General features: G+C 47.7%; 1 long non-coding RNA gene and 1 pseudogene across 1 annotated transcript; one reads left to right on the forward strand and one right to left on the reverse strand.

The window, feature by feature from the left end:
• The first annotated feature begins 18,786 nt into the window (after positions 1-18,786).
• LOC148092660 (uncharacterized) lies at positions 18,787-110,431 on the forward strand. Its single transcript, XR_015714795.1, has 4 exons — positions 18,787-18,858; positions 69,095-69,165; positions 108,747-108,882; positions 110,231-110,431. It is a non-coding gene; the product is annotated as an uncharacterized LOC148092660 (long non-coding RNA).
• LOC148092661 (U2 spliceosomal RNA) lies at positions 56,525-56,725 on the reverse strand (annotated as a pseudogene).
• Positions 110,432-124,793: the final 14,362 nt, after the last annotated feature.

Raw genomic sequence — 124,793 nt, forward strand, 5'->3', positions numbered from 1 at the left:
AGCTTTATTTATTTATTAAAAAGGTAATTCTTGCCTGGCCAGCGTGGCTCTGCAGTTGAGCATCTACCTATGATCCAGGAAATCAAGGTTCGATTCCCGGTCAGGGCACATGCCTGGGTTGCAGGCTCGATCCCCACTAGGGGGCATGTAGGAGGCAGCTGATCAATGACACTCTCATTGTTGATGTTTCTCTCTCTCTCTCTCCCTCCCTCCCTCCCTCTCTCTGAAATCAATAAAGACATTAAAAAAAAAGATAATTCTTTCCTCACTGGATTTCAGGAGGACCTTTGTCCTTAATCAGTTGACCATATATGCAGAGGCTGTTTCTGGACTCTATTCAGTTCAGTTGATCTGTTTTTTTCCTTGTGCCAATAATACTCTTTATTAATTATTATATCTTTATAGTAGATCTTATTATCCTCCAATTTTGTTGTTTCCAAGATTATCTTGGCTTTTCTAGGTCCTTTGCATTTCTCTATCAGTTTTTGAATAAGTCTGTCAGATTAACATCTCTTTAGAGAATACTGACATCTTAACATTCTTGAGTCTTCCAATCTCTCTCCCTCTTCCTCTTTTTACTCTCTCTCTCTCTGTCTCTGTCTCTCTCTCTCTTCCTCTCTTTCTTTCTAATGACATGGTATTGCTTTTCATTGTTTATTTTATTTATTTCTAGTATATGGAAATAAAATTAATTTTAATAAGTTGTGTAGTTTTCTTATGTTTTTCTACATATGGTCTGGTTATCTCAGTATCATGGCAATTTTACTTTTTCCTCTCCATTCCAAAGATTGGAATTTTAAAAAATTTCATTTATCTTGCCTTGTTATACTGACTGGACCTCTAGTATAATTTAGAATAGAAATTATTATAGTGGGTGCTCTTCTCTTAAATGTTAAATGATCAATATTTCACCATTAAGTATGATGTTAGCTATATGTTTTTATAGATATTCTTTGTCAGATTTCTATGCCTGAGTTGCTGAGTTTTTATCATGAGTATGTTTAGAATTTTGGCAAATACTTTCCTGCATCTATTGATGACCATGTCTTTTTCCCCTTTATTCCATTAATGTGGTGAATTATAATTGATTTTTTAAAGTGAAGATTATTGAGGTGTAATTTGCAAACAGTAAAATTTAACCTTGTTGTGTATAATTCTGTTAGTTTGGGCAAGTGCATACTATTATGTTAGATTTTCCATGTGTATTATAAATTGCATTGTCATAATGGCGACATGAAGAAGGCATCCCTATAACCTGAGTTTAGGTAGGAAAACTGAGACCCAGAGAGATCAGTTTGTCATTTATCCAGGGTCTTATATCTAGTTAATAAAAAGTAGAGACTCAGAACCATGTCTTCTGACTCCAAAACAGATGTTTCTCACCACACTTTGTTGACAACAGTAGTCTACTAGTAAGGCCTCTTCCAGGGCATGGCTACAGTTTTTACTCCTATCCTGGGGCCAGTTTTTGCACAAGAGCTAAGACTAGATCCAGCGAGTGACTGTAATGGTAGGGGAAGCTGAGGGTTTTGGTGCTCCATGGGAAAGACACCTAGATTTGAGGAAGCAGGGAAGGCTTCCCAGAGGCAATGAGACCTGGGACTTGAAGAATAAGTAGGGGTTGCAAATAAAAGATGTTGGGAGGGGCAGAGGGAGGGAAGAACCAACCAGGAAAAGGAGAGTGTGTGACTTTGTGCCAGGAGATGAGCAAATGAGAGGGGCAGGATGAGACTTGGGTGCTAAGCAGGAACCACATCATTTAGGCATTGAAAGTGACTTTAAGGAGACTTGGACTTTATTCTGTGGACATTGTGAATCTATTGAAGGCTTTTATGCAGGGAAACAACATGATGAGATTTGTGTTTTGGTAAGGTGATTCTTGCTGCAAAATGAGGAGTTTTGCAGAGTGAAGGAAAGCTGAAGGAAGGAAGAGCAGTTCCCAGCTGCTGTCGTAATCCAGGAGGCAGTTAATGTGACCTGAGTCAAAGTGATGGATGGGAAATAAATGGAGAATGGCTCCGGAAATATTTAGTAGGAAAAATCAGTAGCATTTGTTGAGTGATTAGAAGGGGGATGAGAGGTAAAGACAAGAACCTAAAATGAAAATGGAGTTGCTCTGGTTGAAATAGCTGTGGAGGGCCCACCTCACTGCCTTTTCTGTGCTGCAGTAGCTCCCTGGGGTACCTCTAAGGGAACATGATTTGGAAAACACCAGCCTAAATCAGCGGCTTGGTGAGGGGGCTTCATCCCCTTTAACCCTTCCTTGGGTGCGGACACTGAGGACCCTTCTTCCCCCAAGCTTCTAAGATGCCACTCTCCTCTGCGGTCTCTGCCACTCCTCCTCAGCCTCATCTTTCTTAATCTCTTCTGCTGTCCTCCTCTCCTTCCCACCTTAAATGTTGGGCCCCCAGTCTTACATACTCAGCCTCGTATATTTTCAGTCTTTGTGGTTCCCCAGAAAATGTGGTCTCCTGTCTCAGTTTCAATTGTGATTTTAAGTTCAGAACATCCTTAGCTCCAGGCCTGCATAACCAGTGGTCTACTTGACGTCTCTGAGACGCTTGCAGGTCTCTCAAACTCAGTTAGCTTACCTCTGCTGTTCCTCTCCCCTCCCCCCTTTGCTGGAATTGAAACCTTGTTCTTGCTTTACTGTTTGGGCTGGATTGAAAGTTTTATTTATTTTATTTTTTGTTTTGTTTATTTTAAATATATCTTTATTGATTTCAGAGAGAGGAAGGGAAAGGAAGAGAGAGAGAGAAACATCAGTGATGAGAGAGTCATTGATCGGCTGCCTCCTGCACGCCCCGAACTGGGGATTGAGCGCACAACCCGGGCATGTGCCCTGACTGGGAATCGAACCTTGACCTCCTGGATCCTGGGTCGATGTTCAACAGCTGAGCCACACCCAGCCAGGCTATTTATTTATTTTCTTGCTCAAAGCCCCTTCTTCCCTAACTTTGCACCAATAACAGTGACCGGCACACAATAGACCCAATACATTTTTGCTGAATGACTGTATCCTGTGGCTTCAATCTGTAGTCCAGTGCCAGACGCTTCGGGGGCCCTCAGGAAATGTTAATGCTGATAATAACATCTTCACCTATTGAAGGCCTGTTGTGTGCCTCTCACTGTACTTCGTGTCTCTTGGCTCAAAGATGAAGGAAAGAAAATGTTGCCTCTGCAAAAGTATATAAAAACATGCAGCCAACAGGTACTAATTAAAGAGAAAAAAGGACTTATGATTATTGAGCTCTTATGATGTGCCAGGAGCTTTTCACATATGATTTTGTTAGTGTTCACCACAGTACATAGAGAAACTGAGGCACTGAGAGGGGAGCTGACTTTCTCAGGGCCCTGCACATAGTAGGGTTTGGAGTCGGGATTCCAAAACAGGTGTCTGGCTCAAGGTATCTAATGGCACATTCAGTGTGTCTAATGGTTCATCATAGGCACTTGAATGAGCATCTATCTCTTCCTCTTTCCGAACACATGCTACCTTTTCTTGTGGTAGCCTTATCTGCCAACAGTGAGAGACCACCCTTGAATGCCAGGGGCTGTGTTGTTTCAGCAGCGGCAGAGCCCTCTGTGCAGGCCCTCTGCACGGTCTCAACCATGTCCACATCAAGCTGGCACTAGTCATCTAGTAGCTGCTTTTGAGTATTTGTGGAATCCACAACTAAAGCTGGCAGGACTCTTCCTGCAGTGTGTGCTGCTTGTTTTCTGCTGAAACATCTAGGACTCGGAGCTGTGAAGTTCTCAGTGCCTGCTTTACAGAGGAGGAGCTGTAGTCTTTCTTCCCTTTGCCAAGACGAGGACACAGGATGCCTGGAGAGTCTTCTGGCTCTTGGGATTGCGTGCTTTATGTTTTCTTTCTGCTGTGTGGCATCCTTGGGAACAGGACTCAAGTAGTACATCCTGGTGGTCTGACCCAGTGAGGCGGGTGCTGGTGTGGGACCAGAATTGATCAGAGGCAGCTGAGTTAGGGCCACTACAGTGCCTCTCAGAAGGATGAGGAACCACACAAGGTGAGCCTTCACCCCATGCAAGGTCTACTGATATTGGAAGGATGGCGAAGAATTCTTACCTTAGCATCTTGTCTTCCTAGTTATCACTTTGGGTCCAGCAGTTTATAGATCCAGCTTTCATACTGTGCTGGGAGCCCCTTCAGTGGCTTAAAAGTTTAGTGGGCCAGACAAGGCACACAATGGCACAGTTCCCATAGGTGTGTAACCAGGGGGTTAATGGGAGGTAATCAGTGTCCTCTGTGTACATGCACACATGCATTCATCCACACACATACGCACACATGTGTGCACACATACACGTACTTTTTAGCTCTAAGGAGAGTTAAAATTCTGCACTCACTCCTAGGACTTACTAGGTAAGGAGCCGTATGAGGGAAGTCAGTTTCCTCCTGCGATAGGGTTGCACACTCCACATTTTATGGCTGGGCCTGCCCCCAGCAGGACACCTGGCCTCCTTCCTTAGCTCTTTCCAGAAACTTTTTTTTTTTAATTTTTAAAATTTTATTGATTTCAGAGAGAGGAAGGGAGAGGGAGAGAGAGAGAAACACTAATGATGAGAGAGAGTCATTGATCGGCAAGCCCGCAACCCGGGCATGTGCCCTGACCGGGAATCGAACCGAACTGTGACCTCCTGGTTCATAGGTTGATGCTCAACCACTGAGCCATACCAGATGGGCTCTTTCCAGAAACTTGATACCGCTCTTAAAGATAGATTTGCCACTATAAAAGATATGCATAAACATGTTAATTCAAAAACTATTTCTAAACACTATTTTGATCAGCAGCAGATTTGTTAGAATAATTTACATAGTGCCTTGCCTGTAGTATTTCTTTAATAAAGACTATTGGGAAGCAGTGTGGGGAGGTAGTAAGAATGTGGGCTTCATAATCATGCAAATCTAAGTTCAAAGCCCAGCTCTGCCATCTAATAGCTGTGTGAGTTCACGTTCAGGGTCCTCATCTGGCATCCACATCCATCATGCCATCATGATAGTGGCAATAATAATACATATTTGTTAGAGAATGAATATGTAACCTCCCCCCAGAATTCTTGAAGATTACAGCATTATTATAGGTGGCCTAAGTTATAAGTACAAATTCACTTCAATATACATTGAAGTGTCTACCTACCAGGTACTATGCCAGACAAACAGAATTGACTTGGGGCTTCTCTCATGAAGCTTTTATATTTGCAGGGGGATCAATAACTATAGATCAATTAGTATAACAATAAGTAGAATAATTTAAAAATATATTTAAGTGCACTGGGAGTGCAGAGGGGAGAAATAGTTCTGTTTGGATGGAGAGAGAAGGAAAAAATATGTCAGTCAGGATTTAAAAATATATATATATTGATTTCAGAGAGGGTAAGGGAGAGGGGGAGAGAGAGAGAGAACATCAATGATGAGAGAGTCATTGATCGGCTGCCTCCTGCATGCCCCCCACTGGGGATTGAGCCTGTAACCTGGGCATGTGCCCTGACCGGGAATTGAACCTTGATCTCCTGCATCCTAGGTTGATGCTCAACTGCTGAGCCACACTAGCCAGACATCAGTCAGGATTTCAACTGCAGCGATAGAAAACAGCTCTGGCTGTCTTAAGCAAAGAGGGAATTCACAGAGGCGTCTTGGGGGCTTGCTGGTGGACCTGAGGCTGAAGGGCTAGGTTTAGGGAATGGCTTGGAAGCAAGGGAGCCTCAGGCAGGCCTAGGTTCTGAGCCCTACCAGTTGGTTCCTCATTGTACTGCTATTCCTATTGCTGTCCCTGTGGTCTCTGTCAGTCCCTCCATTCTGTGTTACTTTTTCAGTATTTAGATTCATGGGACAGTGACTGTCAGAGCCCCAGCCAGCTGCCCACCCCTGACAAGTTCAGGGCAGAGCAGCCCTGCCCCCACCTAGAAATAGTACAGCACCTCCCATTGGCCCCCAAGGCTCCAAGGTGGGGTTTTAGAGGGTGCTGAAGGAAGGGTTGATTGGGGCCTGGATAATCAAAGAACAGCAGAGCACGTGGGTGGGCCCTTGAAGAACATGTCAGGCTGGCAGGCAGGGTATAGAAAAAGAGGGCTTTCTGGCAAAGAACAGTAGGAGCCAAAAGCAAATGCCATGGAAACTGGCGTGTGAGGGAGAGTTGCAGTGTGAAATGGACAGTATTTTCTAGGTGAGTTGAGGCTAGGTCTAAGAAAAGTATTACTTTAGTTTCTCATATTTGTTATCCCCAGAGGTAGTGCAGTCATGGATTAATGATGGACCCACAGAGTTGGAGCAGACTTTTGAGTGACTCCCAGAATCTCGAAGGCCATCAGAATGGCTGCTGCCATCTTCTGCAGCTCGGCCTCTGGGCAGTGCCACAGGAGCTGACCCAGACCCCAGTAAGTCCTATGCTGGCTTCAGGGCAGCTGTTCCATGTTCCTGATGTCATCGTTTTAGCTCAGGTCGTAGGTGCCGATGGTGGAGGTGGGATAGTGCTGCACAGAGCCCATGATCTCTCTAGTATGTGTGAATCTTGGCCAGCCTGCCTGCTGGCACAGCTATAGGCTTAGGGTAGGACCTGGGTCCCTGCTCCCGGGTAGTTGGGAGCTCTTCTCTGACTCCTCCACCTCAAGATTCTGTGACACATCTTGTAACCCATCGGCACACCTGACTTTCAGGTTTGAGGTTCATATCAAGTCAGGGAGGTATTGTTCTGGAAGTCTTTGGGCATGCGAGAGCCCCACACTCACCCATGGCTGGCTCTGTTCAGTTTGTGTCTTGCCTTATGACCTGGAGCTGGAGCTATAGATCGACCCTTATTTTCTGCTAGGAGGCAAGTTCAGTCACACTTCATGTTTAAGCACCGTCTCTGAACTCAATATTTGTAGCCTCAGCGAGAAGCAGCAGCAGCTGAGTGGAATCCTGGCTCCTTTTTCCCTCTCCCTCTGTCTTTTCAGCCTGCAGATTTGGATACATGGGTAAGCTCGCTTTGCCCCCACCAGCTTATTTCAAGTGGCATGTTGTTACCCCTCCCTGAAAGACAGCCTCTGCCTCACTCACAGGCAGGGATTATATTCTCCATCATTACTTTTTAAAAGGTGTTCAGCTAGAAAATTGCATATTATTTCCTCTGTAAAGGTTTCTCCTTGCCGCCTTTGTGCAGCATACAGCTGTCATAACCACAGTTGATATTTTGTGTGCTTGTGCTTGCAAGTGCACGGTGCAGGAAGATTAAGATAATCAGGCCATCCTCTTGGGCAGCAGCCTTCCAGTTCAGCTTTTATGAACTGGATTTAAAAAATAAATAAATCAGATCATATCACTCTCCTGCTTAAAACTCTCCAGTGGCTTCCCACTGCTCAGAGAAGGCAGTGTACACGCTGAGGCCCCACGCAGATGGCCTCTCCCTCTCTGCTGTGTGTCGTGTTGTTTGTTCTGTTCTTCCCGTGCTTTGAAACCTGTCACATCTGTTTCCAGGTAAGGGCATTCACATTTGTGTTCTCTCTGCTGGGAACCAGCTTCCCTGCATCTTTGTGAGCCTTCCTTCCTTTCCTCTGGCTGTCAGCTCGGATGTCACTTCTTCAGAGGGCTCTCGTTTGGTCGTTTAGGCCTCACCCTACCTCTCTGGCCTGTCGCTCTGTTCTCACAGCCCCTCATCACCATCCAACATCTTTATAGTTTGAGTTTCTTTGTCCATCCCCTCATTCATCGCAGCACCCCTTGCTCTAAGAATAGCCTGGCTACATGAGCATCGAGGACATTTTTGTGACCGACTGGCTGACTGAATGAGTGTATCATGAGTGTCTGTTGACCCCAGCTGACCGAATGAGTGTGACCGAATGTCAGCATCAGGGACATTTTACAAGGAGAGGCAAAAGCCATAGCAGGGATAGTGTGGAGATGCTGAGAGGAGAGAGGGCATCTTCAGGGGGGACCTACTGAGACCACACCAGGTACTCAGCTCCAGGGAGCACCCCTCTCCCTGAGGACAGCTGTGGCAGGGTATGGCCACAGGAGTCCACTTCCTCTCCACAGATAGCAGCTTTCATCCACAATTTGTTAATGACCATTTTCCAGTTTTTCATATGGAGGTCAAAATTTTTTCTGTATAAAATTATGATTTTGTAAATGCTGGTGACTAATTCAGTCAAAAACCAACCCAAACCATCCAGCAGACCAAACAAAATAGGATTATATAGTTCATGGGCCACTAGCTTGACTTTCCTTTCCTGACTAATTCTTTTATCCATTCAGCAAATTCTTGGTGACCCTGAGTTTAGAGCTTCAGATATGGAGATGAAAGTCCCCTGTCCTCGGGGAGTTCATGGTCCATGGGAGGGGCAAATACACAGTCCAGTACAATGCTGAATGTTATGACTGGGACAGAGGAGGGTGCCCGGCCAGCCTACTTTTCCAGAGGAGATCAGGCTGTCACTTGGGGCTTTCACAAGCAGGAAATGTGTGATTCATTGTTGCTCTGTGCTAACCTGGGGTTCCTCCTGCCCACCCCCTCTCTGCCACCGCACCTGAGTGGTATGTTTAATTTCCAACCCTCATCATTCCTGTGCTCTAGAACTTGATTAGAAATGGCAGAGGTGATATCCTGGCTTCTTAAGATGATCTTGCTTAGAAAATTATACCAGGTAGGACTTTATTACTCTGGTAGATGAGGTCCATTACTTAAAAATTTTAGCTCTACCATGTGTGGCTCTGGGTGACCTAATTACTCTATACCTAATTTTTCTTGCCTTTTAAGTGGGTTTAATAATAGTTCTCTACCCCACCATGCTGTTGTGTAAATTAAAGGATCACTTAGGTAATTATTTATTAGCTGTTAGTAAATGGTCACTGCTGCTTTTATTGACTTGCCCATGATTGTTTCATGAGACTGTGCTGATTCTTGTTTCTGTTATAACCGAGATTATACTTTTCACTCAGTACCTAGGTGTTGCTAAGAGGAAGGAGGGCTGGATCAAATGTGTGAGTTGACCAGCATTGAGCATTTTCCATGGTATCCTTCCTTGTGCTCTTATTATTTTCTACTTGGGCTACATGGAACAGCAGGCTTCAGTTGCCTCAGAGGCCATCTGTCCTGTGGTCCCTTGCACCCAAAGTTTCTGTCTCTGGTCCTCTGGACATGGGAACTGTGTCCACACTTTGGATGGGGGTCTCAGCACTGCAGCCCGTGGGTAGAGACTGGGAAGGAAGCAGCATGAGCAGACACGAGCCTTCAGAATGAGACCATTTTCATGCAACTTTCCCTGGTAATAAAAGGAAATGGGGGCTTCAGAGAGAGCTTACAATATTTCAGCAGATGGTCTTGTAATAGAATATTTTTTCAAAGCTTGCTGTGAGACATCAGAGATTCTTAGAAAATGTGCATTAAGTAATGAGGAACAAAAAAGTGGCACATTGCTGAGTTGCCCTCTCTTTCCTGGCACAATAGCTGATTTGGAAAGTTAGGAAGGTAATCCTAGAGAAGTGGCCTCTCCTGAGGAGTTGGGACTTGTTTCTGGGGTCAACAGACAACTCTGACCCTCCCCACTCTTCTTCTGGGCTCTGGCCTGGACAGGACCCATTTGATAGTCAATGAAGGACAGCAAACTCTTATGGCAACCTTATGAGGAAACCTGGGTTCAGACAAATGAAGCATCCAGTGTCTTGTGGCAAGTAATTGTTAGAGCCAGAATCTAGATCAAGCTCTTAGACATCATAGTGTACTATCTTCGTAGAGATTAGCATCTCTTTCCCCGCCCAAATGCACTTCCCAATTAACGTCATTCATTTTATTGTTTGAACAAATATTTCCTGTGTGGCTCTGGGGATAAGGCAGCAAACACAGCCATGCCCCTGACCTCCAGGAATTTACAGTGTAGAAGGGGTATAGGCTGGTAAACAGACCAGTAGGTATACAATTTGTCATCTTGGAATGCATCTCTGTATACACACAAGTTTCTACACTGTGCAAGCTGGCACCTGACAAGACTCAGTAGTTTATGTAAGCATATCCATGTGCTAAATACCATATTAGCTGTGTGACTATATGTAGCTATGTATAGATGATACATGTAAGTGCAAGGTGCACTATTTCATTTGTCTTCACAATCTAGGTAGATATAGTTCCCCATTTTCAGGCCAGCAACCTGTGTTTCCCTGCCTCCCGCCTTCCATTTAATCAGGCAGTCTTCTCTTGTGGGACCTCTTTCCCCTTCCTGCTAGCCTCTGTTCGGGTCCTTGCTGTCTTCTGTAACCTGGATTCTTGCATAGACCTTCTAACTGGTCTTCCAACCTGAAGTCTTTTTTTCTTAATATTTTGATAACTTTATTTCAGAACAGTTGGTTTTTTTTTGTAATCCTATGTATTTTTAATATATTTATTGATATATAATTCATATATCATAAAATCACCTATTTAAAGTATACAATCCAGTGGTTTTTAGTGTATTGACTGCATTGTATAACTATCAGCACAATCTAAGCTTAGAACATTTTCATCACCTCAAAAAGAAACCCAATACCCCTCAGGAGTTAGGCCACATTCTCCACTACAGTATCTCCAGCCCTTGGAAACCACTAACCTGCTTCTTACTCTCTATGGATGTGCCTATTCTGGATATTTTATATTAGTGGAATCTTATAATATGTGGTCTTTTGTGTCTGGCTTATTTCATTTAGTATAGTATTTTCAAGGTTCAACTGTGTTGTAGCATCTATCAGTATTTCAGTCATTTTTGTGCCTGAATATATTCCATTGTGTGGATATATATCACATGTTTTTAATCCAGATGGACATTTAGGGCCTGGGTATAGGGGAAAGGGGGAAATGACTGACTGCTAATGGACACAGAGTTTCTTTCTGGGGTGATGAAAATATTCTGGAGTTAGATACTGGGTATGGTTGTATAACTTAGTGAATATACTAAAAACCACTGAATTGTAAGTTTTAAAAGGATGTGTTTTATGATATGTGAACTATATATCAATAGAGAAATCCAATAACATTTTAAAAAAGAAGATATCAGTAACTGTAGATAGACATATATGTATAATGAGGGAGCGTAAATACTGATATGTGCCTACATGAGAGGGAAGTTGACACAGAGCATCTCAGAGCATCCCCGTATCAGTTCCAGGGCAGATATTAACTCAGATCATCTCAAAGTTATATTTGTTTTTGAGATTTGCCTTTTTACATTAAAAATCTGCTATCCGTTATGGTTGTGGATAGGTGTATTTTCTTTTCTGGTTCAGAGTTTAATAATAACACTTTTATTATCATGATAATCATTCTTGGCTGCCATTTATTTTCTTTAAACTACAGTGTACTAGATACTGTGTTTAATGCTTTATGTGCATAATCTTATTTAACTTCATTACAGCCTTATGAAATATAGATGGTGTTAATCTCCCCATTATATAGATTAGGAAACTGAGACTTAGAGAAGTTCTGACTTGGCCAAGGTCACTAGGGAAGTGGCAGATCTAGTATTTAAATCTAGCTTTTTTCTAACTCTAAACCCTGCTCTCTTACACCACTATTCTATCATCTTTTAAAATTAGAATATATTAGTATTAATTTAAAGGAAGGGGTGTGTGAAACATAATTTAGACCCATCATGGAACTTGTAAGGTCTTTGAGATGTCATTATAACCATTTATCTTCCTATAGTCATGATCTAGTGTCTTGTTACTCAAAGTAACATTACCTAAGAGCTTGTTAGAAATGTGTAATCTCGGGCCCTTCCCAGACCTATAATTCAGAATGTGTATTTTATCAAAATCTCAGGTGATTCAAATGTGCATTAAACATTTGAGAAGCACTGTTATAATACATAATTTTAGAGGCATCCAGTTCGATGATCATTCAGTGAGTTTACATTATCAAAACATAATTCAGGATGGGATGACATGGTCCCAAAATGTTGTGAGGCTGGCGAACTGGGAGCCAGGAAACCTGTATTTATAGCCCTACATCTTTGTGACCTGGAGCAAGTCACTTAATCTGAGTCTTTTCTTATTCATACATAAAATGAGGAATCTTTTTGTTTGTCTCAGTTCTTAAAAATAAAGCATTTAAGACCATTAACTTGCCTCTCAGATACCTTATTAGTTGTGTTACATATTTTTTTAAACAGATCTTTTTCTTTTTTTTAACCTGTTTGTATCTTTATATTTAAAATGTACTTCTTATCAATAACATAGAGTTTGCCTTTTTCTTTTTCACTGGGGGGGTATGATAGGCAGAATAATGCCCACCACCCCAAATGTCCACCTCCTAACCCCCAGAACCTATGAATATGTTATTTTATGTGGTAAAAGGGACTTTGCAGATGTGACTAAGTTAAGGATATGTGATGGAGATATTGTCCTGTATTATCCAGGTGGGCCCAATATAACTTCAAGGATCCTTATCAGGGAATAAGGGAGATGGTATTGTCAGAGAAGGAGAGATGATGACAGGAGCACAGGCCCAGGTGATGTCCGGCCATGAGCCAAGAAATGCAGGCAGCCTCTAGAACAGAGGCGGGAAACGTCCAGCCTGTGCGAAGTCACTTGGTCTGGCCCTGCCAAGACAACTACAGGTGGGACTCGAAATTCAATAAATCTAGGAGTTTCTTCATAGCTAATTTTTAAGTTGATGATTTTGTATGGCCCACCAATAATGTTATAAATATCCAAATGGCCCTTGGCAGAAAAAGGCTCCCCACCCCTGCACTAGAAGCTGGAAAGGGCAAGTAAATGTATTCTTCTCTAGAGCATTCAGAAGGATACAGCCCTGCCAATAACATGAGTTTAGCCAAATATGATCTATTTGTGACTTTTGACCTCTACAACTATAAGAGAATAAATTTGTATTGTTTTAAGTCACTAAGTTTTTTGGTAATTTCTTACAAAATAGGAAACTATTTTGGGGGGTTAAGTCTGTTTATGTTTAATGTCATTATTGATATGATTGGATTTAAATCTGCTGTCTTGACATTTAATTTCTGTTTGTTCCACCTGTCCTTTGTTCCTCTGTTGCTAGTTTCTTGAAGGTTTTGTGTGGGGGGAGGGAGGAGGTTGAATCAATATATTTTAGAGTTCCATTTTATCTCCTCTATTGACTTTTTATTTGTGCCCTTTTTTGTTACTTTTTTAGTGGCTGCTCTAGAAATTACTTTAAAAAAACACCTTATGATAGTCTATGTTCAAAAAATACTTGATTACTTCAGGAATTATTTAAGAACTTTATAAAAGCATCCTGCTTGGGATTTTTCTGAGCTTCTTATATATGTTATTTGTTGTATTTAATTATTTTGGAAAATTCTTGTTCTTTGTCTCTTCATTCTTTTGCCCCATTTTTCTATTCTCCTACTATGACTCCAATTAAGTGTATGACAATTTCATTCGATATTGTCATATCGAGTGCGCTGTTCCATTTCATTTTTCATGATCTTTTTGCTTCAATTTGAGTAATTTCTAATGACTTGTTTTCAAGTTCATTGATTCTTTGCTCTGCCCAGTCTTCTAATAAACCCATGATTTCATGCCATACTGTGCTAGAAATTTATCTCTAGCATTTCTGTTTGGTTCTATTTTATAGTTTTGGGTGTTGTCAGTGAAAATGGTGGAGTAAAGACCTCTGAAAAGCCTCTCTTCTATAAAAGCAATGAAAATAGTCAGAATCTAGTTTTTCAGAACTCTGAAAATTAACCAAAGGTTTTCAGCAATCCAGGAATATTTGTTCAAAAAAAAAAAAGAAAAAAAAGGTGAATCTCAGAATCTCAGTAAGGACAGTACGCTTCGTGGCATTTTAAATGTATTCCCACCCTCTTCTCCTCAACTAAGCAGTAAACTGGAAAACAAACAGCTGCAATCATGGTGAAACCAGCAGCCTGACAGGCACTGGACAGGGCAGAAATGGACTGGAGTCACTCAAAGCCCCATTCCTATAGAGTTGTCAGTGTTTTTTCTTTCTGCTGGTTCTCTGGAAGACCCCACTTGCAAGGCTGCCTTTATTTGATGTTACTCAGACATTGTCCGCTGAAAACCACTTTTTCCCAGGAGGCATTTGTCAAAATAATCAGAGGCAATTGTTGAACATCACAGCTGCCTGAGGAGAAGGATAACAGTGTAGGCAAACAATAGGGTAACTCAAAATCTTAATAAGAAAAGCTCGAGAATGAGATGCCTGTAGGAGGCTTTGAAAAGCTCTGACATATTCCTGGGACTCTAGAAGGCCACTTGTAGGTAAAGGGCTGTGCACAAGGATATCTCAAAGAGATATACACCTAGATATATCGTAGTCATACTGTCAAAAGTCCAAAGTCAAAGAGGGAATCTTGAAAGTAGCTAGAGAAAAGTAATTCATCACATAAAAGGGACCCTCAATAAGATTAACAGCTGATTTCTCATCATAAATAATGGAGGCCAAATTGTGTCCATATCCCTGTGGAAATTCTCCATCTTTTCACGCATGGTGTCTACCCTTTTTTACTATTCTTTAACGTATTAATCATAGTTATTTTAAAATCTCTATATGTTGATTCTATTATCTGTATTGCTATGTATGGTTCTATTGAGTACTTTTTCCTGAGGGTAGTTCATTACTTTTTCTTTTCGTGTGCGTGCGTGTTTTAAAATGTTTCGTTTGAATGCTCAATCTTTTGTGTAAACAAAACAAAACAGTAGAGTCTGCAATTTATATTTATGTCCAGTGAAAGGTTTTCTTTTTTTGTAAGGCCCTTAGTATGGGGGGTTGGGTCTTTTGTAAGTGGAATATAGTTGGATTTTCTTTTTCTTTTATTCAAAATGACAATCTTAAGGGTGAGATTAATTGATTCACGTTACATATTAGTTACCTATTGCTAAATAACACATCAAAAAATTTAGTGATTTAAAAGTCAACATTTATTATGTCATGGTTTCTGTGGGTCCAGGATGTGGGCCCAGCTTGGCTGGTTCCTCTGCCTCAGTGTCTCCCACGGGCTGCACTCATGGTGCTGCACTCACAGTCTCACTGGGGGACTCTGCTTGGGGAGGTACCGCTTCCATTTTCCCTCATGTGGCAGGATTTAGTTTCTCACTGGCTCAGTTCCTTACCATGGGGGCATCTCCGTCAGTGTGAGCAAGTGAGGGAGAGTGAGCAAGGCAAAAATCACTGTCTTTGGCAATTGGAAAGTGACATCTTATCACTTTTGCCATAGTCTACACATCAGAAGTTACTCACAAGGCACAGCCCGTGCTCAAGGGGAGGACAGCACACAAGGGCCTGAGAAGCAGGAGAGGGTTCACTGCGTGCGGTCCACCTTAGAAGCTGTCCACATTTATTGTGATAACTGACTGACTTACAATTATTCCTGTAATTTTAATTGGTATTTTCCGTGAACATCCTCTTCTCCTCCTCCCCTCGTTTTCCTCCAAACTCCCCATCTTTCTTCCTAGGTGCCCCTCTTGCTCCCTTCCCCCGCCGCATCTTCACCTACCCCGCCCTGCCCTGCCCTTCCTTCCACTCGCCTTCTTCTCTAACATCCGCCCTCCTTCCCAGTTCCTCTCCTCCCCCTCCTTTCTCTTCCTGCTCCGCGATGTCCTTCTGGCCTTGTGCTCTTATTCTTGATCTGCCCTTGCTCTGTGTTTGGAGCAGCGTAGACACATCAGAGTGTGGACTCGTGCTGTCTTAACTGGAGGAAATCCTTGACTAAACCACTAAAGGTTCCTGTCAATTCCCCAGTCAAAGACGGTAATCTGCTGAGTAGATCTTCATAATGGTGATATTTTCCCTTTGTATTGGAGATAGCATACTTTATTCAGTATTTTTCCCCCCAGAAGACTGTTTTAGAAATCTCTCCTTAGAGAAAATAGCAACCTGCTACCCCACGAGTTATTCTGTCTGTGGCCTCCCCAGCACACATCCCTCTCTGAAATGATCTGATTTATCTACTCGCACATTTGTCTGTCCCACTGGGATCTAAGCTCCATGGGAACAGAAACTTTGTCTCTCTTTTTTTTTTTTGTATCCCCAGCCCCTTTACCATAGTGTCTGTCACATGGTGGACACTCAGTAATGTTCTGTTGATTACTGAATCAGTCGCTGAAACCTGCCTGTGCCTCTCCAATTTCATGGTCATGCTGAGCGATGCCTGCTGCATGGCCTCTCAGGGGTGCTGGGAAGCAGATACTGGACTGCTGCAGCTATGCAGAGTGACTAGCGTTGTCTGATGCCCACCTTCATTCATCGGAATCGAGTCACTGAGTGCTACTCTGGGCCAGGCACTAGCATCCCAGTGTTTGTATCTCGTTCATTTTCTTCAGCCCTTATCCATGTTACCTCCTGTCTATTGTCAATCATTGGATTTCCTTATAAATCTCAGATGAACAGAGTGGGTGGATAGTGCCGATTAGGGGATGGAGTGAAGGCAGTGTGCTAGTCCCCTGGCCGGCTTACTGTGATGGAGGCCAAGGCTTTGGGGATGTGCTGGAGTCGGGGAAAGCCCTTCCTCCCACCGAGCTTCTGTTCCAGTGGGCAAGACAGACTCATAGCTATCGAAACAGTTCATCACTTACTTACTTGATAACAGCTTAGTTGTGTGGCAAACTGATGTAATTATAGAAGGCCCCCCCCTCCTCAATATACCTTCTCCTGTGTGAACAGTCCCTATGTGGCCTGAGGAAGCTGCAGCAATTGGGGAGCTTTGCCTGGAGCCTTAACTCTGCTTCCCATTCCTGACATCAGTGTTCATGCTGGCAACACGGGCTGAACATTCCTGGAGTTGCTTCCCCAAAGAGGCATCCTGATGTGTCAGTTAGATGGTGGGGGGATGTGTGCAAGTGCCTCCTTGTCTGCCGCCCCACTGGCCCCCTAGCAAATGGCTATGGAAGAGCCTCAAGACAGTTTTGCTTTCAGATGTCACCTTCCTGCTTGGCTGGGACTGTTGGCCAGAAAATGGCAGGTCCAGGGCCCTGGGAGAAATTTCTGTGCTGGCTGCTTTATTGTATCAGATTCTCTGATTGCACCAGGGATAGTTCACTGTCGAGTGCTGGCTGCGGAGGGTCCAGCATGGATTAGCCATGCTCACATTCCTGGAACACGCCTCAGCATCGTGCTTTGAAAAATCCTGCGAGAAATCCCCAGTATTCAGTCTCACTGTTTGTATTTAGTTTTTTTCTTTTTGAAGTGTTGGCATTCCACAGGCATTCCACAAGCCTTCTTGGCATTTTTAGATATTCTACAGCTGTCTCTGGAGCCAAGTCACTACTCTTCTATATTCTACAGGTAAGGAGAAAATACACAAGAAAAGGCTAGCAACATGCTCAAGTTTACAGGCTACTTGGTGATCCAGCTGGCATTAGAACTGAATTCTTAGGTGGTCAGCCTGTTGCCACACCCTGCTGGCCTGGAGCTTTCCTGGGAGCCGTGTGGTCCTCTAAACCCAAGCCTTTCTGCAGATGCTGTCGTGTGATCAGCTCCTCATTACCAACCCTCACCCTTCCTCCCACCTCCACTCCTGCTCTGGATTCAGAAAGGTTTCATGCCAGGGAGGATAGCAATGCCGAGGATATGAGCTTTCAAAGATATCAGCTCTTGTCCTACCTGGTACTTGGAGCAGTTCAAACCCATGCACTTATACCGTAGTGTGGTTGGAAGGAAGAAGCCCAGGACTCAGAATCACCCTGACTTAGGTTCATGGTCCACCTCAGTTGTTGACTAGCTCCTGGGTTCATGAGGATTAAGTCACACAGGAGCCTAGAATGGTGTCCAAGCACACTTGACCCTGAACAGAGGGCAGACGGCGAGCAGATGGATGGCATTATTCCTCCTACAAACACCAGGCTTGTCTTCTGGAGTTCTCAGACCCCGCTTTGCCATGATGTTGGTGTCCCATTGTTGTGACCTGTGGTGACCATGCCCCTTTCTGTGGGGTTTCCTTTAACCTCTACGGAGTCCTGTGGGGTCCCATGCCAGGTTTATATATTATACCTTAGTGGGAACTTGGAGGAGTTAGGAAATTGAGGTCACCCAGCTAAAGGGTGGGGTGGATTCAGCCCCAGGTTAGCTGGCTCCACGTTGTTTGTGATGATTAACCAAGCCCCTCAGCCTAACGGTGACCATGAGGGAGGGTCCTCAGCTGTGTGCACCAACAGTTCTGTTTGTTCCCCATCAGGTGGGTGAGGGAGCAGCTGTACCCTCTAGCTCTAGGATTCTGGGGTTCTGATATGCTCACCTTTCAGATCCCTGACTCCTAAGGCAGGGAGTTTGCCTCACCAGAAGGAGGGCATTTCGGCACCCCTGCCTCTTACAACCAGAGAGTAAGTCAGTGGCATGGTGTGGTACCAGGTGTAAGGACTCCATGGCCAGAGAACAGCTCCCAGCCATGCCCTGCATCTGCAGAGGTCTAAACCTCAGCTCTGCCCTCGCAGCTCGGAGCGTTGGGTCACTGAGCTCCTCTGTTTTTTCATCTGTAATAGGGGATTGTAATAATCCTACCCACCTTTTAGAGAAATTGGATCAGATGAAAGAATCTGCGGGAGGCACTTGTTCCAGAACATGGCACACGCACTAGTAAGCATTCAGTAAATGTTAGTGCTGGTCATCTGCAAAAGGGTTCCAGCAATGACCTACCTTTAACTTTTGTGGTGGAAATTAAAAACAAGACAGGTAAGCGGTCTAGCATGGCATAGGTTTCAGCTCGTTCGCACTCTTCTCATTATTAATGTCACCGTGAGCAGAAATCGTCATGGGTTTCTCCTGGCAGCCCCGGCCCAGCCGCTTCTGGTTAACACGGGCTTTGTTCTCTTCCAACTAGGCCAGGGACCTGGAGAGCCAAGAGGCGGAGCTGAGGTGCCACACCTTCTATAAGGAGCAGCTGGAGCACATTGAGAGGAAGGTAAGGCTGGGACTTGGCTGCCGTTTTGGGGGCCAGGTCCTAGCTGCCCTGTTGGGGAGAGAGGAACCCATAGGCCTCAATGCTCATTCGCCCCAATAGCCAGTGACCCTGTGGACATGCCCTCCTGTGCGCCACAGCGAGCCGGCACCCCCAAACTGCCAACAAGCGGCAGTCACAGAGATCTTTTTGTTGAATGAGCTCGCTTGTTATAGTTCTATTTTAGAAAAAAATCATTGCACCACAGGGCGGTGCTGAGACCCAGTATACCTTTCTTGCTTTAGTTAAGCCGCATTGGGTAAAAATAATAATAACGTGAAGTCTTGCTATACAAATATATTAAAGTTGTATTATTGATTTTCTCCTGGGAGTCAGGGAGATCAAAGTGTACCACGGCTATGCTCCTTTTCTAAGGCTCAGCCTTTGAAATGAGTGAGATTCAAAGACATGTCATCTTTCTTTTTTTAAAAGCCTACAGCAATTCTTGAAAATTCATTTGTTAACTTGCTTACTTGGGTGGGGGGTGTTCATTTGTTGATTGTGACAGATTATTTTTCAAAGAAACGGCTTAAAACGTGGGAGGGGATGGTTGGGAGGGTAAAAAAATTTGTTCTCGCTCCTGCCTGAGACAGCATGCCAAGCAACCCGAGCCATCAGCTTATTGCAGGCAAATCTTTGAGAATCGTTTGTCACGGTTTGGAGCTTTGAAATTGACAATTTGCTTGAGGGGCTTGATTTTCATAGGGGTTTTCTCCTGTGGCATGCCACCCTGGAGCCTGGCAGAAATGTGGGGACATGAGGGTGTTTCCTTCCTGCTTAGTGGACACCCCCACCTGTCCACCCTCTTTGAGGTGTTCAGGGGACCACCAGAATTGTGATGTGAACTCAAAGTGCTGATGGTGACAGCCTGTGGTGCCGAGGGTTGGCCGGGCCCCTCGAGCTGCCTGCAGAGGTGGGCCTTAACAAGCACATATTTCCCGGAACACTCCTCCCAGGTTTGACTATAGCCGTAATGACAAGGATTGTGATTTGAGATCCTGGAAAAGGGTAAAAAATTCCACCAGCCATAGCTCTAATTATCACAGTTGCCCATATGTTCATAAGCACAGATTTTTTGTTGTTATGTGTGCAATTTTACGGTCTCCTGCTGTGCTCCTCCTGCATTTTCCTCTCTGGGTTTGGCATGTGTCTGTTTGGGGTGGAAGGCAAGTAGCCTCACAGCTTTTTTCCTCCCCTAAAATCTGTTTTCCCCTCATCACTCTCCTCTCCCTTCTCTATTATAGTTCTCCTCCTTAAAACCAGTTCTCTGCTTTTCTGAAGGAAAGGAAATTCTCCTGGATGAGCCCTTCTTTTTCATCTGGTCGCCCCACTCATAAAGTGAAGTCCAAACTCCTCATGTACGCAGATGTAGGCTTTTATGTTGTTAATGAGGTTTTCCTAGGTCTTTGTGAACAGTTATTGAATGCCTCCAGAAGGAGGCGCAAAAACAGTATCACCTTAATAACTCTTAAAACAACAGCATTTTGCTGGTGATAATACAAAGAAGGAAAGGACCCCCAGCACCTCGGAAACTGGAGACTGGCGAGGGAGCTGGGGCATGGAGGGCGCTGGAGAAAGGGAATCAAGGAGGCGCGGTCAAAGGCTTAATTGTATCAGTTTTGGAAAAAGTTTTCCATTTTTCTCTGGATAATTTTATTCCTGTAAGGACTTGGGAGCATGACAGCACAGCATCCGACAGTCTCTTTTATTAACTGTTGCTTTTATATAATTCTGCCTTCATTTGTTGAATACTCTCAGACCTTAACATTTCAGTTCCTGTGCACACAGCTTCAGGGCCTTCCAATCATTGAGCTCCTTTCCTCCTCCCCCCCCCCCCATTCCTTTTAAGTTTAGAAATTGATGGCGGAAACCTGTTCAGGGGGAGACTTGGAACAGTTGTTGAATCATCCTCAACCACCCCAAATTGTTGGATGTTTGGTTACAGGTGAGAAAAGGTTGGGATAGGGGAGGCAGAGGCCTGGGCTCTTGGAGGCCTCGGGGCTCGGCCCCTGCTGTAGGATACCTACCTCGAGGGCTGGCCCATTGTGCTCAGCCTATGGGGAAAGCCTGTACAGAATCCAGACTCATTTTCAAGGAGGAGGAAACTTCTTGACCCCTTTGTACTGCAGTATTTATTCCCTAGATGATTGTTCTTAAGTGCGGAAATCACATTTTGTAGGGCTGCTATGCTTTATAATCTTTCTGAGTAATTGTGCCTCACGCCCACACTGCAAGTTCTAAGTAAGGGGTGTTTTCCGTTTCCCCACAGAGAGCAATGAGCTGTTGGAGGTGCCTTGTGAGGGTCTTGTGCCCCTGGAAGCATACCCCACATATGGTGTTCACATGCAAGCTGTGAAGCAGAGGGCAGCGCAGGTTAATGATGGGCCTGGGCCTGCATGCAGCTCGTATCATCGCACTTTGCAGCCACTTTGCCTTCTCACATCTTGGTTTCTTCATCTGTAAAATGGAGATAATAATTCTTTCAGGGAATAGGTGGGGGCATTAGACAGGGTAACATCTGCAAAAATGTTGGCGCCCACCCATATCACATGTCGATTCAGCTCCCATGGGGCTAAGGGTGACTTGTGCTGAGTGGCTCTGTACCAGACGCTGATAGCTGCTGAGCTCTTCTGCCCTCCACCATGGGGGCAGGTATGGTGGGGAGACGAACGGGCTTTGGAGTCCAGCAGACCTCAGCCTTAGTTCTGCCTCAGTAATTTAACAGCCTTATGACACTGAGCAAGTTGTTTAAATTCCATAGCTTCAGTTCCCTTAGCTTTAAAACCGGAATTTTAAGACTCAGCCTGCCCGTTGCTTTGGGGATGAATAGTCTTTTCTGTAAAAGCACCTGAGATAGAAGTTTTCAGTTGTCTTTCATGTTGCTTCCACCCTCTTTCCCCTTATTTAATTAATGTGTAGCCATTCATTAATCTCACATTTGTTTAATTCTGCTAAATACCCAGAGATAGTTCAGACAGTTGTGGTTCCTGCTTCTCGAAATTCAAAGTCCAGTTTGGAAGGGGGGCGGGGATGTTGAAGATTAGGTCCCCAGATGGGAGGGTGCCCATGTGCCAGCTGCATATGACCAGAAGACCTTCCAGTTGTGTAAAAATAGTCTCATTTTTTTCCATATTCAGAACCTTCGAAGTGGAGGGGGCATTTTGGGAGTCTAGCTTCAAAGACTGAGGCAGGGAGAAAGGAAGAAACTGGGAAATACAAGTGTTCTTTCTCTATTTCGGGCTCTTTCCCCTAGAATGTAGATCTTGCTTCCTTCCTGTTGGTGTACACATCATCCCAGCCTTCCCTCCTGTTTTTGTCTTTGCTTCTACTCTGGCTTTCTTTTTTTAAGGAACCACTGTCATGTGATCCTGCCAGTCCTACAGCCTTCTCAGTGACAGCACTAAATAGCTCCCTGCCTGGTGTCTCAGGGCAGGGGCCAGTTAGAGCCTGTCAGGAAAATAGGAGCTGCTCTGGGGCTCAGAAAAGGGGAGTTTAATACAGGAATTCTACTTCATGAGAGAAGATGGCCCACTGGTCGGAAACATATGAAAAGGACCCAGCTTCGCAGACATTGCAAGAATGTCGGCACAGCCATGAGGCTAAATACACTCAGTAGAAGTGCTGACATGGGAACAAAGGATACCACCAAGTGCAGGTAAGGCTGTGGTTTAACCCAAGCTCTCAGACACTGCTGATGTGGTATAAATTGGCAAAGCCCCTTTGGAAAACTGCTATCCAGTGTCTGTTAAAGCTGAACGTAGGCATACCCTGTGACCAGCAGTGGTGTACCCAAAAGAAGTGTGTCCCTAGAAGAAACACTGTACAATGGTCATTACTGCATCATTCATAATAGCCCCAAACTGTCAACAGTAGGATAGATACATTATAGTAGTTGTCACCATGGAGGCTCGTGCAGGGACAGTGAACAAGCTTCAGCACCAGGCAGAGATGTGGGACACTCACCCACAGAGCACTGAGCAAAAGCGCCAGACTGAGAACAGTGTGTGCACATTGGATGGGCCCATTTATAGGACTTTCAGTCACAGCAAAACTAATCTGGGGTGTCAGCAAGAGGGATACTTACCTTTTAAGGATAGTAGTGACTAAGGGAACATGCAGGGGGCTTGTGGGGTGGGGCAAGTTTCCTTTCCTTGACCTGGTTGCTGGTTACACAGGTGTGCTCAGTGGTGAGAGCTCATCAAGCTGTGCTTAGTGGAGTTTACACTTTTCTGCCAGTATGTCATACTTAGTAAAAAGTTGGATGCAGCTGAGGAAGGCAGGCCTGCCCTCAGGCACGAATAGAATCACCCACTCCCTCTTCTGCACACCTCTAGGCCTTGCGTCCCTGTCATGTGTTCTAGCACTCACCACACTGTCTTGTGGTTCCCTGCCTGTGTGGTTTTCTCCCCTCCCAGACTGGGAAGGTCTAGGAGCTCAAAGTTCTTGTTGGTCTGATTCATCAGGGTGACTTTTCACTAAGAGCTAGGGATACAATGTTCAGCATGCAATAGGTGCTCAGTAAATGTTTGCAAGAATAATGAAAGGAAAGTGTGTGTGCACAAGTAGGAAAGTATACACAGTGGGCATCCAGGAAGAAAAGGGGGAAGCTCTTGCCCAAAAGGCTTTTGGTAGAAGCTGTGTTTAGAGAATGAGCAGGACATGGAGAAGTGGATGCCGACCTCAGCCAAGGTGCTCCATGTAACAGTTGGCAGTGGGTGGTAAGCTGTAAAAATAGGTTGGGATCAGACTGTGAGGGAACTTGGAGACTGGCTGACAAGTGTGGCCTTCCTTTAGGATAATGTTGGGAGTTCTTAAAGGGCTGTAAGTTGGAGAGAGATTGGAGCTGGGATATCCAGAAGAATAATTAAGAGAAAAATTGAAGTGAGCCACTATACTTGAGTAATTCTAAGTATGCCCATAAGAAGTAGAGCAGACCAGCAGATGAGAGAAGTGTCAGACAGAGTTCTGTGTCCTACAAGATGACAATCACTACAATTTTTATGAGCATGTGCTGCGTGCGAGGCTCTTTTACATAAGTTATCACTTATCTTTGCAGCAACCCTGCAAGGTGGATTGTATTACACATTTTACAAATGAAGAAGTTGGGATCAGGTGAAACAAAGCCACCAGAGGCCATTCAGCTGCTGGGTGAAGTCAGAGCTCCGGTGTGTCCCCTCTTTCCCCCGCATCATGCTGCCTCCAGAATCAGCTCAGGAAGAAAAGCTTCAGGAGAACGCAGTTGACAGTGTCAAGGCTGCAGGTCAGAGAGGACTAGGAATGAGAAGAGGCCTCTTAATTGCTTTGAAAGACATGTGAGTTTCGTTGAACGAGCCTTTTCGAGATTGCAGTGGAGACTGAAGCTGTTACATGTAGGGTTATTTGGGTCCGCAAACAAAGAGAGAACATTGTAGTCTAAGAGGGAGTCATTGAGCCCATTTGTGAGAGTAGGAGAATTCATAATGTGTGTCTGAGGAGGATCCGTGGGAAGCCATTTCCAAAGATGGTTGGAGGGTGTGCAATGAGAAGGGCCACTTTTACCTGGGAGAAGCGTTCTCAGAGGAGTCAACCTTCCGCTCGGTGGTGGAGTGGATTCCCAGCTGCGTGGTGAGTGCTGTGTGTTGTTGGAAGAAGTGCTGATCGCCAACCCCTCTAAGGGCCAGCAGACATTTCTCCTGAGTGTGGGGAGGCTTGTTCTGTGTCAGGCCCAAAGTCTGTACCAGAGACTAAAAGACATGCTCACCATTTAGGATGCGAGACTGAGACAAGGCAAGTATTCCCAATGTGACACGCCTGCAGAGAGAAGCTGCCAGAGCAGTGGGAATTCAGAGGAGGGAACAGATAACAGTGACCTGAAAACAGTACAGCAAGCAATTGGCCCTGTCTCCCCCGATCACCATGGGGAGCAGTCTTTACCTGCTGAGCTGGCGAAAAGTTCTGAGCTCAGAGGGCTTCTAAAGATTATTGAGCCCAGAAGTTCTCCACCAGGTGAGGTAAAGAAGGGCACCTGCACACCAGTTACTCCACTAGTGCCACTTTTCGGTAATGGTACCAGCATAAAAATGACCATTTTGTATGTTCTCAATAGTGTACAGTAGTGATAAGTGAAAGAGCATATTGCTAAGAGATCTAGAATGGCCTTTCTTAGCAAGGATGGGCTTTTTATGCCCATGCCAATGGGACCCAGGGCCTTTGATAAGGGTAATCAGTGAGAAAGGAGGAAAGATCAAAGAAATCGAGAACCATTGCTTCAATTCAGTTATTTTCACAGATTAAAAAAAAAAAGGCCCCAAAGGTGGCTAAGTGGTTTGAGACTCACTTGGTAATCTGGGTTTTTAGATCTAGGGCTACCTGGGTTTGAATTAAACTTCACCACCCATTGGCTTTATAGGCATGATCAAGTCACTTAAGTCCTAGAGCCTTGAGTGTCTTATTTTTACAGGGGACAGTAATAATTATATTTTCAAGATGATAAAGGGCATAACATAGAACCTAGTCTATTGTAATATATTATAGTATAAATGTAGCTGCCATTACTGTTACCAGCCAGCTATACAGTGTAACTGCCATTACTCTCATCATCCCCAGAGGTCATATAACTAGTTAATAATATAACTAGGACTCTGATTTCTTGCTGCTCTGTCCATTAGTCTTATAGATTTTTTTTTACTATAGGGTGAGAGTTGTTGTTAATTATAGGTGCTAGAATTAGATGCTTTTATACCTTGACTTCCATCACCCCACCTCCACCTCTACAATGATTACCTCACCCCTATCCCCCACCTCCAACTCCACCACTTCCACCTCCGCCATCACCTCCACAGCCACCACCTTCACCACCCTTACCTCCACCACCACTGCCGCCTCCACCATCACCTCCACAGCCACCACCTTCACCACCCTTACCTCCACCACCACTGCCGCCTCCACCATCACCTCCACAGCCACCACCTTCACCACCCTTACCTCCACCACCACTGCCCCCTCCACCATCACCTCCACAGCCACCACCTTCACCACCCTTACCTCCACCACCACTGCCCCCTCCACCATCACCTCCACAGCCACCACCTTCACCACCCTTACCTCCACCACCACTGCCCCCTCCACCATCACCTCCACAGCCACCACCTTCACCACCCTTACCTCCACCACCACTGCCACTTCTACCATCACCTCCACAGCCACCACCTTCACCACCCTTACCTTCACCACCACTGCCGCCTCCACCATCACCTCCACAGCCACCACCTTCACCACCCTTACCTTCACCACCACTGCCACTTCTACCATCACCTCCACAGCCACCACCTTCACCACCCTTACCTTCACCACCACTGCCACTTCTACCATCACCTCCACAGCCACCACCTTCACCACCCTTACCTCCACCACCACTGCCCCCTCCACCATCATCTCCACTTTCACCATCACCACTACCTCTATCCCCACCACCTCTACCACCCGCACCTCCACCTCCACCTCCACCATCACTTCTACCATCACCATCACTTTCACTTTCACCCCCTTCACCCCCATCTCATTCTACCTTTTCTGCCTCTACTTTGTGTACTGCTTCTGGTATGTTTGCTAAAGGTTTGTTTCTTTACCTCAGATGCATCTCATACTTTGCAAAATCCTGTAGTTTATTTCATGATAACCTTTAAGGTTAGAGGGAGCAGAGACTACAGTCTCTGTTGCACATTTGGAGATGCTGTGGCTTTCCTCGGCCTTGTGGCCGGGCTTTTCTGGGATGGATGTCTGGGATAAGAACCCCGCTGAACTGGTGGCACGCCTCCTTTTTGCTATGCATAGTACCTAAGTTATGTCACTTAGGCTTTATGGCGGTGGGAGTGGAAAGTAGGAGAGGAGTGTTTATATCACAGATGAAAATGAGGACACTCAGAGAGGTTAAGGGATGGTATAAGGTTTCACGACCATTAAATTTCAGATCTAAGACTTAGACAGTTCTTTCTAAATCCACATGTATAAAATTGGGGTAATAGTAGTTCCTATCTTGTAAGGTAGTTTTAGTTTTGAGAATTAAATGTATAAAATATTGCTAACAAACTCTCGCTCTCTATCTCCAAAGCTGGTTTTCTTGGTGCTCAGTAGCTAACATTTGCTGAGTGCTCTCCACTTGCAAAGCACTGACCAAGCACCTTACTGGGAGACCCTCTTTTGACCTTCACAAGAACCCAGTGATCTTGGTGATAAAATTACAACGTCCTTGTTTGAGTCCTTGCTGTGAAACTGCCAGGTGTGTTCTAGACTCATGACATGTACTAATTCATTACATCCTCAAAACAACCTTATAAGGTAAGAATTGTTAAGATCCCCACTTTACAGCTACAGAAACAGACTTTGAAATAGGCAGCAGCTGTCCCGTGAATGATTTGGGATCGTGGGGAGCAGTCAGAGTTTGCTGCCCATAGGTCTTGGCAGGCTAATTCATGGGATCAGTTATTCATCAGCTACTCAGAGTATTTGAATCTGTATTAAAATGATCTACAATGGAATTTAAGTAGAATAGGACAGTAGTAAAATGAATCTCTGTTCCTGTCCTCCAGACTCAACAATTTTGCTACATTTTCTCATATCTATTCCCTTTCCTTCTTTGTTCTTCACTAAAATACTTTACAGCAGATCCCAGTGACCATGCCTTTTCCCCTATGTACTTCTATATGTCTCTAAAAAGTATGAAAATTTTCTTGCATAACTACAATATTGTTTCTTGCCTCAGAGAATTAACATTGATTTCCCCAATTTTCTAAAAAAACTCCAAGAAAACAAAAAACCACCTGTTTCCAGGGTTTTTGTTTGTTTCTGGTACAAGTCAAGGTCCGTCAGTCACCATGCTGCTGTTGGTTCTTAGGCTAGTAAGTCTCTCATCATCTCGAACAGACCCTACCCCCTTTTTTTAGACCAACAACTTACTGCAGAACTCTTTAGGTTCTTACTGCCTTTTCACCTTCATTGTATTGAACCCAGTCCAGAAAAGTAAACTTAAATGCTGTGGGTAAAGCCGACTGTATCCTGTGTTAAGAGGGGAAATTTTCATGCCAGGCCAGGGCCAAATCGCAGTGGTAAGGTGGTTGTTCATGGCTGTCACGGCTGCTGATTTATTTCATTCCCTATGTTACTGGTGTGAGGGTCCTTTTAAGCACAGGCTCCATCACTATCTCCTCTTGAAGTGGTATCTGCACCGCTCCTGGGGGCAGCTACATTAACATGCTGTGGTTCCTGCCCTAGGGTCAATGTCTGTTGGTTTTCCTCCAAGCACATTAAGTCTCCCAAATAGGTACTTAGAGGTTGAAGAGCCAGAAGTGTCTGTCAGTCATGCATGCAGCTTACCACTCATCTCTGCTGGAAAAGACCCAGTTAAACAAATAATTTTAATTAAATAGGTACTCCATGGTCTTTCCCTTTCCTTTCCTTCTCAGCCCTTTCCTTCCCAGCCTTGGTCAGCTCAGTTTGACCCAGTGAATTCCCTTGTGCCTTTCCTTCACCCACTTGGCCACCATGGTGGTGTGATGCTGAGAAGGGAATCCAGAACTACCACTTGGCCTCTCTACTGGTGCTCTGCCACTCTACTGCACTATTGACCAGGTCCTGTCCAGGCCTTTGAGTTTAAGGCTCCTGATCTTCCCTTGTCCTCCCTCCACAGTGCTGGCACCTTGCTAATCTCTCTCTTGAGTGGTAGCCATCACCTCCCCACTGCTGTTCTTTTGGCCAGGCCCTCTACCTATGATCTGGCATCCACTTGCTGCAGGAGAACTCTTTCTAAAGCCCAGCAGCGTCTCCCTGCTGCATTCAGGAGGAAGCTGGGGTTTCTCTGCCTGGCCTTGCCTGTGTTTTCTGCCCTTCCCCAGTTATGCCTGGCATGCTGTCCAGCCTTACGGCCTTTCTCTGGATGCTAGAATCGCCCTGGAGGCCTTCTCTGACTGCTTCCTGCTTCCCCCTCTGCACCCCCTGCTACATATCCTAACTCGCTGGTTTGTTCCCAGAGCGAGCTCAGTGCCTGGTAGACACTTGACACTGTGGCTCAGCAGTCAAGACAGATGTCAGCACTGGCCGCACAGAGCAGCTAACAGCAGAGTGGGGCTGTTGGGGCTGTGGTGCATGCAAGTAGATGGAGGTGATTCTTTGCATGTTGCTTGGTGCTAGCCAAGGGCGCCAGGACCTCTCAGCCCTGAAAACTCTGCCTTGGCGATGGCATCATGGGAATTACCCAGCGGTCTGCTTGGAGCTTAACCAGCCATGGGGCAGCATTGCCTTTTTAAAAATTGCTTAACCTTATTTCGTAAGTACACATATTCACAGTAGAAAAAAACAAAAATTGTAGATAAGCCCAAAGAATAAAACAAACTTTGCCAAATCAGCACCCCACCTAGAGAGGTAACCATTGTTAACATCTTGGAGGACACTGCCCAGACCTGTTTCTGCTGTGCTGATATTGGTCATGGTATACATAATATTTGCAAAATGGATTATAACCATCCATGTCACTTGGTAACCTTTTAAAAACTCAATCCACTGTCGACCTTTTTTCTCCATCAAATCCATTTCTGTACTTAATTAGTTGTACACTATTCCTTCTTAGGATGGTGTCATAACTTACTCTACCAGTTCCCTCTCTTTGCACTGTTAAGTTGCTCTGGGCTTTTCCTAAAAAAGGGGGCTGGGGATTCCTTTGACCACCTTTATTACTGCCTGAACTCAATTATTAGGAAAAAGTATTTAGAATTGCATTAGAATTGCAATTACTGCACCATAGATTGTGTCCAAACTTCAGGCTTGTCACACCTTGAGATTGCTGTGCAGTTAGTTTGTAACAGTTCACACTTCCTCCAGCAGTATATGATGGTGCCAGGCTCCCTTCCTTTCATCAACGTTGGCTATTTTCCTTTTCATTTTTTAAATTAATTATGAGTGTAATGCGTGTTTGCAAGAAGTTGAGCGCTATGAAAGCACATGAAGTGCGGCCCAGACTCTTCAGAAGGAGCACTGATAGGCATGCTTCCAGCCATCCCTGAGAACATGAGCCTAGTTTGTGTGAAGAACAGAAGTGGTTTCTTGTTTACAAATGGAGGTCATAGTTCATATTTTCCAGCTTGCTTCCTGTACCTAACAGTATGTCTTGGACAGCTTTGCATATCAGTTCTGCCATTTTCCTTTTAATGACTGCCCGATGGGGATGACCATTATTTGACCACTTTCCTGTTTATGGACATTTAGGGCTATTTTCAGTCTTTCACAATTAGTTTTATAGATACATCCAAATTTCTCTTAAGAAATGTGTACCAACAAATATGTGTGGCGAGTTCCCCTCACATCTATGCCATTATAGCCTTTTATCAGCCTTAAAATGTTTGCATTTCTTTAGCTATTAATTTGGCTGAGCATCTTTTCCTAAGTTTATTGGCATCTTGTATTTCCCCTTTTGAGAATTGTCCCCCATATTATTTACCCATTTTCCTATTAGGCAGTTGGTCGTTTTAAAAAATTGATTTATAGAACTTCTTTATGTAACATGGGAATTAACTGCTATTTATTATATATATGGTAAATGTCTTTTCCTGTTCTGCTTGTTTTAACTTTGTAAATATAGCTACTGGCATTTTGATATTTATAATCTGTATTTTATGATAAGCTTAAAAGCTCCCCCATTTTCATTTATTTTTAAGTTTGTTGATTTGATGGGTAAAAAAATGGTCCTTTGAATTTGTACTTTTTTTTTATTACTGATTGAGTGATTGTGTTCATTGTTTTCTGAAACCCTGTTTATCTACTCTAATCACTGTCAGAAGCTTTTGTCTGAAGGGACTCTGACCTGCTGCAGGTACAGGTATTGTCCTGTTGTCTCCCGGCTGGTGATTGTTTAGCTACTGACTGATGTCCCCACGGTTGGACAAGCATGGGATTTGGATCCATACCTGGGTCTGCCTCTTTACCTGAGTTTTGGCTAACTGTGTGACCTTAGGCAAATGAGCTAACTTCCTTCAGGGAATAATAAGTGACCTCATTGGACTAATGAGGACTCAATCATGGAACATGTCCACATGCCTGTCCTCACGTGTATAGATGCCTGGTCGTGTTCCTTCCTCCTGAGGTAGTCCATCCCTGTCATGGACAGCACTTGTTTTCTGTATCGAGTTTAGCTCAGGTGTTCTGCATGTAGCTCTGACTTGCTGGTTCAACTTTTACCTTGCACAGTAATAGTTGTTACAGGACCAGCCCATGTGGTGCTCCAGAGAGGAGAAAATGAGCTCCTCTCCCTCACACCCTTCCTCCCCCCAGTGCCCTCCCCAATTAAACCTCCAGCTGTCTCAGGCATTCCTTGTAGGAAGTAATATGATAATTCTTCTTTTGGTAGATTTTAGTTTGTTCCTATCCCCAGGGGGCCCTGGAACTAAAGCCAGCAGGCAGGTTTGATTGGGTGGGGCTAGGACGGAACTGTGCTGTCACCTTCGCTGGTCCTTCTGTGGGGATGTTTCTCCCTGGCAGGGCTGCTAAGCTGCCTTTGGCTGTGTTTAGGTCCCTTGGTTGCCTGTGTGTACACTGCTGGGAAGACACATTCCCTCCATCCTGCATGCATGTGGCCAGGGTTTTTGGACCCACGCACACAGGACCTTAATCCGGTCCCTGTTAATTGGGATGGACAGGGCTGCTCAGCCTTTCAGGATGTTTGGATTCTGATTCTGTTATCCATCCAAAGTATTTGGTCTCCCTCTGATCTTCGTGTCACCTGCGCATTTGATCACATGCTGCCTCTCCCTCTTCTCGTCATCCGTGATGATGCTGAGGGGGAAGATGCCACACTCCATGGACAAGCCATTTAGTCCTTACTTCTCGAGCCTTCCAAGAACGGGAACACCGCTCTAGCTCCCTTCTGCTGTTTGATCCACCCAGACAGACTCTCACTATGTAATGCCCCCATCACTCTAGGAGGCGTCCCCATCACTCTAGGCAGTGTCTCCCATTGCTCTAGGAAGTATCCTCATCGCTCTAGGAAGTGTCCCCATCACTCTAGGCAGTGTCCCCATCACTCTAGGCAGTGTGCCGCCCCCCATCAATTTAAGACAGAAGTGGGGAGGTGGGTCTGTTTCTATCTGCCTAGACTGGCGTCTAAGTGGCTGGCACTTCTGTTATAAGTACTTAGACTGTATAATTCTGTCAGGGATCTGAGTCCGGGTTACCAACTGTAGTTTGCAAAAATACCTTTTCCCTTTTGCTAAGTTGGACATTGTCTTGTCTTGGGTATCTTCCCGTTTTCTTTGCGTTCTTGAGAGTGCCAGTGATGAGCAAGTCTGTTCCGTAAGTTAATTCAGAGCTGAGATGTAATTCATCTGGATCAGGAGATTTGAATTCATTCAGTGTGGCTGGATGTTCTCTCACAATCTCTCCCCCAACCTGCGTTTCAATTCCCTCATATCAGTGTTTGATTCGCCCTTTTCAGCCTGAAGATTGTTGTCCTTGATAGAAAATGGGAGTTTAGAAGTTCTTTCTCTCCATCATCTGTTAACTGAACACCTTTCACCCCAATATGGGCCTAATCCCTTCTTGTTCCTATCGTTCCTAATCCAATTTTAAAAGCCCCTTTTTTTGTCCTTAGTGTGTTTTCCAAACAGCTCAGCTTGCCTCTTTTTTTTTTTTAAGGGCCTAGGCCACTCCTTAGTGTCCCTGGCTGATTCTGCCCCCTCTTGTGCTCTGTTAGATGTGCTTCTGTGAAAGCTCCCTCCACTGCCCCCAGAGACGCCCTAGGTCAGGGACTCACAGGGTTCCACTCTGGGAAGCACAGGGCAGGAATCACCTCTGCATCTCGAGTCATAGCTCCCCTGCTCAGAAGATTTGACATGCACCTGGAGGAGTGAGCAAGGGGCCCGTCGTGATTTTCAGGTGCACTGGGGCTGAGAACAGCTCGCCGTCCTTTTCTCCTTACTAAGATCCTTGGTGATTATATTATTCAGAAACGTGTTTTTAAAAGATTCTTGTCATTCTTAAGCTGTCCTCTCATCACAGAGCTGTGGTTCTTGACAAGGGTGTGATTTTGCCCTCCGAAGGACATTTGGGGACATCTGGAGACATACTGGTTGCCCATACTGGGGGAAGGTACTATTAGTATCCTGTGGATAGAGGTCAGGGATGCTGTTAAACATCCTACCATGCCTAGGATAGCTCCACCGTCCTAGGCACTATGTCAGTAGTGCTACTAACTGTGGTCGTCATTGTTACCACGGTGCCTGTTCACAAGTACAGGTTTCCTCTGGAGAGTCCTGGTCCAGGTGGGGCCCAGATCGGCATTTTAACCAGCGCACACAGGTGATTCTAACCATTTGAGAAGTACTGTTTTAGAATCTTGGGCAAGAGCCTGGAATTCCTTGGAGTCTTTCTCCCCCATGAGCATCCCGGGCACCCCTGCATTTAGACCCACCCTCTCCTGAGCTGTAAGGAACTCTGGGCTCAAGTGGGCTTTTTCCCCCTTGGGCCTACTTAGGTCCAGCATCTTGTTTCTTTGGACAGCCCAGATTTTCATCCCTATTTTCTGAAGCCTCGGGGACGAGTGAGACATCCTTCAGGTGGATGATAGGTAAGGATGCTGCCCCATCACCACTGCCCCATCCTTACCATGATCTGTTTGAGGCGGGACACTGCTTACTTCCCCCTCACCTTCAGCCTAAAGCCAGGTGTGTTTTAGCATGTTTGAGCTCTGAGGTTAGGCACATATTTTTTGAAAGGGGGCCACTATGCCTCTACGTTCTAGTCGGGACTGTGAGAGAAGTCCATAATCCTGGGGTAGCTTTTATTGCTGCTTACTCGAACACAGTTGGTCATAAATAGCCACAGTCATATGAGTACTTTTGTATATCTCCACTGGCTATTTCCCATCATACACTTTGAACATCAGGGGTTGCAAAGCATTTTAGGATGTTCAGAGCCTGGGGTGGAGGCTACATAGCTCTGTCATCTCTAGAAGAGAAACTGCTGGAGCTGGTCCAGGGCCATAGTACTGCTTGCTCTTCCTGTGTTGCTTGAAGGGGACCTGGTGATTGCTCAAATGCGTTATGTACAAGGTTTGTCTTTTTCCCCCTCTCTCTCCTGAAGCCCTCTCCCTGCCTTGCTTCATTTGTTTGTTCTTCCAAGTCCATTATTCACTGCATGCCTCACTGATATCACCAGCGGTGTTGGCAGAGTGAGAGCTGAGGAGGGAAGACTTCATTGTCAGTTCAGAGAGACCTCGGGCACACTCAGTGCCTGTCCTCCCCTAGTGCTATTGATTCAGGGTGCAAGATGCCAGTTCAACTGAGGGCTGGTTCAGGTTGGTCAACCAAAGGAACTAATCCACAGGGCCAGGTCTGACTGGAGCTCCGTGATAAAACCTTCTGGTTGTCCACACCCCTTTGCTGGCCACTGCTGTCCCTGGCAGCCACCACCACTGTGGCCTTACACCAGCTTTCAGATGACCGCCCATACCGGCCATTTGTCAGGTGCCTAAGAACCAGGCATCTCCCCTTAGGCTTTATCTGCCATCACACAGGTCGTGTAAGGTGGATGCAGTTATTCCCATTGGACAGGTCAGGACTTGGGACCTTAGGAACGACAAGAAGCTTGTGCAAGGCCACCAGACTCGTAAGTGGTAGAGGTGGGATTTATACCTGGGGCTGGCCAATTAAGAATCTTTAGTCTGGCCTCCTCTGTTCAAACTGTAGCATGTTTATTTTTGTAAAGGGCAGGTAAGTATGCATAAAAAATGGAAATGGCCACAGCCCTGCAGAACCAACCATGTTGTCTTGCCTGTTCTGCATCTGCACTGTGTCCTCTCCAGATTGTCTGATGTCATGTCCTGTACTTGTGAAGTACTTGCCTGGGGAGCTCCTAGCTGCTCTGGCGACCTGTGGTTGCATGAGCACTTGTATAGTGGTTTAGTGTTTATCTGTACTAAACACAAGGTATAATAGATACAGTGTTTGCCTATAGTTTTGTTCCTGCTCGGTGGATCAGTGAAAGTATCACAGTGAAGTCTAACCCAGAAGAACCCTTACGAAGAAGAATGAGCCACTGACTCAGGAGGAAAAAGTCAGAGTTGAGGGTCAGGGAGCTCGTGTCTGTGCCAAGAGCTGTGCAAGGCCACACGTGGAGGCAGTTCCATGTGGAAAGCTCACTATCACCTCAGACCCCCATCTTTCCCTGGAGATGTGCAGAGTGTGGCCCCATTTGTCCCACCGCATTAGAAAACTCAAGGTCTCCTAGTCTCTTTTCTCTCCTTGTCCCTGTATTTTCTACATTCAGTTCATTACCACGCTTCCAAAATAGTTCAAATCTGTCTCCTCCCCCATCCTCATGCCTCATCATCTGTTACCTAGAGGAGATTACTCATCCCTAATGGTTTCCTTGCCTTTAGAAGTAGTCCCCATAGTCCAGATTCCTCATTGCCACAAACTGACTCTGCTGGTTCCATGCTCAAAAAAAATGGTCCTCATCCTTATAGCCTGAGCTTCACAGTCCCGCGCACTCAGCCTCTGCCTGCCACCTGCTCAGAGTTCCCGCAGCTCCACCTTACACTGTCCCACCACTAGTACTGGCCTGCTTCTGCTTTGGTATATGCTCAGTGCTCCTTCCTTGGGTCTTATCTGAAATGTGCTTCCCCTACCCTGTCCCATACTTCACCTGGTCTGTTTCTGCATCCCCTTTAAGACTCAGCTGAGCCATTTCTTGCTCCAGGAAGCCTCTCTGGATTCTTCCTTGCAGAGCTCAGTGTTTCCTAGGCTGCATATTGGCCACCGCATCTTGATATTGGTCAGTCTCTTGCCTTAATTTGAGCTCCAGGTTGGAAAGTGATTCTTAACTCCCATCACAGCACCAGAGATCCAGAATTCAGAGCAGAAAAAAAGGGGCAGGAGAAAAGTACTCTGTGAAATTGTAGTCCCCTAGCACAAGTCCTGGGGGAGACCGATGGCCTTGTTTGCCTACCCCACAAAGGGGCCAGCCCCTACAGGTCCATTCAGAGGGAAAGGCTTCCTACCTTCTCATCAGGGGCATCTCAGGCCCATCACTTTCAATTCATTTGATAAAGCCAGGATTACCTTGACAGACAAATAGCATTATCAAACTAGACAAAGATAGATGAGAACTACAGGCCAATATCTCTAATTAACTTAGACACAAACATCCTCAACAAAATATTTGCAAACCAAATCCAGCAATGCATAAAAAGAATTATACATTATGTATATATACCATGTGTATATAAACCTGGGGTTTATTCCAAGTAAGCAAGGCTGGGTCATTGACTGACTAATCAATGAAAGCTACCATATCAACAAGCTAAGGGAAAAAATGTGATCATGTTAATTGACACAGAAAAGCATTTGACAAACATCAACCGCCATATATGATAAAAGCTCTTAGAAAATTAGTAATAGAAAGGACTTCCTAAACTTTTTAAAGAGCATATACCAAAAAGCATATGGCTAACATCATATGTAATGATGAAATAATTCTGCTGATAGGAGAAAGTTTTACACCTGGTATAACTGCAGATGCCTCTTACAGAGAGTTAGGGATTGGCAATGTTGTGAGGTCAGGGGGCAGGTGTGCTGGGTGAAATGGTGCTTGACTACCCACTTTGTACTCTGCTCCCGGACACTCATGCTGACCGATCAGCAAGCCTCAGTGAGGCTGCATCAGCTGAGGCCCTTGGGCTCTGGCACAGCCAGGCTTATATATCTGCTGCCTCACTGCCTGAATTCGCCATGCTGTTGGGGCCCTAGGGACTCACAGATGTGAGGGAGGCCTGGCTATTTTGGCCTAGGTTAGGAAGTAGTTCAGCCTCCAGACAGAGCCAGTACCCCAGTTCATGACAAAAGTGCCTTACCTGGGTCGGCAGAGCACCTGGGAAAGTGCTAAATGGCCTGGCCAGGGCTCACCCAAGGCAAAGCTGTGTGTTGGTCACACTAGAAATTTTTTTCCCTTTTATCCGTCACATCTACCCTCCCTCTTATTATATGTCTTGCTGTGTGCTGGGAGCTGCAGTCACAATGTTGAACAAGGTTCAGACCATGCCAGCTCTGATTGGCCACTCAGAGTCTGATGGGGGACCTGGACATATCACTCAGTGATACAGCAAGGTCGAGAAGTGCTCTGAGAGGAGTCCAGGGACAGAGGCACCAAACAGCCCGGGTTAACACAGGAAGTCCTCCTGTAGGGGACACTTGACTTGAGAGGCAGCTCATATCTGCCAATCTGTGTATTTTACACACATCTCTCTGTCTCTCTCTCATATATATATATATACACACACACACACACATATATATAAATTTATTCAACTACTTTTATAGGAGCAGATGTTTTATCATAGATCTCTTTCCTTGGCAGTGTATAATGGTGTATCTTACTTTTATTTATTTGTTTGTTTATTTATTTATTTAAATATATCTTTATTGATTTCAGAGAGAGGAAAGGAGAGAGACAGACAGACAGACAGAAACATCAATGATGAGAGAGTCATTGGGGATCGAGCCCACAACCCGGGCATGTGCTCTGACTGGGAATCGAACCCCGATTGCCTGGATCCTAGGTCGATGCTCAACCGCTGAGTCACACCCGGCCGGGCTGATATATCTTACTTTTAAAAAAAAACCTGCATAGTGTTTTATTCTTTGGATGTACCATAATTTATTTAACTCTCCCCTGCTGATAGTCACTAGTTTTTTACTATTGCAAACAATGCTGTAGTAAAAATCCTTTAATATACATCTCTCTACACTTACCTATTTCTTTATGACAAGAGATGCTCATTGAAATGCTGATACACATTGCCAGGCTACCCTCTAGACAGATTTCATAGAATCCCACCCTCCCCAGCACGGTGTGAAAGGACCTGCAGAGCAGTGCTTCTGTCTCTGCCAGTTCGATAGGCAGAATGTATTTCGTGCCCTGTTTGTATGTTTTAATATTGAGACTGAGAGTCTGTTCCTGAGTTTATTAGCCATTTGCATGTGAAGTGGGTTGTAAAGGCTGCAAAGTTGGGTGGGGAAGGCCTGGTGGTGGTTACTCCAGGAGCAAGGAACAGCCCGTGCAGAGGTGGAGGGTGGTGGATGGCATGGCATCTTCTGGAAGGGAGACCTTGGTTGTGACTGGGATGTCTGAGGGAAGCAGTGGTCATAAGGCTAGACCGAAGGGCCCCGAGTCTGACTTAGGAGTTGGGACTTTAGTCCTGGGTGGTGTGGGAGCTGTTGGGGGATTCTGAAGCACTCCATCCATGTTTAGTGTTTCTCCTGCCTCTTATGTCCCCAGGTGCCATTCTTACCTGCAGTTAGGCTGCTAGCCCCCCTTCAGCCTCTCTGAGCTCCATGTTCAGAGGTGGAGATGCTTGCCACACAGAGCTGTTATCAGGATGGAATCAGCATGCTGCAGAAGTGCTTTGTGAAGGGCGCAGTGCTATGGAGATTCTGGTTGTGGAGCTAGCAGACAGTCTTCATCACCGACATCCCTAGAACATAGACTCTGCCTCTGCCTCAACTCTCTAATTCATTGTTTCAGTACTTATAAATTAATTTCTTTAACAAATCAATTGGTAATAATAATTACCATGATAGCTGCAATTCCTTTAATTTTAGCACCGACTATTGCCATATACACACATCAGAAATTATCTTCTCTTTTCATCACAGAAATCTGTAAGGAAGTGACTTTCCCTCCATTTCATATAAGAGCAGTTGAATCTTTCCAAGGCAGCATTACATGCCCAGGGTTTCTGGAAGATCCAGGACTGGATCTAATCATACCGGCCACTGTCTCCTAGGAGACGGCTCCCCAACTCCCAAAGGCTTCTGCAGTGTGCTATGTCGGTGTGTGCTTTCCTGGGGACAGAAGAGCTTTTAAATACTTTAGAATTCATTTTATGTAATCTACTGTTGACCTTCTAAGTCGCTCTTAGAATCTTTCAGCCCGGTGTGCTAGCCATGGCCATCACCTACTGCGCCCTTGTGTTTGGCTCCTTTCTTCTTCGACCAGGTTGGAGAACGTCCCCAAGCCCAGCACCACCTGTGGGTTGTGGATTTCTAAGTCCAGGCCTCTTTTATTTATGAGATATTGCTTATTCGCTCTCTCTACATATGTTGAGCTGGCTGTATTTACAGATATGAAAATAGAACCTTTAAAAAAATACCTTTCTGAAGCCCCCAAACATTAGGCTTATGTTAAAACCTGTTCAGCTTTCTCAATACTTGTGACATTTCCTGTTTGCATTTGCACCGCTTGGAGAGCAAATATACACTGATGGTTACAGATTTATTTCATCTTCTGCTCTCATTTATGGAGTTCATGTCTTAGCTCATCTAGGTATTTGTTTTTTTAGAGGGAGCAAAATACTTATTTGCATCTGTTACTTTTCTTTGTATCAAAAGTTTTTATTTATCTTTATTGTTGAGAGTATTACAGATGTCCCCCATTTTTCCCCCATTTCCCCCCTCCACTTGGCTCCCCACCCTAGGCCTTCACTGCCTTATTTCTGTGTCCATGGATTATGCATAAATGCCTGTAAGTTTTCAAAATCATTCTTTGATGGAGAAGAGCAGGCTTGGGCGAGACACAACTGGATTTGAGTCCTAGCTCACTCACTTTCTAGCTTTCAGCCTCAGTCAGGGTCTTGGTCTGTGGAATGGTGTGAACTATATAAAAGCACTTTAGGGCTGGCCTGTAGTAGGTGCTCATAATAGGCAAATTCCCTCACTTGTAGATTAGGTAGCATCCTGCAAAAAAACACAAATGTTTCCCCAGAGGGCCTTTTACAACCTTTAGTAAGCATTTAGCAAGATCTTCTATGTAGTTAATACTGAATTGAGATAACTAGTAATGTTTGCAATAAGGGAGGGAATTATTTTTGAACAGAGGTAACAATTTATATCCTATGTATACACTGAGCTACGTTATCCTCACAAAGCCATCTACCCACCAGCATTTTGAAACTGTTCTAAAAATAGAAATTGGAATCCATAGGACTTGACAAACCATGAAGAAAATTCATCTGTGTGAAGGAAAGGAGAAACAAAAGCAGGGTTTGTTATCTTCCCTGGGAACTGACTGTAGGGACTGGACTTGTTTCTAATTGTTTTGGGGAGCAGAGGGGTCCGTGAGAGAGGCGGGTGTACACATGGCTGATTACAAAGTTTGGTCTGCAGGTTTTGTCTTCCTTTTTTTCAACCTGCTTTCCTCCTCTGATTTCTTTTTAAAAGAAAGTCTCAAACCACAAACTATCAAACAGCTAGGAGACTTAACACAAAGGACCAAATTTTGGTGTCCCACTATAGTTCCCAAATTTTGAAATACAAAAGTCAGATTTTTCAGAAGTCAATGTTCTTTGGGGAGCACGAATTTGGCCCTTGGCGCCCACGTGGCGTCCTTAGTTACCGGGCCACACTTCTGCATTTCCCGACTTCTCTCGGTTCAGTTTGTGGGCGGGCTAGAGGGGGTGCTTGGTGAGCAACGCTGACTTTGAGGTCAGTTGCTTGACACCCTTGGTATCGTGGGGCAGATACAAGAAAGTTAATGCCAAGACATGTTCCCAGACCCAGCTCCAGGCCCCCCTCCCCAGAGTGGAGAGGTGTGGATGTTAGGCAGCCAGGAGTGTGCATGGCCAGTTGATCCTTCTAATTCTAGTCATTAGGGGTTCCTTGTGAAGTCTTGAGTTTTTAACACTTTTTTTCAAGGCGCAGAGATGCTGCCAGCTCCTTTGAAAACTGTTCTTTGATCAGAGTTGTGACCTTCAGGTACTGGGAACACTGAGATTTCCCTCTACTTTTTTTGAATCCTATCCTAGCCCCACACCCTCATTCTTCCAGCTTCCTCCAGCTTCTTCCCCCTCTTGGCAGAAAGAACTGGTAGCCCCCTTTTGCTAAGATACCTGTGATCTGCACATTGGTCTGGAGACTCCTTTGAAGAATCCAGCATCTCAGTGGAAATAAATTTAGAGCACACGTTGCAAAATCACTTGAATCACAGTTTGAAAAATACTTTGCAAAAAAATGGTTCAAAATGTAATTGTTTACAGTAAAAGATATGAACTATTTTAGAGAGTAATATAATTTGTGAGATTTCAGGAAGGCGGCATATACCTAAAAAACCAAATATTCTATTTAAGCCCAGCAGCACCTCATCTGTTGCCAGCAGCTTCTGAAGAGAAAGAGATTTTCTCTTTTTGGGACATAGAAGGGAAAGTTACTGCCTGTGATTCTCACATAAAATGGATGGGAATTTGAATGTCCTCTGTTCCTTGCCACTGTCATTCTCCTTGGCTGCCCCCAAATGAAGGGAAGGAGCATTGGAAGGAGTTGGAACCTTGGAGGGCTGATGTGAGCAGGAAGTGTGGAAAGAGAATAGCAAAAATGAGAAGTAGGAGGGCCCGTGTGAAGTCCTGGGACTGAAAACCCAGGGGGAGAAACCGAGCGTGAGTGGAAAGAAGCATTCTAAGTGATGCCGGAAAGAAGGCGAGGTCTCAGATGCAAGTGATGACAGTTAAGGGTGGGAGAGGCTGCCTAATTGCGTTGATTTCTTTAAAAGCTTGCTCTTTGAATGTATTTATTTGAACACCTGAATTGAAACACCATTGCCAAGGCTCATTCTGTTTTGAAAACAGAAGCTCCTTTGCTAACAAACTTTGGTAGGAATTAACAAAGCCATGTACCTGAGTGGAAACATGTGAGCACTGCCTCTGTTGTAAAAGGCTGTGCACACCCACCGTCACGCTGGACGTTCAGGCAGGGGACTTATGGGTGGTCTTTAGGCGAAGCGTGCTAGGTTCTGTGCTCGTGTTCAAAAACAGGGAGAATGCCCCCTCGTCTATTGATAGACATATTGTATCATGCTTTGGGACTGTTGAGATACTTCTGCCTCTTACAAAGTCTGCCTTTAACCACACTTTAGTAGTTTTTTCTGGAAGTGAAAAGAGCAGCTTCGGCTCATCCTCATGTGGCGCGTCACTGCTCAGTCTGCAAATGATTAAGCACATCAGGTCTGTGCCACACAGACAGATGGGCTGGATGATCCTGGGCTTAGCAACTTGCTTCTGCATAGTTTGGTCCCTTGGGGGCACAGGAAAGGTGTATGTGGTCCTGTTTGCCTCTCAATACCCTCAGCCATTCCCAAGCAGATGCAGTTTCTCACCTCTGTTAGGAACTGTGTTTCACCTTTCATGCCCTTGACACAAGGTACAGAAGCTCCAGCATCCACACTGCCCTGCCTCGGGCTCAGGGGGCCAGGAGGGCTCTGCAAATCACCTGTGCTCAGCAGCCTTTGTGGTGCCAGGCACAGGGCCAGGTGCTGAGGAGAGGGGCCAGGTGGGCAGCGATGAACAAGGCCCACGCCCTGCCCTCCAGTTCACCGTCTGTGGGGAGAACATGAACAGATGCCCGCAACAGCACGTGATGAGGGAGCCACGGGCAGCAGGAGGTCGAGCAGCCCAGAGGAAGGAGGCGGCATCTGAGCTTGCCTGGAAGATTCAGTGAGTTGGGCATGTAGCCATTTAGAAATGAACATTTATTGGACACCTGTGATAGACTGAAGGAGGGGTGCTGAGAAGACGTTTGATGGGGCTCCTCCCAGGAGCACTGAGTCTTACAGGTGACAACGAGGTGAGGTGGGGGATATGAAAGGACTCCAGGAGGGGCATGTGGAAGCACAGGGGCTTCTTCCTCAGGGGCCAGGAGGGAAGATGGTGCTTGAGCCTAACCTGGAGGCGTGTGTGGGCGTTGGCTAGAAGGCGCGTCTGAGGCAGAAGAGTTGGTGTGTCAGGCCCAGGGGGACGCTGGAGGAGGTGTGAGGTGGCGTGGCATGTTTGAGATGGTGAGCATGGGGACGGGGGAGCAGAAAGCAAGCAGAGGTCATGAGAATGGGACAAGTAGGGCAGGGGGGTGTAAGCAGCTGGGATGGGCTGGCTAACATAACAAGAAGGGGCTTGCTGAAAGACCACCTGGACTCCCAGGAGGGGCAGGAAGGTGGGAAGCAAGACTTAGACATGTTGGAGGACAAGGGCAACCCCAAATCGGAAGCAGCCATGGGGAGGCAGGCACCATCAGAGATGGGCATACCAGCTGCTCTCCAAATGTGTGCCCCTTGCTCAAGGTTCCAAGTCCAGAGTCATGCAGGCCACTCCCTGATTAAATCCCCCCAGACCATGTGTGATGGAAGTAAGTGGTTCTAGTACAGAGTCCAAGGGGGGGTCGAGATGGAAATGGATGCTGGGCAGTCAGAGCCCCAGCCTGCCCTGCAGTGTCAGCTAAGAATCCGTGGCAAGGGCTACCCCCGGCTGTCTTTTATTTTCCCCTCGCTTCCCCTGCTGCCTTGCATTGTCTCTGCCTGCACTTCTTGGCGCGCTGGGAATAGAGAGCCAGCCCACCTGCTTCAGGGGTGGTTCAAGAATACCCAGCAGTGGTTCTCACACTGCTTGGTTGGGACCCTTTCACACTCAGACACTACTGAGGACCTCAAAGAGCTTCGTTTATGTGGGTGATAACTGTACATATTGACCATATTAAAAATTAAAAGAACATTTAGAAACAGTACTCATGCATTTGAAAGTAACAGTGATAAGCCTATCACATGTTAAAATACGTAATGTTTTTAATGAAAAAATAATTATTTTTCAAAATAAAAAATAGTTTAGTGAGGAGAATGGCACTGTTTTAAAATTTTGCCAATCTCAGTGTCTGGTTAAATAGGAAGACAACTGCATTCCCATATCTCCCCCTGAATTCAGTCTGTTGTGATCTATTTGGTTGAAGCACACGAGGAGGATCCTGTGTATGCCCCAAAGGGCCTCAGGGACCCCTACTCGGAGGTAACTTTTTTAGACCATGGGGTGCTGTTTGTTCCCAAGGTGGGCACTTTCCCCTGAGGGCCTGGACTGTAACCAGGTTAAGTCCCCTCTTATGTCCCCTCAGACAAGTTTGGTGGCGCATGAGACCACCTTTTACCTGCCCCTGCTTCTGGATGGCTCGAATTCTGGCTCCATTTCCTCTGCTCTATTCCCCGCTGCCTGCCTGCCCCCTACATCTCAGCATATCTTTGCCCTCACATCCTCAGAATGCTTCCTGAGCGGACACTTAGAATCTAGGAGCTGGAAGGCGCCTCAGGAGTTTCTCACCTCTTCTTCCCAAGACAGCACCCTGTCACAGGACGCAGCCTCCCTTGGGCAGGTACTGGTTCTTCGTGCTCCCACCCTTGTTGGAAGCCACCGCTTTCCTCCCAGTCTTACCCCCACCCCTCCTCTCAACAACCCTGTAGTTTCCTTTGGACTTTCATTGGTTGCGCTTTGGCCTAATAGGTTATCAACTAGAACTGGTCTAGGAATTGTTCTTGTTTCTAATAGCATGAGGAAGATTTATTCTACCCAGCGTTCGATTAAAACCCCGTCTGGTTGGATCTGCTATGAATTGGCATGGTAAAAGGGAAAGCCATTCACAGGAGAATCAGCCAGATACAGCTGTTTTAGCTGCTTTAGAATAGCATCCAGCCATGCTCCTTAGGCAGGCTGTTTACCCTCTGAGCATCATTTGTTCTTCAATCTATAGAGAGGGGCTGTTAATAATGTCTGCCTTACAGCATTGTTATAAGGATTAACAACCCAGCACACAGTAAGTGCCTATGAATGGTAGCTTTCATTGTTGTTATCATTATTAATTTCTTTTTGCATTCAGAGATTTCTTGGCTTCTGGAATGGAGTGTCATTTTTATCAGTCATTGCGGATATCCTAGCAATGTCCATTGTCAGAAGACCTAAGTTGGTTCCCATACAAGACACTCTAGCTTACTACTGCTATCCCTGTGTGAAGACCCAAGCATTTGCTCCCAGAAAAGTCTAGCAAGTTGCCCAGTGTCCCAGGGGTGGATTACAGCCTGAAACCCAGGCCTGGTAACACTCCGCCTCTCATGTCCAGCGGTCCTGTGTTCTGGATTGCAAATCACTCCAGACTCTGACCAGAGCACCAGTAATGTCCATGTGGCCCTGGCGAGCCAGGGGCCTCCTGGAAACACCGTGCATTGGGCCGCTTTGAATCGGGCATACTGCAGTCCACGGTGTCCACTCAGCTAAGGGCAGCCTTGGAGCGGAATGAGAATCACGAGCACAGAACAGCATGAGCCTGGTCAGAAACTGCTAGTTGCCAACTCAGTATTCATTCTTACTGTCTTCTCTGATGTTAGAACTCCAGTTTTATTTTGGGTGGCAAAGACTCCTAGGGGCTTAGTTGTGGGTGCAGCCGCCTAGCCTCTCAGCAGCTGAGGATGGCCTCATGACCTCCTAGCCCAGCGCCCGTGAGTGAGGGACGTGTGTGGCCTCGGAGCAGACTCCCTCAGGGGGAGTCCTCCCTTCCTGCCGCTCTCTGGATAACTGTGGTGTGGATCGGGGAGAGCTCCAGCACCCTCTCCTCAGGGAAGGCAGCTGTGGTGACAGGCTACACAGGATTCGAATGCAGGTAGGTCGTGGGAGCCGGAGACCCTCCTGACTGGGTTCGTCACCACACAAGGTCAGCCTGCATCTGGCTTCTTTTATTAAAGGGAGAGGCCTCCTATGTGTGTTTAGAGCCACTGTTACCATAGGCTTTCTGTCATCTGTAGCCAAATCTAGTCCTACCTGATAAAGAGCCCCTTATAGCATTCTCTGTTATCTAACATCGAAGCTAAAGCCCTATTAAGAATTCCCCTCCTGTTGCAGCTAATTGTATTGATCCATTTAACCATTCCTCATTCAGAAGATACTGAGTTACTCTTTTGTGCCAGGTACTACACCAATGGCTGCATTTTAATTAATATTGCTGACATTAACGGACAAATTTCCATATCATGCCCCACCCTGCTACATCTTGAGTTCTGAGGAACTTTACCCCTCGTGTGGGATAGGACCTCCCGGAGGCCACTGGCCACGTGGAGGGGCAGAGACCAGCGGAGAAAGGAGGGTGCCCCTGGTGATGTATCTGTCCTATCCGGGCAGTGTTGGGAGAGCTCGCCAACACTGTCAGGGGCTGGAGATGGAGGAATGAGGCCTGGGGGAGGTATGTGTGGGGGCTGGGGGTGGTCTCAGAACCCCAGTGCTCAGTCCCCCTTGGGTTCCTCCATGTAACCCCATTTTAGAGGGATCAGGACTACTAGGCAGGACTGGGGGGAAGTAGAGGTACTCTGGGAAACAGTGGGGGGTGGGCTGGACATTTCAGGCACCCAAGAGAGATGGCGTGCTAGAATTTAGCAGGAAAGTCACATGTGCCCACAGTTTCCCCGGCACAGGAGCCCGCCCTCCTTCACTGAGTAACAAAAAAAGCAGAGACTGAACTAGGTCTGCCTTCTGTGTGCATCCCAGGAGCTGTGCTTACTTTACCTACCTCAGGCCAGGCTGGTCCCCCCCCCCCCCCCGAGTCTGAGTAGGCTCTGTGTGCATGGAAGCAGCCATGTGAATCGGCTGGGACTTCTGCTTGGGAAGGAAGTGGGCATGTCAACCCTCTGTTACTGTGAAGTGCCCAGCCGGAGGAGATCAAAGCGCAGTGCCTGGGGGGAGATGGTTGGCTTTGCTCCATGGCAGGACCTCTGGTCTGCTCGGTACCAGGATGTGGTCCCAAGGGACATAGATTCCAGTGCTTGCAAGAGGCTGGCCTCCTGGTGGGAGCGAGGGACAGGGAATTAGCACATTTTAGCATGGAGGGGTACACACCATGGTGGAGAAAATAAAAGCCCAGAGTGGCTCTCTGTGCCTGGCCACGGAGGCTTCTCGAAGGAGGTGGTGTCAGGTGGCTGTGAGGAAGGTGTAGGAATTAACCCACTCAAGGCACAGTTCTAGTGGGCAGAAGGGAAGAGGGGCCCAGATCAAGGCTGTGAGGGCACTCAGGGGTGTGTATTTCAACTGAAGGCCCTTTCGGGGCAGAGCTGAGGTGTCTGAAAAGTCACTATGTCAGCTGTTGGGGTGTTGGTAAGAAAGACTGAGCTGGAAACAGTAGCCAGCATAGCCTGCCTTTATCTCCTTCAGAGGATGAGGTGTGGCCAGGCCTTGACACTGGCCACCCCTACTGCTGTATCTGGCCTTAAAGGGGTGAACTGCTTTGGGCTTTGCAGTTCAGGAGCTCGTTGCCCCCTTTGTACACATGCTTGTCATTGCTCATTGGCCATGGCCATGGCTCCACCAGAGTTCTGCAGCCCCAGCCCAGGTGCCTCTCCATGCAGTGGGCACACGTAGCTGCCATGCTCACAAGCTACCTCGGGATACTTAGAGCAGTATATTCCTGCAACACCACCTCTGCATTCTTTCCCTCCGCTTTTCTATACCTCCTCCCCGCAGCTTCTCCAGAGCAGAGGGATTCTGTGAGTGTCAGGAACATCATTTATAGGAAGGAGCCTGTTGCCACAGCAACCCCAGTGAATGGCTAGTGCCTGGTCTGCAGTCTCTGTGTAGGTCCACAGAAAGCACTACAGGGGGGAGCAGCTGGCTGGACCCTGCTCAGGTTTGTGGGTGTGCTGGTAACATGGGTGGAGTGATTGTCCAGCAAAGGAGCTGAATCAGCGGCCCTGGGTTGATAGTTCACCAGGCAAGCTGACACTGTGGGTGGGCTCTCTGTCAAAGCCACAGGCTCCTCACAGCTGCCGTTTCACCTGCAGCTTGCATAGCCTGTGTGGAGAGGGCCAGTCAGGGACTTTGCAGTGACCCCAGAGATGCTTCACTCATTACTGGGGCTTCCCTGGATTGTATGCCAGCTGCTTGGAAAATGGGTGGTTCTGTGTGACAGAGAGAAGCCCTGCTGAGAGCAGGGAAGCAGGAGTTTTCAGCAATTTGGTGAGATAATAAATAGCTGAGCAAGGACTCCAGGCTAGACAGTGCCCAGGCATGCACTCGCCCTCCACCAGCAGCAGGGCAGAGTCAGCTCTGGCTCCCCTCCTTGACTACCGTGGTCCTGCGGGGCTTTGAGGGGGGTGGGCTTTGAGGGGCTGCAGTGTCCCCCCTACTACAGGGGTGGGCGCACTGGCTCTTTGAAGACTCCCAGGGACAGCAGGGTCGGGAGAGGAGGCTGGGTGGGAGGAGTCCTTCCCCGACCTCGCACAAAGCAGTGCCCTACATTTCTATAATGTGCCGGGCTTCTGAGCAAGAGAGCCCATTTGAACAACATCTCTTCACTCCAAACCATTATAAGGTTTTGTGATTACTTATGTAACATAGTAAGTTTCACCTCTCTCAGTGCCTTGATTTTTCCAGGTGTATTACTGAGCAGTAGCTCTCAGCCAGCCCTTTTCTCTATTCCTAACCCACCTCAGGGCTATGACCTTTCCCCATGAGGCTTGTCTCACTTTCGACAGGAGCCCAGAGGGCTTTGGGAGGGGATTAGGGAGATGGGGAAAGCAAGAGCTTCAGCTCTTGAATTTCTTGGTGAAGGAGAAGGGGAGGAGCTTTTGGGGACATATTGATGGAGTTTCGATTTGCCCAGGGGGAGGCATGGGATGGGGCTTATTTAGCAGCTACTGCCTCTCAGGCACTGTCCTGGGTGCTGGGGAGTTTGCAGTAAATAAGGCAGTGCTCTCTTCTCCAGGAAACAGTATTTCAGGTGCTAGTGAGGACAGGAGGGAGGTTTTAGGAAGGGCTTGGGGGTGTTGAATTAGCTTGGTCTGTGGGATTGTCCCTAAGAAAATGACATCTGAGTTGAGAACTGAATAAGAAGGAGGTGGTAGTCATGGAAAGGTCTGGGGAATAGATCTGGGTCAGAGCTCTGGGAAGGTCTGGGGAACAGATCTGGGTCAGAACTCTGGAAAGGTCTGGGGAACAGATCTGGATCAGATACCTGGACAGGTTTTGAGCAGAAGGAAGAGCTCACCGAAAGGCCCTGAGGTGGAAATGAACTTGCATGTCCCCAGGGCAGAGAGAGTTCAGTGTGGCCAGAGCCCATAGGGGGTGGGGGTGGCAGTGAGGCCAGCCAGGAGGAGGGGCCGGGCGAGGTAGGCCTCAGTGGGCTGTGGGAAAGCAGCCTGGCGTCACCTGCAGGGGTGGGAAGTGAGTGGAAGGCTTTAGGCAGATGTGACTATACTTGGGGAAAAGGGCTGTGGACGCTGAGGACGATAAACTAGCTGGACGAGTGTGGAAGCTGGAAGACCTGCTAGGCGCCTCTCGCTTCGTCATCCAGGTGCACGATGATGTTGGCTGGGACCAGGGATGGGGACGGGGTGGTGAGGGTGGTGAACTGGAAATTCGTTCAAGGTTAGAATGACTAGACACGATGAGTTTGAGGGATTAAATTGGAGAGAAGAGTGGGTCCAGGATGGCTTTAGGCTCTCATCCTTACCTAATGTGTGTGGGAAGAGATGGAAGGCCTGGGAACGTGGGGTGTGGAAGTTAGCGTTAGCCCTGTTCCAGAGCATCCATTGAAGCTTTAGCCCCCAACCACTCAGAGCTCCCAGGGTGGCCATGTATCCTGAAGCAAAGAAAGCGAAGCCCTTGGGCATTTGGGGAGCTTCTGTGCTTGTAGTTGTCCCCGAGCCCAGGGCCCAGGAGCAACATCCCGTGGCTTAGACACTTCATGGGGCCTAGGTCCAGGCTGGTATCAGCTGTTACATCTTGCAGAACTGCATGGTCGCCTGCTTTTCTCTCGGGGGCCCACATCCTCTGCTCTGGGCCAGACAGGAGGGGGCATTCTATGCTGTTGTCTCAGCTCACCTCTTCTCTGGAGGCCTGCCATCAGTCTTCTCATGCCAGCCTGCGCAAGCTCAGCTCCACCGCTGGGTCATTTTTGCACAGGCCTGGAAATCTCTGTTGTGATGAGCTGGCCATTCTTCAGCTGCAGTGCAATGTCGTAAAGAGACTGCTAAGCCTGTACAAAATCCATGAAAACTTCATTGCCAAAATCCATGAAAACTTCATCCAAGGAAGTCATTTGGCCCAGCCTCTGACTGTCCAGAACTTTCTGCCATAACATCCCCAGCAAATGGCCCCTGACTTTGATCTTTCCCAACATAGGGTGCTCACAACTTCATAATGTAGCTCGTTTCTTTGCTTTAGAGCTCTGATAGTTTGGACTTTCTTTATGTTGGGCATCCTTGGAATTCTACTAAATAGTCCTGGGTCTGCCCTCTGGAGGCACAGGTCTGTCCCTGTCCATACGAAGCTTTCTCCAGACTCCAGCCCCTTAGTCTCATTTTCATATGAGGTGAGAGTTCTAGAAACCTTGTGATCCTGGTCACCACCTTCCTCAGGAGACATTGTAGTTTGTTCCTCTCAGATTTCAGGCCTAAAAAGTAACCCTTTCCTTCAATGTAATGCAGTGTCTATTCCCCACCCCTGACACTTCTGTCTTTCACTTCATCTGTCTCGGGTGAAAGTACTGCTGATTGGAAGAGGTTTTCCCTTTCTCAAGTAGCTCTTATTGCCCAAAAGTCTCTTCAGCTGATTTGTTTTTAATTGGCTGATCTGTAGGCTTTGAATCAAGCATTTCAGAATCATTTGGATTCCTGGGTAAAGGTGGTTTTTCCTCTCTTCTCTCTATCATTGAGATGTCTCACTCATATTCTCCCTTGTCTAGCCCTATGGGGATTGGTGGCACTGCTTCCAGTGCTCCAGCCTACCTTGGATGAGGGTGGGGCAGATATTGAGCATGCCTAATAGTTCCCATTTATTGCTTAGGAGTTGTTATAATGGGCATTGATCTGGTGAGCCCAAGTTCTTTGTTACTGCTACAAAATGTAAAAAGCTGCCAGTGCAGTGATAGCAGGGCTCCGGTTGGGAGGGGTTGATTCCAACGGGAATGCTGCGCAGGGAAAGACCGTCCAGAGCCAGCTGGGGAGATCTGTCTGGGAGTAGACACTGAAAACTCCCCTGAGGGGAGGTGGTGTAAAACGCAGCTTTGGGGGAGGGACTGTGGGGCCACCTGACTTCATTTCAGCTGAGGGAAGAGGCAGTAACTATCCTGGCATCCTATGCAGCTCTGCTTTTAAGCCTAGGAAGAGGCCATCCAAAAATAGGTACCTGAAGGCTGTGGGAAAGGGGACCAACTCCTGCGGGGAGGTGGGGGGCGGTGCACTGGATGTCCTGGTGCCTGCCCATACAGAGGAGACAGTGACTGGCAGAGGAGGAGGCTGTTGGTCCACAAATGGCTCTGCCTTGGGCTCACCTCTGCTGCTGCGTTGTTGTGAATGCACCATCCAGAGTCCTGCCCAGAAGGAACCAATGAGTATTTGAGAGGCTGCACCTGGAAGGATGTTGATAGACTAGTGACCAGACAAGGGTTTTAGTTTGCTGTTTTGCAAGATGCGCGTGGCAGGGCTGCACAGCCAGGCAGTAGAGACGCTGGAGCTGTCTTTCCAGCATGAGGCAAGACCTGGAGGCGATGCTAAGACACATGGAACAAAGAGTGCTTTCTGCTCCATTATTTATTTAATTTAAAATGTCATGTGTGCACATGATTAAACATGTAAGACAATGTAAAGTTGAACAGCACTTTTCTGCCAACCCCTTATCCCACTTGCCAGAGAATAGCCACTGTTAACACTGTCTTGTGTATCCTTTCAAAAACTTTTAATGCATATTCAAACATATATTTTACCCAAATTGAATCATAGTATATTGTTCTACAGCTTGCTTTTTTCACTTTAATAATATGTCTTGGAGTTCTTTCTCTGTTGCTTATATAAACTTTTCTCATTCTTGTTAACGATTACATAGCTCAAATCATAGATTCTTCAAGCTGAAAAGAACCTTCCAATCAATGTGATCTAATTGCCTCATTTTGCTAGAACCTGGAGAGCTGAGGTGACTAGCCGGAGGGCACAGTGAGTGAGGGCACAGTGAGTTAGTGAGAGGGGAGGATTCCTCTGAGAGCTTCCTTCGGGGCTGGGAACGGGGATGACAGAGAGGAGTGGCCGTTGCTGGCCGGCTGCGTTTCATTGCAGCAGCATCTACGTCCATCATCCTGTGCTCTTGGCAGCAGAAGGACAAACCCTTTAGCTGGAAATGATATGTCTTCTGCACACAGTGAAGTATATTCACAAGATACTGGAGTAGAAATGTCATCTGGGCCAGCAGAAATGTGTGTTCAGGTGTCAGTGAGAAGCCCCCTATCTTCATCAATAGAACAACCCACCCATCATTTGGACAGCAAAGGGTTTTCCTAGAAGTCTTCAGATCTTCAGTGTATTCTTTGTAGTTCTTGTTAGGCACTGAAGCAGCATTCAATGGCAGGTGGCTATGATTCCTGTTGGCCCCAAACTTGTTCCTTTGCTGTATTTTCTGACTCCACCCCTTTACTGCCTATGGCCACTGGCATCCTACCTTTTGTAGATGGAGGTTGAGTGAGAGCCTTCTTAGGGAACTGCCAGCTGCAGTTGTGTGTGGCTGCAAGACTGCCCACAGTGAAGATGGGATCTTTTGCCTCTGAGGTGCCTGAAAGCCAATATTTGTATGTTAACAAACCTTATGGTTTACAGTGCAGGTCAGAGCCAGGAGTGCCAATGGAGATCTGGTAGGCCAGCTTGTCCCACCCCAGGGAGTGTGCCTCCCAGGGTTGCCCATTCATGTGCCAGGGTGTGGGAGATGAGACTGCAGACTAGAAAGGGCACATCTTCCTGGAACATCAATTTTACATGAAGCTTCAGGGGGAGAAATGCTATTTTTATATTAAAGCAAACACTGATATTGTGGAATAGCATGGAAAGTTTAAGTTACTTTTTAAGATAAAACAGGCAGTTTCAAAGCAGTTTTATACTTCCTTGCCTCTGGCAACTTCAGACTTAACCCTCTTGTTCCCTGGAGGGCATGTGTTCTCTCTCTCTCTCTCTCTCTCTCTCTCTCTCTCTCTCTCTCTCTGCTGTTTGGGACTTTGTTGAAAAGTGTTTTAGTTAGATTGTATAGATTTTCTTAAGAAAATGGTAGTTTTTCTTAAGGATGTTCACAGCTACAACCAGCAAGTGGGCAGGGCCGCAGGCTGCTCAGGTGGGTGCTTCCCTCTGTGCCCGGCTGTGTTCACTCAGGCCTCTCAGAGTCTCTCCCATAGCTTTGGGTTGTCTTGGCCCTGACCCACCCTAATGACTTCCTCTTTTGTTACCTCCACTTGCTTCTCTGCTTATTTCCAAAAAGAAAGCCGATTTGGCTCAGCTCATCTTCTCACACCAGCCAAAATATTATCATTACCAATCATATTATAACTCATCCAGTGCTCAGAAGCAAGGCCAGTGTATTTCCTCTCCTGGTGGATTCTAGAACTAGTTTTTCCTAATGGATGCAGTTACTTTGCTTAACATAAGATTCTCTTCTTGATGCCATTACAAAGATGGAGACAAGTTGAGTCCAACCACGATGGGCCTGCATCTGCCATCTGAAAGCAGAGCTCCTAACTCAACTTGCTGATAGTTTTATCTCTCAGAAGTTTGAGGAAGAAATTAGAGAAACTGTTCTGAGCCAGAAAGGATTAGAGAAGCAGAAGGAACCTGGGAACCTTGGGGAGCGGTGCCTACACTGCTTGAGGGAGGCCGAGTGCCAAGGGAAAACACCCCAGGCTTCCAGAGAAGTTGTGAGATGGGGGTGCAGAGGTATTGCAGACTGACGCCAGCCAACTGAACCTGGTTCTTCAAAGGGAAGAAGAGGTTTTCTAATGTGTGCTCTGGAAGCTGGCCGGCCTCCCTGGCAATATTTCCACTAGAATGACATAGTTATGGTTTGGGAACGCTCTGTTCTGCTCACACCTGTGTGGGCTCCTGTGACCACTGCCTTTTAAAGAGTTCCATTTTTCACTCAGCACATCCTTCTTGGCTACCTGTTGTGAGCACAGTCCTTGTTCTCTAGAAGCTCCTGGTTTAGTAGGAGAAAAACTGTGAGTACCCCTAGGCAGGTCCCTGTCACCTCTCCCAAGCCTCTGCGGTAGCCTCCTAAAGTGGTTTTCCCGAATGCTTTTCTTCTGCATGCCCCTCGTTCCCAGCAGCCTTGTAATCCACCTGTGCTATCCTCTACTTCAGATCCTCCCATAGCTCTGGTCTCAGAGAATGAAGCCCGATGGCCTCTGCCCACGCATCGTGTCCTCCACAGTCCTCCCTGCCCCTCCCTGCCCTTGCCTTCACTTCAGACACTCCTCCCTCTCACTGTGCCTTTGCACATGAACAGCGGTACCTCATTTATGTTCTTGTCTGTCTCCACACTGGCCTGTAAACTCTTCAAGAGTGAGATTGTGTTTGTTTCTTGCTCCAGTGTGACCTCACTCTAAATAATTCTATCTACAACAACTCTATTCCCAAATAAGGACATAATCTGAGGTCCTGGGGATTAGGACTTCAACATACGAATTTGGGGGGAACACAGTTCAGCTCAGCACAAAGCATCTGTGGGGGTTCTGCATTTCACCACTGTGGTTATGAGGCCTAGAGCTATGCTCAAGCCACCCTAAGGCTACCCACAGCCCAAATGTGAGAAGGTGTTGGGTAATTAAGGCCTCCCAGGAACCTACTGCCTCTTGTTTTGCCTTGTGACCCTTTCATGCTCTTTTTAATGGTGTTTTCCTGTTCCTTCCTGCTCCATTCTATCCATTCTCCTCTCGAACTCAACTAGCCCACTTGCCCTGTGTTCTTCAGTCCATATTCCCACCCAGTGGTCCGGCCCACCCTTGGTCCAATTAGCAACTATCCTGAGTAGCTTCCTGAGTGGGCACTGTCCCTAGGAAGGGCAGCCTAGGTGTGCTGGGCCCCTTAAGTGGCATATTAAAAATAATGCTATGGCACCACCAAAACTTTCCAAGGAAATGAATTTGGAGCCAGAGCTGATAGGGTAAATTAGAATAACCTCCAGAAAGACAGAGGGGACTGTTTTCTAGGCTGGGACCAATACTGGCCAGGGCATAACTGATCATGCAAGTATCTGAATGGCACTCAACTTCATGGAGCTTCCATGGAGCAGAGTTGCTGCATATGGACTCAAGAGACTGGAAAGCAGGCTGAGAAGGGTTTTGCCACCAAGCCAGGATGCTCAGGCTTTCCTAGGAGATGCCAAGATTGGGAAATGTTAGCAGAGGAGAAACAAGATTAAGTTTATGCTGTGGAAGTTAGCAGTTATGTGGAAGGAATTTGGAGCTGGGGAGAAAAGATAAAAGGCTATCATGATTATCTTGGGAAAAGACAATGAGGACCTGAAGTAGGGCATTTGGGAGGGAGGGCAGAGGGGAAGAAAGGGATTTGCTGCATTTCTGAGGCAGAACAACAGAAATTGGTGACTCTCAGGGTAAAGAGGGAGTGAAGAGATGATATTCTGGAAGTTCTGACTAGAATAATTGAGTTAAAAGGAAATAGGGGTGACTCTTACAACTCAACAACAGAAAGACAAGCAACCCAATTTAAAAATGGGCCAAGGACTTAAATAGATATTTCTCCAAAGAAGACACATAAATGGCCAGTAGGCACATGAAAAGATTCCTGTGTCAGTCATTAGGGAGATACAAATCAAAACAACGAGATGTCACTTCCCACCTGTAATTTAAAAAAAAAAAAGGGAAAATAAGTGTTGGTGATGATGTGGAAAAATTGGAGCCCTTGTGCATTGTTGATGGGAATGTAAAACAGTTCAGCCAGTGTGAAGAACAGTTTGGCAGTTCCTCAAAAAGTTAAAAACAGAATTACCATGTGATCTGTCGGTTTGACTTGTAGGTATATGCCCAAATGAATTGAGAACGGGCACTAAATGTGTGTACATGTATGTTTATAGAGGTGGTAGTTGTGCAGTTTTGTGACTGTATTAAATGCCACTTGAAAATGATTAATTTTATGTTAATTTTATCTCAATAAATTATTTAAAAGCAACAGGAAATATGAAGCATAAGAAGAGGAAAAAGAGGAAGAAGCACATTAAATACGTGTATGTTGAGGACCTGTGGGGCACTTGGGTCCAGTGGACAACTGAATAAGCAGAGAGGGCTTTGGGTTTCACCTTATATTGTGAGGGTCTCACATTGACATCGTTTCCTGTAGGAATAGGTAAAGTGGTAGACTATGAAAGTAATTTGGATTTATTGGAACTGCACTCTTGTGTAATATTTGGTGTAGGGCTAATGACATCTTTTTGAGTCAGGTGGCTGAATTTAAGATGATCAAGTTGCTTTGTGATAGGTTTAATTACCACATTAGGAAGATGCTATGGAACAGATGAACATCAACCCAGAGACTTCTCCTTGCTCCTATCTCAGTCAACATTTTTATTAGTGATTTAAAGATTTAGAAAGTCCACATACCAAATTTGTTAATTATCTAAAGCTTGGATGGATAGTGAATGTTTTGAATGACTATCAAAGACATTTGCTGTTTGAGGCTGCCTAGAATCCACTTTTCTTCTTTTTTGCTTCAGTGTCTAGATTTTCATTTATATACCTTCCTTTCCTGTCCCTATATCCCATGTATTTCTGAGTGAAGTGAACCCAGTGCCAATTCTAATGTTTCCCTTTGTTGGCTTAAATTAATCTTCATATTCCATCCTACTGGCCTTAGTGGTTGACTCAGATAACATGACCCAGTATAGACCCAAAGGAGAGAAGTTTGAGAACCTTGGAGAATGATGCCTTGGGTTTCACAGAGCATGCTGTCTTTTCTTGCTTCATTCGTTCAGCTTTTCTGTTGGCAAGAGTGCCCTTCCATCACGTATTGAAAAGGATGCTCTATTTTCCTGCTATATGTGAACAAGGAAGGAAGCAAAGGGCCCCCAGAAGGTGCTGGCAGCCACCTTGCAAACACGAGGATGAAGCTTACCTAAAGAAAGCAGAATGGGGAGTTGGAAATAATCAAGTTTTTAGTGACTTTATTTAACCACTTGATTCTACACTTGATCTTAGCCAAAAGGCCAAGAAGCGATAACCACTTGATTCTTATCAGAAGTACCACTGGACTTTGTAGTTATGTAAGCCAGTAATCCCTTTTAGTTGTTCAAACAACTTAGAGTCTAATTTTCCACTACTTGCAACCAACAGGGTCCTAACTATCACAGTGATAAATTAGTCTTCAAAAATCTCACTAGATCATATTCATTAAATTGAATGTTTGTTAACTTGTTACATTGAAATTTTGGGGAATAAATGTTGGACTTTTTTACTTGTACAGGTACTTTGTAGCAACATGAAGAAAAGGGGGTAAATCCCTCCCATTGACGTGCCAAGGCTCAACTACAACAGAAGGGTGTACCAGCCCACATGGGGGCACACCTAGAGTACCCAGCTTGGGTGAATGGGGGGGCTGTGCCTCTGGACCCTGCAGTATACCTACTACATTAGACCACTCTACCAAGCCCAGGCAGGAGACATAGCAGCTCTACCTAATACACAAAAACAAACACGGGGAGGCTGCCAAAATGAGGAGACAAAGAAACAGGTCCCAAATGAAAGAACAGAACAACAACAACAAAAAACTCCAGGAAAAGAGCTAAACAGAATGGAGACAAGAAATCTGCTAGATGCAGAGTTCAAAACACTGGCTATAAGGATGTTCAATGAACTTAGTGAGAAAATCAATAGCATAATAAAGAAGCAGTCAGAAATGAAGGCTACACTAACTGAAATGAAGAATAAGTTACAGGGAAATTAGCATTAGAGTAGATGAAGCTGAGAATCACATCAGCAATGTGAAATATGAGGAAGCAAAAAACATCCTATCAGAACAGCAAAAAGAAAAAAGAATCCAAAAAATGAGGAAAGTGTAAGGAGCCTCTTGGACAGCTTCAAACATACCAACATTTGCATTATGGGGGTGCCGAAAGGAGAAGAGAGAGCGCAAGAAATTGAAAACCTATTTGAAAAAATAATGACCATGTTCCTGTGGGGATAATCTGTGTGAGGGAGGATCTTCTTCCTTGTCAGGCTGCATCTTGGACTGATACCCTTCACATTCTGGAGCATAGATCAACTGAGACTCTTTCCAAAGAGTACCTGCTGGATTTGGGGAATGTTTGAAACCACGCCATGTGAGGAAGGATTGGGTGCTAGTACGAGAAGACTCAGCAGCATCGTGTTAACTGGAGGTTCCAGTTCTTCTATACGGTCTCCTGAGTGGAATGCTTACAGTTAACCACTATCATTTGCGAGTGCTAGTGCATTGCCAGCTATTGTACCAATACTGTCTCCTGCACTGTCTCCCTCTTTCCTACAGCAGTCATTTTGAGGGAGGCACCAGACCTACTACGTAGTTACTCTTACTGTCCTCATTTGATAGATGAGGAAACTAAGGCACAGAGTAGTTAAGTAACTTGCCTAAAGACGCTCAACTAGTCGGTGGCAAAGCCAGGGTTTAATTTCAGGTCTCAAGCTCAGATTTTCCTGACATTAGAACAGTGATTCTCAACCTTAACTGCACATGAGAATCCCCTGGGGGAGTTTCTATAAAATACTAATGTCTGGGTACAAACCCAGACCAATCCTCACACTCTCCTGAGTGGGCTCAGGCATAACTTCTGAAAGTTGCCCAGTAATTCTCATGTGCCACCACAGTGAGTCTGCTGGCCTGGAATATAAACACCAGGCTAAGGGCCTGATGGTCAGCACAGCTGCCTTCAGAAGCCTGGGAGGAATTTCAGGTATATGGATTAGCAGATATAAAACAACAGTGATGTGTAAGGACTGTGGTGAACTAAGGAGGGCAGGAGCCAATCAAGGGCATTCAAATTTTTGAAAAGTTAATATAGTGCTATTGAAACAAAGGCCATATTAGGCCTACCTCTGCACACCTGTGCTTCTCAAACTTTCCATGCACATGGGTCACCTGGGACCTGGCTTCAGAGCAGGTCTGGGACAGAGTTTGAGGTGTTCTCAGTTTCTAACAAGTGTGTAGGCGGTGCTGATTCTGCTGGTGCATGAGCCTCCCTTTGATTAGCAAGCCCCCGCCCCCCCCCCCCCCCCCCACTGCCTCAGACTGGCCAGGTGGAGGTGTAACGGAGAGGTGAGAGGCGGCTTTCAGCTCCATGGGAGGCCCAGGCTATAAGCAGCAGGCTGTCCAAACTTGTAGCTGCCTGCCTAGGGGATCTTCCCTCTCTTGCAAGTCTTCCAAGAGGGACTAAAGGCATGCTTTCAGGAGCGTGCAGCTGGCCCCTTCACCAAGGGCTGAGTGTCCTAATGCTGAGAATTGCTGAGTGCGGTGCCATGCCTGGAGCCTGCCTCTGCAGTTCATCTGGACGTAGAAGTTCACGGATCAGCACAAAGAAGCGAAACATCTGTTTAATGCCTCTGTGACCTAAATGCACAGCACCTGGAGGTCTGATATAACTAGGGCCTGAGAGGGCCTGCACCGCAAACCCCTTTTCATACCATTTCCCTTGTTTCTTAACCATGGAGTTCCCAGCTTCAGAGGTTTTCACGCTTTCAGGGTTGTCCTTGAGATTTTTACTCTGCTATTCTTTGTTGCACAGAATCAGCAATTCATAGCAGCAGGACTCAGATCACCAGTGAGTTGCAGAACTGGAATTAAAATTCATGTCTATTGATTTTTTTATTCCTTTTTATTTTCTATTGTGCTTTGCATTTTGTTTTCAAACTATTTAGATAGTCATTTAGCCAAATATGTTTCTGCAAATGTAAAAAAACCCGGCAACACAAAAAAACAACTAACCAGCAGCGCCAAGGCATGGCTGGCTGCCCAGCTTTTGTGAGAGCAGCGATGCTGCCCGTCAGATGGCCCTGCCTCCTTGCACACCCTGCCTGTGGAGTGATTACAGTGGCAGATTACCTTGTCTGTCCTGTTTATTGCAAGCATACTGTTGAATTCTCTCACTGTCTGCCCTCACATGGCTTCTGTCCGTCTAGGTTAAATGCTGCTCTGTACTTAGCAGCTGTTTAAAGCTCTTTGCCTTCCTTTCTACTTTAATGCCCACTCCCTGGCCTCAGTTTGGTTCCAGGATTTTCATCCTGATCTACAGGCCCCAGGTCTGTATGATATGTGGTATCTTCCACATACCACAGATATTTTAGAAACATTTTCCCCCACACATCACTTTAACCTCTTTGCCCTTAACTGTTTATCATACTTCTTCCATGAAGTTTTTCTTAAATAATCCCACTCCTCTGACTTCATTTTTTCTAGCCCCTTCCTGTACACTCAAACACAAAGTCTTCCCATTAGACTCAAACAGGAGCTCACCCCGCACCTCTGACCAGCCCTTCTATTGCAGATCTCTCAACTTGTTGGTGAGGCACTGTAGGATTCCGTCAGCCCTCCAGTCTTGACAAATACTACTCCAGAGGTGTGGGTCTTCTCACCCAGAAACATACACACAGTGAAAAACAGCTCTTGGGTAAAGAGGTCTGGTGGTTAATGGTTAGTGTTCAGTGTAAATCAAAATTGTAAAAAACCTGTGCAGTTACTGCTAATTACCACACTTTACATTTATCTTGTGCTTTATAGTATGCAAAGTGTGTGTGTGTGTGTGTGTGTATGCATACCTATAGCTAGATGCCCAAGGCTCTATACTTTTCACTCCCTTGTAAGGAAAAAGCAGTCAAATCCCTGCCCCCAATTACACACACACCCAGAAGCAACTGAAATGCTAGGCAACTCCGCCAAACCCACAGAAGAGGCGTGGTCCAGAAAATCCAGCCCTGGGCCTTAGACTCCTCATAATGGCATAGCAGAGAGAGAGAGACAGCCTCCTTTCCTTAGACTTTTCACAAATGCAAGTACTTAGATGAGGGTCTCACTTAAAGCCACTGTCACAACACTCTACTTAGCAGTTGACGCCTTAGCGAGTGACATTCAGATGGCAGCCAGCCAGGTGTTAGGAAATAGGACATGGAGTAGATGTCCAGGGATGGAGGGGTGCCTGGAAGCACAGGTTGGGAGTGCCCTGGAGAAGAGGGAAGGGCATAAGCTGGGTCCTTACACAATCAGGTATGTGCTTCAGGTGGAATGTCCCTGTGGCCTTGAGGGGGACAGATTCAAGGAGGCTAGGTTGGGGACTGGAGGCCCACCAGGTAAAAAGCTGTTGGCCAACTTAGGCTGGAGGTAATGACAGCAATGCTGAGGCAGCACTGTGAGAATGTGGACTCCTCCTCATCACAGAGTCCAGAGATCAGAGTGAGCTGAGTAATAACGCCTTCATTTATTCAAGTATGGACTCTGAGCTCACAGGTTCCCAGTCCATGTGAAGGAGCAGGCACATTAGCAGATGACTGCAGTGCACTGTGGAAGGTGCTGCAGAACAGTGTGTCTCAGTCAGGAAACCAAGAAGGGAATCATTAATTTGCCTGGGATATGGGAGAGGAATGACACTGCCCAGTAATGGGGACATTGTTGTTGGGTCTCAAAGCCTGAATTAGAGTTTCTCTCAGGTGGATGGGGAAGAATTGGCAGAGAAAACAGCATAGAGAACATGATGGAGGCTTGGAAAATGATAAGTCATGGCGTGAAGTACCGAGCATATCAGGGGCAGTGACAGAGTCATTTCTTAGAGAGGACAATTTTAAAGGGGGAATCTTGGATGCCACTCTGCAGATGGTGGGGAACTAGCGTGGCAAATGAATAAGATGTATCCTCCTAATAGTCTACTCATAAGATAATAAAGGTTGAATGAAAGCAGTGACAATGGAAAGGAACAAAAGGCCTTCAGAGACAAGCAGGAGGCAGAGTTACTCACATTTGGTTGCCAGCTTGATATGGGCGCCCCAAGAGTGATAACTGACAGGTCTCCCACCATGCAGGAGTTGGAGGAGGAGTGGTGGTATTTACTAATGCAGGAAATGCAGGGAGCAGACAGGTAATGAGAGAACCACAAGATGAGGGTTTGAAAGAGGAGAGTTCTGGAGGCAGAGTGTCTGACAAAGGGGGAGAGGAAATTTAAATGAAATCGATCATTAATGGACCTGGGGTCTGGTGAGGGCCAAAGAGGATTTTGGTATTCAGCTGAGACTTCCTGAGTAGACTACAGCAAAAGCTATGGAATTTATAGCCTGAACTTCACTACTCCTCTGAGCTCGTTTATATCCCCACGGCCTTCCTGACTTTTCCACGGGTTGTGTCCTGGATGTTTCCCACTCAGTAGGGTCTGTTTCTCCACTGCTGACGGTGCAGAGTGTGTTTGGCACACCCAGGTAGATGCCACACCTTCTCTCCTGCAGTAGTCTCCATGTGGCCTGGCTGCTTCCAGTCTCTCCTCCTACTAGACTCTATTACATAGCATTTTTGATCCTTCCAGAATGGAAATCAGATTGTATCACCCACTGATGAAACCCTCCAGTGGCTTCCTGCCAACCTGAGATGGGCACTGCGTGTGTGGTCAAGCCCTTGTGTCCTTTCACTGCCTGTTTCCTCATCTTAATGTATTCCACCCGTGCTCCTCTTGCTTTTCCAAGAGCACGCCAAGCCGTCCCACCTCAGGACCTTTCCCCAAATCGTATTTCCCTCGTCTCATTGTTCAGATCTCTACCCCAAGTCACCCCAGCAGAGAGGCCTTCCTGGATCAACCTATTTAAAATCACCCGCCCGCATCTTGTTGCTCCTCTCCCCTTAACCCGCTGTGTCTTTTTATGGCATTTAGTGCCAAGTAGAATTGTTTTTGTGCTTTTCCATATCCAGACTGTTAGCTCTATGAAGGGAAAGGGTCCAAGTTCCGATGCTCACGTTCCCCTGCAGCCCCCTCTCTGCCCTGCCCTGGGTCTGCCCTGAGCTGTGGTTATACCCTGTGTTCTGGGTGGGCTCCACCCACTCTCAGAGCTTCCCTCACAGGCCTGTGTCCAAACCTGGCTCAGTCCTTGGTGCCCACAGAGCCGAACACGGTCACAGAGTCGCAGCCCAGCAAACCTTCTCAATTGACTAAGCTAATGACCATGTCCGTATCGTGGTTTTGGATCTGGTGGTTCTGACCCCTCCTTCCATTTACTTAAAACTTTTTATCGAGGGCCTAATATGTCCCAGGTAGTGTTAGAGGCTCCGGGGATAGATCAGCAAGCAAGACAGGTGAAAATCCCTCCCTTTGTGGAGTTTCCATCCTGAAGGAACCTTTCCTCACTCTTTGAGCACTCCCAGGTCTCTCTTCCAGATGTATTCCTTGGTTGATATGCATTTGGGTGTTAAGTTCTTAAAACATCTGTTGAGTTTACCATGTGCCAGGCCCTGTTCTGAGCATTTTGTATGCATTATCTCATTGGCATCTATATCATTTCCAACAAAACTGTATGAAGGAGGCTATTAATGTCCTCATTTTATAGACAAGAAGCCAAGGAGGCAAGACACCCAGTCTGGATACTGGCACACATTTACACACTTGTGGCAGCTGGATCCTAGTTCAGCCCACCTGGCTGCAGGGCCCATATGCATCCTCACTGACCCAAGCAGCCTCTCACTTGATCCTGACACACTTGTTAGACCTTCACTCTGTCTTCAGGGCAGAAATGCCTCGTAGAATCTTCATGTCCCATGACACCCAGTGCAGGTGTGTGCCTGTCAGGGCTCCTACGTTCCCAAGTCACTCCTTTGCAGGCCATCAGAATGAGCCTGGTTATCTTCCTGTCCCCATCGCCCACACCTGCCCTAAGAATGGGGCTAGTGGGTAACTCAGGCCTCCCCTACTCCTGTGTCCCAGCTCCTCAGTGGGGGCAGCAGGACCATTTCCTTGGCCTTTCACGACTGTTTCCCTGTCCTCCCCTTTCATTGTGCTTCCCCTCACCCTTGCACTCTCTTTTGATCTTGCAAATCCAGGCCCTTGGAGAAATCAGACAGTATGAAATATGAAAACTGCTTGGGAAGTAATTGAAGAAACACTGCGACTTTTGAAACCCGTAGAGATAACACACCTTCTTGCTCACGTTATTTAATTTTTAATGGCAGATTTAATTAATGGAAATCAGGTTCCTGGTTTCAGATATGCATACAGAGCAGCTGGAGGAGGAGGAGGAGGGGTGGCCATTTATAGGGCAGAGGAAAAGACTCCAAAATCAGGAATCAGGAGAGTCTGATGAGAAAGAAAAATTCCCCAGAAATAACAGTTCACTATCAGTGGGTGTTAATTAATGTGTGCAAATTCAGTACAGTGCGTTTCAGAATGACTTCCCAGCAACTTATGAATGGGTAGCAGGCCTCCTTTTCAGGCACAGGCGTCATGGGATTGTGCTGTGGGAACCCAGACACTCTCTTGGTCCTGCAGTTCACTGCCCACACAGCTGCCAGAATGTTCTTTCCGAAATACAAATCGACCCTACCACTCCCTTGCTTAAAAAGTAAAACCTTTGGCCATGGCTGATGTTACTCAGTGGTTAAAGCATCAGCCTGCGCACCGGAGGGTTGCTGGTTCGATTCCCAATCAAGGGCACATACCTGGGTTGCAGGTCTGATCCCCAGCCCGCCCTGGTTGGGGTGCGTGTGGAAGGCAACCCATCAGTGTGTCTCTGTCACATCAATGTTTCTCTCTCTCCCCCCAACCCCCTGCCTTCCACTCTCTCTAAAATCAGTGGAAAAAATATCCTCACTCCTTGGGCGAAGGTTAAAAAAAAAAGAAAACCGAAAACCTTTGTTCCCCACTTATTGACTGTGGGCTGAGGTCCATCCAGGCTCTGAGCCTGCAGTGGAGACCCCAGCCCCCCACCCCTTGCTGAGTCCCAGCTGACTTTCTTTCCAGCTCCTCCCTCACCCTTGCACCTGGTGTGACTATAGCATCTACCCTGGGGTGCCCTCATCTACCCTGGGGTGCCCTCATGCTCCCTCTTGCTGCTGCCTCTGTTTACAAGGCCCCCTCATTATTAGCTCATTTCTGCTCATCCTATAAGACTCAGTTCATTAACAGTGGATGTACCCTTTGACCCAAGAATTTGACTTCTAGAATGTACCATCAGATATGCTCACTTGAGTACAGAGGTATGCTGTGCCTTTCAGCACTGTTTTGAATAGCAGAAGATGGGAAACAGCCTAAAGTGCATGGTGGGGAACTGCTAAAGTGAGCTGTGGGACACCAAGTCCTACCACGAGGTATTATTCGGCAGGTAAAATGGATGAGGCCTCTGAGAAGTAAGTGAAGAATAAGGGGAGGCGTGTCAGAACTGGTGCTGGAAGGTGGGTGTGCATAGGTGAGCCCCCTCAGGCTTGCACAGCAGAGGAGGGGGAGTGCTGAGGTCCAGGCTGTTGAGAGGCTTGTTGAGAGGCTTATTGGTCACCCAATACCTACCCCCTGTCCTTTCTGCTTTTGCCTTTTTAAATCATATATTGTTTTTTCAAAAACATTATTTAATGTGAAAAAAAAAGTTTCGGCTTCGGTCAGCTCCTTAGAAGCCAGGCTGATGCTCTGTCCCAGGCTGTCCTTTTTGGTGCCTCTATGTCACCTGGGGTGACTGGTCGAATGTCTATTGTAATTGTGATGTCGCCCTGGAGCAGGCACACTTGTCTCAATACTCAGTGGGTTCCCAGTATGAATGTCTGTGGCCCCCAGTCCTTCTAGAAGCCCCTTGATGGTGGTGTGGTCCAGGAGTCTGTGGAGTGCCCTGCTGTTGCCAGCAGAGGGGTCTGGGTGCTTTCTGGAAGCCTCAGGGAGGCCTGGTGGACATGGCCATGAACACAGGAAGCCAGCTCAGCACTCCCAAAGTCTGACCAGGACCTTTGCGTACCAGAGGAGCAACAGTGGGGCATCCACAATGCCAGTGTGTCCCAGGTCTGCTCAGGCAGATCAGATGGCAGGGTGGGCAAGTCAGGGCAGGAAGGGGACTTCCTTTGAGTCATTCTGTGAGACAATAGAGGAAGCTGCAGTGGGGTAATCATAACCACTTCTTGGCCTGTGGGCGCTTCCTGTGACAAATCTCGCTGACCACATGTGCATTCTGAGCTTGTAGTCAACTTAACCTCTTACTGAGTTCACCCTTGCAGGCTTGTGTGCCTGGGGATACAGGGTCAGCGTAAAGGCAATGAGCTTTCTGTCAGCCCACAGCACACTGGGCCTTTTGGGGACGTGGATACTCTCTTGGAAAGGGACATTGATGAGTGGGGGGTCTGGAAGATGGGAACCTGACACTTTTCCAAAGAAGAGAAGGCCTGAGCTGTGAGGCTGTCTCATGGGAAAGGAAACAGATTGGGATCGGTTGGGGGTTGCTTAGCTAAGGCACGTGTTAGCTTTAGAAAGTTCTGTGGTGCAGTGTTAGTGGCTGCCATGGATAGGGAGCCAGGAACCACTGGGCACGCTCTCAGCCACTCTGTGAGGGAGGGAGTACCCTGTACAGCAAGGAATCAAGGCTCAAGGAAGTAAGTGACCCAAAGAACACAGCCAGCACATGTCAAAGCAAAAGTTAAAACGTGGGCCTCTGGATCGTGCAATCTTCTGTGAGAGCTCATGAATTGGAGGTACACACTGAGTCTCAGCAGTCCCCACCAGGGTGTCACAGAAGAGCGGAGGGGAGGCCCTAATTTCACTCATCTCTGTCCTTACTCCCTGGTCCAGAACAGTCAGTGTCAGATGAATGTCAGCCTGGTTGAGGCAAAATTGTGATCTCTTGGCTGAAAACATACAGCTCCAGAGAGAGATGTGCTGGACAACTGGGAGTGAGCAGGTACATGTGGGAGCCAGGGCAGCCTGGCTGGGAGGGAAGGAGAACTCCCTATTTATTTTGTATCTGTTCTGTGGTGGGAGCTTTCTCATTTCCCAGCTATGTGCCTGCCTGATGGTCATCAGAGGGAGGTGTTGGCTATCTCCCCAGTTCAGAGGTGAGGACATGTGCCAGGAAGAGGCAATGTGACTGCCCAGGCTCACTCAGTAGCTGGGAGTGGAAGCCTGGCATTGGCCTTACCCCAGCACCACCCAGAGCAGAGTTTCTACACTGCTCTGCCCCAGGTGTGCCTCCTCTGGCACACCCTTCCATGCTGATCTCCCACTTGGCTCTTCCCTGAGGCTGTGGTACAGGGATGGGGGTGATGGCTTGTTCATGTCCAGATTCTACCTTTGATGTTCTACAGGTTCTAGAGGAGGTGCTTCCTGCCCCACCCTGGTTACCTTCCCTGCAGATGGGTGATGGGGCAGGGCACTTTCTCTACCTGACTCTGATCTGGGCATCTGTCACCTATTCCGGTTTGTCAAAGGAGGGGTTCATTCCCCTCAGGCCAGGCTCTCACAGTTCTCTGCAGGGAGTGTGGTGGCAGGTGGGGCTAGCTGGTGTGTATCTTGGTGGCAGGTGGGGCTAGCTGGTATGTATCTTGGTGGCAGGTGGGGCTAGCTGGTATGTATCTTGGTGGCAGGTGGGGCTAGCTGGTATGTATCTTGGTGGCAGGTGGGGCTAGCTGGTATGTTTCTTGGTGGTAGGTGGGGCTAGCTGGTATGTTTCTTGGTGGCAGGTGGGGCTAGCTGGTGTGTATCTTGGTGGCAGGTGGGGCTAGCTGGTGTGTTTCTTGGTGGCAGGTGGGGCTAGCTGGTGTGTTTCTTGGTGGCAGGTGGGGCTAGCTGGTGTGTATCTTGGTGGCAGGTGGGGCTAGCTGGTGTGTTTCTTGGTGGCAGGTGGGGCTAGCTGGTGTGTTTCTTGGTGGCAGGTGGGGCTAGCTGGTGTGTATCTTGGTGGAAGGTGGGGCTAGCTGGTGTGTTTCTTGGTGGCAGGTGGGGCTAGCTGGTGTGTTTCTTGGTGGCAGGTGGGGCTAGCTGGTGTGTTTCTTGGTGGCAGGTGGGGCTAGCTGGTGTGTTTCTTGGTGGCAGATGGGGCTAGCTGGTGTGTTTCTTGGTGGCAGGTGGGGCTAGCTGGTGTGTATCTTGGTGGCAGGTGGGGCTAGCTGGTGTGTTTCTTGGTGGCAGGTGGGGCTAGCTGGTGTGTATCTTGGTGGAAGGTGGGACTAGCTGGTGTGTTTCTTGGTGGCAGGTGGGGCTAGCTGGTGTGTTTCTTGGTGGCAGGTGGGGCTAGCTGGTGTGTATCTTGGTGGCAGGTGGGGCTAGCTGGTGTGTTTCTTGGTGGCAGGTGGGGCTAGCTGGTGTGTATCTTGGTGGCAGGTGGGGCTAGCTGGTGTGTTTCTTGGTGGCAGGTGGGGCTAGCTGGTGTGTTTCTTGGTGGCAGGTGGGACTAGCTGGTGTGTATCTTGGTGGCAGGTGGGGCTAGCTGGTGTGTTTCTTGGTGGCAGATGGGGCTAGCTGGTGTGTTTCTTGGTGGCAGATGGGGCTAGCTGGTGTGTATCTTGGTGGCAGGTGGGGCTAGCTGGTGTGTTTCTTTTGGTTCCTCGGGGAAACAAGAGGAGAGTGCTGGATTCTGGGTCTATGTAGCCTGGAGCAACTTGCCTCTGAGGCACAAAGAAGTGGAATGACTTACCCAGAGTCATACTGCAGTGGCCCCTGGGGTTTAATCCAACTCTACCCTGTTGCAAACCTGGCTGTCCCCACACCAGCCTGGCTCTGTACATGCACATGCACTAGGTAACCTCAGAAAGGACATAAGTACATCCCTTTGGAACCCCCCTGCTAGGCTCTGGGCAGATGGTTACCAAGGTGCCAAGAAGCACCTTGGTGTTGGCAGCCAGCAGGGCACATGCCTGACTCAGGATCAGACCACCTGGGCTGTAGCCCTGTCACAACCACTTGCTGTGTGACTTTGGGTAAGTCGCTTCATCTCTCTGGGCAGCAGAGTCTACCTATAATATAAGGCTTGGACCAGATCCAGACTCAGAAAACTTTTTCTTTAAAAATGGTAAATTTTTTAGGCTCTGTAGGCGATGCAGTCTCTGTCACCAAGACTGAATTGAACCATTGCAGCACAAAGCAGCCACAAACAGTGTGTAAACAAATCCTAAGTGTGGTCATATTCCAATAAAACTTTATGTACCTAACCAGGTGGCAAGCCGGGATTTGCTCTTGGATGGTGGGTTGCCAGCCACCAAACTGGAGGATCCATGTCCTTCCATCCTTTGCTCCTCTAGGATCTGTAGCTGTGGTTGGTCCACAGTGGGAGCTAGACTCAAACTGTGAATCAGTCACCAGTCTACTTTGATACTGGTCAAGAAATTAGCATCTCTCAATTTTTTAAAAATCCTCACCCGAGGATATATTTTTATTGGTTTTAGAGAGAGAGAGGGAAGGAGGGGAGAGAGAAATGGAAATATCGGCTGCCTCCTGTATGTGCCCCAACCAGGGACTGAACCCGACCAGGGATTGAACCCACAACCTTTTGGTGTTCAGGACGATGCTCCAACCTGCTGAGCTCCGTGGCCAGGGCTAGCATCGTCACTTTTAATGCAGCTGCATTCCGTGACAGGGCCGGAGGGAATTTTCATTCTTTGGTAACCAGTTCTCTTTTTCTCTTTGTAGAATGCTGAGATGTATAAACTATCTTCCCAGCAGTTCCATGAGGCAGCTTCGAAAATGGAGGGCACGATAAAGTAAGAATTTGTTTATTGTTCTTCGTAAACTTTGCCTGTGTTTGTAAAAATTCCCACACATGGCTTGAAACCTGCCACCACCTGGCTGACTTCAAGTTTCTCTAATAACACAGAGGACCATCTGTTACTCAGCTCCCTCACCTGGCTCTGAGGCAGCCATTGGTCATCTGTAATTGGCCACATGAGCACTCACTTCTCCCCTAACAACCCTGTGCATGGGAGCAGGGCTGCGGCAGATTGGCAGGGCTGATCTAGGCCGGGTGTCCTGTGAGCTGGCCCAGGAGCTGAGCATCAGGCCCCCAGGGAAGTCAAGGAAGGGGTGCTGCTGGTCCCCCATTTGTGGAGGTGGTTGTCAGGGGGTGGGTCTGCTCCCTGTGGGCATCCCAGTGTGCCTGGCCCTGTGCCACAAGCTCTTGTATGCTGACACTCAGGGTGACCCCTGCTTTCCTCCACAAGGACTGGGGCTCAGGGACACTGACGGCTCACTCCAGTCGCACAACATTGAGGGTAGTGTTTGGTCCCCCATTCGGTCCCCCGTCTGTTGTGCTCCTGTGGGGAGGCCTCAGAGCCAGAACATCGGGATGGGAGGTGCATGCTGCAATGTGTCCAGTATAGACGCAGTTCCACTTAGTTTAGGGTGCAGGTCACGGGAAGGTCTGAGGGGTTCCTGTGGGGAAGGTTCTTTTGTGTGAAGATGGTCTCCAGGGACCCTGTAGACCTTCGTAATGTAACTGGGGGCTCCGACCAACTCCCTCCTCCTCTCTCGTGGGTCTGTCTCTTTCAAGGGTGAGTTGAGGTGACTTCCAGGCAAACCAGTCACAGTGCGGAGTGGTGAGGGGTTGGGACTGGCACCACGAGAAGGAAACAGAAGGTTTGGGTGACTAGGAGGTGACACAGTTCTTGTGAACATGGCTGCTGATGAAAAACATGTGAGGAGCCAGGAGGGGCTAGGGGACAGAAGTGCACTTAGTACAGGCTCAGAGTGTATACAGGACACCTGAAGCTGGGGTAAATACCACCAGATTGTGGTAGAACTGACTAAACAGGGGGGTTGGGAAAGAGAACCAGTTATCCCAAAGAGTTCAAGTCCTGGAGTAGCAATAGGAGACTGGGAAAAAGAACTTTCCAGCCAGCAGATGGAGATGAGGAAGGGTTTTGTGCCTGTCCATTGGGATCCCACAGGGCCTGGGGGTGAGTGAGCACCATGAGCTGTGTGGACCCCGAGGAATGGAATGTTCCAGCTGCCCTTGCCGGGTATATTGGCCACCCCACACACAGAAGCCCCTGTCCTCACAGATGAGAGCCCATCCAGCTCAGCTGGGGCTCATAGATACTCAGAATCACAGTCAGTGAGAGAAAGAGGTTGAGAAGCAGTCACACCTCAGAGGTAGGTAGGTGACAGCCTTCCTAGTAGTGTGACCCCTGGACAGGGCAAAATCAGGATTGGCTCCTCACCCTGGCCCACCCCCTGGAGTGTCTGCGGTGCAGCGATTCCGAGTCCAGAGGCCCCTCCCTCTTTACCTGATCATGGAACCATCGGAGGAGGGGAAGCAGCTCTGGGAAGGAGCCAGGCAGCTTTAGTACTGGACATGCATTTGGTCACCTGCCATGCGGCCCGCCGTCCTGAGAGTTGGGACTCATGGCCTCCTGGTCCCTGGCTTAGTGAATTTGACTGTACCATCATATTCTTTCTCATTCTCATATCCTCTGAAGGCAAAGGGGAGCTGGCGTATGAGGTATATTTTTAGTCTGAGCGAAGTGAAGGGTTGTTTGTTTGAAGCATCCCTTGATAATGACTTCCTTACTAAGCACATTACTAAATGATAGGTCCTCTGCAGGCACTTTAACTGTGTGCTCCCATCTACTATCGTTGGTTCCATTTCACTGATGAAGAGCTGAAGCTAGAGAGGTTGGCCACGGTCACACTTGGTTACCTGCCTGGCTGGGGTCAAGCTTAGCTGAGACTGCTTTGGAGCCTCTGTTTGTCTTTGCTTCCTCCCTTGAAGGCCCCCTCTGGACGTAAGATGGGCAGCAGGATGGAGCTAAAAGCCTTCCTGGGCTTTGGAGTCAGGGTGACCTGGAATCACACCTCAGCCTTGCTTCTCTGACTGGCTCTGTGCCCTTGGGCAAGTCACTTAACCTCTCAGGTTTCCTCATCTATAAAACAAAGAGGAGCAACCACTTTAAAGTGAGATGCCACATAGAAAGTGGACCTATGATGTCTACAGTTGTTGGTATAGTTTGATTTACATTCAAACCTGTAGAGAATTTTTACAAGTTTACTTGAGCCAAACTGATGACAATTGTCAGGAAGCAAACTATGAATTGAGAAAATGCTCCTGAGAATGGCAGTTTTGCTGCATTTTATACACTAGAATCACAGGAGGAGATGTAAGGAGCACCACCTGAAATCTGCTGGTAGATGAAGGGGAAGGGAGAAAGCAAACTGGGGAAATCCCTGGGACTGGATAAAAAAGTAAAACAGAGAGACACTTCTTTTACATTGGTGGGTAGAGGATAGTTAATAATTAACCTTTACGGCACACAAAGATGGTATGTAGGGAACAGATAGCAATGAGGGTTTCTGTGCTCTCCTGCTCTGGCGCAGGGGGTTGTGCCCTGAGGGGTCTGGAAAGGGGGATTCCTCTGACATTTCAAAGGTATGTTATAGATGCAAAAAGATAACAGACAGGCTCACCCAAGGTAAAGATTGGCTGTTGTAAGGAAGCTACAGGCCTAAGACTTAACTATCTGCCAAGACCTGCTTTTACTTAGAAATTTTAATATTCAGAGCATCCTGGGTGGTTACTTTCAGTCTCTCAGTTTATCAGGTTTAGTAATGTGGCCCTTTTTTCGTCCACAGACTGTTACTAATAATGGCAGTCATTTGAATCACCTTTACAACACCTAGCTTGACATACCATGGAACAGATGTAATAAATAGAGTTTACTAAAAAAAATTTTTTTTTTTTAAATTGCCTTTTCCAAACAAATTAAAGTCAGTAGTGTAGAGTTAAAATTATTGTACTTAAACATTAGGGGTGGGGCAGAGTCCTTGATTGGGCGATTTCTCCCAGTTTAAAAGTGATTGTAAATTGCATTGTAAATGCTACAGAAATAAGTGCCAGCTGCTGACAGCAATAATATTGGAGCGTTTCCTTCTTTTAGCAACTTTGAGTAAACTGAATGGGTACTTAGATGGTTAATTAATGTCCATGTATTCACACATTTACTTAACACACGTGTATAGGGTATCTACTATTTGCCAGGCACCATGCTAGGTGCTGGTGATGTAATGACAAACAAGACAGCTTCGGTTCTACCAGCAAGCAAGCTTGTAGCATTTGGGGAATGACGACCAGTATTTTTAAATTAATAGCACAAAAAGCAATTGCCCAAACAATGACTGATTACAATAATGAGCCCTGAAAGAAAGACAAAGTTTAGATTAAAAAGCCCATGTCTGAGTCCCCTAACCCAGACTTGGAAGTTGGGAAGGCTTCTAAGGAAATGGAGTCAGTTGACTCATGCAAAATGAGAAGTTGGCCAGAGGAAGGAAGGAGAAAGAGCATTTCAAATAGGATTACCTGTACCAAGGCCCCAGGGCAGGAAGTAATTTAGCACATTCAAGGAATTGAAAAGACAGTGTGGCTAGAGAGAAATGAATGAAGAGAGACATGGGTGAAGCTGGAAGAAGTCAGCAGAAGCCCGGGCAGGGTTTTACTTGTATCCTGGGAATAGTGAAATACCGTTTCAGCTTTCTTTCTTTCCTAATATATGCATTTGATGTATTAATTTCTCTGTAAACACAGCTTTAGCTGCACCCTACAAGTTTTGATACATTGTATTTTCGTTATAATTAAGTTCAGATTTTTTCTAATTCTGATTTCTTTTGGACTCAGCGTATTTTGAAATGCATTGCTTAATTTCCAAACAGTTGGTAATTTTCTAGTTACCTTTCTAATAATTGATTTCTAGTTCAATTTTGTGATTAGAGGTTTCAACAGAAGAAACATTCAAACCTGTAAAGAATTTTTGTGAGTTTATTTGAGCCAAAACTGTCTACAATTGCCGGGAGGCAAAATCTCAACAGATTAAGATAATGCTCCAGAGAGTGGCAGTTTTGCACCTTATTTTATGCATTACAATCAAAAGAGGAGATGTAAGTGGGTTACATGAAATCCATTGGTGATAGATTAGGGAGGCAGGAGAAAGCAAAGCAGAGAAACCTCTGGGATTGGATAAAAAGTAAAAAGATGGACATAATTCTTTTACTTAGGTAGGTGCAGGATAGTTACCAGTCAACAATGAACTCAGTGACAGCGAGGGGATTTGTGGTCTCTAGAGCGGTGCCTGTGCTTTAAGGGGTCCGAAAAAAGGAAAGTTACTTTGATATTCCAGCGATGTGTTATCGTAGGTGCAAAAAGACAATAGACTGGCTCAGTTAAGGTAAAGATTGACCTTTGTCAGAGAAGATACCAGCCTAGCACATGACTACCCACCATAAACTGCTTTTAGTTAAAAAAAAAGGTTTGATTTCGGACCACCCTTTGTGGTTACTTTAGGTCTCTGAGTTTGCAAGGCCACCACATAGGCCTCCCCTGAGCTTGTCAGGTTAGCATGAGGCCCCTTTTTGTCCACAGAGGTACTCTAAACCCTCTTTTAAAATTTGAAACTTGGTTTATGACCAAGTTTTGGTAAACCTTCCATGTGCCCTTGGAAAGAATGTATATTCTGTTCATGGGTATAATCTTCTGTGTTTGTCTATTAGGTTCAGGCAGTCCATTGTGTTTAAATTTTCTGTGTCATTACTGATTGATGGAGTTATGGTTTCTTTCTGAGATCACTTTCCCTCTGACTGAAAAACTCATTCAGTATTTAGTTTAGTGCAGCTTTACTGCTGGTGGAAGTAGGGTTCTTGTCGTGTCACAAGAAAAAGCATTTTTGGGGACCCACAAGGGAGGATGAGGTTTGATAGTAAGATTTATTTGGGTGAAAATAGAAGGTGGCCCCTGGGTTCCCAGTGTCCCATCTCTGTCCATCCTGCCATGGAAAATCAGGGCCAGTGTACAGACATCCTGTGCCATACTAAAGCTTAGTCCTTTGGAGCCTACGCGGTCTTCCCGGCCATAGGTGGCTACTAAGCGTCTCAGCCGCCGTCCAGGTAGCTTAGCGCTGTTCCCCGCTGCAATCTGTTGTCGTGCTGCTGTGTCCAGGCTCTCTCCGAGCCTGTGTTTAGAGTCTGCCCTGCTGGCTGCCAGCTACATGGCTGCTAGACCCTCAGGGCTGCTACGGAGAGAATGTGAGAACGAATGGGACAAGCTCATGCTACCAAGGAGGCGCACGCGCGCGCACACACACACACACACACACACACACACAGAAGGCTTTGTTCCCTGAGATTAGATTATTTTGGGCTTGGGAAGGACCAAGAGTTTATTCAAAATAACCAATCAGCTTCTCAAGGTTGGGAGGAAGGGGGGTGGGCTTCTGATGGGACCACCCCCTGGCCAATCCATTCTGTCTCCAGGTTACACTGACAGGCCTCTGAGGTCGCTATTTTGGCTCCTGCTGCACAGGTGCTTACCTCCCCCTTCATTGTTTTGTGCCTTCCCCAGTGATCTTGGGATGGGGTGGTTCCCAGGGGAGTGTGTGAAGCTCTGACTTCCTGGTGAAGCAAGATGGCTCTTGCTCCCCAGTTGATTATGTCTGATTCCCTTTGCTTCCTTCCTTTATTAATATCTAGCTACCTACGCTAACAGCTTTGCTGATTACAGATTTTTAATTGTCTGGAAATAGCTTTATATCTGGATATAAATTCCACACCCCACCATAGGTTTATTGTCGTGGGGTTTGATTTTCTTTTGTCAGTTTCAGAAATTTCTCAACCATTATCTCTTCAAATAACATTCTGCCCTATTGTATCTTTCCTCCTCTCTGGAATTTCAGTTACATGTATTACTGTGTCTCACATGTTTTGTGGGGTGTGTTTTTTTTCTATTTTCATCACTTTTTTTGTCATCTCCATGCTGTAGCCTGAGTTTTTTCTGTTGACCTTGCATTTTACTAATCCTCTTTTTAATGTGTCAAGTCTGCCTTAAACCTATTTATTGAATTCTAAGTTTCAATTATTGTATTTTATTCAATTCTAGAAGTTTCGTTTGCTTTTTTTTTTTTTTTTTTAATTTTCAGTCTCTGGTGAGATTCTGGTTTTTGTCATCGATTTTCTTGAACATTTTAATTATAGTTATTTTGAAGTCATCTGAGGGTCTTTTGCTGTTGTATATTTTTTCTCTTGGTCCTATTTATTTGTGTGCCTGAATTTTTGACCGAATGTCACACATTGTACAGTGGTTCTGGAGTATGTTATCTCACTCAGAGATGCTCTGCCCTGTTCCTTGTTGACCACCTGAATGCAGGCAGATCGCCTTAAACCCATGAAGGACTGAGCTGAATGGAGGTTTGACTGCAGTTTTGGTAAAGCTCAGGCTACTTCTGATTTACCCCTATTCCTAGGGAGTGGCTTTCCAGGGTTCCTCTTTCTTAGTGAGTTCTGAACCCCTATTTTTACTTTTTCAGCTCTGTGAGACTTCTGAAAATACTACTCTTTCAGTGGCGTTTTACGTAGCTCCTTAGTGTCTTGCATTAAGTAACTCAAGAATCTGACAAATGCTTAAAAGAGGAAAACCACTAAGTGTTGGCTCACTTCGTTTTAGTTCCCTTCTCTCCAGATTCCTGATCCCTCAAATCCTAGCTGCCTTGGCAGCCTCAGCCTCCAAAGGAATGTTGTCTCTCTACAGTCCTGTGAAATTGCCAAAAGCCCTGCTGGTTTTTCTGCTTTTTAGCTGAAGCTATTTGCCCTATTCTCAGTCTCCCTTCCTGTACCAAGAATTGGCAAAAACTCTGAGGGTAGAAGTGACTCTGGGAATGACTGCTTACCTTTCTACAGTTCCCTTCTTTTCATAATCTTGGCCCTTAAGTCCTACTTTGTCTTAGTCTTTAGATGCTTTCAAACACATTTTTTTTATTCCAGCTTTAAAAATTTTTTTCTCAGAGTAGAGCATAGTTTTTTCATAAGCTACTCTACTGTAGCTGGAGCAGAAATCCTGACTTAGCTTTTGAGGAATGATTAGAGTTTGCCAAGCAGAAAATAGCCATGCCAGGTAAAAGAAACAGTTAAGTACTAGAGTAGAGTCCATCGAACACTGGCTACATTAGCAGCATTGGACACCAATGGCACTGGTGACTTATCTCAACCTTTCTTGTGCCCTCCAAGCTTTCCTGAAGCCTGCCAAGCCCAGCATGTGTGCAGGACAACAGAAGATGGCTGCCCGAGTTGAGGGTCGATAGGGAACTCATGACTGAAGGGTGTTGTTGGTGAGGCTGACATTAACAGTTTGAGGACTCTTGTCTTGGAAAAATCCTATTGTTGGGGTGGAAATGAATATTCAGAGTATGTATGCACATGCACCCACACACGCATGCACACATGCACACCCCTCTACCTCACAACAGCACAGCAGGTGGAATTATTCAGGTTTTCTGAAAGAAGAGATTAAGACCCCAGGGAACATCCTGCATTTATTGTGTCACATCTATTTTTTATGACAACCTTCAGTCCTCTTCCTGTGGGATTCATTCAGAGCCTGTCTCGGCTTCTTCCTGTCGGGAAACTTGTACAGTCCTCCCTGGCCCCACAAAGAGCCAGCCCTCAAAGAAGTTAGAACAGTTGAGTTGAAGGAAGAAGGGTATTAACTGTTTCCTGAAACTGAGTCATTGTTCTCCAAGGACTTTGATCCAAAGGGATCTGATTAATGTGGACACAACCAACTGGAACTTGCTGGAGCGGAGCTGCTGCTATACGCTCTCACCATCACTTGCAAGTGAGGCTTCTTAAATAAACTGTGGGGGAGGGGTTTGGACCCACCTGAAAGAATAAACTATTTTCAGGGGCTTGAGCTTCCCCAATTTGCATCTATTTAGTGCTAATAACAGATTGATTACCTATGAAAACTGTGGTCATGTATTTGAACAAGATGGCATTCTAAACATTCTTTATTGCAGAAAATGTTCAAATTAGTCTGAATTCAAAAGATGTTTCTATCTCTTACTTCCCTATTTTACCTAACCTTTTTAAAGGAGCATTTTCTATTCAGAAATTTACCAAAATATATGGTTTAAGCTTGTGTATGTGGCCCTTTGAGAGGTTAAAAAAATCAAATCTCACTTAATAATTTATTGAACAAATCAAAATTCGGTGAATACATTTCTTTTTTAAAAAACCAGTTACTGACCATCACCCCGTACAGCTGTTATGCTAGGTGTATACACAGTACTCAGGGCCTCGTGGTCACAGGAAGCTCATTTGGCAGATGCTATCATTGTCCCATTTTGCAGATGTAGAAACTGAGTCACTTAACCTCTCAGGCTCGTTTTCCTGGTCTGTAAAACAGAGACAGTGATGATGCCTATTTCTCTCAGGTTCTCCCGAAGACTAAGTGTGAAAATCCTCAGAAGTGCTCAGGGACACACAGCCAGGTGGCAGCAGAGTGGGATTTGAACCAAGTGGGCATGAGTCTACATTTGCTCTTTCCTGCTGCACAAGGATGCTTGCCCTCTCTCAGGAAGTTAGAGGACAGAGGATTAGCTGTTGATTAGTAGACTGACTTACTTCCCTTGAGCTGTAACATTTCTGCCTACAACTGTGTGTGTGTGTGTGTGTGTGTGTGTGTGTGTGTGTGTGTGTGTGTGTGTGTTTTTGCAGGCATTTACTTCCATACCAATGCTGGCAGAGTTCTGAGAGACAAAGATGCCTGGAGAGAGAGCGGATGAACAGGGGTAGTGTTTGTGTGTGTGTGGGAATGGAAAGTCCAAGTGGAAGATGTGGGGTGATAGTGCTCCCTAAGGCCAAAGCCCTGAGCTGGTTCTGTGGGTTAGTGAGTGTGGCTCACCTGCGTAGAGCCTCACTGGCGTCATTTGGGAGAGGGAGTTGGCTTCTTGCCTCCGCCCCCATCCGGACCCCTGACAGACTGTGGATCCCAGCAGTCTCCTGCTGAACCTGGTCATGGCCTCAGGATCCTCAGTGCAACGTTCTAGCAGCTGGTATCAACTCTTCAGGGTTGACAGTCAAGGTGAAACCCATTTGCTATGTGTGGACCCAATGAGTTCTAAAGATAGTTTTCAAATTTGAGACTATGCTTGGCTCCTGATTTCAGAATGCAGAATCTACTTAGTTGTTTATTTTTGCACATCCCATGTTCTGTCCAGAATATCCTCCCTTACACATTATGCTCACTTCAAAATTCAACCTAAGCATCTTTTCTGCTTACTATTTGTCTTACCCAGAGGTCAATCCAATATCTTATTTTTCTCTGCGTCCCCACTGTCCAGCTCCGGACTTAGCTGTGATAGATGCCCACCAAACATGTTCTGGACAGACTGATGAGCTGATGCCTGTTGTATGAACATTAGGGGTAAGATTTAAAAACAAATAGTTCACTATTTAAGCACCTTCCCTGTGGAGGCTTCTGTAGCATGCCCAGGGCCCTGTGTGGGGTAGGGACCCCATGTGGAGCAGGGCTTTGAGGTAAACCGGTGAGTGTGCAGATCCCAGCAGTGCTGCCTGGTGTGTGGCCTGTGTCAGATGGTATAACTGTCTGAGACACACTTCCCTTGCTTTGGAAGTTTGTTTTGAGGGCATCAGGGGATAATTTGTTAAAGCACATAATAAGCACTCAATAAACAGTAGGTATTATTATTTAGAAACTCACATTTCAGTGAGAAAGAGATTGGAATGCAGTAGCCAAAAGAGGATACTATCCTAGGTACATAGAGCGATTCAATGACTGTCTGAATCTGGAGTCATGAAGGAAAGGGAGACCCTGGGACCCCACAGTTCTCCTTTTGGGGATGTGTCCTACAGAGACCCTCCATGTATGCACAAGCAGCCACAGGCAAGGAGGCATTGTGGCCCTGGTTCCAAGTGTGAGGAACTGGAAACAGCCCCACTGCCTGTGAACAAGTCAGTGGATAAGCATTATCCTTGTGACTTTGGAATAGAAAACGGCAGTTAAAAACAATGTTCTGGAACTCTGCATGTTGGGACAGGAAGACGCCTAAGACATCTCATTGGGTGAAAAAGCAAGTTGTGGTTTACTATGTATATGTATACTGGACACATATACACTGGCACTCTAACTGCTCTGTAGGTCTGTGTGATTTATGTGGATAAAGAGAAGAAAGTCTGGAGAACACACTCCAAACGAACACAGTAGTTACCTTGGGCAGTTCCAGGGTGTTCAGAATTATAAAAAGGGCCAAAGGGGACTTAGCTTTATCTGGTATGTTTTTAATTTTGTAAAGAATATGTTATTATGTATAGCTTGTGTAATAAGAATGTAAAGACAATTATAATAGAAGGAATGATGATGGTTTGGGCCCAGGGAGAGGGAGGTTCACAGTATAGTTGGGAATCAGATCCCCAATCTGCAGCTGGCAGTGACCACACAGAAGCAAGAGCTGGCCCTGGAACTGTGTTCCTGGCTGTGAGTGTGAGTATATATGTGAGTGTGTATGCTCATGTCCGTGTGTAAATGTGTGTGTGTGTGTTCGTGAGAGTGTGTGGAAGGGTTGTATGTGTGAGTATGTGTACATGTACAGGTGTGAGGGCATATATATGTGAGCATGTGTGTGCATGTGTGAGTACATGCATGTTCACATGTGTGTGCGTGTGTGCATGTATTGCCTTCTGGTCAAAGCTTGGCCTCTAACTCTCTCTGGTGCCCTTTCCTTGAACTTTCATTCCTTCAAAGACTAAGCCTGTTGGACTAGATCTGTGGTTTTTAAATGTCCTTTAGCTATGGCTCTCATGTTCAGAAGAAATCTGATGTGACATGTGAACACATAAGGCGCAGATAAGCTATGATTCTAGGTGAAGCCAGAATGGACATTCTGAGGTCCTTAGGTCAGAAACCCTATTCCTGGGAGGCTGGAAGTCTGGGTAAAAGGTAGGCTCCTTTCCTCCCAGGCCCCCTGCCCCCTGCCCCCTGCCTTCATTAGGGCCCAGTACACTCATGCAGTATATTGCAGGTGCCGCTGTCCAGGTTTGGGCCAAAGTAACATTTCACATAGTAGTAGGGAGACCATGAAAGATGAACCTTAAGGCAGGCAATGTAGCTTTTTGCTGGCAAATATACCCAAATGTTCCATCCAGAATGAAATTATTGAGCAAAGGAAACTTAGGAATTAGCCAGTGGTTTTTTGTTCTGCATTCTGTATGTGTCACCATCAGTCAAGTGCTGGGCGCCTGGTGCTTCCTGCTGTGCCATTCAGGCACACAGTAGAGAGATTGGCAGGCCGCAGTGGGAGAGAGGCCACAGTGGTTGAAGGGTTGAGTAGGTAAATGCCTCCTGGGAGGGAGCAGGTCAGCCAGAGCATGTAACTATTCCTCTGAGAAGTCCCACTTGTAGCAGGGCTAGGGCCTTGCTGCAGTTTGAAAATTTAAGTTAGATCTAGAGAAGGACTTCCTGATTTGCAATGAGAGATTACAGTGTGATAACTGAGGGAATGAAGCTGTACAGCCTTTATCTTCCTCTGGAGATGTTTAAGGAAAAGCAGCAGTGTAACTGTAATTGGAATGTGCTGTACCAGCCCTCTTCCCCATCTTATCACAAACAACAGAAGGGCTACTTCCTCTGCGTCGGAGTCCACATTCTGTCTCGGCCTCGTCTGGCTGGCAGGCAGCTGGCCACCAGGTTTCTCCCGGGAAGAGTTTCCTGGTGGTTTCTCTTGACCGCTGCTTAGGGCAGGGAGGCCATCCCCCTTCTAGTGACTCATTCCCCAAGTACCAGCTCTGGCACTGTGGGCCACCATCTACAGAAGGGAGTGAGGAGGCTTGGTTGTATTTGTATGTAACTTTATTTTCCCTTAATGTCTTTTATAAGTATTTCTCTTTAAAAAGAGGATTAGGTGGTGGTGATCTGGAATCTCTCCTGAGGCTGGAACCAGACAGGACACATGCATGACAGATAAGACATGGACATGGTCTTTGCCTCCACTGGAGAGCACAGACACTCCCCAGGCACCTTGCTTGCAGCCTTCCCATCTCCCAGGGCAGCACTCTCTCCATCTGGCCTTGTCTCAAGTGTGTCTCTCTGCCCACCTTAAGACAGAATGCCTCCTTTGTGCCCCTTGGACCTGGGGCCCTGGGGACATCCTCTGGGCCACTGGTAGCACCATTCTGCACTTGTGTTCAAGCACCACATTCTACTGGAACACAGACTTTCTGTGGGCAGTCACCTTGCTTTACTTACCTTTCCCCAGGGCCCCATACATATTTAATAAATGGAAATCTGCCATAACATGTGATAATCATACAGCAGTATGAATAAAGCCCTCCCAGAGCACAGGTGGTGGAGCAGTGAGTTCCACCCGAGTGCACTGGGGCTGGAGAGATGAATTCACCTCTATGCTGGATCCAGGCTGGCTCTGCTGTCAGTGGTCAGTGTGAGCAGAGACTCGGGGTGGGGCCTTTCCTTGTGGGGTGTTAAAGGAAGGTAGGGCACCTACGTGGAGACGGGGGACGGGGGGGGGGGGGAAGAAGCAGATATCTGAGGGGGTAGGGATGAGGCTTGGATGCGGCTGGAAGGGCAGGCTGGTCCCAGATACAAAGGGCCTTCTAAGCATATAAAAGAACTTAGAATTCACCCTACAGGCAGTGGTGAGCCATAAAAAAGCTTTTAAGGAAAAAAATTGCCATGATCAGATTTGTGTTTTAGAAAGATAACTAACCGCATTTGGGAAATGAGACAGCATTGGTGCTGGGTGGGAGGCAGGAAGCCTACTTAGGACCCGCTGCTGTACTGCAAGCCAGGAGGACCCACCAGCCAGCAGCCACACTCTGAGGGCCTCTGCGTGGGCATGTTCCAGGGTACAGTGGGGGTTGGGCAGAGAGGGCTCCTGCGCTCAGAGCAGTGAGATGGACAAGTGGTCAGCAGCGAAATAAGATTATTATACAACGTGGCGTGAGGAAGATAAAATAGGGTAACATGTAGAGGGTGACTGGGACTTCTAGATGGAGGATCAGGGACTGTCTCTGACACTGGAGCGGAACTGAGCGATGAGAAGGGGTCGTGCAGATACCTGACACGGGCGCAGTCAATCACTGGGAGACTCCGCACCAGGCTGGGAGGCCCCGGTCCAGTGGGGGGTGGGTGAGGAGTAGGGGGCTCTTGGCTGAAGCTGGGATGAGCATGAGCCTCACAAAGGTTTGTTCACCTCTCCCTCCCCCAGTGCTGCCGGCGACAAGGGGCTCCCCAGCTGCTGGTGGGACAGTGGGCTCAGCGAAAGTCCTGTTGGATTTGAAGTGCCTGGAGCCAGTGTCCTGGGCTGACACCTGACCCCAAACTGGGGAATTTGAAGGGGGTTCTGACAAGAGTAGCCGCAGGCTCCACGGGGAGGGCAGCCTCCACCCGGTGCTTTCATACTGCCTAGAGATCCATGACTCAGGAAACTGGGCTTAGACATGACAATTTGTTAATCCCCTCCCCTCAACAAAGGTGAAACTGGCACTTCATTCTCAGCTCTATTAACGGACTCGCTTCGGGAATAAAGCCAGCGTCCCCAAGCCCAGCTAGGGCTCTTTTCCTTTGTGCCACTTTTATTTTGTTACATTTAGATTAACTTCTGGGGATTAACTGTTATTACAGAGAAAAATATTTTTTGGTGTTAATCAGTGAAGAGGCTAGCACTTTAGATTGATTTTTCCAAGTACTGTTGCCTCCCCTGCCCTGCTTCCTAGGAGAAAGCTTTGCTCAGCTTACTTTGTGGTTATTTCTGCTGTGGGAAGTAGCAGTCTGGTCAGAGGCAGGGCCTTTCTCTCTAACTTGAGATGGGCCTTGGCATTAGCACTGCCTGGCCCTGGGCCCACCCTGCAATGCGGCATGTGGTGTGCACACTATTTCTTCCCGAGAAGGTAGCCCTGGCCAGGGGTCAAGAAATTGTTAGGTGGTAAAATGGTGGCAGAGCTGATGAATTCCCATGATCAGATCTGATCATGGTTAACCACACTACACGTCTCTCTGCAAACACCAAAGCTCTGTTGAGCTCCCAAGAGGCTGCCTGCAGGACCCACCATCGCAGAGGCTGCATACTGCATTTTGGTATCTAGTTCTTCCAGGATCAGGTGGATGTTCCAGATTTATTTCCTCTGCAGCACTCCATAAAAGCGTATTCACTTTAACAGACCTTGACATTTAATGGAAGCAGGTATCTCAGGTGGTTATGTTTGAAGATCTTGAGTCTCCAGAGCATAGGAAGAAAGTCCATGGTGGGGATGATGCAGGGTCTGAATAGTTGGAGTCTCTGCCCCTGCTGTCAAAGAGCTCTCTGTCTCTGCAAGTGCCAGCAGGAGGGCCTGCCCTAAAGGCTTCACCTTTAGCAAAATGGTGTGTGTAATATACACTGGCCACATGGGACACTTGGCACTTGACTCATGCCTTCCCCAAGTCTGTGGTCCAGGCCAGAGTGTACCCTGAGAGATGCAACTTGACTTGTAGCTGTTGATAGCTGGTTTTATTGTACAGGAAAGGGCTTTTGTTTCTGGTATAGTAAGATCCAAGAGATTCAAGATTCATGATTTTAAGACTTCCCCATAAAGTCCAATCTCTGTGGGAAGTTGAGGATATCTACACTGGGCCATGACTAATCAGCATTACCATCTCCCCCCCCCCCCCCCCATGCACAAATGAGATGAGGGTCTGAATTACTCTGCCTGGTAGCAGACCCCTGAAACCACAGACCCCTGGCTGGATAGGCCCTTGGGGTCATCTAATCCAGTACCAGATGTAGACAGGGTTCTTCCTCACCAAGCTGTCCATGTCCATTCCATCTAGGCTTCCAGTTTTTATCTCCTCTCCCTGTGTTTCCTGTTAGCAACAGGCTCTGGGAGCCAGAGCAGGCTGACCAGCCAGAATGCAGTGCACCAGCATCTCCCTTATCTAGACACTGGGCTCTGTCAGCAGCACACTCACCAGGCTGCAGCACCGTATTAGCTTGACTGTGCACCATCTTGTAGCAGGACCCCACCGACCATTCATATAAAGCTTCTGCAAATTCATCTCCATGCACAGCTACTAAGTGCTCTATTTGGACTTGGGTTCAGGACCTTGTATTTTATCCCCAATAAACTTCTTTGGATAGATTCAGCCCAGCCTACAAGCCGATTATTTGGATATGTGGATTCCGTCATCCAGCATATGCACCATCCCTCCCAACTCAGTCTTCCATAAACTTGCCAAGAGTACCTTCTCCTCTTCAACCACGTCATTGATGAAAATGTTAAGTTGCGCAAGGCTGAAGGCAGAACGCCAGCAGAGACCTCCTTCAGAGCTCCCCTCCGACACGTGGGTTCAGTGATACAACTAGATCCTAATGTGCTTCCTGGGACATCCAGCCCATGTTACTTATTCCCTCCCACCAGGCTGGACTGTGAAGGTAGAGGCTGGGGCTAGCAGGCCATTGCACGCCCCTGGCCTCCTACCCAGGACATCTGTTACAGGGAACAGGTGGGAGTGAAATGACATGTTTCCAGTGGTCTTGAAGGTTTCCACTGACCGCCAGTTCCTTTTTTAAGCACTCCTAAACCAGTCTCCTTACTGACCCTTCTAGAAGCTTCTCTGAGTTCTGCCTACATTTTAGGGAATGCACCCTTTTGAAAACCATGAAGTGGAAGACTGTTCCTTTACAGTACCCCAGTGTTCCTGGTTCTTGAGGATTCCTTAAAGCTTACCTAGGTGGTTGAGACCTCAAGTTCTCTTGGTGCTCTTGTGTGCAGGCACAGAGAGGAGCTTGGTCCCCTCTGCTCAACTTCCCACTTATGAAGACCTCCATTTTTGGGCTAGCATCCATTTCATCTTCTGGGAGGTTGTCGGTTATAGTGGAAAGTCATGGGCCTTAAATCCAGGTTGTGCCTCGCTCTTGCTGCATGAAACTTGGCCAGTAAGTCCACTCTCTGAGCCAGTCCTCTCCTCTGTAACAGGGTGACTATCCAGGGCTCGCAGGGCTGTTGCAAGGGCGGAGGAAGCAAGCCTCTGCCCATCCCCTTTCCCTCTGCAGCCCACAGCTCCATCTCCTTTGGAAGCAAAACAGAAATCAAACAAGAGTGCAGCTCTTCCTGCCTATTCCTGCCCCCTACAGCCTCCCAGCTTGGAGTGTCTAGAATAAGGACTTCCTGTCCCACTGTACCCCTCCTGCTGCCTGGTCATTCTCACCTGCCCAGACCAGGCCACCTTGTCCTCAGGAAACCAGCTTTGCAGGCTCCATTCTTGCTACATGGGACAGGTCTCCATGGAGCAGGGCACAAGGGAAACGTAAGGATTTGCTTCCCACTGGATTGTGCCCAGCAGTCAAGGCCTTGCATGGCCTAGCCCCTGTGGGACTGGAACCTCTCTGCCCTTCCCACTGGAAAGTCCAGGCCCTGGATCCCTCATCTAGTCACCCCAGGATTTCCTAGGGGAAATGCCCTTTTTGCTTAAACTAGTTTAATTGGAGTTTTGCATGTGGAAGTGAAAATTCTAGATGTTTTTCATTTTCATTCTGGGTCCATCTCACAAACCCTCAAGACCTGTTTATTGAGTTGGCCTGGTTTTTCATGGCTGACTCCAAGCCTCATCACCACCCTCCCTCTGGTCTTGGTTGGTTAGGCTAGTCTTTGGAGGCCTGCTTGTTGTTTGGACCCTGTTAGGACGACTGGTGCAGTAACACATGTGCCTCACTGTGCAGCCCTTGTGACCAACTCAGGGCTTAAGGCAGCTTGAGAAGCAGGTAAACTTTGACCTCATGCTCCATCAGCCCAGGAAGCCTTTCCTCCTGCCAGAATCCCTCAGAGCATTTCAGGTGGACATGCCTAATATTCCCCTCTCTTCTTAGTTGCCATACCCCACCCTCTAGATCTCCTCCTCCAGAGCTCTTAGAGCTCCCCTTCTCAGTCGTCTGTTCCAAGTAGAAAGGGATCTAATTCCCATACCAGTTCACAGACCTCTGGTGTTCTCTGCACTTTATTTATTTTTTTTTTAAATTTATCTTTATTGTTGAAAGTATTACAGATGTCCTGTTGCCCCCCCATTGATCCCCTTCACCCCACATCTGCTCCCTCCATACTGTCTGTGTCCATGGGTTATGCATATATGCATATAAGTTCTTTAATTAATCTCTGCTCACCCCACTTTCCCTCTGAGATTCATCAGTCTGTTCCATGCATCTATGTCTCTGGATCTATTTTGTTCATTAGATTCCACATATGAGTGAGATCATGTGATACTTGTCTTTCTCTGACTGCCTTATTTCACTTAGCATAATACTCTCCAGTTCCATCCATGCTGTCCCAAAAGGTAAGAGACCCTTTAAAAGAGGGGCCAGGACAGACACCACACAGATAGACGGGCCTCTTCTACTTCCATGGAGCACTGACATCTGCCTGAAATAGGGAGAAACCTCTTACCCCATTTTTATGATGAAACTGAGGCCCTGGTAACCTGCCTGAGGTTGTTGGTTCAAGAAATGGCAGGGCCAGAATTCAGGGCCTGGTCTTTCTTGTTCCCAACCCAGGTGTGTTGGTGTCATCTTGCAGCCACCAAGAGCTCAGGCTCACTAAGGTGCCTGTTTATTGGATCCAGAGACTCTGGCAAGATGCTCTGTGTTGTCATTTGGAGGAGAGAGTCATTTCAAGGCCTTTGCTCTGCCCTCTGGCCCTCAGTAGCCTTGATGGCACAATGTTGTATAGATCTTCTTGTACCCATATACTATAGTCTTGGATTATCTCAGAATCCCGTGGAATGCAGAGTCCAGGGCCCTGCCCCAAGCTGGTAGCCTGAAATCTGCATTATTTTAAACAAGCTCCCTAATGATTGTTATGAGCCCTGCAGTTCAGATTAGCTGCCAAAGTGAATGTGTTCCAGCCAACAAATTACTCACATTTGATTTCCTAGAAAAGCCCCCAGAGAATGCCAGTAAATCCATCCCAGTTTCTGAATAGCTCCAACGGCTCTAGAGGCTGGGAGGGGGGGTCTGCTGTGTGGAGGGGTCTGGTGTGTGGAGGCCTGCAGAGAAGGCCTGAGCTCTTCTACCCAACTTCGGAGTATGCCCTTCCTTCCCTCCTCCCCCGCCCCGGCTCAGACTCCTCCCCAGGGTCAGGCCCAAGAGAAGGTCCTCCTCAGCCTGCAGTCACTGACAGCCCCGCAGGAGGGGACACTGTCCCCAAGTACCTTGAGGCCTGTGGACCTGGCACAAGTTCCGTAGGTGGGCCCAAGCTTTCCTGCTGCCTTGTAGGACTGCAGAGCAGCCAGTACACCCCATGACCAGGCAACACCAGGCTGCCACCAATGGGCATGCTCAGACCTGGCACTGACAGAAAGGCTGCATAGCCACTTTGGTTGTGATGAGCTGTCTATCTGGGCATTGGTTCAGCAGCCACCTGGTATAGCCACCATCACTGAACTCCTGCCCTCTGAGGGGCCTGGGTCCCCTGCTTGAGGAGTTGCCTTTCACTGCCTCCTAAAGGAGAGTCAACCTAGTGGGATGGGGTTAGCATCTGGGAGACTTCTCAGGGGGCAGGGTCTCAGGCTGAGGGGACATCAGGAAAGCTGGGTGATGCCTGCAGAGCAGCCTCCTTCTGTACTGCTGCTGTGGGGATGCCTCGTTCCCTTGGGCCACCCCAGTGGCTTTTGTGAGTGGTGAGCCCTGTACCCAGCAGGACCAAGGTAGAAGGGCTCAGGAAGCTTTGGGTGGCAAATTAAATTTTATCCTGGTGGTGACAACAATTAAGAATAGTTCATTCTTCCAGGTCTCACATTCATGAGTTTAAAAAATTCCCTAAATTCTAGACATTGGTTTAGCCTGTCCCTAAAAATATCCCCCCCAACAATAACAATAATACTCTTTTTCACAATTCATGCTTTTTAAAACTTACTTAAGGAGCGAATAAAATCATCTTTAGAAAACTTTGCTAGTTTGATTGGCCTTTTAACACACAAACCAAGTAAAGCTGATTGCAGCATCAAAATACCCCTCTTTCCACACACACACACACACACACACACACACACACACACATTCTCTTTCACTCATGCACTCACATACATGCTAACACTCACACACACATTCACTCATGCACTCACACACACTCACATATATGCTAACATACTCATACACTCACATACTCACATACATACACAAACTCGCTCACTCATGCACTCACACACACACACCATCTCGCATACATACACACACGCTCACCCAGCCCCCAATGAGATTATACATTTCGTGTTGGGATTCCAGAGCTATTCTCCTGTCAATGACATTAGCTGGGACTTTCCCTAGGCTCAAAGTCTGAAAGAAACTAGGTTGACTCCACAGAAATCAGACCACTGGAATGCAAGCATAGAAATGTGCCTGCCCTTGTATGTATACATATTTATTTGCTGCTAAAGGGATCTGTTAGGAGCCAAACACAGGAAATTCCTACCAGCGAATTTCTTAAGGAGGTTATGTTCACTTTTGTATTGTCAAAGATGACTCTGGCTTTCTAGGTTCTTCCTTTGAATTTCTCAGGGACAGATGAATTGCCTTCCAGACTTCTCCGAGTTGACAGCTGTCAGGAATGCCTGGGAGTTTTACTTAGCTAACAAATGACTACCCTTCCCATTAGTTCTGCAAGCAGTCCCCTAATCAGTGAATTGGCTAATGGCAGTTGGCTCTGGGTTACTAGCCTTGGCATGCTGGCACTGCTGGGGGGAGCACAGTGTCACTGTGCTGCAGGTGCTGCCAGGCTTTGCTGGGAGCCCTTGCACTAGTGCTGCCCTTTTCTGTCTTCTTGGGTCAGGTGAATTGATGTCTACCTCAAAAGGATGTGAGTTCCTAAATGTGGATTAGAAATAATGGTTTGTGGTTGTGAGTTTTGTTTGTTTGTTTTTTATAAACGGGGATTGAAAAAGTGGCCACATTGATGCTGGATGAGAAAACAGTTTTTAAGACACATCTAGCCAGTTTAGGAATCATTTTGGAAAGAGCATGTATCTTGCCATGCGCTCTGGGATTCACATGTGACTGCAAATCACCTGCTCTGTCTCGGACTATTCAAGACACTCAGCCAGTGCCATTGGCAGTGTTTGCCCCTTGAGCCTTAGTTTCCTGTAAGCAGGATGGCAGTGTGTCTGAGGTGTGGCATCAGTCTGTGTCCAGCCTTAGTACTAGGGTGATCTTGAACTAGGAACACTGCCAGGGCATGCCGCCTTATCTGAACTCAGCCTCACAGTGACTGGACCTTGAGTCCCAGACCTACACAATGACTAATCCTAGTCTTGGACTCACACAATGACTAGTCCAGGAGTCCCAGGCTTACATGACAACTAGTCCTTAAGTTCTAGGCTCACTCTGTGACTAGTCCTTAAGTCCCAGTCTCACATAATTACGGGTTCGTGAGTCTCAAGCTCACTAGATGCCTGGAGTTTCAGACTCACACCATTGTGTCCTCTAGTCCCAACCTCACACAATGACTAGTCTTTGAGTCCCAGGCTCACTTGATGCCTAATCCTCGAGTTCCAGGCTCACATGATGATTAGACTATAAGTTCCAGGCTCACAGGATGACTAGTCCTTAAGTTCTAGGCTCACTCAGTGACAAGTACTCGAGTCCCAGGCTCACAGGATGACTGGCCTGTAGGTCCCAGGCTAAAGTTCCAGAGACGAGGACAACACTGCATGGGTGAAGCATAAAAAAATGATCCTAGTCTGGGTTGCCATGTGGGAAATTGTAGACCGGTAACAAATGTAACAAAAGGCTCTTTGCATTCAGGTTTTGTTACTGTACAGATTCTTGCCACATCAGCTCAAAACCTGTGCAGCTTAGTCTAAATGCCTATTTAAGCAAAGGCCAAAAGTCTGTTTGAAGATATAAAGGAACAAATAGGATGTTCGTAATACAAAGCTTGCAGCTAGTCATGAATGTAAAATTTGTGACACTTTCCATACAGTAAAAAAGAGTAGTGAAGCTGTGTTTGTATTTTCAAAAGTAGCAGAAATGCATCTTGAGGAATTAAAAATTATGAAAAGGTGATTATACAGCGTAGCAAATCTCTAACATGGATTAAGCTGAATTGTTTAGGAGGTAAAATACCACGTCCACATGCATTTTGAAGAGGGAAGAACAGTGCTGGGCTGGGAGGCTGTGCTTTTGCGTTCACTTGGGGCTGGTGTGGCAGGAAGTTGCTGGTTCATGGCCCAGCAATTCACATGGATGGAAGGCCTTGGCCACTCCTCTGTAGTGCATGGATGTACTTGACCTATGTAAAGTGTATTGTACAGGGCACTCCCAGACCAAACAATTGCCTGCATCAGGAAACCCAGATAGTGCCCTGTGATGCCCTGGATCAGCCTCTCCTGTCTCCTCTGGTAGCAGAGCCCCCAGAGCATTCCTGGCAGCCCCATAGCCAGGCAAACCTGGGTGCAGATCCTTCTCCTGTGTGAATCCCTAGCTCTGGGTCCTGGGAATCTGTTTCCTCAGTTGTGCTGATACTGTCCTTGCAGGCTGGAGCAGGGATAATAGGAGATGATGTTTACAGAACACCTGGTACAGAGGTTGGCACAAAACAAGGCCTTCAAAACTGTTAGCCCTGGACCCTTTAGACACTATCATCACCACTGGCCACCTGTGGCTATTACATTGCATTTCAAAGACCTAGCACAAAAATATAATATAAAATATCTCAACATGTTGTTTACATGTTGAGATGATAATACTTGGTTAAGTAAAATACATTATTAAAATTAACTTCATTCATTTGTTTTTACTTTTTTATTGTGGATGCTAGACAATTTTAAATTCCATATAAGGCCTACATTCTATCTCTGTTGCATATCACTATTGGTCTGTCTTCCCTCATCCCTTGCCCACCTCCCTTCCTTCTTAGTGCCCCACCACCTCACAGGTGCCCAGCTTGCTAGATGCCAGCCCTGTGCCCCATGCCTCCTCACACAGCCCCCCTCCTCATCTGCAAAGCAGACTTGCAGGGACAGGTGTTATCCCCATTGGACAGTAACGTAAACTGAGGAATTCGATCTGGGTCATGCAAGTAGAAAACTGCGGCACCAGTGATCTTGCAAAACACCCTTTTCTTTCCCCATTTTAAACACGAGGAAGCTCCACATGAAATGAAATGCCTTTGCTAAGGTCAGAAGCCAGTTAGTAGTCGAGTAGGAACCAACCTAAGTTTTCTGGCTCCAGTCCCCTGGGATTTCCCTACCCGTCATGCCCCCCGTTTTATTGGCTGACGTGCGGCAGGGTCTAAGGTGGCACTGAGCTCATTGTCCATGTGGAATTGGAGAGACTGAGCTTCTAAGCAGCAGCTTGGGCCAAGCAATGGACCGCAGGTTTGGATGAGAGATAGAGCTACATGTGGTGCAACCTTCAGGAGCAGTGCGTCTGCAGCTGGCCTAGGGGAGGTGGGGGAAGGTGGCACCTCCTAATCCCTGTCCTGGGACTGTGTGGGTTTGGGAGTCTGATCTGGGTGACCTTGAGCAAGCACGCTCTACCTGCTGTAGTTCAGGGCCTTCATTTGTGTGAAGATTGAATTCTGTTCTCTGCAGGTGCTCAGGACATGGTAGCATCCCTCTAAAGGTTCAGAATCTCTGCATGGGTTGTGCTGTGAGTCACTGGTCTCTCATCACAGTGCTTGGCTCTGCATGCTCTGCATTCTCAGGTGAACCAGTGGGCATATATCGGTAAGAATTTGAGCACAGTGTGAGGCAGATGGGCTTGAAAGGTTTGGGGGGGCATGTATAGCGAGATAGTACTGCAGGGCCCTTGCAGCCTCTTGCTGGGGGAGCTGGAATTGCAATAACCTCTGGGGCCCAGACCCAGATAAGGATCCAGAAGTCTAGAGTCCTAAGCCACATGACTGAGAAAGTGTGGGATCCCCACGCTCTACACAGAGGCCAGGGTGCAGATGATTTTGCTCTGCCGATGGCTAGCAGCAAGGCGTGGGGCCTCCCTGAGAACCCAGAGAAACAGCTCTTCTTATCCAGGTCACTGTGTCCTTGATCTCCTGTCTTATAAAAGCACAGGCTGCAACAATCCATTTTCATCAGGGCATATTGGCAAGGGGCCATTAGCTTGTGACTGTTGGCCTAGGTGTGAGGAAGACGATGACCCTCTTCATGGCCAGCATTGCAGGGAGAGGAGTCCAGGCACTAGCCTTGAACTTCACTACCAGACCCACTGCATGCTAGTGCTGTGACACTGGGCAAATTAGACCGTGTCCCCGGGCCTATTTTGTCAGCTGTAAAGTGGAGGTGAGACAGCCACCCAGTACGCTGGCCTTTAGGTCACGTGAGAGTGAAAATATAACGGAGGAGGCAGAGGCCTGGCACACAGTAAGGACTCGATCAATGCCGCTCGTCTTATTTATCACTGCTGTCGAGTGCACTAAAATCCAGCAGCCAGTTCAGACTTCCAAGTTGCAATTTTTTGTGCCATTAAAAGACTCATGCCAATAAGGTTTTAAATGAAATGCCTCTCATAATAAGAGAGGAAATCCCAGTACCCGAGACGCCCCGGTGCTTAGTCGGGAGAGTGCATCTTCCCCTGGGGCCATCAGTCAGTACAACCAGGCACAGGAGAGGTTAGCCCTGCTGGCTGGTCTGCAGCTCCTCAGGGTCCGCTTCCCTCAGGGCTGCCTGCACATTAGGCCTCCCCAGTCCCACATCCAGTCTCTCCCAAAGCTCTGCTTGTGTGCCCCCAGGGATAGGCGTCACTGCCTCCCAGCTCAAGGGGTCAGGGAGGCGTCTGGTTCCCCTCTTCTCCCTGCACTGCCTTTGTCTTGTTCTCCCTTTGCTCCTTGGTGCTCCTGCAAATATTCCCATGGGTGGAAGAGGAAGACTGGTTGGAAGGCATTTCTGTTTATCAGACCCTTCCTGTGGCCTAGCACCATGGGCACTTTGAATATATCATCTCATTTATTACCCCTGTTCTAAAGGTAGTTGCCCAAGGTGATGAAGCTAATGAGCAGGAGAGTCAGACTGCAACCCATGCCAGGTGCCTCCAGAGCCTGCCCTCGGAGGGAGGCGTGGCGAGGGAGCACAGCCGGGACCAGGTGGTGGAATTTTGAGCGCCAGGAGTTTGGGAAGCCATCAGAAGTACCTGAGTTATGAAATGATATGATCAGATGTGTGTTTTAGGAAGATAACTAGTAGTAGCATATTAAGTCTGTTAAGCCAAACTCTCCCATCCTATCCTGTGCAGTTATTTTTAAACCCCAGTGCAGGAAATTACATTTGTCTTTACCAATTTCGTGCTCATCTCTGCCTATTGTTTCAGCTCCTTTCTCACTCTATGCGTGTGTGTGTGTGTGTGTGTGTGTGTGTGTGTGTGTGTGTAGGGTGGGGGAAGGGGGTGTGTATGCCAGGAGAATGCCTTGAGATCGCTTCCTGCCATGCAGCTACTGGCTTGTGACAACTGTGACTTGCGGCAGTGTAGAAAGCAGGAATTTATCTCTCACATACCTGGGCAGTGATGGAACAAGATAGGATGCCAAAATAACATGACTGATCTTTTAACAACTATGCCAGAATTTACACTTATTCTGTTTACTCTATCTGTAAGCAAATTGATTTGGAACTTCTATTTTAGAATTTCAGAGATAAAACACCCTTTATTTGCTCCTGGTTCAACAAATATTTAGCTCCTACGGTGTGCGAGTACTCCTTACCCTGCACCTCCTGCCTTTCTGTCTTCACCCTCTGCCAGTGTTATCTCTGTGTGCACGTATATGTGATAACACTGTAAGAAAACTTCTAAAATCCATCCAGGTACTGTGCATAGTACTTTAGATATACAATGTGTACATTTGGTGTTTACACATTGTTTGATTTGCTGTTTACTGTAGCATCTTAAAATGATCACTGATAAAAAAAATCAGATGAGTATATATCTTCACAGTTTTCCAAAATGAAAAATAGTTTTGTATTTTCATTTGAAAAATGATATATGAATATTGTAAAAACATGAAATGATGCAGAAAAATATAAACTTAAGAGAATCCAAAATTTCTCCATGCTTATGTTTTGGTGACATCACCCTGCTCACAAGAACACAGATACACAACTGCACAGAAGTGGGATCATGAGCTCCTGAGAAACACACAGTTCAGTGTCTTCTGTTTCCCCTCATTCACATGCCATGAATCCCTTACTGTATCAGGTAAAGTATATTTACATCTTCATTTTTAATTAGTATACTATTCTTCTGTGTGATTATAGCAGAATTTATGTAACCAATCCCTTATTGATGGATCCTTGGGTGTTTTCCCATTTTCTCACCAATATATGAATGCTGTGACAAGCAGCCTTAATCTTTGTGCACTTACTTGTTTAAATCCTTCTAGAGGAAAATATTGGTTCAAAGGATATATACACAGAAAAATGTATCTACCTTTGTATTTATATACTTAAATCTTACCAACTGGCCCTCCTGGACGAGAGAGGTTCTGTACCAATTTTTACTCTACACAGCGATGCTAGAGGGTGTCCATTTCCCCAAATTCCCCAAGCACAGGATTATAACTTTTCTAAAACATCTTTGCCAAGCTCAAAAACAAAAACAAAAACAAATCAACAAAACCTCTCACTTTTGAAACTCCTCATTTTCTGGGGTGTTAGTTAGAGTAAACTTAACCTTTTCTATGTTATTGGCCACTCATCTTCTTCTGTGAATTCCTTACATGGCCTTTGCCTATTTTTTCTTACTATTCCTTTCTAAAAGGTCTTTGTATAATGGTGTTACTAGTCTTGTATCATTTTTTGTTGTAACTTTTTTCTAGTTAATATTTTAATTTTTGCCCTTTGCAGGTTGATTTGGGAGTAGGGATCAAATATATTCTTGTTGTTCACTTTTCTGTTTGTGACTTACATTACCAGGGACCTACTTCCCTCAGTATTCGTATTTTTAGGACTAGTACCTCTCTGATTTTACTTTCTGTCATTAAATTGCTGCTCCAGAGGACCCCCCGGTGATTTATTTAGGTATACGATATGAAGCACAGATCCACCTTTGTTGTCGAGTCCTTTGCCCCATCAGTAATGATAGAAAATTCCACCCAATCATGTGCTAAATTTCTCAGGTCTATTTCTAGACTGTTTTTCAGCACCCATCCGCCTGTTTTAAATATGTTTAAAACATATTATGCAGCAATGGTGGGCTCTTTTTGGGATAAGTGCATCTTTTTAAATGCACTCAGATCCTCTCAAATCGCCAACTTTATTGTTTGTTTTATTTTGAAATATTTTCAAACCCATAAAAAGTTTACAAGAATTATACAGTGAATTCCTGCTTGCCCTTAACTCAGATTCCCTAACTGCTTACATGTTACAGAATTTGCTTTATCACCTTTCCTTCTAGATGAAAGCACTGTCTTATTCCGACACAGTGACCCAGCAGCCCTGAGTATTCTAGTCTATCCCCTGCCCCCCAAGGACACACCCACACCCACGCCCACACACACCAGCCCACACACACCTCTTCTAATCAGGAAACGCGCTGATGTAGCCACAAAGTGCGTGCAGTGTTGCCCGCTGCTTAGCATCATCTCTTCCCTTTCTGGTCCGGGATCCTGCCCAGGTGCCCGTGTTGCACTCACTGGTCACGCATTACCAGTCTTATTTGGTATGGAGCAGTTGCTTCGTCTTTCCCTGACTCTTGTGACTTGGACAGTCTTAAAGAGCACAGCCTCTTTTTTTGTAGGGTGACCCCAACCTGGATCTTCCCAATGTTTCTCATGACCGGACTCAAGCTATGTGTTCTTGGCAGGAAGCCCCCAAACTGGTGCTGTGCCCTTTACGGTTCATCCCGTCCTGCCACTTGTGATCTTGACCTTGACCTGGTTACTTTGGTATCTGCCTGGTCTCTGTGGTACAAAGCCTGCATGTTCCCTTTGTGTTTGCTTAGTATTTTGTGTGTGGATGCTCCATAGTATGCCAGCATTCTGATCCTCAGCAGACCTCTACCCGTCAACCTCCTCTCCCAGCGATGACTATTGCCTGAATCAGCCACCACAATAATGGCTTTAAACGGTGATTATTTATTTCCATTGTTTCTTCTACATTTATGAATTGACATTCTATAAAAGGAGGAGTTTTCTCTCCTTCCCCATTTAGTTAGGTATTCTTTTATTTGTTTATGTTAGTAAAGAGTCAGGGATTCACAATTCATAATCATTGAGTTGTAGTATGTGTTATAATTTATTTTGATGTTCAAAATGCCCTAGATTTGGTCCTTCAAACAGATTCTTCTGTCCTTTTGACACATCTCTTCATTCTCTGAGCACTTCTTTACCTTCTGACACAAGGTGATCCAGGACTACCTTGTTCCTTCCCAGCCTCAGTTCATTTCTGGCCTTTTTGTCCCAGTGTCACTTGTGGGGGCAGCTCTTTCACTATAGCACATAACACTGTAAGCTCTTTCCTGCACCCGAGTGACAGGCTGGCGAGGGCAATATCATCCTATGTCCAGGTGGAGTGTCTTAGCTCATGTGGCTGCGGACAGGTGGGAGGGCTGTGGGAGGCCCAGCCCAGCCCTGATGGAAGCTCCTTGGTTTGTTCATTTGCCATCACTACTGAGCACCTGGCTGCTATGAAGGTGTCGTGGGCCTTGCGGGTCCCAACCGTGAGGCTGGGTGAACGCAGCAGGAGTATCAAGGGCTAGGCCCTTGGGAGCCTTCCCTCAGAGCTGGGGGGTTGGGATGGTAAGAAGGAATCACAGGATAGCTCTGTGGGGCACTGTGGTCCAGGCTGGATGTGAGGGAGGCCAGCAATAGGAGAGTGAACTGTGATCGGGAGCAGGCAGGATAAGGAGGAGGCTGGAAAGTGGGGCGCAGTATGGCTAAGGACAGCCACATTCTTTCAGGAGGTTTGGGGTGGACAGCCCAGGCCAGCCTGCCAGGTTACAAGGGCACCGAGCCAGGCCAGGCAGACATCTAGCGGTTCAGGAGGTTATGGGCTCTGCGCAGAGACTCTGCAAGAACAAGCCCCAGAGACTCTTCATTACGGATGCCCTGACTACTTCTACTGATCTGTGGAATATCTGCTTCACATGCTACGCTGGTGAGGGCCTGTGGAAACAGAGGTAGTAAACTGTGATCCTGCCCTCAAGGCACTCCCGGGCCCATGGGAGATGGCTCCTCACAGGTCTGGCCACGAGTGCTCGGTGCCCTAGCAGGTGATGGTCCGGGCCGGCACCCTTGCAGGCGAGTGGGACAGCAGAGCAGAGTGCACACTGGATCGAAAGGAGGCTGGCAGCATGCCCACACAGGACCACTGTTGACACAGGCGCCCGCGAGACAGCGGAAAGTGCACCGTGGCCTGCTGGAGAGGCGCAGCTTGGCTAGCAGTGCTACAGAAATTGCACTGGTGTAGAACCTTGAGGTGGGGGCGTTGTTCCGGAGAAGAAAGGGTGGGAGCCAAGGTGTAGACTGGTGAAATGTGGGACACTTTGAGAGAAGGAGAGGATGGCCCACAGTGCATCCTCTCACCACCTGTTTATTTAGCACCTACCGTGTGCACCACTGGCCAGGGCTGGGAATAAATGAGCAGTGAGAGGAGTTTACAGGCCAGAGAACAAACAGAAGTATAGCCCATGAGAGCTCTGCATACTGTGAGTCACATGGGCAGGCCCCTGGCAGGCATAACCGCAGGCACAGCATAGGCAGACAGTAGGCCCTCAGCTGGTATCTGTAGCATGCCGTTCCCAGCACAGGAGCACCTTGGTCTTCCTTAGGGGCTTGGGCCTTTGCAGCTGTGCCATGGATGGAGCTGTGCCATGAAGGCAGCTCCCTCTGCCAGGCGGCCTGCTGCCCAGGAGCTTGGCAAGCAGGGGCATGGGAGCAGAGGGAGCCATGCGTGCTTGGACCCTGAGGCCCGAGAGAGTGAGCGTGTTCAGTGGGCAGCAGCAGATCCCTGTGTTAGAGCAGACACGATGGCTGGAGGGTGGCAAGAGCCCGTGCAGGGCAGTAGGGAGATTGGGCAGACGGGCAGTAGGGCAGACGGGCTTTGAGCACCGTTTAATAAAGGGCACTGGGTTCCATCAGTAGGAGCCAAGCTAGGGACTGGCTCACAGTCTAATTACTTGTTAGTCACGTTGGCGGCTGGGTGGAAGGTGGGCTGGAAGGACTAGAGAAGCTCTAGGAAACCATGACACGTGGTGGGGAGTCTGAATTAGAACAGAGGACACAAGAAAGTGAGAGCAGGTACCTAAGAGGTTGGGAACCAGGTAAGCGGGACTACCCCCTCCACAGCCTCCTCCTGCCCTGGTCCCCTTGACCAGGGTGATTCTCAGGCTGAGTCCTGTCTGTGCTGCGTGCCTCCCCTCCAGTTTATAGCTCCACATTTGTTTGTGTGGTGTTTCTGCTTCACTACCTCAGAGGCTCCATGAGGCTTCGTGGGAGGAGGGAGGTACAGGGCAAGGAGAGTGGAGCTGGTCAGCCTTGGTTCTAGCAGCCTTGCCTGTGGGCACGGCTGGGGCTAAAGCATGGAGCTGGAGGGCCAGGCCCAGACATTTGGCCACCGTTCCGAGGGAAGCCCTGGGCCAGTGCACCTGCACTGTTCTGCTTAGAGAGGGCCCTCCACCTGACATTGGCCAGGAGGTGGGCTGGAGGGCAGACTAGCAGAAGGGTTGTGAACTAGTCAGGAGCTGACTGAAGTTGTCCTGATGGGAGACAGTGAGGGCTCAGAGGGAAAGGATGGGGAAAGAAGTGACATCTCCCAGACTGGGGTCCTGGAGGCCCTCAATGCAGTTACAGTGCTGGCTCCTGCCTCTGCTGAGGGCCAGTGCCGGGGGAGGTGGTGTCTTGAAAGCCTTCAGCAGATCCAGGCAGAACATGGCTGGGGCCCTGGGACCCCCCACTCTAGAGCCAAGGCTGCTGAGGGACTACAATATGGGCCTCTAATTGGCAGAAACAGTGCCAGACAGCTCTTCAGTCCCAGGTGGTGTCAGTATGGTGCTCCTCAGACACCAGGCACCACTGTGACCCTGCTGTTTCCTTCCTCATCGCAGGTTTCCAGAGGGTGCCAGCTTGTGTCCATCCCACACGTCTAGTGAATTGGGAGGGGTCCTTAAGGGAAACTGAATCCTCTGTTGTCTTTTCAACAAAGGAACAAAGCCAGGAATGGCCCTTCCCCATTCTGTGTGTGTGTGTGTGTGTGTGTGTGTGTACATGCACGTGTGTGCATGAAATGATAGTCCCAGGAAGAATTCTGTCACAGGCAGCCTCTCCTTCATTGACTGAGCAGCAGCAAGGGGCCAATTTGTGTCTTGTATCCTCTTGTGAGCAGAGCTCTCCCTCGGCTCTCAGCGGTAGGGCTGTCTAGCCAGGCCTTGGCTCTTGGAGTAGCTGCCTCCAGCCTGCGGGATGGGGGCAGCTGGAGGCCGGCGTTCAGCAGCTGATAGTGATCCCACGTGACGTGTCGATCGATGGTGGGATCTTTGGGTTCCACTTACCCAGGCTGATTGGCACATCGTCGATAGCAGCCAGTTAACCAAGTCCTTCGTAACCAGTTGCTCTCGTCAGCACCTCAGCCCTAGCTATGGGTTAAAGCAGAAACCTTTCCTGAACAGCTAGATTGGAGCTGACGAAGATGAATGTCTAATTCACTTGCAATCTCCTTAGTGCTGCGTGTAATAAAAAGCCTGCTCTATAGAGTCATCCCCTGCCGATGTTTCTCTGAAATTAAATAATCAGGAGGACATATAATAGCCCAATTCCACACCAGGCCAATATTATCAGATTGATGTCAGCAGTGATAATAGAAGAAGGAGAAGTTGATGTGATTTCATTTATTAAATAAAATAAGAGAGCACACCAAGAGTTTGGGGCTATGCACAAGAGGATGCTGTGCACACTCAGGCGGCAGACCCTTTTCCTGCCAGCTCAGAGGCTGGCCATTCTGTCCCCACCCTGCTCAGGCCAGCTGCACTGGTGGGACCATTCGCTCCCTGTGCTATTTCCTTCTCACCTTTCCAGGTAACGCTGCCCTTTGTTCTCAGCCTCCTTGCATGGCCGCACGTTCACGACCGTCCTCCCTCACTCCTCCTCCTGTGGATCCGGGCCTGCCACCCCTCTTCCACTCCCCACTTTGAGTTAGCAAACTCCTGGCTCCATACAAGAGCCCTTGACTACTGTGTGATTTGGGGCAAGTGCCTTTGTTTCTTGTTTGTTGTTTTGTTTCTTTCTTGATTGTTCCTTCTTTGGAGTATTTTGGGATTTCCCAAAGGCAGAATGGAGCTAGGACGGACACACTGTGGAAAACAAGGGCTCTTATCCTGGCTCCATCTCACTGTTGTGCAACCTCAGGCAGATCACTTAACCTTCTGAGACTAGTGTCCCCATCTACAGAAAGGGACGGTAATGCCTCACTCACAGGGTTATTGTGGATATGCCTAGGACCCGGCATGCAGTAGGCCCTGGCAGGTATTGGTTCTCAAATGACCAGGACCACACGTCCATCAGATGTAATCTCAGGTGAGGTTGGATTTTCCACCTATACTCTTTATCAAGATAGAAGTGTGCCCCTTGTCATCTCTCCTCCCGTAGCCTGATCTTCACCCAGATCTCTCCCTCCAGGGATGGTTTCGTGGGAGCACAGGGCACAGCTCCACAGACCTGGTTGTAAATTACAGCTTCTTCACTTGCCAGTTAGGTGAAGGACTGCAAGTCAGAGGAACCAGTTCTTCTCTAAATGGAGATAGTAACCCACAGGGGTGGCAGAGACCAGACACTGTGCAGGCCATAGAACCTGGCACTTGCTGGATACTCCTTAAAGGGTAGCTGCTGTAGCCAAGGAGCCTTATGTCATAGAAGTAGCATGTTGCTCTGTTAGAAGGTGACTAGTGATTCATCTGCCTACCACCAATTCCCACCAGTCTGACACTTCCAGCTCTGCCTCTGGAGGCCTGGTCACATCCCTTTCCTGCGTGGCTGACAGCATGCGTTTCCTAGGGCTTTTGTGACAAAGAGCCAAGATGGGACTGGCTCTCCCTGAAGGCAGGAGGTGGGTTCTGTCCTGTGCTCTTTTCCAAGCTCCTTGGCATTCCCTGGCTTGTAGATGCATCCCTCCAGTCCCTGCCTTCCTCATCACTGTGGCCTTCTCCCTGTGTGTCTCCGTGTCTCTCTTCTTCTTATAAGGACACCAGTCATATTGGATTAAGGGCCCTCCCTGCCCCAGAATGACCTCATTCTATCTAATTGTATCTGTAACGACCCTGTTTCCAATTAAGGTCACATTCTGAGATTTCAAGAAAGACATGATCTTAGGGGGGTGAGACTCTCCAACCCGCTGACCTTCATGTGTGCAGATAGTCCTCAGGAGCCCTTGTCTCCATAACCTCACCACGCTGTCTTCTCTAGACACCCTTTTTGCCTGCAAGTAAGAGACACCTAGTCCCAGCTAACATAAGCCAATGATTGAGTGTATTAGCTTGTGCCACAGTAAAGCAAAAAATGGTTCAAGAAGTTCAGGTGGTGTGAGGATGTGTTTGTTTCCTTCTTGGCCATGGCCATGGCTATTGGAAGCCTAGTTTTAGGAAGGGATAAGAAGCAGAAGCTGTTTGGGTTTGAAACCATTTTAGACTTTTTGGAAAGATGAGTGTGTTTTCAGTGGAGAAAGTGAACTGGCAAAGGTCTGAGAGAGAAAGGCCAGTAGGAGAAACCATCAGATGCTGGGGGTGAGAAGGAATTGTTGACTGGCCCTGTAGAAGGACTTCTCCTCTAGGCGGAGGCAGGAGTATGTGAAGGTGGGGATGCCAAGGTTCCTCTGTGCCCTCAGGGCATGATGGCCCCTGGTAGGGAGCCCAGGGAGGCAGATCCTGAGACTGCAGGGAATGGCGTGGGGGAGGGAAGCTGGGAGGGCAAGGGAGAGGCTGTGGAGGAGCTCAAGGAGAGCTGGGCCTCGGAAGGCCTGAGCACTAGAGGAAGGAGTAAGACCTTCTAGAAAGATTGTCTTGGCCATTTGGAAAGCCTTGGGGAGTCTGCTCTGGGAACCACCCAGAATTGGAGGAAGGGGGGCACAGAGGAGGCAGGAGACAGGCAGGTTTGGCCTCTATAAACCTGAGAGGAATAGAAGGTCCCTGTGGATGAAGGATGGAGGATAGTTGGAGGCAAGGACAGAAGGAAGGGGCATCTAGAGCAACCCAGGTAAGGGTAAGTTAAGTCACCAGGGATAAAGAGGATGAGTTTCTTAGCTGTTTGAGAGTTGGAATGGATAAAGCTTCAGTTTTCACTTTGATTGGAGAGACGCAGGGCTGATATAGTAAGAAAGTAAGAGGGAAATATCTAGAATAGTAAGAAAGTAAGAGGGAAACATCTAGAATGGAGGCAGAAGGAGACATTTAGAACAAAGGTAGAGGGAAGCATCCGGAATGAAGGTAGAGGGAAAATGAAGGCAGAGAGAGACATAAAACAAAGGCCAAGGGAGACATCTAGAACAAAGACAGAGCTCTGGAGATATCTAGAATGAGGACAAGAAGGAGACATCTAGAATGAAGACAAGGGAAGACATCTAGAATGAAGGCAGGGGGAGACATCTAGAATGAAGGCAGGGGGAGACATCTAGAATGAAGACAAGGGAAGACATCTAGAATGAAGGCAGGGGGAGACATCTAGAATGAAGACAAGGGAAGACATCTAGAATGAAGGCAGGGGGAGACATCTAGAATGAAGACAAGGGAAGACATCTAGAATGAAGGCAGGGGGAGACATCTAGAATGAAGACAAGGGAAGACATCTAGAATGAAGACAAGGGGAGACATCTAGAATGAAGACAAGGGGAGACATCTAGAATGAAGGCAGGGGGAGACATCTAGAATGAAGACAAGGGGAGACATCTAGAATGACGACAAGGGGAGATATCTAGAATGACACTAGGTGTCCAACTGGGGTGGATGACTGGAGGGATAGTGATGCAACTCACCAAGACAGGAATTAGGGAGGAGAAGTTGGTTCCTTGGTGCTAGATGGTGAATTCCATTGAGGACATGGGAAGCTCGGGTGGAAGGCTCCAAGGACCTGTGGACTACAGGGGTCTTATGATCCAGAGGGTTAATTGTTTTAATGGGGAGAGGAGAAGTTAAGGGGTTGGCAGGAGTAGTTAATAAGTTAGCCCAGGGATTTGCTTGGCAAGGGAAAGGAGCAAAGGGTTTTTGTTCCCAAAGGGGGTAGGGTGGGGCACAAAAGCTAGGAGGTGGAATGGTACCCAGTGCGCAATACCTCGTGGTGAGACAGACTCGCTTCTCAGCCCGGGAACTGGGCTGCAGTCTCGAGGGTTTAAGGGCAGCTTTTCACTGTCCTCGTGGGCCTGTGTGTGGTGCTGTGGGATGAGAGGGAGGAGTGTGTTTATATTCCTGGCTAATACTTTGCCTTTTCTGATGTTCTTATCATGACTCTTACCATGGAAACATGTTATTACCACCAAGGAGGCAGAACTCTGGTTCGTGGGCAGCATTTCTGGGGATGGAATCGGGGGCACAGGAGGCAGGAGGCATCTTACATGATACTGAATGTCCAGAGGTCATCACGTCATCGATGCAGCCTGTTAGCCTTTTGGGGGCCCACACTCCCCAGCATCTGCCTCATCTCCCTGGTGACTGATCAGCAGAAGGGCCTGTTGTCTGAGTGGACAGGGCAGGATCGGGTGGTCTCTGCTAACCTGTGCCCACGTGTAGCCACCACACCCACACTCGGAGCTGTTGGTGGGGCTTGCTGTGGATGCCCTTTGTGCAGCTGGAGCAATATTCAGCCAGTTTCCTGAGTACCCGTGACTCCACCGGACCCAAGTCCTGAGCCGCTCTGCGTGGTAGGGCTCTTTTCCCCATCTGATTCCTGACCACATAGTGAAAGCGGCAGAGCTAGAGTCTTGACCTCCTTTGTCAGACCCCAAAACTTGTGTTCTCGCTGCTGCCCCACAGGGTGCCATGCTCAGGTCTGCTGGTTCCTTGGAGAAGGGATGCCATGATTGGTGCCTGGGGAAAAGAGGTACCAAGATTCCTGGGGAAAGAGGCACCAATGAGGCCTAGGCAAGCTCTGGGCTGGGTCTGGAATGGTATGGAAGCTCAGGTTATAGGGAGAGACACATGTTGAGACAGGGTTCCATTGTCAAACTCATATCTGGAGTCCCAACCCCCAAAGCCTCCTTGTCTCAACTCTGCTCCACCAAGTGCCACCAGGACCTCAGCCTCCCTTCCTCAGCTCTTCCCAGTTCATCTGACCCCTACCCCACCTTGTGTTCCGCACTGACAACCAGGTTGTTGGTGAGAGTGGTCCTTCACAGCACCCTCTTTCAGTCCTGTTCAGCCTCCAGCAGGCACTGTTCGCAGTGTGCAGATGACGAAAGTAAAGGCTAAGGAGGTGAGTGACATCCTTAGCAATGCATGTGAGGCTTCTGATTTGGGTGATGTTAAATACCCCAAAACCAGCGGACACCCTCAGAAAGGGGCACAGGACTTATCTCAATCCCTGGAAAATTCACAGAACACTATAGATACATTTTCGTGTGCATTTGAAGAGCAACTGTTCACAAGACTGAATGTTTTGAAAATCTGAGCAGTTTCTTATGCAGGTTACCATGGACCAGGGCCAGGTAAAGCTGTACTTGGGTAGAATGCGCCTATTTTCATGAAGGGTTTGACTACAGGCCTAACCCTGCCGTGCTCAGAGAAAGCCTTTTATTTGTCGAGCTGTACTCTCCCTGTCAGATCTCATTCAGAGCTGTTTTGCAGGCAAATGGGTGAAATTTCTTCCAGTTGACATTTGCCTACCGTCCTGTCTCCTCATATTGTTCCTGATAAATCCCTGAGGAGAGAGGCCTCTGCAGTCCCAGAGGTGGTGCTGGTGCAGAGGGGATGGATTTCGACGTGGCCCAGTTTCTCCTGAGCTGGGAGCCTGCTAGGTGTTTGGTGAGGTCTGCCCTCAAAACGCACAGTGGCCCTTGTTCAGGGACCTGAAACCAAATGAGGGGACAGAGGGAGAGGGACTGATCTGCCCATTTACAGCCTGCAAAGTGAGAGCCATGTCTCTGCTGTAGTACTGGAGAGGGCAAGGCTCTTCAGGGTCAGGGTTCTGGTTCTAGGATGACTCGGCTGCCCTGCCTGGCTCAGGCCCCACGGGCCCCACCTGACCTATTCCAGGACACCTCTCTGTGTAGACCTGTAAGCCTCATACAGGACTGCTCTCAGAGCAGCTCTGCCCCTACTGAGCCTGGTGCTTCCTGACCAAGGAGGCCCGCTGTGCCTGCCAGCGACCAGGCTGCGGCCAGGCACAGGGCCCCCTGGCAGCCACATGCTGGTGGGTGCTACTTCAAGGGAATGCAAAGGAGGGTGCAGTAAAACCTGTGCCCTCAGGTGCTCCTGCTTTAGGGGCAGCACCCAATGAGAAAGAGCAGAGGTGGGCTGGTGTGAAGGACAACAGAGGTACCAAGGAGAGCCCACGGAAAGACACGGTCTCATAAGCCACACCGTGCGGGGCAGGTCTGAAACGGGAAAGGAGGGGCCTCTGCCTCCCAAGAATGGAGAATCAGACATTAAAACACAGAGGGGAAGGCAGTGGGATGGAGGGCAGAAAGCAAAGATCTATACCTTCATGGCGTTCCTAAGGGAGAGCATGGGACAGCTGAAACTGAAGCAGTTTGCAGAACTTGACTGAGGTGGACTACCCTCCCATTGCCTGCATCCTCAGGAAAAGGGTCTCTTTTTAAAGGCCTGCAATTAGACACATCCATGTCAAAAAACTTTTGACAAGAATCGAGAGACATTCTACAAGCATTGGAGGAATGAGGTGGTCACCCCACTGTACCCCAGTTGTTGAATGTCCCAAATGACTGCCCAGTGAGAGGATCCCCTGATCTGAGGAGCCCATCTGTCTCCCATTGCTGAGAAGAAACCCCACATGTCTTCTTCCAGTAAGAAATCTCTAAGACCTCATTTGTGCTGTGTGGACATGAACCAGAACTGTGTCCTCAGGGGCGAGAACGGCCTCATTCCCTGTGGTCACATCCTCAGAAAGCAGCCTGGTGGGATTGTGCGCTGCTGGGGCAGAGCCTGGTCGTCACGGCCTGCTGGGCTGTCCCTCTGCCCCCTCCTTCCTGGAAAGGGAAAGGCTGTTTCTCCCCACACACCCTTTACCTTCTGAGTCACAAACCTTCAAGTGGGCGTGGCATGACTTCTTTAGTTTAGAAATCATCATTTTTATTCAAGCTTTGGGCCTGGTCTTAGCTAAACATAGTCTTTTCACTCCCCTTGTTAGTGATGGTTTTAGGGGTGGGTGTATGACGCAGTTCTGATGTGCATGAAACAGCAGACCTGAGGTGACAGCCACCGTGCTGGTTTGGTGCAGGGGAAGGAGCGAGATCTGGGCTGAGATGGCGTCATTGATGGTACAGCTGCACTGGAGGTGCCACCTCCAGACTCTTGGTGTGACAGTAAATCCTGGTTGTCTTCCTAAGCAGCTGAGAATTCTGTTCCTTTATGTTTATAACTGATGAACTCAGTATCTTTGAGTTATCTTAAAATAATAATGGTGTAGTAGATGAGTGGGTAAAAAGCTGTAGTACATTTATACAATGGAGTACTACACAGCCATAAAAAGAAGGAAATCATTCCTTTTCAACAGCATGAATGGACTTATGCTAAGTGAAATAAGCCAGTGAGAGAAAGACAAGTAGCATATGATCTCACTTATATGTGGAATCTAATGAACAAAATAAAAAAACAAACAAAATAGAAACGGACTCATAGATATAGAAAACAGACTGACAGCTGTTAGAGGGGAGGGGGATTGGGAGTGGGTGAAAAGATGAAGGGATTAAGCAAAAAACCCCACAAAAACCTTGAAAGACACAGACAACAGTGTGGTGATTACCAGAGGGAAAGGGGGTGGGGGGAGGTAGGGGAGGGTAAAGGGGGAATAAATGGTGATGGAAAGAGACTTGCCTTTGGGTGGTGAACATGCACACAATACATTATGCAGATGATGTATTAATAGAGTTGCACACCTGAAACTATATAACTTTATTAATTAATGTTACCTCTATAAGTTTAATATATTTTTTTTTAATTAAAAGAAATAATGTGTTATTTTGTTCCAGCACCTACTGCATGGCTAGATTTTTAAAATACAGAGATCAGTCCTGGCTGGTGTTGTTCAGTAGTTAGAGCATCGGCCCATGAAACAGAAGGTTCGATTCCCAGTCCAGGGCCCGTACCTGGGTTGCAGGTTCGATCCTGGCCCCATTCTGGGCGCAGGTGAGAGGCAACCAATTGATGTGCCTCTCTCACATCCAAGTCTCTCTCTCTCTTTCTTTCCCCCTCTCCTTCCCTCCCGTCCACTCTCTCTAAAAATCAGTGGGAAAATATCCTCGGGTGAGGATTAACCAAATAAATAAATAAATAATATAAAATAGAGATCCTGGACTGGGAGAACTGTCCACCTACAAGTCCTCCCATGCGACAGGAGCAGAGCGCATAAAGCATATAGTGATGCTTTCATTGCTGAGAACCTTGGGGAGAGGCTTTCCGCGTTTTTACAGCTCCCACTGAACGCCGGAGCCATGGTGGTGGTTATGCTGAAAGGCGGCGGCAGGTGTTTCGGTTCTGTCTAGAGCTGCGCAGGTTCCTGGGTGGACCTGGCCTGAAAACCAAGTCAGAAAATCCTTTGTGGAACCAGTGGGACCCAAGCTGTATAAAAAAATATGTCCCGCCTCCCCCACTCCCTCAGTATGACATTGGGCAAGTTACTTAACCCGCCTGTGCCCCAGTTTCCCGATTTGTGACGGGATGATAAATAATAGCGCACAGTGCACAGAGCTGTTAGCAGCAGGTGAGTAGGGTGGGCCTGGCACGAAGGCAGCGGCAGGAAGGAGTCGGGAAGAGACACCAGTCAGAGGCGCCCAAGGACACTGGTGACCAACTGGAGTGTAATCTTTATTTCACTTTTCTTTTGGTTTCCTATTTTAAAAAAGAAAAAAATTAAGTTTTTGTAGGTTCTAAACCTCCTTTGAAAAAGAAGAAAGAAAAAATAAAGTACTTCCAAAATACTGTAGTGGTTATCTCTAGGAAGTGAGATTCTGAACAGTTTTCTTTTTTAGACATTTCTACAGTACTCCAGTTCTCCTCATTGTGTGTGTAATAGTTTTGAAATCAGAAAAACAACTTTGTATGAGAAAGTAGCTACAGTGTGTATAATCACACGGTCACCATCAGGTTTACAGCTTAGGCCAGAATTGCCCTGGGAGGCGGCAGAGCGTCAGCACCAAGGTCCCCGGCCTGGCTACTGGGCCCTGTCCCCATAGGGCATGACCCCAGGCCCCCTGAGGTCTGCTGCTGTTGAGCCTCCGCCCTCGCAGCGCTAGACCCTGTGGCCCCCTGGTTTCCTCTGAGGAGTTACTGGAAGCTGAGGTGCAGAGCCTGCTGCATGACCCACAGTGTTGTGCGAATGAGCCGATTCCCTCCCCTGCCCGCTGGGACCGAGCCCAAGGACTGCCTGCTCTGTCCCACAGGCCCCGCAGGCTGGAGCCCGTGTGCTCAGGGTTGCAGACTCAGATCCTTCACTGCTACCGTGACAACCTGCAGGAGGTGCTCCTGTGCTCGGACCTGGTCAAAGCCTACCAGCACTGTGTCAGCGCTGCCCAAAAGGTAAGGCCCCGGGCTTCTGGGCTCTGAGGGCGTGGGGGGGGCGGGCATCGCCAGTGCTGACAGCTGTCTGCCACGTTTGCCACATCACACATTCTAACCTCAAGGTCTCTGCCTCTTACACAGTGAGGGACCAGTAGGCCTTAGATTCCCTCAGTCACCTCCTGGTTCAGATGTCCTGCCTGGCTGTTCCCACCAGTGCTCTTGGAAATCTGGGCTAGGAAAAGGGCCTTGTGGGCACTGGGCCCCACTAGGCCGAGTCTAGGAGCAGCACTGGGTAAAATCAGGCCCCACCTTCAGGGGCCAGCCACCTAGTTAAGAGCAGGCATGTGCCACCCATTTCTTTCCTTTGAGCACTTGGGGGTGGGAGCATGGAGGAGGGCCCATGGTGTAGGGTGGGGGGTCATGGAAAAGGCGGGGAAGCCCTATGGAAGGAGAAGAGCCTTGGGGTTCTGGAGGTAGAACCCCAAGGTTAAGGAGCGGGTGTGGCCTGCCTTAGAGGAGGGGACTGAGGGTACCCACTGTCCGCCCTACTTCTGTGGTGGCCTGACGGGGCATGTGGGACCCAGCCTCCGGTGAGTGGGAAGGGTAATAGTCGGCCCAGGCCTCAGGGGGCTGTAGTTATCCTGGACATCTGAGGCTGGCAGCATCCCTCCCTTGAGACATGGTCCCAAGGCCTTGTGCTCCTTTCCTGACCCTCCCAGCCAGTTCCCGTTCCCCTCCTCCCACCTGCCCCAATTCCTGTCCCTCTTCTAGACCATTCCATCCCCCTTTCCCAGCCCAGCAGTATGCGGTTCCAGACTGGACATAGCCCCCCACACAAACACCTAGGGGCACCTTGGTTTGAACTTACCAGAGCACTGGTGTGTTTATTAAAAGAGCTGTGGGGTGGGGCCTTTTTCCTGTGGAAAAGCCTCTTTTGCTCAAGTAGGAGACAAGCTGCTGTGAGTAGTGGTGTCATCCTGTCTGAGGCTCTACCCAGCTCACACCTGCCCAGAGACAGAGCGGACCCAGCAGCAGGTCTGCATGGGATCAGGTAGGCCCAAAGCCTGGGTAGGAGGTCAAGTTTCCTCTTCTCTGGGGAGCATGGAGAGATGTTTGCTCGACTTCAAGTTGAGCAGAAAAGACACTGCTAACCATTGCTGCAGCTCTGTTGGCAGAAGGAACCTGAAGCTGGGCCTGCTTGCTAGACCACACCGGGTGGTTCATGGAGCGGAAGGCTCTTCCTTGCCCCTGTGCATCTACTGAGGTCTTTGCAAAAGTTTGCACAGAACACCTTTCCTCTGACAGATCAACAGGGTTCCTGGGAGAAGAAGGCTGTGACTGAACTCTGACCTGTTCTCCTTTGTAGGGCTGAGAAGCAGCCATCATTCCTGGCCCTGGCAGTGACCTGGAGCCCTGAAGGGACCAGTTATGGGACCACAGCCTGCAGACCCCCGGGACACAGCCATTTTCTGCCGGGTGCCCACGATGCCCGTGTGCTTGGAGCCACCATGTGCTTAAGAAATGGAGGATGTGCTACTGTCTGAAAACAAATAAAGCAGCTGTCTTTGTTTTCAGTCATTTCTACAGCTGGCAGACAGTTGTTGGTGCCTCCTCTGTGCAGCCCTGTACTGGGCCCTGCAGTGTGGGCTGACGAGACAGGCTGCACACCTTGAGGGGCACCCAGCCTCTCAGGGGAGACAGGTGGGACCATGAATCTGCTGCAGCCACAGAGGCAGGTATGAGACGAAATGAGGGGAAAGGATTGTTTCTTGGACAGAGCCAGAACAGGCCAGCTTCCTGACCGAGGCTCTGCCTGAGCTCCAGTTCAAAAGCTGAATGGATGCCTGCTGGACAAGCCAGAGGCTGGTTAGAGTGGGGGCTTAGATGTGGGTTTGGGGGAGCACAGACTCTGCACAGCTGGGCGTTTGCAGAGAGCAAAGTGTGGGCCAGAGGATGGGATGGAAGCCAGGCCAAACTGCCAGGTGGGGTTTGGGGGTCTCTAGCAGGGAGCAGCACTGTTCAGTCCCTCGGAGTGATGCCACCTGCACTCCCAGGGGAGGGTGGGCTCAAGTGGTGCAGGACACCTGAAGGCATGATAAACCAGAGGCTGGTGGGGTGAGCCAGCGGACAGACCAGGGCTGAGCTCAGGAGCTAAAGTGACAGCATCCTGGGTTTGAGTGGGAGGGCGATCAAGGACGATTTCCAACTTTCTGGCTTGGGTGCTCTTGATTCTACAGACTGAAGTGAGGGACACAGATTGAGAGGGGCAGATGACAGCTGGGTTTGAGATTTGCTGTGCTCAGTTGATGTCCAAACACTGGCCTACTAGTCCTTGACCTTTGGCAGCACCCCAGGCTAAGGCGCTTTGAGAGCCCAGGGCTGCGCTCTGTGAGGCAGCAAGAGGAATTTGAGGCGGGGCTTCTGGTCTGCTGACCACTCTGCTGGTGACCTTGGATTTCCTGCTAAAGTTTGTTTGGAGAGCCCCCAGCCATCTGGAGCTAACAGACTGCAATCTTTAACTCAGGCTTTGTGGCCCAAACATCTCTGTTCATTCCCTAAATCCTCATACACAAAGCTCAAGTGGGCAGTTGAGGCTTGGCAGTGTCCCCTTGTCTGAGCAGGTAGCATAAAGCAGTTTTATTCAGCCAGGCTACATACTGGTGGCCGTCTCTAGCAGTTCTGGGTTAGCTTACCAAACCACACAGGTGAGTGGTCAGGAGCTGAGCCCTTCCCAACCTCCTCCTGGCAGCCCAGGGAGGGGCTGGCCCTCTGCAAGGTAGACTCACAGGTCACCTGGCTGACTGATCTTAAGTGTCATCAGAGCAGTCATTCAGCCAGAAACTGCTAAGGCTCTTCTGAGACACTCTTAGAAGCCTCTAGTGTCCAGGGCTTTGTCCAACATCCAAATCTCACAAGAATAACTCCAAACTCCTACCCAGGAGTCACTTGGGGGCAGCTGTGTGGACACATGGGTCTGTGTGCACCTATCCACCCATGCCTGTGTGTATATAGGTGCCTTTATGTGCGTGCACATGTGTGTGTGTATGTACGGCTCTGTGTGCACAGTCCATGCATACCTGTTCATCTGTGCATGTGTGTATACAGGTGCCTCTGTGTGTGTGCACATGTATGCATATGTACTTGTGTTTGTGCACAGGCAGCCAGCCATGTTCACTACCTGCTAATGCTCCCAGCTTCTCTCTACTTGGATCTCAGCTCATTTCTCTGACTCCTCTGGAGTCAGAACCAAGCTTCCCTTGCCTGATGTCTACCCCTCCCCTACTGGGGACTTAAGGTATATATATCCAGAGTCATCTGTACCATTGTGTTGGAGTGTCAGTGGGGGGGGCAGAGAGGGGGCATGTTCTCAGGGTGCAGGCTTTGTGTGCATATGTATGTACACCTGTACGTGACCCGCTTATATGTGGACCTGCATCTCCAGTCCCTCCACATCGCCATACCTAATAGAAAGGCCTGAGAGAGCATTGCATGGGTGAGGGGCATGTCCAGCAGGGTGTGGGCCTGGAGGCAGATATTCCTGGGCTCAGGTCCCAGCTGCACGACCTTCAAAGGGTGTATTAATACCCATCCCACCCAGTTGTGGGGGATTAAATATGATGATGCTGGCTGTGGCATCCAGGATCCAACCAGGAAACTAGAAAGCACTCTAATTATTTAAACATAGGGGATTGAATGCAGGGAGTTGATCACAAAGGAGATGGAGGAGCTGAAACCCCAAATGGGATGGTGTAGTAACCCAGAAATTAGCAAGATTCTGTCACCCCTGGTCTAGTGGGACAAAGGGAAGAGGCAGGATTGCCCAGTGGAAGGAGCCACCAAGGGGACACAGCTGTTGTGATAGGTGCTGCCTGTAGGCTCTCCCCTCCTCCTACCCTCCAGCCTCCATTCATTCGTGTCTCCCCTTGGCTGAACCTAGCAGGGTTTGGAGGGCAAGGCAGCCCCGGAGCTGCCCCTTGCTTGGAGGACTGGCGCTGAGGCCCAGAATGGCAAGCAGATCAGCAGGAAGGCCGTCAGTGTGACCTTTGGGGTGCACTGGGCAGACATGTGTGCCTGTGCTTGGGTGGGTCTGAGTGGTGGGTGCCAGTGGCAGTGTGTACACACACCTGTGTGCATTTGCAGCTTGTATTGGCACATGATGGCCAGCTTGCAAAGAATAGTCCCAGCTATCAGTCAGTCCTATAAGACACTTAATCATGTGCCCGGTACTCTCCCACACCTGCCTCACACAGGCCTACGGAACAGTTACCACTGTTACTGCCCCACTTTATAGACCAGAGACCTGTGGTGCAGAGAATGGGAGTAACTAGCCTCGGATTGCACAGTGCTCAGGTCTGGCACTGCACCTCCCTTTGGGGGCAGGTCCCGGCTATGTGCTGGGCCAGGTTCCAAGGACCCAGCTGAAAGGGGCACAATCTTGTACTTTCTCCTCGCCTGGCTTCCCAGACAGGGAGTGTGGCCCCTGGCAGAAGAAATGGTAGAGTCATTGCTTCCAACGTCATTATTGAACTGGGGAGCCCAGCAATGCCAGAGCAGGATCTGAGCCCTGGGGCAGGACCTCCTTTGAGGTATCAATTCCTTCTCCCTGGGAGAAGGGCCCTGCCTCAGACACACACTGCCACCTTATCTACCCATGGCAGCCTCTGACATTCCTAGTCACTCTAGGCAGCTGGGGTGGGGGCGAGAGCAGGGCATAGAGAGATTGTTCGATGTGCACTGGGCACAGGAGGGCGCAGCATGTCACTGCAGATATGGAGAGGGCCCTGCACTGTGGCCACTGCTGGAGGGGGTGACTCATTGTGACCTCTCAGGAGGACATATTTGGTTAAATGCAGCAAACGCCTTTTGAAGTGTACAAACACCCAAAACAAAAGCAAGGAAATGATGTCCCCCCAATCCACCTGTAGCTGTTTACGAGAGACATCACCTTAATGCTGAGGGTGTGGGTTGGTTGAGAATAGAAGGACAGAAGAAGATACATCTGCAAACGCTGAGGAAGCTGGAATGGTCATGTTCCTATCAGACGTAGTGGACAAGACAAGGCGTGCTGTGAGCAGCACGGGGGCCATTTCAAATGGTGGCAGGGACAGCTTGCGAGGAGACTTAAAAATCCGACTGTGTGTACACCTGGTGCAAGAGCAAAACACACGAAGCAAGACTGACAGGCCAGAAAGGAGAAAGGGCCAAATCCCCCATTGTCATAGGAGTTTTGAGAGTGTGTACCCCTCTGCCTAGCTGTGGCAGGCCAACAGCTCAGAGGAAACCAGAGCTCACAGGTCATGTGTCCCAGGCTGTCTGCCCTGGCCCCTGCTGGGTCTCTGCAGTGCCCGCTAGGCAGCGTGAGTTGGAGTGCCTGAGTGGCACAGTTTCTGAGCCTCTAAGTCTGTTTCCTTATCGACAAAAGGGAGACAGTTATAGGTGCCATCTCTTAGGGGGTGGTGATGACAGGTGTCCCAGGTTTAGGGCTCATTAGGGTGATGGCAGGGGGCCTTCCACTCAGATCCCCTTTTGGGCTGGCCTAGACAGCCTTCAACCCTGAGTTCTCTCCCTCTGAGAAGTGCCTTCACTAAGCAGCCACTTCACCAAAGCCACACCCTAGGAGGCCAGGGGCTGCATTCAGTTATTGCAGGGCTGTCCAGACCAGAAAGCTGAGCAGGGCCTCAGTGAGACTGCTTGGCAGCTCAGCTTGTCCCCTTGCCCTCTGCTCCCTCCCCTTACTGGTAAATGTTGACCTCAAGGGCACCTCCTAATAAATGTCCTATAGGCTCGCCTCTGCCTCAGACTTGGCTTCTCTGTTACTATTATTATATCCTAGGCACGTGAAAACTATGACAACCCCTGATTCATGCTCTCTGGGCTTACAGTCTAGCAGGAGAGCAGACATTGGAGCTCAGTTGTGAGCAGGCCCCTAGGGAGAGGCTCTGGGAGCTCTGGCCCAGGGTACCCAGGCTGTGGGGTCAAGGAGGGCTTCTCTGAATTGAGACTTATTCTGGGATCTGAGGGCTGAACCAGAGTTGGCTAGGTAAAGTGACTGCTATGTTTATCATAGTGTTTATAACAAGGGCAAAGTACTAGAAACAGCCTAAATGTCCAACAATAGGGGATGCGTTAAATAAAATGTGGTGCATCCGTAAGATAGCTCTGTAGCCACTAACAGCAGTGACATGGAGTATGGTTATTAACATGGAACTGCACATACTCTAAGAAAGTAAGTAGTATATTTGGTATGACCCATTTTTTGGATGAAAACTTATCACCTAGACATACGCAAAAATATATACACACACAAAGAAAAAGGCCAGAGTTATACACCAAAATGTTAAGTGGTTTTCTCTAGGGACAAGATTATGGCTGTGTTTTGGTGTGTGTGTGTGTGTGTGTGTGTGTGTGTGTGTGTGTGTGTGTGTATAACAAATATGCTTAACTATATTTTCTGTTGTTCTAAATTTACCTGAACATTTTTATAAAATAATCCTCAGGCTCAGCTCCTCTTGAATGCCCTTGGTGGGTGCATCCCTCCATGGCCTGGGCTCACTAGAGCTTTCTGGCCCCATGGTGGCCCCTTGACAGAGTCCGGATCTCCTTGAATAAGGAGCTTTTCCACCTGCTAAGCAGGGGCAGTGGAGTTAGGAGCGGAACAAGACAGGGCCCTAAGTGTCCCGGGAGGGAGGCCCCCAGACACATGGGGAAGGAAGGGTCTCCTTAGTTATCCATCTTTGTTACACAAACATTGGCATCAAATGCTTGCCTTGTATAGTCATGGTTCTAGAGCTGGAGGTACAGCATTGAGCAAACAGAGGTACCCTGTCCCTAGGACCTTGGAGATCTGTAAGGGACACTGACAAGATAAAATCAATACTATAAAATATTTTGCAATGGGGGAAAAGTAGGGAGCCCAGGAGTGCCAGAGGTGGAGGTTGCCACTTCTGGTGAGGACAGGATGCCTGTACCCTGGCTCCCTGGGGTTCCCCTTCCCAGACAAGGCAGCTGCCAGCATCTCTGTGGCCCTGGAACCAGCACAGTCGAACCCAGGTTGCTCTTAAGGAAAAACACTTCCACTGCATACCTGACAACCTGCCCCATTAAATTTAATGGGCCAGTTATTCCCATTAAATAAACATAAACTAATTATAAAAAACATATTTGCTGAATTCGACTATGGAACGAATAAGCCAATTACATGGCTATTCAGCCTCAAAACACACAGCGATGAGGGGCGCAGACCACAGCAGGGGGTGGGGGCTGGTGGAGGGCCTGGAATTCAGAGCCCCCACCCCTCCCACTCCCTTTCCAGAGCTCAGTGGGCCTCAAGAAAGTCAGTGTCTTGGAGAACTGGACAGACTGGAACCCAGACAGGGACTGACTCAGGCCTGGCGTCAGTCAGGACCCTTTTAGCACAAGTCACAGAACCCTACAAACGGACTTAAGCGAAAAGAGTGTGTTGGCTCGTGATTGAAAAGTCCAGAAGTGGATCTAAGAGCTTAAACTGTGATTGGGCCTGGTCTCTCTCCGTCTGTCTCTCAGCTCTGTCCTCTGTGTGGCCTTCATTCTTGGGCTCCATGAAGTGCCCCAGTGATTCATGCCTTGTAGAGTTTCTCTTTCCCTCTAGCTCCAGCTTAGTGTTTAAAGGCAAAAGACAATAAATCGCTCTAGAGCTGACAAAGTGATATCAGGAACCTCTGGGGGAAGGCCAATAAACATATGAAAAAATGCTTCCCATCCTTATGACTCATCAGGGGAATGCACAATAAAGCCACAAAGAAATACTCCTGCACATCCGTCCACTGGCTGAACCTCCCTGGACAGACAATACCAGGTGCTGGGGAGCACGAGCAACACCCGGGGCCCTCACACTGCCGCCGGGGCCGGTACCCACGGGAATGAATGTGCTCGGTGTCTAGATGGTAGGCACAGAGATGCTCACAAGGCTTTCATCGGAACAGCCTGTGTCCGCGGACAGTGGAATGGGTAGGCTGGCGTTTAATTCACACAACAAAATACTACCAGCAATGAAAAGGGCGAACTGGAGTCCCGTAATGACAAGGATGACCCTCGCATTTCATGGAGCGAAAAAAGCCACATAGAGAGGAGTCCACGCTTCTCAATTCCTAATAAATGACCACAGACCAGCTGCTTCCAACCACATGGTCCTGGGTCAGTGCAGCTCGGGACTCATGAGGAAACAGAAGGCGTAGCCGGCCTGGGCTCCTCTCCCAAGCTCCCCTGGCTGCAGGCAGAACTTCCCCGTGGCTGAAGCGTGAAGGCGAGGCCCCCGCCCCGTGACTCACTCACAGGCCCTCCCTCCCGGGGCACTGACTTCTTCAAAGCCAGTGAAAGCGTCTCTCATGTGCCCCTGAGAGAGAGGTCCCTCACCTTTGCCCTAGTCTGTTGGTAAGAAGCGAGTCACGCACTTTTGGGGAGAGTTGCACAAAAGTGTGACTCCCTGGAGGGAAGTCCTGGAGGATTCCATTTCTACCAAGTTTAAGAGTGAGAGGGCGGTATCTTGAAGTAGCTCTTGTGGAATGATCTCCAAAAATCTGTTGGTAACAGGACAGAAAATGGAGGAGGTCCAGAGCAGGGTGTATAGTTTGTATCGTTTGAGAAAACAGAGAGGCAAGAATATCCATAGGACTCCCTGGCCGGGTGGCTCACATGGTTGGAGCATCATCCTGTACACCAAAAGGTTGTGGGTTCGATTCCTGGTCAGAGCACATAACCTGGGTTGTGGGTTTGATCCCCGGTCGGGGCAAGTACGAGAGGCAACTGATCAGTGTTTCTCTCTCATCGATGTTTCTACCTCTCTCTCTCCCTCCTTTCTCTCTAAAATCAGTAAGCATATCCTCAGGTGAAGATTAAAGAAAAAATATATCTGTGGGTGTCTGCATTTGCTTGTAGCCGTGTACTATGTCTCTGAACTGAGGGCCCAGCAGGGAGACTGATTTTTCATTGTGTATCCTTTCACACGCTACTTGGATTTTTTTAAATCATGAGCATATATTTTAATAACTAAAAAGCCTGTTTAGTTGTTAAAAACCCCCAAAAGGTTAGACCTCTTGAAAGGCAAAGGGTCTGGAGACAGCAGCAGCTGCCACACCAGTGGGGTTGCCTCCACCTGACCCCCACTTTGCTGAGGAGAGGTGAGGGGTCAGTCATATGACTCCAATCAGTCCAGTAAGCTGGCAGGGTCTTCACCAGCAGACAGGCAGAGAACACCTGAGAATGCACACAGAGGAAGGTGGAGCCAAGAAATAGGTGGCTGATGACATTATTGGGTCCTTAAGCAAGATGTCCTTGGAACTTTCAGAGAAGCAAGTCACTGAATGTCCCTTTGGATGAAGCAAAGTTAGGTTTTTGTTGAAGCTGGTCCTGTTCATTGTTCATGTTTGGCGTCCACTATGACTAGCTGTTAAATATTTTGAATGTCGCCCCTGGTGTTTGTCCCTGCCTGCCCTAGAGGGGGTTTCCAGTGAGTGGGACTTGAGCCAGGTGGCATGTGTTCAGGTCCCACCCCCTCACTGGCCTTCCTCGCTGCCCCCTCTTCCTTGTGGGGCCTGTGCCTGTGCTTTCCGGGCTGGTGACCAAAATGGCCAGCTGCATGGCTGGCTGCAGCCTTACCCATCAGAGACACAGGAGAGAAGGGCTGGTCTCTTGCACACCTGACACATTCCCTGCCAAGGACCCATGACACCTCTGCTTCTGACCTGGTGGAGGTGCAAGCCCAGAAACGGTGACATCCAGTGCTGAGGCCTAGGGCCCATGAGCCCAGGGCTGCTTCTGATCAGGCAGGTGGGTGGGTTCTTCAGGGCAGCCTTCCCAGAAAAGGAGGAGCCTATGCTGGGGCTGCTCAGAAAAGATCAGCAGAGTGAATGCATAGGGACAGAGGAAAGAAACATCGTGTGCAAAGTTCATGGTAAATAAAGGAAATCACAAGATCCCCTACGAGGAAGCATGGAGAAGACGTGGAGGGGGTGGAGGGGGGAACCGGCAAGGCCAGGCTGTTGCAGAGGCCTGGCTTGTAGTGGTCAAACACGGGGACTACAGCATCCTCAGCATGTCCCCTGGGCCTTGGCACTTTCCTTCATGCCTCAGTTTCCTCGTTGGTGAAAAGGGGACAGTTGTAGCCCCTATCTGCCCGGTAATATTGAGAGCCAAACAAGGTGCCTCAGGGAGAATTCTCTGTCTGGAGGGTGCCCAGTATTTTCTCTGGTCCTCACAGTGACCCTGGGAGAAGGTGCCATTTGCTGCATGAGCCAGAAAAGGTACTGAGGGATGGAGACATGACTGGAGTGGAGCCCAGGAAGGGCTGCACCCTGTGTTTCTGCCTCCAAAGCCTGTGCTCTTTTGGGTGGGGCCACTTCCCCCAGGAGAGGGTTTTCCCAGGAGGGGTGTCATGGAAGGGGGCACAGGTAGTTCAAAAAGACTCCCCAGGCATTTCAACTTCCCTTTTCATTTCTACTCCCACCCTTAAACCCAACCACATCCATATGGCAGGCAATGCACAGCCACAGAGAGATGTGCATGGGGCTGGGCACAGCCAGGAGGTTCTGATAGAGGTCTCTGGAGATAAGTCTCATTTGAATGGCTGGGAGAGGGCATGTCCCAGCCAAGGCCTCAGATGCTGTGCGGCAGAGACAAGCTTTCCCTGTTGTATTCTCTGAATTCCCCACAGAAACCATAAGAGAGAATAAATGGTTGCTGTGGTTTTTTTGTTTCTTTTTTCTTTAAAGATTTTTTTATTTTATTGACTTTTATGTTTTAGAGAGAGACAAAGGGAGCAGGAGAGAGAGGGAAACATCGATGTGAGAGTGAAACATCAATCAGCTGCCTTCCGCACATCCCGCACCAGGGAAATTCATAGCATTAACAGGCCTACCCAAAGAAACAAGAAAAATTTCAAATAAACTACTTAACTTTACACCTAAAGGAACTAGAAAAAGAACAACAAACAAGGCCCAAAGTGAGTAAAAGGAAGGAATAATAAAGATCAGAGCAGAGATTAATGAAAGTCTAAAACAAATGCAAAAGATCAATAAAACTAAGAGCTGATTATTTCAAAAGATAAACAAAATTGATAAACCTTTAACCAAGCTCATCAAGAAAAGAGAACCCAAATAAATAAAATCAGAAGTAAAAGAGGAGAAGTAACAATACCACAGAAATACAAAGGACTATAAGAAAGTATTACAAACAACTATATGCCAAAAAATTGGACAATCTAGAAGAAATGGATAAATTCTTAGAAACATACAATCTTCCAAAACTAAAAAAGAAACAGAAAATATAAACAGACTGATTACAACTAATGAAATTGAAGAAGTAATTTTTAAAAATCCCAACAAACAGAAGCCCTAGACCAGATGGCTCTATAGGTGAATTTTACCAAACATTCAAAGGAGAATTAACAGCTATCCTTCTCAAACTATTGCAGAAAATTCAAGAGGAATGAAGACTCCCTTGTGCACTGTTGGTGGGAATTAAGACTGATGCAGCCACTGTGGAAAATAGTATGCAGGGTCCTCAAAAAATTAAAAATGACCCAGTGATTTTAATTCTGGGTATAGATCTGAATAAGCCACAAAAAAACTAATCCGAAAGAATACAAGGTGGGGCAAAAGTAGGTTTATAGGTTTATTATTATTTATTATTAATATATAATAATGCAAAAGTAAACTCTGTGTTTTGCATATTCACAACTATAAAGCTACTTTTGCCCCACCCTGTAAATGCACCCCTTTGTTATAGCAGCATTATTTCCAATAACCAAGATATGGAAGCAGCCCAAGTGCCCATCAACAGACAAGAGGATAAAAGTTTTGGTACATCTGGAATATTACTCGGCTATAAAAAATGAATGAAAGCTTACCATTTGTGACAACGTGGATGGACCTGGACAGTATTATGGTGAAATAAGCCAGTCAGAGAAAGACAAATATTATATGATTTCACATATATATGGAATCTAAAGAACAAAATAAACAAACAAAATTGAAACAGACTCATATAGATACAGAGAACAGACCAATGCAGTGCACAAGGGTTCCCTTTTCTCCACATCCTTGTCAACACTTGTTTGTTGATTTATTGATGGTAGCCATTCTGACAAGTGTGAGGTGATACCTCCAGCGGGGAGGGGGGTTAGGGGACTGGGTGGAAAAGGTGAAAGGAGTACAAATTGGCAGTTTCAAAATAGTCCTGGGGATGTTAAATGCAGCATAGGGAATATAGTCAATGATACTGTAGGAACTATGTACTGAGCCCGGTTGGGTACTGGAAATATTAGGGGGAGCCCTTTGTGAAGTGTATGATTGACCATTGTGCTGTATACCTGAAACTAATACAAAATAATATTGAATGTAAACTGGAAAAAATAATAATCTCAGCATGGTAAAAATGCTGGTCACACTACGGGAGAAGCACTTAGATAGGTGGTAGTCCTTTGGCACCATGGGATCCTGAATGCTCTTTGCCTGCCTTCATCCAGGCCTGTTTGTTTTGATAATTGCACCTGGATTTTATTCAGGGGAGCCACTCCCCAGTGTCACCCCTTGGCCCTGGAGAGCTCCCTGATCCTGGCCCACCAAGTGTCAGGTTTTATCCCCTGGCCTCAGTGACTGGTTTGAGGGGGTCACCTGATTCAGTCCACTTCATGAGGCTCCATTTGAGGAATTTCCCTGGACCTATTGGCAAAGAAGTGCCTGGAGCTGCCAAGGCCAGAGCCCACGATGACCATGCAGTGCCCGAGACCCAGCCATGCTTACCTGCTGCTCACCTGAGCTAGTATAAGCCTCTTGGAGCTTAAGCCCAGTTGAGTTTCAGTCTCCTGCAACCAATAGTGCCTGGCTGGTGAGGGCAGGGGTCGCAGGAGAGTGGGCTGGGCTGGTGGGCTCGTCAGTCTTCTCTTCAGAGTGCTGGCACCTGAGGTGAGCCCCTCTCCTCCGGCTTTAGAGCAACAGGCCAAAGGCGTGGAGTGTGGGGAATGGCTCCTGGCCCTGGGGAGGCCCCACAATCCTCTCTGTACCCAGTGGCCAGAGTGGGCTTGTGGACTGCAGCAGTGACTGTGGCTTGCCCTGTGTCCACAGTGGCTGCATGTGGGCTGAGGCTGGTCGCACCAACTCTACAGGGATGTGTGAGGAGGAGCCAAGATGACCCACAGCGCTAGACGCTCAGAGTCAGCAGGCCTAGGGCAAGTCCCCACCAAATATCAAGGAGCCCCCAGGGAGCACCTGCTTTGAGCCTGCCCCCAGTGTGTCTGCACGTGTGTACTCATACCATGGGGTCAGGGGCGGAGGTGTTCCATGTGTTGAAGGAACCCCTGGAGGTCTGTGCAGGGAGGGTCTCCACCTTCTCTCCCCTCTCAGATGCTTTCAGCCAATGTGGAGAGCAGGGTGGGGAGGGGCAGGTGGGAGCTGCTGACTGAAGAAGTTTCCACATCCTCAGGACAGAGGTGACAGGAATGGGGGAGGTGAGAAATGGTTCTGACATGGGGGCAAGGGATAGGCAGGAACCTGGTGGCCGGGGATCAGTGGGCATGCCCCAAGGGTTTTGGGTACCCTGGACATCCTCTGCTCCCTCCCCTGGCCTCCTGCTCACCCATCAGCAGTGGAGGTCCACCCTGGGGAGGAAATAAGGCACCCTTGAGCCTACTTTTGCTCAAAGCTCTGAGTCGCTGGAATGCAGAAGTGGCCCCTGGAGCTGGTCCTGTGATGAGAACTTCCTCCTAAGCCCTGATCAGAGTCGTTCCTAGGAATTGTTCCATGCCATCCAACAACCCCAATGCCCTCTGAACTGCTTGGTCAACAGAAGCAAAAACACAAAGGAAACCCAGAGACAAAGGGCCCAAGCTGTCCCACTGATGCATTTAGCCCCATGGTGCCTTGTGTGAATTCAGCTGAGCCTCCCACCTCTCCATCTGCACTGTGGCGGCCTCCTTGGAGGGCAGAGTCAGGACACACACACACTCCGGGATGCGCAGCGAAGAGGGCAGGTGTCCCTGGGTTAGACAGAGCTCCAGCACGCAGGTACTGCTGCGCTGGGCTCATTGGAGCAACAGTTATTTCCCATTTTCTCTTCAACAAACTGCTTGTTGGGGTCTTCTCCCCATGCTCCTATTGGATTGTTGTCTTTTCCTTACTGATTCTTGGGAGTTCCTTCTATATACTGGATATGCATCTTTTATCAAACATGTGTGTGTCCCAAATATCTTTTCCTAAATCCTGGCCTGTCTGGTCATTTCCTCTTTTATTCCTCTTAATGAACTCTAATTTTAATGAACAAAAATAACCAGTTGTAAGGTGGTCAGATTGATTCATATTTTCCTTTATTTATTTTTGATGTTTTGTTGAGGAAATCTTCCCTAGCCTACAGTCATAAAATAATCTGCTCTGTTGACTTCTAAAAGTCTTGCAGTTTTCTTCATGGTGCTTGGGCCTACGGCTCTCCTGGAATTGATGGTTGTATGTGATGCTCCAGCGTTATATAATCAAATTTCCATCTTGGAAAGCCCTTACCTTTGCCGTATGGGGAGTGGACAGAGCTGTGATATTAGCAGGAGCAGGGGACAGAGGGGGGATGCAGGGAAGCAGTGTAATCTGGTATAATAAGTTTTCGAAGAGAATCCACGGGGCTCAGTGATACAGGGGCCCTGTGGGAGGGTAGGCTGTTCAGGAAGACATTGGGGTTCCTGGTTGGGTAACCATAGGATGTGAGGATGCCATGTTAACTGTGAGCTGGCTGCCACCCAGAGCCTAGCATCTCTCCTGCGTCACCCTGGGAGACAGTGGAGATAGAGGGCTGGACCCCAAAAGAGCGGCCCTGGCTCTTGGGGACTGTTGAGCACAGAGTGAGAAGGGCCTTGAGCAGTGCCTGCCTCAGTGGCTCCACAGAGGATAGGTTAGCAAGAAGCAGACAGGTGAGGACAGCCCTGGTGCCAACACAGGGAGCAGGGATGGACATTTTCTCAGGTCCACTGTGGCACTAACACTACACCTCCTCACCATACCTCCAAGAAGGGTTTCCAATTCCATCTCAGGAACAAGGAATGCAGGGCTTGGAAACAGATGGGATTTACTGCATGTCAGACAACCATGTCAGAATCCGCACCCAGGTGTGTGGCTCAGAAGTCCACAAGAAAGGAAGGTACTTGGGTCTGGTTTGCTGGTTCATGTGTGTGCGGTGTAGCAGAGTGGCTGAGCTGAGACCACAGACTATGGAGCTAGACTGCCAGGAGTAGCCTCCCAGCTCTGCCACCTATCAGCTAGGCAACTTGGGCAAGTCATGTCACCTCTCCTGCCTCAGTTTACCCATCTGTAAAATGTAGCAGAGTCCTGTGTGGAGTCAGTGCTAGATAAGTGCTTGTTCAATAAAATAGTAAATAGAACTTTTGAAAAAGATGCTCACCCTCATTCAGGGGCATGCAAATTAAAGCCACAATGAAAAACCAGTGCATGTCACCAGATAGGCAACCACTCCAGAGTGACAGTACCAAGTGTGGGTGAGCATGGGGGCCACCAGGACCCTCCCAAAGTGCTGCCGGGACTGCAACTCAGCTATCATTTAGGAAAATTGTTTTGGGTATCTGCCAAAACTAAGTGCACAGCTTTGTGGCGAGCTTAGAGTCCACCCCAGCTTCTAACTGCCGCCAAGAGCCTATAAAGATATGTCCATAGCAACCCACTGCACAGTGGCCCTAAACCAGGGGCGCTGGTCCGTCTGCCGAAGGGATGGCCAGTACTGTAAGGACACTACAAAGCGGAGTGAACAAACTGCCCACCAGCAACCCCACCAGCGGGGGTGGGTCCTCGCAGCGGGCAGGTGGCATTTCCGTGATGTCCCACAAGCACAGCAAAGGAAACCCAGGGAAGGATTAACCCAGACAGGGGATAAGGGCTGAGCGAGGGGAGGGAGCGGGGCGC

The sequence above is a fragment of the Miniopterus natalensis genome, chromosome 7 (genome assembly GCF_054644295.1).
Source record: "Miniopterus natalensis isolate mMinNat1 chromosome 7, mMinNat1.hap1, whole genome shotgun sequence".
Classification (NCBI taxonomy): Eukaryota; Metazoa; Chordata; class Mammalia; order Chiroptera; family Miniopteridae; genus Miniopterus; species Miniopterus natalensis.